The sequence below is a fragment of the Nerophis ophidion genome, linkage group LG17 (assembly GCF_033978795.1).
Source record: "Nerophis ophidion isolate RoL-2023_Sa linkage group LG17, RoL_Noph_v1.0, whole genome shotgun sequence".
In the NCBI taxonomy this organism is placed as follows: Eukaryota; Metazoa; Chordata; class Actinopteri; order Syngnathiformes; family Syngnathidae; genus Nerophis; species Nerophis ophidion.
In genome coordinates this window covers 47,955,816-48,099,994 of record NC_084627.1, presented here as the reverse complement: position 1 = coordinate 48,099,994, position 144,179 = coordinate 47,955,816, and the positions used below count along the sequence as shown (strand labels likewise).

Genomic DNA, 144,179 nt, shown 5'->3' with positions numbered 1-144,179 from the left:
CCTTTATATACATATATACATACATATATACCTATACTGGCTCACCTGCACTGGCTTCCTGTGCACTTAAGATGTGACTTTAAGGTTTTACTACTTACGTATAAAATACTACACGGTCTAGCTCCATCTTATCTTGCCGATTGTATTGTACCATATGTCCCGGCAAGAAATCTGCCTTCAAAAGACTCCGGCTTATTAGTGATTCCTAGAGCCCAAAAAAGGTCTGCGGGCTATAGAGCGTTTTCCGTTCGGGCTCCAGTACTCTGGAATGCCCTCCCGGTAACAGTTTGAGATGCTACCTCAGTAGAAGCATTTAAGTCTCACCTTAAAACTCATCTGTATACTCTAGCCTTTAAATAGACCTCCTTTTTAGACCAGTTGATCTGCCGCTTCTTTTCTTTTTTCTCCTATGACCCCCCCCCCTCCCTTGTGGAGGGGGGGACATAGGAGGGCGGTCCGGTCCGATGACCATGGATGAAGTACTGGCTGTCCAGAGTCGAGACCCTGGATGGATCGCTCGTCGGGACCCAAGATGGACCGCTCGACTGTGTATCGGTTGGGGACATCTCTACGCTGCTGATCCGCCTCCGCTTGAGATGGTTTCCTGTGGACGGGACTCTCGCTGCTGTCTTGGATCCGCTTTGAACTGAACTCTCGCGGCTGTGTTGGAGCCACTATGGATTGAACTTTCACAGTATCATGTTAGACCCGCTCGACATCCATTGCTTTCGGTCCCCTAGAGTGGGGGGGGGGTTGCCCACATCTGAGGTCCTCTCCAAGGTTTCTCATAGTCAGCATTGTCACTGGCGTCCCACTGGATGTGAATTCTCCCTGCCCACTGGGTGTGAGTTTTCCTTGCCCTTTTGTGGGTTCTTCCAAGGATGTTGTAGTCGTAATGATTTGTACAGTCAGACATTTGTGATTTGGGGCTATATAAATAAACATTGATTGATTGATTGATTGATTCTTCAGGACCACCCTTTCTAGATATATAAAGATTTGTATTTACAACATTAATACTGTAAAAATCAGGGGTGTCCAGCTCATTTTAGATGGGGGGCCACATGGAGAAAAATCTACTCCGAAGTGGGCCGGACTGGTAAAATCACGGCACGATAAATTAAAAACAAAGACAACTTCAGATTTCACAACAAAATTAGGCATAATAATGTGTGAATTCCACAACTGTATATATTGGTATCGCTTGATATCAGAATCGGTAATTAAGATTTGGACAATATCGTAATATTAGATGTCGCCAAAAAAGCCATTATCGGACATCCCTAGTCGTTATTTATACTTTCTGAATAAATGATGTGATTATGTTCATCAGTCCACTCATTAGTGTTTATTTTCAATCTATCAAGATAATAAAATCCAACATCAAATTACAGGATAATATTTATGTATTTTTGTTTTTTTTCCATATGTGTGAATGTGAGTGTGAATGCTGTCTGTCTATCTGTGTTGGCCCTGCGATGAGGTGGTGACTTGTCCAGGGTGTACCCCGCCTTCCGCCCGATTGTAGCTGAGATACGCGCAAGCGCCCCCCGCCACCCCAAAAGGGAATAAGCGGTAGAAAATGGATGGATGGATGTACCATCATCTACAACAAGAGTCGGCAACCTTTACCACTCAGAGTCATTTTGAGGTGGTCGTGGTTGGGGGGGCGGGGTGTATAATGTGGCCCAGAAGAGATGCATGGGATTCTGGGTATTTCTTCTGATGTGTTTATGTTGTGTGACAGTGCGGATGTTCTCCCGAAATGTGTTTGTCATTCTTGTTTGGTGTGGGTTCACAGTGTGGCGCATATTTGTAAGAGTGTTAAAGTTATTTATAACACAACCATCAGTGTAACCTGTATGGCTGTTGAAGAAGTATGCCTTGCAATTGTGACCGGCTGGTGCGACGAAATGTGTAAGAGAACGTTCCAAGCATTGTCACCACGACACGCCCTCAAAGTAGTTATGCGGGTGTAAACTGGTGAACGCTAGCACAGGGATGTTACTTAAAGTACTGAAATCCGGACAACCACTCGGAAAAATCTTGAGGGTCGGCAAGTATGCAGCTGAGCCACATCAAAGGGATCAAAGAGCCGCATGTGGCTCCTGAGCCGCGTTGCCGACGCCTGATCTACAAACATACACAGAATTGCTATTGTGACATCTAGTGGACACATTCAGAACAGCCATTTCTTTCATTCAAAAATTTCGGCTCATTTTTCTATTTAGCTAACTCATCCCGCGGGCCGGATAAAACCTGTTCTCGGGCCAGATCAGGCCCACGGGCTTTACGTTTGACACCCCTGGTATACATAATGCTAATAAAAAAAAGGGAAGGTTTCAGTTATTTAGTTATTTATTTTTGTTTGTTATTGGTTTTTAATATATTTATTTTTGCAGTAGAACAAGGATGGATGGATTATGGACTTCAAATTATTACAGTATGTCTCTACACTGAAGGAACTCTCCTGAAGGAATCAATAAAGTAGTACCTATCTATCTACATACATATTTATTTTATTGTTTTTATTAATTTTGGCCAAAGGGCATTCATTTCAATTTCTTACACGCACTTGTTTTCACATATGTTGACCAGAGGGGGAGCACTTCAAATTTATACACACACTTGTTATTTCATATGGTGACCAGAGGGGGAGCACTTTTAAAACCGACACACAAATCCCTCCTTATTGGGACCACTGTAATTTGGATGGATGTCACCACCAGGGGGTGAAAATGAGATATTCTCTATTAGATGCGATTCTTTTCAGTATTGGGACCACGATTTATGTCCTAACTTGTTCACTGGTCCTCATATGGACCGTACTTTTCCTTGTTGATGTCTCAAGAAGTGAAGAAATACAAGAACACACACACACACACGTTTACTTATTACCTTCATGAGACCTCTGAAAAATGCCTATCTCTTCAGTACCACCCTTTCTAGATATATAAATATTTGTATTTACACCATTTATAATATATATGTATATATATATACTATGCAAATATTAAAAAGTAAGCTTTTAGTTAATTATTTCTTCATTTGTTTGTAATTGGTTTTTAATATATCTATTATTGCGGTAGAAAAGGGATGGATGGCTTGTTTACTTCAAATTATTACAGTATGTCTCTACATACATATTTATCTTATTTTTTTATTCATTTTGGCCAAAGGGGGCGCATTTCAATTCCTTACACACACACACTTGTTTTTACATATGTTGGCCAGAGGGGGCGCACTTCAAATTTATACACACACTTGTTATTTCATATGGTGACCAGAGGGGGAGCACTTTTAAAACCGACACACAAATCCCTCCTTATTGGGACCACTGTAATTTGGATGGATGTCACCACCAGGGGGTGAAAATGAGATATTCTCTATTAGATGCGATCCTTTTCAGTATTGGGACCACGATTTATGTCCTAACTTGTTCACCGGTCCTCATATGGACCGTACTTTTCCTTGTTGATGTCTCAAGAAGTGAAGAAATACAAGAACACACACACACACACGTTTACTTATTACCTTCATGAGACCTCTGAAAAATGCCTAACTCTTCAGGACCACCCTTTCTAGATATATAAATATTTGTATTTACACCATTTATAATATATATGTATATATATATACTATGCAAATATTAAAAGGTAAGCTTTTAGTTAATTATTTATTCATTTGTTTGTAATTGGTTTTTAATATATCTATTATTGCGGTAGAAAAGGGATGGATGGCTTGTTTACTTCAAATTATTACAGTATGTCTCTACATACATATTTATCTTATTTTTTTATTCATTTTGGCCAAAGGGGGCGCATTTCAATTCCTTACACACACACACTTGTTTTTACATATGTTGGCCAGAGGGGGCGCACTTCAAATTTATACACACACATGTTATTTCATATGGTGACCATTGGGGGAGCACTTTTAAAACCGACACACAAATCCCTCCTTTTTGGGACCACTCTATTTTGAATAGACTTCACCACCAGGGGGTGCAAATGAAACATTCTCTATTAGATGCAACGGTTGTCCTTATGGGGACCATGATTTATGTCCTAACTTGTTCACCGGTCTTCATATGTAAGGTCCTTGTTGATGTCTCAAGAAAGGTAGAAATACAAGAATACAGACACACACACACACGCGCACACACACACACACTACCAGGCTCAGAACATAATACTACCACCACAATACTTGACGGTAGGTGTGGTGTTCCTGGGATTAAAGACCTCACCGTTTCTCCTAGAAACATATTGCTGGGTATTGTGGCCAAACAGCTCAATTTTTGTTTCATCTCACATCTCATGGACAAAGATAAGACCTTCTGGAGGAAAGTTCTGTGGTCAGATAAAACAAAAATGGAGCTGTTGTCAGGTTCAAACACTGAAATATCTTTTACACAAGACAACAAGCAGGAATCACGCAGACATAGTATCAATTTTGCTCATGAGGAGAAAGGTTTGGGGCTGCACACTCAGTTACAGTCTCCCACCACGCTCTAAGGTACAGCCCCACGCGCTCCTCTATTTATTCATCAGTTCCCGAGTAAACATCACTGAGGCTGCCTCTAAAGGGAGTGGTCACACATATCATGCAAAGCTGCTCCAGTATGCACAATACACGACAGAATGTGCTTTGTGATTGCCTTGGCTCTGCTTCGTCGGCATGCTCTCGTCTTATTTTCATTGAGGTACTTGAAGTCCTTGGCTGTCAGCGAGCTAAGACAAAGAAAACATCCGTCGCGAGGCCACCCCTCATATGCCGTGGGAGATAACAAGTTGTGTGCCCTTGCACGAAGCAGAAAAGAGCACAATAGATAACTATAGCATAAAATATATATATATATATATATATATATGCGACTGTATATATGTATTTAGTATGTGTAATTCTAATACAGTGCCAAAAAGTTGTGAGCGAAAACATCTGGCATGTGCAAAAATGTTTTGCTCGTGCGCAATCATCACAGGAACCTCCTGGGGGGGGGCCTCGTCTGAGCTGAGCCCCCGCCCTATTCTTCAAATCTAGTCACGCCCCTGCTGTGAGTACTTTCCGGGTGCATGATCAGTACGGCGATGTCAATGGCTCATAAAAAATGTGAGGAATTATTTTTCAAATGACAGCTTACTAACATATTCCTGTACATTTGTGGTGGGTTTATCAAAACAAGAGTCTAAAAGGTTTGAAAGTCCCAAAAATAGTTTTCAGAACCACGTAACATGAATGTAATTTTCTGTAGTTTAAGATTCACTAACTCACCTGCACATTTATTCATTTTCCCTTGGTGTCATTGTAATTTGGAAATGTGTGTTAAAAATAATGTATTATCATTAAAACATAGAAGAAAAAAATCAAACATGGTTTTGGAAGACAATGATCATCATCAGGTGTGCTGCAAGACATTATCTGATTTCCCTTGATTAGTGCAACAAATGATTATTTATCTACTACATAGCTTCACGGTGGCAGAGGGGTTAGTGCGTCTGCCTCACAATACAAAAGTCCTGCAGTCCTGGGTTCAAATCCAGGCTCGGGATCTTTCTGTGTGGAGTTTGCATGTTCTCCCCGTGAATGCGTGGGTTCCCTCCGGGTACTCCGGCTTCCTCCCACCTCCAAAGACATGCACCTGGGGATAGGTTGATTGGCAACACTAAATTGGCCCTAGTGTGTGAATGTGAGTGTGAATGTTGTCTGTCTATCTGTGTTGGCCCTGCGATGAGGTGGCGACTTGTCCAGGGTGTACCCTGCCTTCCGCCCGATTGTAGCTGAGATAGGCGTCAGCGCCCCCCGTGACCCCAAAAGGGAATAAGCGGTAGAAAATGGATGGATCTACTACATAAATGTACTTTCATGTATCTGTGCTTTGCCTGCAATGTATGCTGGCAGACAGAACAGTTACATGATCCTCCACTAGGGGGCAGCAAGTACATAGTCTATTTCTCCTGTTGCCATTCATACATTTTTGTTTTTAATGTTTGGGAAACATTATTTTGGGAAAATTCGACTTTGTTCAGCCACGAACAGGAGCACATTTAACCTTAAAGCAGAATATATATAAAAAAAAAAAAAAAAAAATTTTTTTTATCAACTTTTAAATTATATCTATTTTTTGAGGGGATCCGGTTTGGTGGCTGCAGGATTAGGTGTCTGCTTTTGTGTCAAAGATTTTGGAGAAATGTGTTCTGGCACAACTGCAGCCTTTTTTAGAGGAAAATAGCACTTTAGATCCATTTCAGTCTGGATACAAAGCTTTGCACAGTACTGAATCTGCACTTTTAAAGGTTTTTAATGACTTGCTTTTAATGTCTGATTCTGGCAGCTCTGCCATTTTAGTGCTTTTAGATCTTACAGCTGCCTTTGACACAGTCGACCACACAATTCTTTTAGACCGCCTGAGAGACTGTGTGGGTGTCAGGGGGACTGCGTTAGAGTGGTTCAGATCTTACCTGTCTGAGAGGTCCTTCTCTGTCAGGCTGGGGGACGCCACCTCCTCTTCTGCCCCGCTTTACTGTGGTGTCCCCCAGGGATCTATTTTAGGCCCCATCCTGTTCGCTCTTTATCTCTTCCCTCTTGGAGATATTTTTAAGAAACATGGAGTGTTTTATCACTTTTATGCAGATGACTGCCAAATTTATATGCCGATTTCAAAAAGCCACGGCCCCCTGACACCCCTTCTTAACTGTCTATGTGACGTCAAGGCTTGGTTACCCCAGAATGTTTTAATAATGAATGAGGGAAAAACGGAAATTTTAGTTTTTGGTCCGGCCCTCTCTGACTTGGGACCATTGCAAAATGATGTGCGTCCCAAAGTCACCAGCCTTGGCGTCACTATAGACAGCCATTTTAAACTAGACAAACAAGTCAATGGCGTTTTAAAATCGTGTTTTTATCACCTTCGTCTTTTAGTAAAGGTTAAACCGTTTTTATCTTTTAACCTTTTTGAAGAAGTGGTGCATGCTTTTATTTCAAGTGGCCTGGACTACTGCAATGCACTTTATGCTGGCATTAGCCAAAAAGCTCTCTCCCGGTTGCAGTTAGTCCAGAAGGCGGCAGCAGGACTTTTAACAGGGGCCAGGAAACGCCAGCATAGAACCCCAATTCTTCTGAGTTTGCACTGGCTCCCTGTTCATTTTAGAATTGATTTTAAAACATTGCTGTTTGTTTTTAAATCTTTACATGGACTGGCACCTCAATATATCTCGGACCTCATCCAAATTTACATTCCTGCGCGTGCTCTCTGAGGTCCGAGAGCCAGCTCCAGCTCGTGGTGCCCAAGACCAGACTTAAGACCAGGGGAGACAGGACCTTCTCTGTGGTCGGCCCTAAGGTCTGGAACACTCTGCCCCTCCATGTTCAAACTGCTTCCACAGTGGAGTCTTTTAAGTCTGGTCTTAAGACCCACTTTTATTCTTTGGCTTTTAACACTACGTGAGTTGTGTGGTCCTCTGTGTTTTTTATACACTTTGATTTCTATTTTACTGTTTTAATTGATTTTACCCTTTAAAATAGTTTTTAATCATATTTGTTTTTATATTGTTTTTATTGGTTTTATTTTTATTCATTTTTTGTTTTATTCAGTCATTGGTGGAGCATAATATTGTTTTTACCATGGCTGTGCAGCACTTTGGAAACGTTATTGTTGTTTAAATGTGCTATATAAATAAAGTGGATTGGATTGGATTGCTTTTTGCAGAGGATGTGGCTTCATCTGACCAGGATCAGACCATCTGCAATCTGCGGTCGCTGGGAAAAAGTGATTGTTTGACGCAGGGCAAAGTCAGGTTGGCTGGCTTGTGTCTGACTGAACATACTCACTAATGCTCGTGAATGGAAGTTAAAGAAGTTCAACAGCAGCCTGCAACAAGGCCGTCGGTCGTGAGAAAAAGAGACAAACAGTAAGGTATTGCAGCGTGGTGTTGGGTGATAACATAATAAATCTGCCATAAAAAGGCCCTGTGAAGGCTTTATTGTACTGTGCCTACAGGCCAGTGTGGTTTATGGTTAGTTTATGTGTTTGTTTGTTTGTTTGTTTGCAGGATTATGTAAAAAACACCAAAGCAATTTTCAAATGGAAGAGGACGGACCGTGCACATTTTGCTGCAGAGTCAGGATATGACTTTAAGGTTTTACTACTTACGTATAAAAAACGACACGGTCTAGCTCCATCCTATCTCGCGGATTGTATTGTACTATATGTCCCGGCAAGAAATCTGCGTTCAAAGAACTCTGTTATGATCCACTGCCCGGATCATATTATGTTTTGGTTTTGAGTCATTTTGTACTTTGTTCTGCTAATGTTTGCCTTATTTCCTGGTTGCACTTCCTTGTTTGATCTTGTTGATATAATCACGCGTTAGTTTCACCTGCCCCTTGCTTTTGAGGCGCCCCTGTATTCTGATTGCTGTCATTATTATTTAAGCCTGCCTTCTTTGTTCATTCGTTCTTGCTTCCTAGTTTGTGTTACACACAACAGTGACGACTCTGTTCCGATCCCGTATTCCAGTTCGCAACCAGCTAGCTTCCACGCTAAGTATTTTTTTTCTCTCTAGCGCCCACGCTAGCGCTTTTGTTTTGGTTTTTTTTAGCTCCCATGCTAGTTCTGTTTGTTTTGCCTTTTGTGCCTTGTGCAAGTTTTCGGTTTTAGTCTGATTTAATTTTAAATAAATCATCATTTCTTACCTTTATGCTGTGTCCGAGCCCGACTGCATCAAGAAAGAATGAACCCGCACCACAATGCCACCCAATCGTCACAAACTCTGGCATATTAGTGATTCCCAGAGCCCAAAAATAGTCTGCGGGCTATAGAGCGTTTTCTGTTGGGGCTCCAGTACTCTGGAATGCCCTCCCAGTAACAGTTAGAGATGCCGTAGAAGCACTTAAGTCCCATCTTAAAACTTATTTGTATACTCTAGCGTTTAAATAGACCCCCTTTTTACACCATTTGATCTGCCGTTTCCTTTCTAAGATATGTTTTAATTGCAGATGCGGGTTTATTAATTATTAAATGCGTGGTTGGGGGCGTGTTTAAGAGGGGAGGAGTATATTTACAGCTACAATTCACCAAGTCAAGAAATACTTGACTTTCAGGTGAGATATAGGTAAACAATGGTGAGATATAGGTAAACAATGGTGAGGTATAGGTAAACAATGGTGAGATATAGGTAAACAATGGTGAGATATAGGTAAACAATGGTGAGGTATAGGTAAACAATGGTGAGATATAGGTAAACAATGGTGAGATATAGGTAAACAATGGTGAGATATAGGTAAACAATGGTGAGATATAGGTAAACAATGGTGAGATATAGGTAAACAATGGTGAGATATAGGCAAACAATGGTGAGGTATAGGTAAACAATGGTGAGGTATAGGTAAACAATGGTGAGATATAGGTAAACAATGGTGAGATATAGGCAAACAATGGTGAGGTATAGGTAAACAATGGTGAGATATAGGTAAACAATGGTGAGATATAGGTAAACAATGGTGAGATATAGGTAAACAATGGTGAGATATAGGCAAACAATGGTGAGATATAGGCAAACAATGGTGAGATATAGGTAAACAATGGTGAGATATAGGCAAACAATGGTGAGATATAGGTAAACAATGGTGAGATATAGGTAAACAATGGTGAGATATAGGCAAACAATGGTGAGGTATAGGTAAACAATGGTGAGATATAGGCAAACAATGGTGAGATATAGGCAAACAATGGTGAGATATAGGTAAACAATGGTGAGATATAGGTAAACAATGGTGAGATATAGGTAAACAATGGTGAGATATAGGTAAACAATGGTGAGATATAGGTAAACAATGGTGAGATATAGGCAAACAATGGTGAGGTATAGGTAAACAATGGTGAGATATAGGTAAACAATGGTGAGATATAGGTAAACAATGGTGAGATATAGGCAAACAATGGTGAGATATAGGTAAACAATGGTGAGATATAGGTAAACAATGGTGAGATATAGGTAAACAATGGTGAGATATAGGTAAACAATGGTGAGATATAGGTAAACAATGGTTAGATATAGGTAAACAATGGTGAGATATAGGTAAACAATGGTGAGATATAGGTAAACAATGGTGAGATATAGGTAAACAATGGTTAGATATAGGCAAACAATGGTTAGATATAGGTAAACAATGGTGAGATATAGGTAAACAATGGTTAGATATACAGTAGGTAAACAATGGTGAGATATAGGTAAACAATGGTGAGATATAGGTAAACAACTCAGCAGTAGAATCACTTTATGAGCAGTTGTTGACATGAAATAATGCTGCAGTCCTGTGTGGGCCTGCAAGAGGGTGCAATTGCATCATGGAAAGCAAACTATTTCTGCTCTGTCCTCTTCAATGTCAACTAAAGGTCGGCACATGGGAGGAGCAACTTTATCTAAAAAATGTAAAAACTGTTGTCCAGAAATTGCTGTCCTAACAGTAGAATAGATTATGCTAATTTTAACGGGTAAGACGTCTTAATATGTTTGATTCTAACAATTATCGTTTTCAGTCATGTTTTTTTTTTTGACATCGCCTTGTTTAATTGATTGGTTGTCAAATGTTAGAGTTGTATTATTAAATAGAGGTCGGTGTCTAGCAGGACCGATAATCAGCATTTACGTTTTTTCGGCGTTGAGTTGCAAAAAGTTAGCGGACATCCATTGTTTAATTTCATGAAGACACGCCTCCAGCTGACTACTATCCGGCGTGTTGGTCAGCTTTAGGGGCATGTAGAGTTGGGTGTCATCAGCATGACAGTGAAAGCTAACACCGTATTTGCGTATGATGTCACCCTGAGGACGGTTCGTGTCATGTTTGTTCTCCTACAGAAAATATACTAAAACGAAAAATATATACTTTTTTCTTCATCTTTTTCCATTTTTACACATCTCCGAACGAGGTCCAGGAAGCCACTAGGGCGGCGCTATAGAGCAGAAAACCCCAGAGTTAAGAGAAGATACTGCAGATTCCGTCTATCGCCGATTGTAAAAAAAATGTTTCAATCTCATTTAAAGTTTTTGTTATATTTTTCCTTCCATCTGCTATTCATGCCCACACACAGTCTGGATAATAATGACAACAAACTATATTATTCCCAATCCGCTCACCAAACCTGCTTCCCCCGTCTATTGAACCCAATTGTTTGCGGCTTTTTCCCTTCCGACATGGTCCGTCGGTGCTCGGCCTCGTCGACCCCCCCTTTTCCTTTCGCACATAAACACCCTGCAAGATAACAAGAGGAAGAGAGAAAGTTGCTCTTGGAGAAAGAGATGAGTCGGAGACAGACGGTGTGATAAATAGGGGCCTCATTAATGTTGTATTTATTTATGTAAGAGGCAGAGGAAGGGTAAGCTGATAGGCAGCGGCTCGTCTGCCAGCTGAACAAAGAACAGACGGGGTTTTTTTTTTTTCGGAGACGCGCAACAGTTACATAAATTCCAGGCGCACGTGTGAAAAGCATCAGTTCACTTTTGGAAAACGTTCCAAATATTGCAATATGGTAATTTTTTTCACCCCCCGATTCCCAGCAAGGCCTATTTAACGACACTCTCGCAGTCTCTTGCACCCTTCACCCCAAATTTCTGCAACCTGGCTGCGAGTCTACGCCAGCACTCTTGCAACTGACAGCTTAATACGGCTGCAAAAATTGGTTCTGTGGGCCGGGGCAAAGTCGAGATGGAATTTTTAATTGCCCCCTTTTATAAAGGTCTCTGCTGCAAACTCCTGTCTATCGTCGTCCTCGTCCGTCATATCTACCACGGTGCAAAATATTTTTAAACAGCAGTCGTGGTGATGACAGGAATTCAATGTTGAGTATTTCCACTCTCTATTAATATAAATAATGATAATAATATGTAAAAAGCACTTTCCAAAGTGCTACAGCGTATTAAAAAAATAAAATAAAAGGATCATATAAATAAATAAAAATAAAAACTAGAATTAGCACGCATATATCTAAAACAAAGGCTTTTTTATTTAAAAAAAATACTTTTAAGCCTTTTTTAAAAAACATTTACAGTCTGCGGTCCCCTCAGGTGGTCAGGGAGAGCGCTCCACAGACTGGGAGCCCAGTCACCCATTGTCCGTAGCTTTGTCCTCGGTGTTTGTAGGATTTGGGGGTGAGCAGTTCTTTGAGGTAGAGGGTGGCATTTCCATAGAGGCACTTGTGGGTTGATTGGCAACACTAAATGGTCCCTAGTGTGTGAATGTGAGTGTGAATGTTGTCTGTCTATCTGTGTTGGCCCTGCGATGAGGTGGTGACTTGTCCAGGGTGTACCCTGCCTTCTGCCCGATTGTAGCTGAGATAGGCGCCAGCGCCCCCCGCGACCCCGAAAGGTAATAAGCGGTAGAAAATGGATGGAAGGGCACTTGTGGGTTAGTAGGGAGATTTCATATTCAATTCTGAGTGGAACAGGAAGCCAGTGAAGGGGATTTGAGAATAGACTAGAATATCCAGAGTATGATTGTAATAAGTTAAAGTTAAAGTACCAAGGGTTGTCACACGCACACTAAGTGTGGCAAAATTATCCTCTGCATTCGACCCATCAAATTTGATCACCCCCTGGGAGGTGAGGGGAGCAGTGTGCAGCATCGGTGGCCACGCCCGGGAATCAGTTCTGGGGTGTCACATTGAGTTGGTGACGAACCCCAAGATGCGGAGAAGGTGGCAGGCATTGAGTAAGAAAACATGATTTAATTAAACACTAAAGCAAGAAGGGTAGAAACAAAAGGCGTGCACAAGGCGGAAAACAAACTTGGCTGTAAACTGAAACACTTACTGTGACAGGAAGGAACTCTGGCATGAGCAGAGTGAACAGAAGTAGACACAGCTACGATGCAGGAAAACATGATTTAATTTAACACTAAAACAAGAACAAACAAAAGGGTACAAACAAAAGGCGCGCACAAGACGGAGAACAAACTTGGCTATAGACAGAAACACTTACTGTGACACGAAGGAACTATGGCATGAGCAGAGTGAACAGAAGTAGACACAGCTACAACGATAAGTAATAATGACATTGACAGGTAGTGGTGACAACGACACGACAATATTCCAACACTGACTGGAGGACAAAGCAGGTTTAAATAAGATTGGGCTGATTGGGATCAGGTGTGGTCAGGTGCCAATCAGCTGAGGGGGGACCAAAATAAAAGCGCTGACAGGAAACAAAGGGACAAGCCTGACATGGTGACTTAACCCCCAATTCCAACATTTGATGCTGAGTGCCAAGCAGGGAGGTAATGGGTCCCGTTTTTATAGTCTTTGGTATGACTCGGCCGGGGTTTGAACTCACAACCTACCGAGCAAAAGGCGGACACTCTAACCCAGGGGTCGGGAACCTTTTTGTCTGAGAGAGCCAAGAAGCCAAATATATTAAAATGTATTTCCCTAAGAGCCATATAATAGTTTTTTTTTAACACTGAACACAACTAAACGCGTGCATTTTTAAGTAAGACCAACATTTCCAGAGTATAATAGGTCTCTTATTCTTTGTAATGACTTTGTTATTCTGAAGTTAACTGTGGAGGGGGCGTGGCCAGGAATGTTGCCAGGACCGGCCTCGAAATCAGCGACAGGTGCGTAGAAGGCCCACCTGGGCCTTTTTATCTAATCACCTGTCGCTCTGTTATAAGCAGCAGCCAGGAGGAGAGACAGGGTTGGGGCCGGAGCCAGAGCGCGAGTGAGGACGAAAGAGAAAAAGACAATTGCTGGAAAGCAACTGAGAGACTAATTGAAAAAAACTAACTATATTTTAACCCTAAAACAGGCTCTCATGTCGGTGCTTGGTGGTCTGAAGAACCCCCAGGAGGGCAAACCCAAGACTAACCAATAATAAATAAACAACTTCTTACCATTAAGACAACTTCTTGAACATAAAAATGCATGAGAATGAATGTTATTTTTAACACTGTGATTACAAGTGGAATTATTCATGACTTATCCTGTTAAGCAATGTCAGCTCAGATTTATCCGAGAGCCAGATGCAGCCATCAAAAGAGCCACATCTGGCTCTAGAGCCATAGGTTCCCTACCCCTGCTCTAACCACTGAGTAGGTGATAACTAGGATAAACATTTTGCAGAAGGTCTTCCTAGAAGAATACGAGCCACAGTTCCACGTCATGTCCTGGTTTTAGTCCGTGGTCAGGTGTTTTTCTTTGCAGTGCAGGCATTTACCACACAAACCATATGACTGCCATCTCGTTGGATGCATGCGAGTGTGATATCTTGGCGAGAGTAGCACGTGTGAACGCTTGCCCTTCAACACTCTCACACTCCTCCATTGTGCGCCACTTGAGTCACGGAGCCTTTACGGAGCCAACAACACCCAACCCCCCCCCCCCCCCCCCCCCCCCCCCCCATTAGAGCCCGGGGCTACTTACAGTGGGAGCCTTTTAATTAAGGTATGACATCATGGATGAAGCATGAGTGTGCATTATTCATATTGGTTCAAACTGGTTGACGACCGGTTGTATTTTTAAAGGAAGGGGGAGGTTTGTAGGGGTGTGGCCTCAGTTTCACCAACATGTTGTTATGACATCGGTATATTGCAAGAGCCGTATTGGACCAACAATAAAAATCTGTCTGGAAAGCTTAATATACTGTATTTCCTTGAATTGCCGCCGGGTATATAGTATGCGCCTGCCTAGAATTTCCCCAGGGTCAAACTCGTCACGTCACGAGTGACACTTCACCTGTCATCATTTCGGAAATGGAATAAGGCTGATTTCAGTCATTTGAAATCGCATAAAGATAAGAAGATTAAGAGCTATTCAGTAGGATTTAAGGTCCAAGCCAGGGGTCGGGAACCTTTTTGGCTGAGCGAGCCAAAAAGACAAATATTTCAAAAAGTATTTCCTTAAGAGCCATATAATATTTTTCTTAACACTGAACACAACTAAACGTGTGCATTTGTAAGTAAGACCAACATTTCTAGCGTATTATTGTAGAGGTGTAGCCTCACTTTCACCAACAATAAAAATCTGTCTGGAAAGCTTAATATACCGTATTTCCTTGAATTGCCGCCGGGTTTATAGTATGCGCCAGCCTAGAATTTCCCCAGGGTCAAACTCGTCACGTCACGAGTGACACTTCACCTGTCATCATTTCCAAAATGGAGGAGGCTGATTTCAGTCATTTGAAATCGCATAAAGGGAAGAAGATTAAGAGCTATTCAGTAGGATTTAAGGTCCAAGCCAGGAGTCGGGAAGCTTTTTGGCTGAGAGAGCCAAAAAGACAAATATTTCCAAAAGTATTTCCTTAAGAGCCATATAATATTTTTCTTAACACTGAACACAACTAAACGTGTGCATTTTTAAGTAAGACCAACATTTGTAGCGTATTATTCTTTGTAATAACATTGGTTATTCTGAAGCTAGCTGTAGAGGGGGCGTGGCCTGCGGGACCTGCAGCGAACTGGAGTGTGCCAGGACAGGCCTCGAAATCAGCGACAGGTGCGTAGACGGTCCACCTGGGCCTTGATATCTAATCACCTGTCGCTCTGTTATAAGCAGGAGCCAGTAGGAGAGAAAGGGGTTGGGGCTGGAGCCAGAGCGCGAGCAAGAACGAAAGACAAAAATACAATTGCTGGACAGCAACTGAGAGATTTATTGAAAAATAAAACAATATTGTAACCCTGAAACAGGCTCTCATTTCGGTGCTTGTTGGTCTGAAGAACCCCTAGAGGGGCAAGCCCCACACTGACCAATAATAAATAAATAACTTCTTACCATTACGCAACTTCTTGAACAGGTGCAGTAGAAAATGGATGGATGGAATAAAAATGCATGAGAATGTTTTATATTTTGAAGGTTATTTTTTAACACTGTGATTACAAGTGGAATAATTCATTCCTTATCTTGTTAAGCAATGTCAGCTCAGATTTATATGAGAGCCAGGAGGAGCCACATAGGTTCCCTACCCCTGGTCTAAGCTATGAATCATGCTAAAAAGAACAGTAAGCAGCTATGTTTGAACGAGTGAAGCTCTACATAAAACAAGAAGCTTTCGAAGCTTCAACAATTAGTTTCCTCAGTTCCCAAACGTTTATTGAGTGTTGTTAAAAGAAAAGGTGATGTAACACAGTAGTGAACATGCCCTTTCCCAACTACTTTGGCATGTGTTGCAGCCATGAAATTCTAAGTGAATTATTATTTGCAGAAAATTCCACTTTCAAAGCTTCAACAATTAGTTTCCTCAGTTCCCAAACGTTTATTGAGTGTTGTTAAAAGAAAAGGTGATGTAACACAGTGGTGAACATGCCCTTTCCCAACTACTTTGGCATGTGTTGCGGACATAAAATTCTAAGTAATTATTATTATTTGCAAAATAAAATAAAGTTCATGCGTTTGAACATCAAATATGTTGTCTTTGTAGCATATTCAACTGAATATGGGTTGAAAAGGATTTGCAAATCATTGTATTCTGTTTCCCAACTCATGTCAACAGGGTTTGTAGCACAGCAACATAAACTGCCATCTTGCACTCCTTCACAATTTAGACGCATTCGGGTTGACGAAAGACACAAATGACTTCTCAAGTGAAGTCCGACAGCACCACAAATGAAGTAAATCTGGCTCCGACTCGATAAAAAGCCCAACTTTATAAATCTCACAGTGATCATTACTTGTTGGGCTGCTTTATTACGCTGCTTTAGTTTTGTCTACAGTTAAGATCTCCGCATGATGCTTTGAATGACTAATGCCCTCAGATGAATATCTTTATTTACATCAATGGTTACTTCCCCCCTCCCCTATCTTGCTAATACGATCAGTCATGCAGCAGAATTATGCAATACACCCTCCTGTCAATCTCATTTAAATCCCTTTTTTTCTAAAAAAAAAGACTCAAAAATAACATTCATATTGAAAAATGCGAAAACATTTACTAAAAGTAGTCTAAAACTGCACATATGTTGAACATCAAGACATTATTAGACCTATTAAGATATTTAGTGCACCTTGGTTATCGGATTTTCAATGTCCTAAACGGACCAATTCAAGAAAATTCAACCAATCCTCATGCAATATGTCCTGCTTTGCAACTTTGTCAAAGGCCCCTTTTGGCTAATCAGCATAATTTTTGGCAATTCAATTGTTTTCTTATGCTCAAACTCACACATCAACTCTCCAGTCAAAACTTGTTTCTTGTGTGGACGAAGCAGAAATGGCGTGTGACAATAAATCAATTATTTATTCCTCACACTATACAAGTATGTATATATATATATATATATATATATATATATATATATATATATATGTACATATATATATATATATATATATATATATATATATATATATATATATATATATATATATATACACACACACACACACATTTTTGTATATGTGTGTGTGTATATATATATACATATATGTATATATATATCTCCTCTCTGAGCTGCCACCTTATCGTGGTAGAGGAGTTTGCGTGTCCCAATGATCCTAGGAGCTATGTTGTCCGGGGGCATAAAGCCCCCTGGTAGGGTCTCCCAAGGCAAACAGGTTCTAGGTGAGGGATCAGACAAAGAGCAGCTCGAAGACCTTTATGAAGAAGAAAATGCATGGACCCAGATTTCCCTCGCCCGGACGCGGGTCACCGGGGCCCCCCTCTGGAGCCAGGCCCGGATGTGGGGCACGATGGCGAGCGCCTGGTGGCCGGGCCTGTTCCCATGGGGCCCGGCAACGTGGGTCACCCCTCCAATGGGCTCACCACCCATAGCAGGGGCCATAGAGGTCGGGTGCATTGTGAGCTGGGCGACAGCCGAAGGCAGGGCACTTGGCGGTCCGATCCTCGGCTACAGAAGCTAGCTCTTGGGACGTGGAACGTCACCTCACTGGGGGGGAAAGAGCCTGAGCTAGTGCGCGAAGTCGAGAAATTCCGGCTGGATATAGTCGGACTCACTTCGACGCACAGCAAGGGCTCTGGAACCACTTCTCTCGAGAGGGATTGGACCCTCTTCCACTCTGGCGTTGCCGGCAGTGAGAGGCGACGGGCTGGGGTGGCAATTCTTGTTTCCCCCCGGCTCAAAGCCTGTACGTTTGAGTTCAACCCGGTGGACGAAAGGGTAGCCTCCCTCCGCCTTCGGGTGGGGGGACGGGTCCTGACTGTTGTTTGTGCTTATGCACCAAACAGCAGTTCAGAGTACCCACCCTTTTTGGGAACACTCGAGGGAAAGTGCTCCCCCGGGTGATTCCCTTGTCCTACTGGGAGACTTCAACGCTCACGTTGGCAACGACAGTGAAACCTGGAGAGGCGTGATTGGGAAGAATGGCCGCCCGGATCTGAACCCGAGTGGTGTTTTGTTATTGGACTTTTGTGCTCGTCACAGTTTGTCCATAACGAACACCATGTTCAAACATAAGGGTGTCCATATGTGCACTTGGCACCAGGACACCCTAGGCCGCAGTTCCATGATCGACTTTGTAGTTGTGTCATCGGATTTGCGGCCTCATGTTATGGACACTCGGGTGAAGAGAGGGGCGGAGCTTTCTACCGATCACCGCCTGGTGGTGAGTTGGCTGCGATGGTGGGGGAGGATGCCGGACAGACCTGGGAGGCCCAAACGCATTGTGAGGGTCTGCTGGGAACGTCTGGCAGAGTCTCCTGTCAGACAAAGTTTCAATTCCCACCTCCGGAAGAACTTTGAACATGTCACGAGGGAGGTGCTGGACATTGAGTCCGAGTGGACCATGTTCCGCACCTCTATTGTCGAGGCGGCAGATTGGAGCTGTGGCCGCAAGGTAGTTGGTGCCTGTCGGGGCGGCAATCCTAAAACCCCTTGGTGGACACCAGCGGTGAGGGATGCCGTCAAGCTGAAGAAGGAGTCCTACCGGGTTCTTTTGGCTCATAGGACTCCGGAGGCAGTGGACAGGTACCGACGGGCCAAGCGGTGTGCAGCTTCAGCGGTCGCGGAGGCAAAAACTCGGACATGGGAGGAGTTCGGGGAAGCCATGGAAAACGACTTCCGGACGGCTTCGAAGCGATTCTGGACCACCGTCCGCCGCCTCAGGAGGGGGAAGCAGTGCACTACCAACACCGTGTATGGTGCGGATGGTGTTCTGCTGATCTCAACTGCGGATGTTGTGGATAGGTGGAAGGAATACTTCGAAGACCTCCTCAATCCCACCAACACGTCTTCCTATGAGGAAGAAGTGCCTGGGGAATCCGTGGTGGACTCTCCTATTTCTGGGGCTGAGGTCGCTGAGGTAGTTAAAAAGCTCCTTGGTGGCAAGGCCCCAGGGGTGGACGAGATCCGCCCGGAGTTCCTTAAGGCTCTGGATGCTGTGGGGCTGACTTGGTTGACAAGACTTTGCAGCATCGCGTGGACATCGGGGGGCAGTACCTCTGGATTGGCAGACCGGGGTGGTGGTTCCTCTCTTTAAGAAGGGGGACCGGAGGGTGTGTTCCAACTATCGTGGGATCACACTCCTCAGCCTTCCCGGTAAGGTTTATTCAGGTGTACTGGAGAGGAGGCTACGTCGGATAGTCGAACCTCGGATTGAGGAGGAACAGTGTGGTTTTCGTCCTGGTCGTGGAACTGTGGACCAGCTCTATACTCTCGGCAGGGTTCTTGAGGGTGCATGGGAGTTTGCCCAACCAGTCTACATGTGCTTTGTGGACTTGGAGAAGGCATTCGACCATGTCCCCCGGGAAGTCCTGTGGGGAGTGCTCAGAGAGTATGGGGTATCGGACTGTCTTATTGTGGCTGTCCGTTCCCTGTATGATCAGTGTCAGAGCTTGGTCCGCATTGCCGGCAGTAAGTCGAACACATTTCCAGTGAGGGTTGGACTTCGCCAAGGCTGTCCTTTGTCACCGATTCTGTTCATAACTTTTATGGACAGAATTTCTAGGCGCAGTCAAGGCGTTGAGGGGTTCCGGTTTGGTAGCCGCAGGATTAGGTCTCTGCTTTTTGCAGATGATGTAGTCCTGATGGCTTCATCTGACCGGGATCTTCAGCTCTCGCTGGATCGCTTCGCAGCCGAGTGTGAAGCGACCGGAATGAGAATCAGCACCTCCAAGTCCGAGTCCATAGTTCTCGCCCGGAAAAGGGTGGAGTGCCATCTCCGGGTTGGGGAGGAGACCCTGCCCCAAGTGGAGGAGTTCAAGTACCTAGGAGTCTTGTTCACGAGTGGGGGAAGAGTGGATCGTGAGATCGACAGGCGGATCGGTGCGGCGTCTTCAGTAATGCGGATGTTGTATCGATCCGTTGTGGTGAAGAAGGAGCTGAGCCGGAAGGCAAAGCTCTCAATTTACCGGTCGATCTACGTTCCCATCCTCACCTATGGTCATGAGCTTTGGGTCATGACCGAAAGGATAAGATCACGGGTACAAGCGGCCCAAATGTGTTTCCTCCGCAGTGTGGCGGGTCTCTCCCTTAGAGATAGGGTGAGAAGCTCTGCCATCCGGGAGGAACTCAAAGTAAAGCCGCTGCTCCTCCACATGGAGAGGAGCCAGATGAGGTGGTTCGGGCATCTGGTCAGGATGCCACCCGAACGCCTCCCTAGGGAGGTGTTTAGGGCACGTCCAATCGGTAGGAGGCCACGGGGAAGACCCAGGACACGTTGGGAAGACTATGTCTCCCGGCTGGCCTGGGAACGCCTCGGGATCCCCCGGGAAGAGCTAGACGAAGTGGCTAGGGAGAGGGAAGTCTGGGTTTCCCTGCTTAGGCTGTTGCCCCCGCGACCCGACCTTGGATAAGCGGCAGATGATGGATGGATGGATGGATGGTATATATATATATATATATGTGTGTGTGTGTGTGTGTATATATATATATATATATATACTTATATAAATATATATACAGTATATATATACATATATATATATATATATATATATATATATATATATATATATATATATATATATATATATGTGTGTGTATAAATGTGTTTGTAAGTATACAAATGTGTATATGTGTGTGTGTGTTTGTTTGTGTGAGAGCGAGACTCGGAGGAGCGAGCAGTGGTAGCGATGACGGCGAAAAGACACCTGCCTTTATTGAAAAACAAAAGAGTCAAACCTGCTCAAAAGCATGTCCTTCCTGGGTGGTCCACTGAACCTGAGCGACGACGGCAAGAGACTGTCACAGACCCAAATAACACAACACTGTCAAGCGCCATTCGTATTGTTGAATGTTGCATTATTGAGCCACGGATGAGGAGATGCTGCTTGGTTGGAGAGCCGGCAAGAGCGATCAAAGAGCAACAGAGAGCGAGCCATAGAAGAGGCCGACGACGGCGGCTGAAAGTGGGGACCGGAGAGCGAGACACGGAGGAGCGAGCAGTAGTAGCGATGACGGCGAAAAGACACCTGCCTTTATTGAAAAACAAAAGAGTCAAACCTGCTCAAAAGCATGTCCTTCCTGGGTGGTCCACTGAACCTGAGCGACGACGGCAAGAGACTGTCACAGACCCAAATAACACAACACTGTCAAGCGCCATTCATATTGTTGAATATTGCATTATTGAGCCAAGGATGAGAAGATGCCGCTTCGTTATTGATTAAAGTAAAGTCTGAATGTCATTAAACCATTTATGTCATTCATCGGCAGTGCACCTTTTAAAACGACGACGGCTGAAAGAGGAGACCGAAGAGCGAGACACAGAGGAGCGAGCAGTGGTAGCGATGACGGCGAAAAGACACCTGCCTTTATTGAAAAATAAAATAGTCAAACCTGCTCAAAAGCATGTCCTTCCTGGGTGGTCCACTGAACCTGAGCGACGACGGCAAAGACTGTCACAGACCCAAATAACACGCCTTTTAAAAAAATACGATTCTTTGTTTCTTTAATTCGATTGTACGCAAGCACAAATCTCCATGAATATTTCCGTGACATCCAGCAGCCTCTTTGCTCCCTGCAGTAGGTGGGAGATAAGGGCAGACTGTCAACGGGATCTGTAACCACGGTAACTGGATGTTGCTTCCATGGCACCAACATGAATCAGCAACACTTCTTTCTCCAAGCTGGCCTTACCAGCCCAATAATTATTTTTCACTTAGCACAAAGTGGCAGAACGCTCGCATGCTAATAAACTGAGGCTTCAAATACCACAGCAAGAAGAACCAGGAGGAAGCGTCGGGGGCTTATCTCAGCAGTCCACATCCGCAGACTCAGGCTTAGGGTCTTGCAGCTCTTGTGGCGAGCTGCAGGCCTGCCGGGTGAAGTCGGGTTCAAGTGTAGGCCTCCGTGACCCTACGATGATAAGGTGAGAGGGGTTACAGAAAGGCCAGGAAGCCATTGTTTTTATAATTCCGAATTATTTGGTTATTTAAGTCGGGCGAGAACCTCCCCTTCCCTTTCTGCGCTGAGAGGTCTGCACACCATCATCTCATTAACGTTGGGATGCAGGCCAGCACATGTGTTCACTGTGGGAGGAGGGTGGACGTGTACATGCAGAGTGCTCATAAAGCTACTTTCTAAAGCTCTCAGTTACAACATAGAACATGACTACAGTATAAATCTCTGTTTTTGCATCACTATCTACATCAGGGGGCTCAGACACGCGGCCCCCACCTTAATCTGAAAGTTTAATGTTGGCGCTTGACAGCGTTGTGTTATTTGTGTCTGTGACAGTCTCTTGCCGTCGCCGCTCGGGTTCAGTGGACCACCCAGGAAGGACATGCTTTTGAGTAGGTTTGACCTTTTTATTTTTCAATAAAGGCAGGTGTATTTTCGCCGTCGTCGCTCCCACTGCTCGCTCCTCCGTGTCTCGCTCTCCGGTTCCCTCTTTCAGCCGCCGTCGTCTTTGTCCTCTTCTATGGCTCGCTCTCTGTTGCTCTTTGATCGCTCTTGCCGGCTCTCCAACCAAGCAGCATCTTCTCATCCGTGGCTCAATAATGCAACATTCAACAATACGAATGGCGCTTGACAGTGTTGTGTTATTTGGGTCTGTGACAGTCTCTTGCCGTCGTCGCTCAGGTTCAGTGGACCACCCAGGAAGGACATGCTTTTAAGCAGGTTTGACTCTTTTATTTTTCAATAAAGGCAGATGTCTTTTTGCCATTGTCGCTCCCACTGCTCGCTCCTCCATGTCTCGCTCTCCGGTCCCCTCTTTCAGCCGCCGTCGTCTTCGTCCTCTTCTCTGGCTAGCTCTCTGTTGCTCTTTGATCGCTCTTGCCGGCTCTCCAACCAAGCAGCATCTTCTCATCCGTGGCTCAATAATGCAACATTCAACAATACGAATGGCGCTTGACAGTGTTGTGTTATTTGGGTCTGTGACAGTCTCTTGCTGTCGTCGCTTGGGTTCAGTGGACCACCCGGGAAGGACATGCTTTTAAGTATTTTGGACAATCCCATGCTCCCAATGTTGTGGGAACAGTTTGGAGCGGGCCCCTTCCTCTTCCTCTTCCTATGCAACAAAATCCAGTCGTGAAATTTTTGATGAACGAGTCTGGGTTTGGAGGTTGCCAGGAAAACATTTCAGAGTTGTGAAATTTGGCTGGAGGAGGAATTATGGTGATGGGTTGTTCAGTAAAAGGAACTTTGAATGCTCCAGGATACCAACAATTTTGGACAATTCCATGCTCACAACCTCGTGGGAACAGTTTGGAGCGGGCCCCTTCCTCTTCCAACATGACTGAAGCACCAGCGCATGAAGCAAGGTCCATAAAGACATGGATGACATACTCTGCTGTGGATAAACTTGACTGGCCTGCGCAGAGTCCTGACCAAATTATGGTGATGCCACCTGTGCAACAAAATCCAGTCGTGAAATTTTTGATGAACGAGTCTGGGTTTGGAATTTGCAAAAAAATAACATTTCAGAATTGTGAAATTTAGCCGGAGGAGGAATTATGGTGATGGGTTGTTCAGTAAAAGGAACTTTGAATGCTCCAGGATACAAAAACATTTTGGACAATTCCATGCTCCCAACCTCGTGGGAACATTTTGGAGCGGACCCCTTCCTCTTCCAACATGACTGAAGCACCAGTGCACGAAGCAAGGTCCATAAAGTTATGGATGCCATACTCTGCTGTGGATAAATTTGACTGGCCTGCACAGAGTCCTGACGAAATTATGGTGATGCCACCTGTGCAACAAAATCCAGTCGTGAAATTTTTGATGAACGAGTCTGGGTTTGGAATTTGCAAGGAAAACATTTCAGAATTGTGAAATTTAGCCGTAGGAGGAATTATGGTGATGGGTTGTTCAGTAAAAGGAACTTTGAATGCTCCAGGATACAAAAAAATGTTGGACAATTCCATGCTCCCAACCTCGTGGGAACAGTTTGGAGCGGGCCCCTTCCTCTTCCAACATGACTGAAGCACCAGCGCACGAAGCAAGGTCCATAAAGACATGGATGACATACTCTGCTGTGGATAAACTTGACTGGCCTGCACAGAGTCCTGACGAAATTATGGTGATTCCACCTGTGCAACAAAATCCAGTCATGAAATTTTTGATGAACGAGTCTGGGTTTGGAATTTGCAAGGAAAACATTTCAGAATTGTGAAATTTAGCCGGAGGAGGAATTATGGTGATGGGTTGTTCAGTAAAAGGAACTTTGAATGCTCCAGGATACAAAAACATTTTGGACAATTCCATGCTCCCAACCTCGTGGGAACATTTTGGAGCGGACCCCTTCCTCTTCCAACATGACTGAAGCACCAGTGCACGAAGCAAGGTCCATAAAGTTATGGATGCCATACTCTGCTGTGGATAAATTTGACTGGCCTGCACAGAGTCCTGACGAAATTATGGTGATGCCACCTGTGCAACAAAATCCAGTCGTGAAATGTTTGATGAACGAGTCTGGGTTTGGAATTTGCAAGGAAAACATTTCAGAATTGTGAAATTTAGCCGGAGGAGGAATTATGGTGATGGGTTGTTCAGTGAAAGGAACTTTGAATGCTCCAGGATACAAAAACATTTTGGACAATCCTATGCTCCCAACCTTGTGGGAACAGTTTGGAGCGGGCCCCTTCCTCTTCCAACATGACTGAAGCACCAGTGCACGAAGCAAGGTCCATAAAGACTTGGATGACAGACTCTGCTGTGGATAAACATGACTGGTTTGCACAGAGTCCTGACGAAATTATGGTGATGCCACCAGTGCAACAAAATCCAGTAGTGAAATTTTTGATGAACGAGTCTGGGTTTGGAATTTGCCAGGAAAACATTTCAGAATTGTGAAATTTGGCCGGAGGAGGAATTATGGTGATGGGTTGTTTAGTAAAAGGAACTTTGAATGCTCCAGGATACAAAAACATTTTGGACAATTCCATGCTCCCAACCTCGTGGGAACAGTTTGGAGTGGGCCCCTTCCTCTTCCAACATGACTGAAGCACCAGCGCACGAAGCAAGGTCCATAAAGACTTGGATGACAGACTCTGCTGTGGATAAACTTGACTGGCCTGCACAGAGTCCTGACGAAATTATGGTGATGCCCCCTGTGCAACAAAATCCAGTCGTGAAATTTTTGATGAACGAGTCTGGGTTTGGAATTTGCAAAGAAAACATTTCAGAATTGTGAAATTTAGCCGGAGGAGGAATTATGGTGATGGGTTGTTCAGTGAAAGGAACTTTGAATGCTCCAGGATACAAAATGTTTTGGGACAATTCCATGCTCACAGCCCTTCCTCTTCCAACATGACTGAAGCACCAGCGCATGAAGCAAGGTCCATAAAGACATGGATGACATACTCTGCTGTGGATAAACTTGACTGGCCTGCACAGAGTCCTGACGTGAACCCGATAGAACTCCTTTGGGATGAATTAGAACGGTGGCTTTCTCGACCAACATCAGTGTGATCCCACCAATGGGCTTTTGGAAGAACGGTGGTAAGTTCCTATTAACGCACTCCGCGACCTTGTGGACAGTGTTCCCAGAACAGTCGAAGCTGTAATAGCTGCAAAAGGTGGACCCACATCATATAGTGTATGACCTTGCCTTCTTACAGAACCCTTCTGTGAATCCAATATCGCGCCAAAGTAAGTGATTAAAGCCTTAGCCTGACTTTGTGCAGAAGAACTGGGCATGTAAACCCAAAACAAGTCTCTCTTCGGAACAGGGACGACCTAACTAAATTGAATTTGCGTGCAAATGCATCCATTTGACTTGTGTTTGACTTGAGTGACTCACATTCCGGCTCTTTATTATGTTTCTATAATTGGCCCCACGCTCGGCGAAGTTGCATTGTTTCATGTGCGGCAAAGCCGAAAATAGGGGGAGTACTCCGGCAGCGGCATGTACAATCAAAGAATGTCAGATGTGTGCATATGCGGCTAGGATGGCTCACACGATGTTTGTTTTCAAGGACTCATTAGCACCTGAAAGTGACAAATATCAAAAGAAAGCTGTGAAGCGAAAGAGAGGAAGGCAACACAAACTACTGTACTGTACAGTACGTGCGGAGATGATTGTGATGTGCATATACTTGATATCAAACAGTTATTGATCTACAAACATTGGTCTCTATCAAAACCACTGCCATTTATTCCCATGGGGTTTGGTTTAAGGTTTCGGTGGAAACAACAGCGACTCTTAGCCTGACTTCTTTGCCTCCCACCACACTTTAAAGCAGCGGTGATGTGAATTGAATTATATTTTTTGTGAAGTGAATTATATTTTATATAGCGCTTTTCTCTAGTGACTCAAAGCGCTTTACATAGTGAAACCCAATATTTAAGTTACATTTAAAGCAGTGTGGGTGGCACTGGGAGCAGGAGGGTAAAGTGTCTTGCATGTTCACCACTGTGTTACATCACCCTTTCTTTTGAAAACACTCAATAAACGTTTGGGAACTGAGGAAACTAATTGTTGAAGCTTTGAAAGTGGAATTTTCTGCAAATAATAATTCACTTAGAATTTCATGGCTGCAACACGTGCCAAAGTAGTTGGGAAAGGGCATGTTCACCACTGTTACATCACCTTTTCTTTTGAAAACACTCAATAAACGTTTGGGAACTGAGGAAACTAATTGTTGAAGCTTTGAAAGTGGAATATGATGACTGGTGGGCATTGTGCTGCCGGGTTTGATTCCCTCGAGGATGCGTTGACGTGAACACAACAAAAGGTAGGATTTTAAAATATTTATTTAACAAAAGGAGATTTCTGAACAGAAATACTGGAGCTAATAAAAAGGCGAACCAAAAACGCTGGTATGAAAACTAGGAAGTAAAAATAGTCAAACTAAAATAGCACGTTGGCACAAAAGAGAAAACAAATCATCAGTATGTAAACTGGACAAAACAAGTGGCTTAGCGTGAGAAGCTAGCGAGAATAGAAATACTTGCGTGAAAGCAAATGATCAAAATCCAGAGAACAGAGAAGACTGGCTTAAATAGGAGGGTGATAATTAGTGGCAGGTGTGCGGGGCGAGACCAGCAGCTGGACTGATGAGTGACCATGGTGACAAAGCAAACAGGAAATAAGGAGTCGGAGAAATATACAAAATGGAAAAAGAAATAGTGTAGATCCGAGCAGCAGATCGCAACATGGAATTTTTTCCCATTCTTGTTTTATGTAGAGCTTCAGTCGTTCAACAGTCCGGGGTCTCCGCTGTCGTATTTTACGCTTCATAATGCGCCACACATTTTCCATGGGAGACAGGTCTGGACTGCAGGCGGGCCAGGAAAGTACCCGCACTCTTTTACCACGAAACCACGCTGTTGTAACACGTGCTGAATGTAGCTTGGCATTGTCTTGCTGAAATAAGCAGGGGCGTCCATGATAACGTTGCTTGGGTGGCAACATATGTTGTTCCAAAACCTGTATATACCTTTCAGCATTAATGGTGCCTTCACAGATGTGTAAGTTACCCATGCCTTGGGCACTAATGCACCCCCATACCATCACAGATAATGGCTTTTGAACTTTGTGCCTTTTTTCCGGAGGACACCACGTCCACAGTTTCCAAAAACAACTTGAAATGTGGACTCGTCAGACCACAGAACACTTTTCCACTTTGCATCAATCCATCTTAGATGAGCTCGGGCCCAGCAAAGCCGGCGGGGTTTCTGGGTGTTGTTGATAAATGGCTTTCGCTTTGCATATAAGAGTTTTAACTTGCACTTACAGATGTAGCGACCAACTGTAGTTACTGACAGTTGTGTTCTGAAGTGTTCCTGAGCCCATGTGGTGATATCCTTTACACACTGATGTCTGTTTTTGATGCAGTACCGCCTGAGGGATCAACGGTCCGTATTATCATCGATTACGTGCAGTGATTTCTCCAGATTATCTGAACCTTTTGATGATTTTACAGACCATAGATGGTAAAATCCCTAAATTCCTTGCAATAGCTCGTTGAGAAATGTTGTTCTAAAACTGTTCGACAATTTGCTTACAAATTGGTGACCCTCGCCCCATCCTTGTTTGTGAATTACTTAGCATTTCATTGACGTTGCTTTTATACCCAATCATGGCACCCACCTGTTCCTAATTAGCCTGCACACCTGTGGGATGTTCCAAATAAGTGTTTGATGAGCATTCCTCAACTTTATCAGTATTTATTGCCACCTTTCCCAACTTCTTTGTCACATGTTGCTGGCATCAAATTCTAAAGTTAATGATTATTTGCTCCCAAAAAAATGTTTATCAGTTTGAACATCAAATATGTTGTCTTTGTAGCATATTCAACTGAATATGGCTTGAAAAGGATTTGCAAATCATTGTATTCTGTTTATATTTAACAACTACAAAACCCAAAACCAGTTACGTTGGCACTTTGAGTAAATGGTAAATAAAAACAGAATACATTGATTTGCTAATCATTGTATTACTCAGTGGCCTTGTGGTTAGAGTGTGGTTAGGTCGTAAGTTCAAACCCCGGCTGAGTCATACCAAAGACAATAAAAATGGAACCCATTACCTCCCTGCTTGACACTCCGCATCAAGGGTTGGAATTGGGGGTTAAATCACCAAAATGATTCCCGGGCGCGGAAATGCAAGGTAAACACAATGAGAACTTAGTTCCCGCGAGGATCCACGGGTCCAATAGTCCAATACCAGGTGTGCAGATTGACAATTTCCCACAACCTTGCAGGCATGTGGGCGTGACGCGGTTTGAGCCCGCGCCTTGACATCTGCAATCAAAAGAAGTCCAAGTCTAATCTCCATCACCTCCGTTGGAAGATGTTTTCTTTTTACATTTATTTACGAGTTAGAATGCATTAAAAAAAAAGATACATCAATTCTTTCATAATGACTGTGAACGAAAATTAAAAAAAAATTGCAGTTCCCCTTTAAAGGTTTTTGAGGTGAAACTACTGGAACACATATTTTTGCTGTTACTGTTAAGTTTTGGAAATGACAGAATAATATTTTACCTGGAAAAGACTTTAAACAGCCACAAGCCAAGCTCCGCTACTTTCAATGTCATTTCCATGAGGAAACATGCTTTTCCCCGCTTTTCATCCCTCACTCTCTGGACACACTGTTCCCGTTTATTCCATTTTCCCTCCCGCTGCCAATCCCGCAGAAAGCAGCTTCTTTCATTTGGATGCTTGAGGTGGATTCAAACCATAGCAGGGACACGACATGGCCAAAAGAGCCTTTGCAGAGAAACCCAACATTTGACACCAGAGGAAACTACACAAGTGCAACCTCAATATTGATGGATATCTTTTTTTATAACACACATTTCACTTCCATATTCCGCCATGTTACTCCTATTAGTTCTGCTCTTATTGTTTAATTCATCCACAAAGCCATCAATCACTCTTTAGAGGTGCTTTACTCTCCTTTTTCCTCCCATGCCAAGGTGATCCTGCTGCATTACTCATGTACACTCCTGTGAGAAATGGAAAAGTGACACGGCTTTGTGCCTCTTTTTTTCTTTCTTTTATTGAAATCAATACAGAAAGTGAGGGCATGGAAGAGAGGTTAAATTCTTCATCTAACCGACCCCTTTCCACATGACTCATAAATAGTCCCTTGCACCATTTAGATGAGTTCACGTAGCACCGTCCAATAAAACACCACCTTGACAACAAAAATGACGTGTTCCACAAAGGCATTTCCGGGATGTGAAAGCTTTTCGAAATACTTCAAGGGGAACTGTTTGGAATTTTGCCTGTCATTCAAAATCCTTTTGTAAGACAAGCACGCATACAGTCGTGGTCAAAAGTTTGGTTCTTTTATGAATTTATTAAGGCTCTACTGAAAATGTGACTGTGGAGGGGGGAGGTGTGGCCTGTGGGCCTGCTGCGGAACGGGGTGTGCCAGGACCGGCCTCAAAAACAGCAACAGGTTGAGTGGATGGCCCAGGTGGGCCTTGTACTCTAATCACCCGTCGCCTTTATTAGCAGCAGCTGGGATGAGACACGGCGGTTGGAGTTTTAGTGGGAGCCAGAGAGAGAGCGAGAGACATGACCAAAGAGAACAAGAAATTTTGCTGGAAAGCAAAAGGCTCTCACCATATATGCAAATAAAACAGTATTATACCATGAATTCCAGTCTCTCCTGGCAGTGTGTGGTGGTCCAAAGAAACCACTAGAGGGCAACCACTACAGTGACCAAAGAGAGGTAGAAATCTTCATCTGACCGACCCCTTTCCACATGACTCATAAATAGTCCCCTGCACCATTTAGATGAGTTTGCGTAGCACCGTCCAATAAAACACCACCTTGACAACAAAAATGACGTGTTCCACAAAGGCATTTCCGGGATGTGAAAGCTTTTCGAAATACTTCAAGTGGAACTGTTTTGGAATTTTGCCTGTCATTCAAAATCCTTTTGTAAGACAAGCACGCATACAGTCGTGGTCAAAAGTTTGGTGCTTTTACGGATTTATTATGGGTCTACTAAAAATGTGACTGTGGAGGGGGGGCGTGGCCTGCGGGCCTTCCGCGGAACAGGTTGTGCCAGGACCGGACTCAAAGACAGCAAAAGGTTGAGTGGATGGCCCAGGTGGGCCGGGTAATCTTATCGCCTGTCGCCTTTATTAGCAGCAGCTGGGATGAGACACGGCGGTTGGAATTGGAGTGGGAGCCAGAGAGCGAGAGACATGACCAAAAAGAACAAGAAATTTTGCTGGAAAGCAAAAGGCTCTCACCATATATGCAAATAAAACAGTATTATACCCTGAATTCCGGTCTCTCCTGGCAGTGTGTGGTGGTCCAAAGAAACCACTAGAGGGCAACCACTACAGTGACCAAAGAGAGGTAGAAATCTTCATCTGACCGACCCCTTTCCACATGACTCATAAATAGTCCCTTGCACCATTTAGATGAGTTCGCGTAGCACCGTCCAATAAAACACCACCTTGACAACAAAAATGACGTGTTCCACAAAGGCATTTCCGGGATGTGGAATCTTTTCGAAAAACTTCAAGGGGAACTGTTTGGGAATTGTGCCTGTCATTCAAAATCCTTTTGTAAGACAAGCACGCATACAGACGTGGTCAGAAGTTTGGTTCTTTTATGAATTTATTAAGGCTCTACTGAAAATGTGACTGTGGAGGAGGGGGCGTGGCCTGCGGGCCTTCCGCAGAACAGGTTGTGCCAGGACCGGCCTCAAAGCAGCAACAGGTTGAGTGGATGGCCCAGGTGGGCCTGGTAAACTAATCACCTGTCGCCTTTATTAGCAGCAGCCGGTATGAGATACGTCGGTTGGAGTTTTAGTAGAAGCAAGAGAGAGAGAGAGAGACACGATTTTGCTGGAAAGCAAAAGGCTCTCACAATGCAAATAAAACTGTTGTACCCTGAATTCTGGGCTCTACCGGCAGAGTGTGGTGGTCCGAAGAACCCACTAGAGGGCAACCACTACAGTAACCAAATCTGCTTGGTCAAAAGTATACATACAGCAATGTTAGTATTTGGTTTCATGGTTTCACTGCAATAAGGCGCTTTTGGTAGCCAACCACAAGCTTCTGGTTGAATTTTTGACAAAATTGGTACAGTTCAGCTAATTATTTTTTTTGACATGGACTTTTTTCTTCAGCATTGTCCACGCATTTCAGTCAGGACTTTGGGAAGGACATTTTAAAACTTTAATTCCAGTTGATTTAGCCATTCCTTTACCACATTTGACGTGTGTTTGGGGTCCTTGTCCTGTTGGAACACCCAACTGTGCCCAAGACCCCGACCTCCGGACTGATGATTTTAGGTCTACCTGAAAAATTTGAAGGTAATCCTTCGTTTTCCATTGTCCCATTTACTCTCTGTAAAGCACCAGTTCCATTGGCAGCAAAACAGGTCAATAGCATAATACTACCACCACCATGCTTGACACTAGGTGTGGTGTTCCTGGGATTAAATGCCTCACTCATATTGCTGGGTATTGTGCCCAGGATACATAAAAGGGGCCCCTGAGGCAACCCTTTTATGAACAGTGACAAATTCTAAATAAAGGCCCTCATATTTAATACATTGGGTCCTGTTTTGTAACTAATGGGGCGGTATAGCTCGGTTGGTAGAGTGGCCGTGCCAACAACTTAGGGGTTCCAGGTTCAATCCCCGCTTCCGCCTTCCGAGTCACTGCCGTTGTGTCCTTGGGCAAGACACTTCACCCACCTGCTCCCAGTACCACCCACATTAGTTTCAATGTAACTTAGATATCGGGTTTTCACTATGTAAAGTGCTTTGAGTCACTAGAGAAAAGCGCTATATAAATATAATTCTCTTCACTAGTGTGTGAATGTGAGTGTGAATGTTGTCTGTCTATCTGTGTTGGCCCTGCGATGAGGTGGCGACTTGTCCAGGGTGTACACCGCCTTCCGCCCGATTGTAGCTGAGATAGGCGCCAGCGCCGCCCGCGACCCCAAAAGGGAATAAGCGGTAGAAAATGGATGGATGGATGCAGTCTGCTGGAATGATGGAAAGCACCACTCCACATAGCAACTGACACCGAGGTCAAGGTTGGAATTTGTCACGCCTATGGATTATGTTTTGTTTTTGTCATGTTTGGTCATGTTATGTTTTGTTTTTTGGACACTCAGTTCAGTTTTTGCACTTCCTGGTTTGTTGTCGTCGCCATGCCAACTCATTGATTTTTCACCTTGCCCTCAAGTCCTCAGTTCTCACACCTGCTAATCATTATCACAGTCATTATTTAAGCCATTCTGTTTCTGTCTTCGTCCTGGCAACTTTACCTACTGATACCTTACCCACGTTTCCATGTACCTTTCTTCATGCCTTGCTGTTAGTTTTTGACCAAGTTTTGTATTTATGCCTCAGTACAAGTTTTTGGTTTGTCATTCATGCCACGGCGCAAGTGTTTTTGTTCCACGTTTTTAGTTTACAGCCTTTGTTCTATTCATTTGTTTATGTAGCCAAGTATTTGTTCTCCGCCATTGTGCGCGCCCTTTGTTTGCCTTTTTGTGTAGTTTTGTTAGAATATCAATAAATATGTACTCACGTTCAAGAGGAACAGTGTGGTTTTCGTCCTGGTCGTGGAACTGTGGACCAGCTCTATACTCTGGGCAGGGTTCTTGAGGGTGCATGGGAGTTTGCCCAACCAGTCTACATGTGCTTTGTGGACTTGGACCCTGGGAAGTCCTGTGGGGAGTGCTCAGAGAGTATGGGGTATCGGACTGTCTGATTGTAGCGGTCCACTCCCTGTATGATCAGTGTCAGACCTTGGTCCGCATTGCCGACAGTAAGTCGGACTGATTTCCAGTGAGGGTTGGACTCTGCCAAGGCTGTCCTTTGTCACCCATTCTGTTCATAACTTTTATGGACAGAATTTCTAGGCGCAGTCAAGGAGTTCCGGTTTGGTGACCGCAGGATTAGGTCTCTGCTTTTTGCAGATGATGTGGTCCTGATGGCTTCATCTGGCCGGGATCTTCAGCTCTCACTGGATCGGTTCGCAGCCGAGTGTGAAGCGACCGGAATGAGAATCTGCACCTCCAAGTCCGAGTCCATGGTTCTCGCCCGGAAAAGGGTGGAGTGCCATCTCCGGGTTGGGGAGGAGACCCTGCCCCAAGTGGAGGAGTTCAAGTACCTAGGAGTCTTGTTCACGAGTGGGGGAAGAGTGGATCGTGAGATCGACAGGCGGATCGGTGCGGCGTCTTCAGTAATGCGGACGTTGTACCGATCCGTTGTGGTGAAGAAGGAGCTGAGCCGGAAGGCAAAGCTCTCAATTTACCGGTCGATCTACGTTCCCATCCTCACCTATGGTCATGAGCTTTGGGTCATGACCGAAAGGATAAGATCACGGGTACAAGCGGCCCAAATGAGTTTGGGTCTCTCCCTTAGAGATAGGGTGAGAAGCTCTGCCATCCGGGAGGAACTCAAAGTAAAACCGCTGCTCCTCCACATCGAGAGGAGCCAGATGAGTGGTTCGGGCATCTGGTCAGGATGCCACCCGAACGCCTCCCTAGGGAGGTGTTTAGGACACGTCCAACCGGTAGGAGGCCACGGGGAAGACCCAGGACACGTTGGGAAGACTATGTCTCCCGGCTGGCCTGGGAACGCCTCGGATCCCCCGGGAAGAGCTAGACGAAGTGGCTGGGGAGAGGGAAGTCTGGGGTTTCCCTGCTTAGGCTGTTGCCCCCGCGACCCGACCTCGGATAAGCAGGAGAAGATGGATGGATGGATGGATGTACTCCACGTTCACGCCTGGCTCGTCCTAAATATCCTCCGTATGGAAGAAACAACCCAAGTCCAAGTCCATGTGTGACAAAATTGCCAGAAAACAAATTTGAAGGAATTCAACATTTTAGATACCATCCATCCATCCATCCATCTTCTTCCGCTTATCCGAGGGTCGGGTCGCGGGGGCAACAGCCTAAGCAGAAAAGCCCAGACTTCCCTCTCCCCAGCCACTTTGTCTAGCTCTTCCCAGGGGATCCCGAGGCGTTCCCAGGCCAGCCGGGAGACATAGTCTTCCCAACGTGTCCTGGGTCTGCCCCGTGGCCTCCTACCGGTTGGACGTGCCCTAAACACCTCCCTAGGGAGGCGTTCGGTGGCATCCTGACCAGATGCCCGAACCACCTCATCTGGCTCCTCTCGATGTGGAGGAGCAGCGGCTTTACTTTGAGTTCCTCCCGGATGGCAGAGCTTCTCACCCTATCTCTAAGAGAGAGACCCACCACCCGGCGGAGGAAACTCATTTGGGCCGCTTGTACCCGTGATCTTATCCTTTCGGTCATGACCCAAAGCTCATTACCATAGGTGAGGATGGGAAATTGAGAGCTTTGCCTTCCGGCTCAGCTCCTTCTTCACCACAACGGATCGGTACAGCGTCCGCATTACTGAAGACGCCGCACCGATCCGCCTGTCGATCTCACTATCCACTCTTCCCCACTCGTGAACAAGACTCCTAGGTACTTGAACTCCTCCACTTGGGGCAGGGTCTCCTCCCCAACCCGGAGATGGCATTCCACCCTTTTCCGGGCGAGAACCATGGACTCGGACTTGGAGGTGCTGATTTCTCATTCCGGTCGCTTCACACTCGGCTGCGAACCGATCCAGTGAGAGCTGAAGATCCCGTCAGATGAAGCCATCAGAACCACATCATCTGCAAAAAGCAGAGACCTAATCCTGCGGTCACCAAACCGGAACTCCTTGACTGCGCCTAGGAATTCTGTCCATAAAAGTTATGAACAGAATGGGTGACAAAGGACAGCCTTGGCGGAGTCCAACCCTCACTGGAAATGTGTCCGACTTACTGCCGGCAATGCGGACCAAGGTTTGGCACTGATCATACAGGGAGTGGACCGCCACAATCAGACAGTCCGATACCCCATACTCTCTGAGCACAACGGATCGGTACAACGTCCGCATTACTGAAGACGCCGCACCGATCCGCCTGTCGATCTCACCATCCACTCTTCCCCCACTCGTGAACAAGACTCCTAGGTACTTGAACTCCTCCACTTGGGGCAGTGTCTCCTCCCCAACCCGGAGATGGCATTCCACCCACCCCCCCAAATTCATCACGTTTCATGTGTCAGGTAAATCGAGACGAATGGGGCCATATGAGTCCCCTGCTGTGTCTGTTTGTTTGAATCTTGTGTATTGAGATCATCTGTCCTTGTTTTGTTCAGTATTTAAATGAGACTTCATGACAGTCCACCCCCCACGGCCCCCGCCCCCCCCCCCCCCACCCCACCTACACCAGCGTTATGAGACGCTCCGTCCCAGACCGTCTTAGCATTCCCGCGCATGCTAATTATCGCGCTCCTCCTCCAGCGGCGTAGTGGGAAGCCAGTTTTGAATACGCACAACCCCCCTCGAGGCGCACGTCTCAATAATAACCCCTCCATCGCGTTCACTTCCTGTCGCTGCAGTCGGCGACGAGGGGTGGGTTGCTATGTTGGATTTCCCATCACCCTTTGCAAAACAACAACAAACATTTGCAACGGGCCAAGGAGCCGTTTGGGTTTCTCCAGAGAAAAAAACTGCCTTCACAAAAGAATAATAATGCTCATTTTTGATTGGCACTTTCTAGTATGCTGTGGTTTGCGGCGGTAAGGTCGGGGCCGCGTTATTCTGAGTGGGGGAGGGGGGGCTTTCTAGGCGGGCATCTATGAGGGGGCAGTCAGACAGGTAAAGGGGGCATCATGTGTACATCATCCAGCACTTTTTTCCATGCCAATACAGTAGAAACATTGACTTCTTTATCTTTTTTCTTTTTTTTTTCAACCAAAAATGTTTTGCTCTTATTAGGGGGTACTTGAATTTAAAAAAAAAATTCACAGGGGGTGCATCACTGAAAAAAGGTTGAGAACCACTGCTTTAGACAATTATTTTCCGGACAGCAGAATATCAATCAATCAATCAATCAATCAATGTTTATTTATATAGCCCCAAATCACAAATGTCTCAAAGGACTGCACAAATCATTACGACTACAACATCCTCGGAAGAACCCACAAAAGGGCAAGGAAAACTCACACCCAGTGGGCAGGGAGAATTCACATCCAGTGGGACGCCAGTGACAATGCTGACTATGAGAAACCTTGGAGAGGACCTCAGATGTGGGCAACCCCCCCTCTCTAGGGGACCGATAAATATATTTACTTCAATTTTTGCTGGGAAATTGACAGTGTGACGTGCAGTTCAATGACTTTGCCAACAGCTTTGTGCAGACAAGGAACATATTTGCATTTTTTCTAATTCGCTTCCGGAGAACCAAAATAAGACAAACAAAAAAAAATACATAAATTGCAAAGCCAGGAGGACACGCTTTGAACAGATGCAGATTTTGGAAAAAGCAAAAGGGTTGCTGATGACTCAGTGATTTTCTTTCTTTTTATAAACAATTAATAACTGCAGGGAACTTCTTTTTATGGAGATTACATTTCAAATCTCTTAATCCATCAGCGTTATATCTTCCCTAAACACCCCGAGAGTCATGTGTGCATGCAAGACATCACCATTTTCACTGGTTTCTCGAGGCAAAGGAAAACCTTTATCCGTGTATTTCTACTGAATTAATGCTTTTTTGTGTGTTTGTGAGCAGCTTATTAGTTTCTCCTGCAGCTTGAATTTAGAACAAAGGATCTCTGCCAGCATGTCATAAAGAAGGTGAGAAACACCATTCAAAAAACATCGCATAGCCAAGTATGAAATTGGTGTCCACTTGACTCTAAACTCCCTTTCTCTCCTTCTTCTCCATTGCAAACTATAATTTTCAATAAAGATACAAATGCACCTCCAAGAGCGCCACTCCGGCTGCAGCAAGCGGCTTCATGCAATCACCAATCAGCAATCTGCATGCCTGCTGCTGATGAGCTCTCCTGCCTTCTTAAGCCAGAGTAACCATGAATTGATTAACGTGGACCCCGACTTAAACAAGTTGAAAAACGTGTTCGGGTGTTACCATTTAGTGGTACGGAATATGTACTGAACTGTGCAATCTACTAATAAAAGTATCGATCAATCAATCAATGCTGCCCTGTGCCAGAACGTAGCGACCTGTCCTGTCCTGTCCTGTACAGTAAGCTGAACCTATTAAGCTCTATGCCAGGGGTCGGGAACCTTTTTGGCTGAGAGAGCCAAAAAGCCAAATATTTTAAAATATATTTCCCTAAGAGCCGTAAAATATTTTTTTAACCCTGAACACAACTAAATGCGTGCATTTTCAAGTAAGACTAACCTTTCTAGAGTATAATAGGTCTCTTATTCTTTGTAATAACATTGTTATTCTGAAGCTAACTGTGGAGGGGGCGTGGCCTGCGGGCCTGCAGCGAAGCGGGGTGTTGCCAGGACCGGCCTCTAAATCAGCGACAGGTGCGTAGATGGCCCACCTGGGCCTTGTTACCTAATCACCTGTCGCTATGTTATAAGCAGCAGCCAGGAGGAGAAACGGGGTTGGTGCTGGAGCCAGAGCGCGAGCGAAAACGAAAGAGAAAAAGACAATTGCTGGAAAGCAACTGAGAGACTTATTGAACAATGAAACAATACTGTAACCCTGAAACAGGGTCTCGTATTGGTTCTTGGTGGTCTGAAGAACCCCCAGGAGGGCAAGCCCCACACTAACCAATAATAAATAAATAACTTCTTACCATCAACGCAACTTCTTGAAGAGGAGCGGTAGAAAACGGATGGATGGATTCAAAATGCACGAGGATGTTTTATATTTTGAACATCATTTTTAACACTGATTACAAGTGGAATTATTCATTATTCATCGTGTTGAGCAGAGTCAGCTCAAATTTACCTGAGAGCCAGATGCAGTCATCAAAAGAGCCACATCTGGCTCCCGAGCCATAGGTTCCCTACCCCTGCTCTATGCCCTCTTTCTCTCTCTGTATTTCTCCCCCTCCGTGTTCATTCGTCTCGTGTTCCTTCCTTGTCGCCTTCCAGCAGCCTACATTCGTTCCCACGTCACAAGCTGTGTGTCTCCTCTCCCCGTGTTCCCTCTGATTCCTTGGCTGCATTTTGGATCTCAAACTCCCGCCTGGACACAGACTTTGATGCCTCGCTATTGCCCCCAACTTCCTGCCCGTCTCACGGACCTCCGAGCTCGTCTGAGGGGTGGCGTCAGCCGCAGATGTTATTGTTGTTTTAGCCCACTAACAGCTGAGGACTTCAAGGACCTCAACGCAGATAAGACGACAGCATGCAGACCAAGCAGAGACAAGGCGAAATCACAAGGCCCCAGCTCATTCCGTCACGTATTGTGCGTCCTGGACCTGCTTTGCATAATATAAGTGACCACTCCTTTTAGAGGTGGCCTCAGTGATGTTGACAGTGGAACTCCTAAATACATAAAGGGGAGCGGTAGCTGAAACTTAGAGTATAGGGCGAGACTGTGACTAAGTGCGCAGCGCCATTCGTTCTCCTCATGAGCTAAATTGAACCTTGTCTCTGCATGGTTCCTTGCTTCTTGTCCGTTTAATAGATGTCATCAGTGTTTCAACCTGGCAGTTAGGCTAGTTTTACCCTTGAGAACCTTATAGTAAACAGGGCCTTAGATGACCATAGTAACTAATTAGATTACCATAGTAACTAGTTGTGACAGTTGCTTGCTGTCGCCGTGCGGATTCCATGGACCACTCAGGAAGGACGTGATCGTCGACTCTTTATTTTTCAATACGTTTTTCTGCATCTTGTATCACTCTTTCAGCTCCTCTCTGCTGCTCGCTCCTCGGTCGCTCTTTCAGCCGGCCGCGTCGTCTCTTTCGTGTGCACTGCTGCATCTGCTGTGGACACTCCGCCTCCTTCCCTCATCTTTCCTCCTTCTCCCTTTTGTATTTCTTCTGTTAGGAAATACGTAGATTGTGAGCCGGTGTGTGAGCCACGCACCTGATTTGGATTGCAGCGGCGTTGCTCGCCGTTCCGCCACATTTTCCGCCTCCTTGCCGCCATCTTGAGCAGGGCTACAGCGTGCCCTGCCCTGCCGTCAACCCGTCAGCTCCTCCTCTCTCCACACTAGTATACAATGCAAAAGCCCAGATTCCAAACATTGACTTACGGTCATTTGAAAACATCCATGCACATCATAATGGCAGCTACACTTTCGATCTTAAAAAACTAAAAAAATATTTATTTGAGAATGTCTGGTGGGCCGGATTGACAAGTTCAACGGGCCTTAATTTGCCCAGGTCTGTGTTGGATGATTTTTCAGTGTCTATGGGCATTTTTGTCAAGAAGCATATGTGCTAACAATATATTTTGGTGGTTCATTTCTTCCAGTGTGGTACAATGTTAAGGTCAGCATGTCTTTATGAACTTTCCTAACAGTTCGCATAGTTCAAATTAAGATTCCTGAATCAAGAACTTTGATAATTAATCAAGCGACTGTTTGATTCATGATTATATTGACAAACTGGTGTGCCTCAGAGTGTTTCCTCCAGTATTAAATCTTGTCCATAAACAGAAACAAAACTCCGCTATTTTTCATTAACTTTGCATCGCCCCTCATGTCAGTCAAGGACCCGCAGACGGGGGAGTGCCCTGTCTCAAAGTCCGGATGAGGACCATTACACAGCTGTCCTTGGGTTGCTGACATTCATCACCTGGAAGAGGTGCGACATGACCGAGTGAAGGTGACGATGTTACGAACGAGGCCGGCTGGCAACGCGAGGTAAAGGCGGCCACTCTGTCACTCCGGGTCTGTCCACCCAGAAGACGACCAGCCTTGGGAATCCAGCCCAAGCCCTTGGGAATACGGGCAAGGTGAGCCTGAGTGATAGTCGGATCTGATAGAAAAAAAATGTCCCGAGTAAGTAACCGTGTGTCAGTCTGTGATGACGCATGTTGAGTTCTAAGTCCTCGCTTGTCGAACATTTCATACCCTGACTTTAAATTAGAGCGGATAATTGCGGAGGAGACAACACGAAGGAAGACATCCATCAAGAGACGAAAATGTTTTGATGCCCGATTTTAGCGACTTGGAGGTGGTAGTGTATATTTACGTTATTGCTTCCGCCGCCACATGAGCTAAATTCGTGATGCGGCGGCAACTTTCCTGTCCTAAAGATAGCTGCTCAGACATGGCGGCCATCTGGACCGAAACTGGGATCATCATTTCACCAGACGGTTTGGACCGAAAACGTACAGTCGTGGTCAAAAGTTGACATACGCTTGTGAAGAACGTAATGTCATGGTTGTCTTGAGTTGTGGGATTGAACTTTCTCACCTTAAAACTCATCTGTATACTCTGGCCTTTAAGTAGACCTCCTTTTTAGACCAGTTGATCTGCCGCTTATTTTCTTTTTTCTCCTATGTCCCCCCCTCCCTTGTGGAAGGGGTTCAGTCCGATGACCATGGATGAAGTACTGGCTGTCCAGAGTCGACTCTTATTTTCTTGTGATAGAGTGATTGGGGATTTTTTTCTTTTATGAATTTATTATGGGTCTACTGAAAAAGTGACCAAATCTGTTGGGTCAAAATTATACAAACAGCAAGTTTCACTGCAATAAAGCGCTTTTGGTAGCCATCCACAGGCTTCTGGTTCAATTTTTGACCACTCCTCTTCAGAGGTGGGTACATTGCAAAAAGTCAGTGTTCAAAAACAAGAAAAAAAATACAAAAATGAGGGGTATTTTACTCGAACTAAGCAAAATTATCTGCCAATAGAACAAGAAAATTTGGCTTGTCAAAACTTTCCAAAACAAGTAAAAATTAGCTAGCATTTAAGTCTCACCTTAAAACTCATCTGTATACTCTAGCCTTTAAATAGCCCCCCTTTTTAGACCAGTTGATCTGCCGCTTCTTTTCTTTTTTCTCCTATGTCCCCCCCCTCCCTTGTGGAGGGGGTCCGGTCCGATGACCATGGATGAAGTACTGGCTGTCCAGAGTCGAGACCCAGGATGGACCGCTCGCCTGTGTATCGGTTGGGGACATCTCTACGCTGCTGATCCGCCTCCGCTTGGGATGGTTTCCTGTGGATGGGACTCTCGCTGCTGTCTTGGATCCGCTTTGAACTGAACTCTCGCGGCTGTGTTGGAGCCACTATGGATTGAACTTTCACAGTATCATGTTAGACCCGCTCGACATCCATTGCTTTCGGTCCCCTAGAGGGGGGGGGGGGTTGCCCACATCTGAGGTCCTCTCCAAGGTTTCTCATAGTCAGCATTGTCACTGGCGTCCCACTGGATGTGAATTCTCCCTGCCCACTGGGTGTGAGTTTTCCTTGCCCTTTTGTGGGTTCTTCCGAGGATGTTGTAGTCGTAATGATTTGTGCAGTCCTTTGAGACATTTGTGATTTGGGGCTATATAAATAAACATTGATTGATTGATTGATTGAAGAAATGATTGGAAACTTAACTACATTATGTTCTTTACAAGTGTATGTAAACTTTTGACCACGTCTGCATATCTAAGTCACATGATAGGGGAAAGATGTCCGACCTGTCAAATGTTTACAAAGCATCCTATTCCTTCCTTTCCCTTTTCATCACTTGTCGTCTGTGTGGGCGTGCAAAGCAGCTGATTGGCCGCCAGGTGCTAAGGTGAGTTGGATGGCATTGCCCCTCGTTTCTCTGTCAGGGAGCCCGTGGCGGATGTGTCGGAAGCAGGCGAGGTGAGGACGGGATGATCGGGACGATCTCTCCCGGCTGCCGGGCAGAAGCTGTCGAGCAGCCGGCCTTTTTAGTGGAACATCCAGCTGCTTGGAGACTTCATCAAGCTGCTTTGAATTATTCAACTTGCAGAGGGCTGGCCTCAAATAATTTAAAGAACGGTCAACTTGGTTGTGTTTCCCATAAGGAGTCATTTTAAAGGGGTCAAATTATGCAATAACACACTTTTTCTGGCCCACTTTCCGAAAAAGTCCCAAATTCCAAGCTGCTGTTGGGAATAAGCGGTAGAAAATGGATGGATGGATGGATGTTTTGAGGCATGTTAAAAACAAATCATGCACTTTGTAACTTTTTTCCCCATAACTTGAGTTGATTTATTTTGGAAAACCTTGTTACATTGTTTAATGCATCCAACAAAATTAGGTATAAAGATGTGTTTATTCAACCACTGTATATTTCGGTATCGGTAATTATGAGTTCGACAATATCGGGATATCAGCAAAAAAGTATCGTATGCATGTTCCAAATAAACTGAAACTGAATTTGATCAATTGATAATATATTTCAACAAACACATATTTATGTCAGGCTTGCCACTAACAGTTTGTGTTTTAGTTTTTCCTCTGTGTGTTTAGTATTTCCTGTTTTTAGTTCCTGTCAGCGTTCTTATTTGGTCTGTTTCCTGTTTTTTTCCCTGTGCACTGCGGCTGATTGGCACCTGGCCACACCTGGTGTCAATCAGCCCGCGCCTATTTGAACCTGTTTTGTCCTCCAGTCGATGGCTGGATTATTGTCTTGTCGATGTCGCTCTTGCTGCTCCTGTGGTGTCGTGCCGTGTCTTGTATTTGCAGCGTAGCGGTAAGCTACATCCGTTAGATGTTTGTAGCTTACTGTTTTTTGTTCCCTGCTTCCAGTTTGTTTTGTACTACACGTTACGACTTCTGTTTTCCTGCTCGCTACCCGCTAGCTTCCACGCTAGACCCTTTTTGTTTTTGCTAACTTCCATGTTAAGCTCCTTTTATTTTCTAGCTCCCATGCTAGCTCCCTTAGTTTGTTATCCGCGCTTTTTGTTTGTACCCTTTATTTGGTTTTGTTCTAGTATTTTAAATTACAACTGTCCTTCCTTATTCAATGCCTGCCTCCTTCTCTGCATCTTGGGGTTCTTCACCAACTAACTGTGACAATTTATGTATTTATTTCCAACTATAAATAATTAATGACACTTTTAAGTAATCATTAAAGCTGTATTAATCCATGTCATTTTGTCTTATTTTAACTTCCATACAAACAAGACTCTGGTGTCTCACACACCTTGGAAGACGTAAAAAAAACACACAATTTAAATGGTTTACTTTGCATTTTCTCACATTTAAAAGGAGGAGGACGTGAATGCAGGCGACTGTTTTTCTTTCCGAAAAGGGAACTCGGGCACAGAGCAAAAAACTCCAGCCAGAAAAACATAAACACCAAAAACTCTTGACAAGATTGAACAAAGAAAAACGGAGGGAGCTAAAAACACTCCCACAAGTCCCATGTGGGGGTAAACAGAAAGCGAGGAGGGGAAATGCCGGGCAGACAAAAGGGTAAAGGGCGGGAAATGAGAAGGACAGAAAAACAGGTGGAATAAAACAAAAATATTGAATATGTACAAACCCCTTTCCATATGAGTTGGGAAATTGTGTTTGATGTAAATATAAAATGAATACAATGATTTGCAAATCCTTTTCAACCCATGCTGGCTTTTGAACTTTGCGTCGATAACAGTCTGGATGGTTCTCTTCCCCATGTCGAATATTTAAATCAATCAATCAATCAATCAATGTTTACTTATATAGCCCTAAATCAGAGATGTCCCAAGCCGATACACAGGCAAGCGGTCCATCCTGGGTCCCGAATTTCCAAAAACAATTTGAAATGTGGACTCGTCAGATCACAGAACACTGTTCCACTTTGCATCAGTCCATCTTAGAGGATCTCGGGCCCAGAGAAGCCGGCGGCGTTTCTGGGTGTTGTTGATAAATGGCTTTCGCTTTGCATAGCAGAGCTTTAACTTGCACTTACAGATGTAGGGACAAACTGCATTTAGTGACAGTGGTTTTCTGAAGTGCTCCTGAGCCCATGTGGTGATATCCTTTATAGATTGATGTTGGTTTTTGGTACAGTGCCGTCCGAGGGATTGAAGGTCACGGTCATTCAATGTTGGTTTCCGGCCATGCCGCTTACGTGGAGTGATTTCTCCAGATTCTCTGAAACTTTTGATGATATTATGGACCGTACATTTTGAAATACCTAAATTTCTTGCAATTGCACTTTGAGAAACGTTGTTTTTAAACCGTTTGACTATTTGCTCACGCAGTTGTGGACAAAGGGGTGTACCTCGCCCCATCCTTTCTTGTGAAAGACTGAGCATTTTTGGGGAAGCTGTTTTTATACCCAATCATGGCACCCACCTGTTCCCAATTAGCCTGCACACCTGTGGGATGTTTCAAATAAGTGTTTGATGAGCATTCCTCAACTTTATCACTATTTATTTTCACCTTTCCCAACTTCTTTGTCACGTGTTGCTGGCATCAAATTCTAAACTTAATGATTATTTGCACACAAAAAAATTGTTTATCAGTTTGAATATCAAATATGTTGTCTTTGTAGCATATTCAACCGAATATGGGTTGAAAATGATTTGCAAATAATTGTATTCTGTGTATATTTACAAACGGGGTTTGTAACAAAATATGAAAGACAAGAATCAATAGACGTGTGGAATTCTGTTACTCATTCAAGGTTCATTTTGTTCCTCGTTGGGCTTCCTGGCCGGGATGACTGATTGGAATTCCACGTTTGTGTACATCACACTCCATCCCCGTCCACTCAGCAAAGACGGAATAAATCACTCCGTCTGGGTCCGTCCCTCAGCAGGCCCCAAAAAGCCTTTAATAACAGGCCCGAGCTGCCTGCAGTGCCGGCCCTTGATTGTTTTGAGTGAAAACAGATGTGGGCGCTCAAGTTGCACATTGATGGCGTTTCTGAACCGACCGCAGCCACAAGGCCCTGGCGGCCATGTTGTCTGATACTAAAACATCCGGCACCGACAAATCCCCCTCTTTGCTCCCAACTCTCTTTTGTTCCGCCACCTCTCAATTCGTGCATTGCTAAGACAAAAAGACGGAACAAAAAAATCAAACAAGGTGGTAACAGTCGTCTCTCTCCAGCCTCATAAAGGCTGCTCGAGAGACGGCGAACGCATTCAAGCCCCCGAGGCCCCGCTGAAATAAAACACTATACCCTTGATGTGAGCGCGAAACACCGGCCGCGTTTATTACATCTGACCATCTGCGTTTTACACGTGCATGACGGCTGGACGCAGCCGAGCACTCACGCAGGGTCGGAGGTCCACAGCTTATTAGCTGCAAGAACTGACTGTAAATGGAGACGGCACAATACTGCCATTCATAACTTAATTGGTTCTTGAACTGGGTGTGTAAGCACAAAACCCAAAACCAGTGAAGTTGGCACGTTGTGTGAATGGTAAATAAATACCTGGAAACCTAGAATAGTCTGCAAAGACAAGATATTTAACGTTCTAACTGAGAAACTGTGTTTACTTTTTGCAAATATTAGCTAATTTGCAAAAAAAATTGAAAAAAGAGGAATGCTCATCAGACACTTATTTGGAACATCCCGCAGGTGTGCAGGCTAATTGGGAACAGGTGGGTGCCGTGATTGGGTATAAAAGAAAATTCCATGAAATGCTCAGTCATTCACAAACAAGGATGGAGCGAGGGTCACCACTTTATGGTTTGCAGAGGGAGATGACGGCAACAGACACCAGGGAGATTTTAAAAAACCCTGTTTCCATATGAGTTGGGAAATTGTGTTTGATGTAAATATAAACGGAATACAATGATTTGCAAATCATTTTCAGCCCATATTCAGTTGAATGTGCTACCAAGACAACATATTTGGCATAGCTCGGTTGGTAGAGTGGCCGTGCCAGCAACTTGAGGGTCGCAGGTTCTATTCCCGCTTGTGCCATCCTAGTTACTGCCGTTGTGTCCTCGGGCAAGACACTTTACCCACCTGCTCCCAGTGCCACCCACACTGGTTTAAATGTAACTTAGATATTGGGTTTCACTATGTAAAGCGCTTTGAGTCACTTGAGAAAAGCGCTATATAAATATAATTCACTTAACTATTTGATGTTCAAACTCATAAACTTTATTTTTTTCTGCAAATAATAATTAACTTAGAATTTCATGGCTGCAACACGTGCCAAAGTAGTTGGGAAAGGGCATGTTCACCACTGTGTTACATCACCTTTTCTTTTAACAACACTCAATAAACGTTTGGGAACTGAGGAAACTAATTGTTGAAGCTTTGAAAGTGGAATTCTTTCCCATTCTTGTTTTATGTAGAGCTTCAGTCCTTCAACAGTCCGGGGTCTCCGCTGTCGTATTTTACGCTTCATAATGCACCACACATTTTCCATGGGAGACAGGTCTGGACTGCAGGCGGGCCAGGAAAGTACCCACACTCTTTTTTAGCAAAGCCACGCTGTTGTAACACGTAGCTTGGCATTGTTTTGCTGAAATAAGCAGGGGCGTCCATGATAACATTGCTTGGATGGCAGCATATGTTGTTCCAAAACCTGTATGTACCTTTCAGCATTAATGGTGCCTTCACAGATGTGTAAGTTACCCATGCTTTGGGCACTAATGCACCCCCATACCATCACAATAACAATCCAGATGGTTATTTTTCTCTTTGTTCCGGGGGACACCACGTCCAGAGTTTCCAAATATGTTTGGAAATGTGGACTTGTCAGTCCACAGAAGACTTTTCCACTTTGCATCAGTCCATCTTAGATGAGCTCGGGCCCAGCGAAGCCGGCGGCGTTTCTGAGTGTTGTTGATAAATGGCTTTCGCTTTGCATAGTAGAGTTTTAACTTGCACTTACAGATGTAGCGACTAACTGTAGTTACTGACAGTGGTTTTATGAAGTAGTCCTGAGCCCATCTGGTGATATCCTTTACACACTGATGTCTGTTTTTGATACAGTGCCACCTGAGGGATCAAAAGTCTGTAATATCATCGCTTACGTGCAGTGATTTCTCCAGATTCTCTGAACCTTTTGAGGATTTTACGGACCGTAGATGCTAAAATCCCCAAATTCCTTGCAATAGCTCGTTAAGAAATGTTGTTCTAAAACTGTTCGACAATTTGCTTACAAATTGGTGACCCTCGCCCCATCCTTGTTTGTGAATGACTTAGCATTTCACGGAAGCTGTTTTTATACCCAATCATGGCACCCACCTGTTCCCAATTAGCAACATATGTTGCTCCAAAACCTGTATGTACCTTTCAGCATTAATTGTGCCTTCACAGATGTGTAAGTTACCCATACCTTGGGCACTAATGCACCCCCATACCATCACACATGCTGGCCTTTCCACTTTGCGCCTATAACAATCCGGATGGTTCTTTTCCTCTTTCTTCCGGAGGTCCACAGTTTCCAAATATGTTTGGAAATGTGGACTCGTCAGACCACAGAACACTTTTCCACTTTGCATCAGTCCATCTTAGATGAGCTCGGGCCCAGCGAAGCCGGCGGCGTTTCTGGGTGTTGTTGATAAATGGCTTTCGCTTTGCGTAGCAGAGTTTTAACTTGCACTTACAGATGTAGCGACCAACTGTAGTTACTGACAGTGGTTTTATGAAGGGTTCCTGAGCCCATGTGGAGATATCCTTTACACACTGATGTCTGTTTTTGATGCAGTACCGCCTGAGGGATCAAAAGTCCGTAATATCATCTCTTACGTGCAGTGATTTCTCCAGATTCTCTGAACCTTTTGATGATTTTACGGCCCGTAGATGGTAAAATCCCCAAATTCCTCGCAATAGCTCGTTAAGAAACGTTGTTCTAAAACTGTTCGACAATATGCTGACAAATTGGTGACCCTTGCCCCATCTTTGTTTGGGAATTACTTAGCATTTCATGGAAGGATTACCTGTTCCCAATTAGCCTGCACACCTGTGGGATGTTCCAAATAAAGGTTTGATGAGCATTCCTCAACTTTATCAGTGTTTTTTGCCACCTTTCCCAACTTCTTTGTCACGTCTTGCTGGCATCAAATTCTAAAGTTAATGATTATTTGCACAAAAAACAAAAAGTTTATCAGTTTGAACATCAAATATGTTGTCTTTGTAGCATATTCAACTGAATATGGGTTGAAAAGGATTTGCAAATCATTGTATTCTGTTTATATTTACATCTAACCCAATTTCCCAACTCATATGGAAACGGGGTTTGTATGTATATTCATCCATCCATCCGTTTTCTACTGCTTGACTTAGACTCGACTGTGTTCAACCTGAGAGGTTTTTTACTCTATGTTTATCGTCATAAAAAGCACTTTCCCCTATTTAGAAGTGTCTCCCTTGATTCCTGCAAGTGAGACAAATGCCTCAGAGAAGGCAGCATCACCCGGTGAGTGTTACAAATCTGCTGATTTGTTGAAACAGTCTCAAATGTCCGACCCCCCCCCCCCCCCCCCCCCCCCTCGTTTACTGCCACTCTCCGACGGTCGCACATGTGTTGTGTGTCTCACCGCAGCCCCGAGCTGTGATGGAGTCCACCTTCGGGCCTGAAGTTTTAATTAAAGCAGGATGGACCCACAGCCTGAATCCTTCCTTTTCAAGATGATGGACATGTCGAACCCTGGCTTGTCCGCCCCCCTCCCCCTCTTCCACCCTCCGCCGCTCACAATAAACCCACCGGCTAGTTTGCCTTCCCTTTTTTTTTTTTTGAAGTCTCCCTTTTGTCTAGTTTGTCTCCCACGCCGTGTCTGTCCTTCTGAATTCCGCTGAAATCCATAACCAGGCCCGTCCCGCCCGGCTGCAGCTTTCTGTTGAGTCAGAAAGGAAATATTTGCCTTTCTTTGACCTTCCCAGGCAAGGACGTGAGGATACTTGCACACCGGCCGTTTATGAGACTGCACGAGGCCGATTTGTCCGTGAAAATGTGTTGCTGAATAACCTGAAAGGACCGTGGATTAAAATGAGTTATTTCACTCCAGCGGCCGATTGAAAAGGCTCATTTACCGGGCAATAATACGACTTGCAGAGGGATTCAGACGATTGCTTATGGAAAATATTGATTCAGGAATGAATACTGGCTGCATGTGGAGGGAGATGTGGCCAGCGCTGCCTGCGGGAGCAAAGGTCACCGCCTCGGTCCATGGTGTTAGAGCACCATCAGACGGGGGCGTGGCACTGCTGACGGCGAGACACAGCCGGCAGCTGATTAGATTTCACAGGTGGCACGTGGTAATCTAATCATCTGTTGTATTTAACAGTAAGCGGCCGGGAGCAGGAGGAGAGAGAGGATACGGACGTGACTGAAAGGTCACGTTCTACTGGAGAGAAAACTTGCGTTGAAACATTGTCATTAAAACCTTGTTAAAAACCTGCACCTTTGGCTCCTGCGCCTTTTCTGACACTTCCACAATGGCGGCTGGGATAGACTCCAGCCCTTCTGGGATAGACTCCAGCCTGTCGGTGAAGGATAAACAATAATTCAAAAGAATGGGACGGTTTGGCTCTCAGGTCCAAAGCCTTGACAAAATAAAATTTATTAGTAATAAACAATAACAATATGTCTTCTTGGCCCTGCGATGAGGTGGCGACTTGTCCAGGGTGTACCCCGCCTTCCGCCCGATTGTAGCTGATATAGGCGTCAGCGCCCCCCGCGACCCCCAAAAAAAAAAAGGGATTAAGCAGTAGAAAATGGATGGATGGAATATGTCTTCTTGAGGAGCCAAAACAATAATTAATGTTTCTTCCGTCTGTTAAAAATCTAAATGATATCGGTACTGGTGTAGTATCGCCGTACTAACGTATCAAAAACGGTACTATTCTCTGTTTGAAAAGTACCGTTTTTTGTCGTATTTATTTGTTTTTAACAGGCATGGCATGACATTTCTGCTTTTACGAGCAGAGGAGCATGGTCGGCAGCGCACGGTCACAAAGTACTTACAAGTGTGTAGACAGAAAAAGGAGATCGGATGCATTTTGGCTTAAAAATTAAAGATAAAGGTGAAGCTATAACACTGAAACCCCCTCAGGAAAAGGTGCTTTAAGACTTGGCTATCGCTAATCCTCGTCTCCATGGCAACAAATGAAGTGAGTTTCTTCCAAGTATAATCCCTGCAGGACGGGGAATACGGTAATCATTTTAGATACAATTTTCGTGTCGTTTATGTTGTCGATTATAACAGAGTGGACTTACTTGGATCAACACACCTGACCCTGATAACTGATTAGGAAGGTTTATTTGCTTTATTGCTTTTCTTGCATTACTTTGGTTTGCTACTTTGCTACAATTTTCCAAATATTGGCATCTGTTTTGTTTCGCTCTATTCACCTGTGGTCCCCTACCTTGACCATGCTGAGGCTTCCACAATTTTACCTAATAAAAAGACTGTATACCTGCACGTTGCCTGCCTTCTCTGCATCTTGGAGTCACACCAACAGTCGATAAAATGTCCAAGCAACATTGTGCCTTTTCCTATCTCTTCCCTTCCCTTGTCCCTTTCATGTCATTTTAACTAGAACATTGATTCTCAAACTAATTAAGTGATATTTAATCACTTGATAAAAGTACAGTGTTTTATTTTTCTACAGTCAAACACAGTGTTACTGTTCGAACTGTGTGTATCGTTACGGTGGTCAAACATATACATGTTAAAAAATATATTTATGTTTTTAATGAATATGTAGGTCTACTACGCTACTGTATTTCAATGTTTGTCACTTAGCCAAGATTTTTCTGTTTAAAAACCACAAAATTTGAGCACAGAAGTAAAAAAAAAAAAAAGATTCAAGGCCTGTATTAGCAGAGAAGTTGAAGTTGAAGTGAAATAAAGCACCGCCTCATCATCATTGCAGCTCACGTTTTGTAGCCGGAGAGAATTCTGCCCTGAATGTGAACTTGCAGGTGTGACGATGTGACATTTTTGGTCCAGGCTGGGAAATTACATTCACCGACTGTTATTTAGAAGAAAGAAAATATTTCAAATATTTTTTGAATTACATTTTTTCTCCTCAGACATGGCGTGTATTGAAAAACACTTTTAAGTTGTGGTCCACAAACGATATTTTTATATCTCAAAATAAGGTTTTGCTTTTGAAAAGATAACTGAACTTTTTCACACGTTTTTACTAACTCAAAATCTTATTATTATTTTTTTGTTTTGTTTACCTCAAACTCAAACTGCACTCTAATGTATTTTCATGACATTTGAACTGGGTTCAAATAAATGTCAAAGCGCTTTGAGGACCTTAAAGGTAGAAAAGCGCTATACAAATATACAGTATGTACAGTATATATGTGTATGTATGTATGTGTGTGTAATGTATATACATATATATATATGCATATATATATATATATATATATATATATATATATATATATTTATATATATATATATATAGTATATGTATGTATGCATGTGTATATACAGTATATATGTATATATACATATATATGTATGTATGTATGTATATATGTATGTATGTATGTATGTATATATATACAGTATTTTGGCGTATGTACTATATGTATGTGTATATAATGTGTATATATATGTACATATATATATATATATATATATGTGTATATATATATATATATATATATATATATATATACATATATATATGCATGTATATATATGTATATATATGTACATATATACAGTATATGTATTATGTATATGTATATATATATGTATGTATGTATGTGTATATAATGTATATATATGAATGTATATATATATATATATATATAGTATATGTATTTATGTATGTGTGTATATATATATATATATATGTACGTATGTGTATATACAGTATATATAAGTACATATACATACATATATACAGTATATATATTTATGTATGTATGTATGTCCATATACGTATGTATACAGTGTTAATATATATGCATATATACAGTATATATATGTCTGTTTGTATAAATGAAGTATGTATATATATATACGTATATGTTTGCATGTATATATAAATATATATATAAATAAGTATATATATATATAAATAAATATTATATGTATATATGTATGCATGTATGTGTATATACAGTATATATATGTATGTATGTACATATACGTATGTATACAGTGTTTATATATATATATATATATACATATATGTTTGCATGTATATATATATAAATAAATATATATATATATATATGTTTGTTTGTGTGTGTGTGTCAAAGAACCATCCAAATGATGAATTATTAGATTTTTCCTTAAAAACCTATTATTTGAGGGTAATTATACTTAATGAAAATTATAGGTTTTTTCAACATGAAATTGCCCGGGCAGTGAGCGAGCCAATGTTCAGTTCGAAAGCAGCAGGCTGTTTGTGCAATCATACGGTCAAGTCCATTAAAAATAATTGGTCGCCGCATAATTGCCATCACTAAAAGTTTAGCTTGTCCGAGCTTTTTTTTTTTTCTTCTTTTTACAAATGAAGTTACGCAACACAACACCCCATTTAATACAGCAAATAACTTGTGGAAATGAACCACGCAACAATGAGTGTGAGCGCCAAAAGAACATCATGAAGTCGCTGAATTGGCCCATTACAGTTCAGGGACTGAAGTGCCATCCCTGAGATGTCCAAATATCAAATTGGTTCATACATATGTCCATGGCCTCCTGTCACAGCACATGTGATGGAGTGATGTTAGGCATCTCTTCTCGTTGCCAGATAGCTCTGACAAATGAGTTGCCCATGAGGCATCAGACTGTGGGCTGAGAACTGCTTTGACATCTACTCTGCAACACACATCTGTAAATAACTTCAAGTCAGGACTCTCTTGGTAGCATTTTAATTTTACAATGCAATTTTATCAGATAACTAACATACCGTATTTCCTTAAATTGCCGCCGGGGCGCTAATTAATTTAAAACCTCTTACCAAAGGCATGTGGTAAATTTAGGCCTGCGCTTAGTGTGATGTAAGGATACCATCATGAAAAGCACATTTCATTAAAAAAAAACGTTATTATGGTCTTACCTTTACTTATAAATGAAATCCATGTGCAGCTCCTTCTGATCAAAAGCATCGATAACTTGTTTATAGAAGTCTTCCTTATCTTTCTTCAGTTTTAAAAGTCTCTCTGTCTTGATAGAGATCTTCCTTTATTACTTCCTGCTTCGATTGAAAGTCCAGTTTAGACAACGGTGGTTGTAATTTATATAATATGGAAATACACTGCCTGGCTAAAAGGTTTACATGTTATAATGTCATTTATTGGTTCACCTTTAGTTTTGATTAAGTCATTTTCACAACAAACGTTTTTACTAAATAATAGCAAACACAATCAATATAAAGTTGTCCGGAATGTGGAGTTAAATTAATCAATAACCTGCCATTATTTGCTTAAAGGGGAACTGCGCTTTTTCTTAAATTTTGCCTCTCGTTCACAATCATTATAAGAGACAAGATGATGGAGGTCATTATTTTTTTATGCATTCTAAATATTGAATACATGCAATCAAAACAAAGATAAATTCTGCCTATAAAACCCTTGAAAAAACATCCAAACACCTCCATTAAGATTTTATATACATGATGTAAGTATAAGTAATTAATTTAAAACCTCTTCTCACTTCGGCGCTTACCAAAGGCATGTGGTAAATTTAGGCCTGCGCTTATAAATTTGAGTGCAATGTAAGGATACCATCATGAAGAGCACATTTAATTGAAAAAACTTTATTATGGTCTTATATTTACTTATAAATGAAGTCCATGCGCCGCTCCTTCTGGTCAAAAGCATCGGTAACTTGTTTATAGAAGTCTTCCTTATCTTTCTTCAGTTTTAAAAGTCTCTCTGTCTCGATGGAGATCTTCCTTTATTACCTCCTGCTTCGATTGAAAGTCCAGTTTCGAAAACTGTTTTATTTTAGATATGTGATCCTCCATGTTAAAAGTGCAAGCGAGAGGAAAAAAATAAACACACGCTGCTTGTTGTCACTTCTTCCGCAGCCGAGTAGTCGCAAGAAGGATCATTAGCGCCCTCTACCACCAGGAGGCGGGAGTCATTTAATGCCGGTGTGGTTCTTCCAAGAATGCGTCGAAGCAGAACACAGCAAAGGTAAGATATAAGGCATTTATTTAATAACAAAAGGCTAGGAACAAAAACACTGGTGTAAAGAGAAAAGGTAAACAAAAGACGCTAGCGTGAAAGCTAGGATAAAACACAAGGAAAACTAAAACTTGGTACGAGGACACAAAAGAGCAAACAAAAACATTCGGCATGAAAGCTGGAATATAAAGTGGCTTAGCGTAAGAGCTAGCGAGAAAATACATACGCGTGGGCAAATTAGGATCCGAGAATGAGTGAACAGAAAAGGCGAGTTTAAATAGGAGGGTGAACATTAGTAGCAGGTGTGCGGGGCGAGACTAGCAGGTGGACTGATGCGTGATCATGGTGACAAAGCAAAGAGGAAATAAGGAGTCGGAGAAATATACAAAATAGAAAAATAAATAGTGTAGATCTGAGCAGCAGATCGCAACAAAATGACTCATATTTGACACACGCAGCTACGGTATATTAATAAAACATAGCTGCTTACTGTTCTTTTTAGCATATTCAATAGCTTGGACCTTAAATCCTACTGAATAGCTCTTAATCTTCGTTCCTTTATGCGATTTCAAATAATTGAAATCAGCCTCCTCCATTTTGAAAATGATGACGGGTGAAGTGTCACTCGTGACGTGACGAGTTTGACCCGGTGGAAATTCTAGGCATATGCTAATTATTTTGCAAAACGAGTTTAAACATGCACTAATAAAAATAATATTTTGCGAAATGAGTTTGACCCGGCGTTAATCCTGAGCCGGCGGTAATGCTAAGCATGCGCTAATTATTTAGCGAAACGAGTTCAAACCGGCAGTAATTCTAGACAGGCGCATACTTAATACCCGGCGGCAATTCAAGGAAATACGGTATGTCCTTAACATTTTGAAATTATGTCCATTATGTAAACTTACCAATAAATATACTGTAGTAAAAATATAGTCAAAGATATACAGTAGCTTATACTGTAAAAGTTCCTTTCATTTACACAAATAGATATCCTTCAAACCGATTAATACAAATACAAAGTTGGCAAGTTGTGTTTGAACATTAAAATATCTCGTCTTTGCAGTTTATTCAATTGAATATAAGTTGAAAAGGATTTGCAAATCATTGTATTCTGTTTTTAAAAGGGAATAAGCGGCAAGAAATCTGCGTTCAAAGGATTCCGGCTTGTTAGTGATTCCCAAAGCCCAAAAAAAGTCTGCGGGCTATAGAGCGTTTTCCGTTCGGGCTCCAGTACTCTGGAATGCCCTCCCGGTAACAGTTCGAGATGCCACCTCAGTAGAAGCATTTAAGTCTCACCTTAAAACTCATTTGTATACTGTATCCTTTAAATAGACTCCCTTTTTAGACCAGTTGATCTGCTGTTTCTTTTCTTTTTCTTCTATGTCCCACTCTCCCCTGTGGAGGGGGTCCGGTCCGATCCGGTGGCCATGTACTGCTTGCCTGTGTATCGGCTGGGGACATCTCTGCGCTGCTGATCCGCCTCGACATCTCTGCGCTGCTGATCCGCCTCCGCTTGGGATGGTTTCCTGCTGGCTCCGCTGTGAACGGGACTCTCGCTGCTGAGTTGGAACCGCTTTGGACTGGACTCTCGCGACTGTGTTGGATCCATTGTGGATTGAACTTTCACAGTATCATGTTAGACCCGCTCGACATCCATTGCTTTCCTCCTCTCTAAGGTTCTCATAATCATTATTGTCACAGACGTCCCACTGGATCATTATTGTCACCGATGTCCCACTGGGTGTGAGTTTTCCTTGCCCTTATGTGGGCCTACCGAGGATGTCGTGGTGGTTTGTGCAGCCCTTTGAGACACTAGTGATTTTGGGCTATATAAGTAAACATTGATTGATTGATTGATAGAAAAATGGATGGATGGATGGGTTGTGTACATTCATCATAAAGGATTAAAGATAATGAGTTGATATCCATGATCTAATAATAGATTTGTCGATATTCTTCTGGTGGCCTGGAGGTGTGAAATGAACTCAGCCCTCACGGTGGAGCTGAAAGAGCTAGCCAGGGACTGAAAGATGTCTGCACGCCTCCTTAGACTCTTGACCCTGCACCCCAGACCTGGGTGAGAATGCGTCCTCGCCGACGTTACCCACAATGCCAAGTCCTGCTGATAATATTCATGTGAGATCCTGTTCTGGCATTGATACCCATCACACACACCAATAGCAAACAAAAGTGGTGTTGAAAAGCCAGTTCAAGCAGAAGTCAGATTGTGCGGACGGACAGAGGCCAGATCCATGAGAAAGTCTCGTTCCGTTCAACTGCACATTGCAGACTTTGGATTTTACTGCTGTCCCACTAAATAAAGCCAGGATTTCCTAATGTAGTAGAATAGAAGGTTCTTAACAGATTGATATGCAACAGGGGGATTGTCCATTCTTTAGGAAGGAGCTGGACTGTGGAGTGGAGACTTTTTCTTAATCTCAAGAGTCGGTTGCAGTAGACAAATAAAACTGAAATGAAGCGATCAAGACTATTAAAGCCTTTCTTTTTGGATGCGTTAGTAGTGTAATTAGGGACCGAATGTCCCTTTGGGACGGAGCTAAATATGTTTGAATGTTGTGAATATGTTGGGGTCGGATTTTGCAAAAGGTCAAGAAATGTTTACATAGTAAAGTTTTTAATGGAAAAATGGTATTACAAAATTCCTGGGATTTCGAGAAAACCGGAAATTTTACCAGTTGAAAAAAAACTTAGTTTTTTGAACTGATTAGTTAATTTTTCCTGGAATCTTTTTGATGTCCAGGATAAGTGGAATGTGTTGAAGGTGGAATGGTTTGAATCGGATGAAAAAGTTGGAGGTTGTGGAACTTTGAAACATTTCCCATTCTTTTTAATGAGAGTTTCATAGAAATTTGGGGATTTCAGGGGAAAGTGGGAATTTTTTGGAAAATGCGAAATATTTTGAATGTTGTGAATAGTTGGTGTTGGAATTTTTCAAATCAGTCAATAAATGTTGAATTCATATTTTTAATTGAGAAATGGTATTATGGGATTCCTGGAATTTTACTGATAAACGGTATTTTTTTGAAAATGCTAAATACTTTGAATGTTGTGAATATGTTGGTGTCGGATTTTTCAAAAGGTCAAGAAATGTTTACATATTAACATTTTTAAGTGAAAAATGGTATTACAGAATTCCTGGGATTTCGGGAAAACGCGGAAATTTGGCCAGTTCAAAAAAAAACTTTGTTTTTTGAACTGCTTAGTTATTCCTGGAATCTTTTTGATGTCCAGGATCAGTGGAATTTGTTGAAGGTGGAATGGTTTGAATCGGATGAAAAATGTGGAGGTTGTGGAACTTTGAAAAATGTCTCATTCTATTCAAAGGGAGTTTCCTAGAAATTTGGGAATTTCGGGGGAAAGCGGGAATTTTTTGGAAAATGCTAACTATTTTGAATGTTGTGAATGAGTTGGTGTTGGATTTTTTCCAATTGGATAATAAATGTTGAAGTAGTAACATTTTTAATTGAGAAATAGTATTACGGAATTCCTGGAATTTCGGAAAACCGGGATTTTTTTCCAGTTCAAAAAACTATTTTTTTTTTTTTCCTAATTAAGAGGAATGATTTGAGAGTGGAACGGTTGAAGTGGGTTGAAAAAAGGGGAAGGAGTAGTCAACAGAAAAAAGGATGAAAAATTAGGGAATTTTGGGAATACCTGGAATTTTTTTGATGTCCAGGATAAGTGGAATGTGTTGAAGGTGGAATGGTTTGAATCGGATGAAAAATGTGGGGGTTGTGGAACTTTGAAAAATGTCCCATTGTTTTCAATGGGAGTTTCATAGAAATTTGGGAATTTCGGTAAAAATGGGAATTTTTTTTAAAATGCTAAATATTTTAAATGATGTGAATAGTTGGTGTTGGAATTTTTCAAATCAGTCAATAAATGTTGAATTCACATTTTTAATTGAGAAATGGTATTATTGGATTCCTGGAATTTTGCTGATAAACGGTAAATTTTTTGAAAATGCTAAATACTTTGAATGTTGTGAATATGTTGGTGTCGGATTTTTCAAAAGGTCAAGAAATGTTTACATAGTAACATTTTTGATTGAAAAATGGTATTACAGAATTCCTGGGATTTCGGGAAAACGCGGAAATTTGGCCAGTTAAAAAAAAAACTTAGTTTTTTGAACTGATTAGTTAATTATTCCTGGAATCTTTTTGATGTATAGTGAAATTTGTTGAAGGTGGAATGGTTTGAATCGAATGAAAAATGTGGAGGTTGTGGAACTTTGAAATATTTCCCATTCTTTTCAATGGGAGTTTCATAAAAATTTGTGAATTTCGGGGGAAAGCGGGAATTTTTTTGGAAAATGCTAAATATTTTGAATGTTGTGAATGAGTAGGTGTTGTAATTTTTCCAATTGGATAATAAATGTTGAAGTAGTAACATTTTTAATTGAGAAATAGTATTACAGAATTCCTGGAATTTTGGAAAACCAGGATTTTTTTCCAGTTCAAAAAACAATTTTGTTTTTTTTCCTAATTAAGAGGAATGATTTGAAGGTGGAATGGTTTGAATCGGATGAAAAATGTGGAGGTTGTGGAACTTTGAAACATTTCCCATTCTTTTTAATGAGAGTTTCATAGAAATTTGGGGATTTCAGGGGAAAGTGGGAATTTTTTGGAAAATGCGAAATATTTTGAATGTTGTGAATAGTTGGTGTTGGAATTTTTCAAATCAGTCAATAAATGTTGAATTCATATTTTTAATTGAGAAATGGTATTATGGGATTCCTGGAATTTTACTGATAAACGGTATTTTTTTGAAAATGCTAAATACTTTGAATGTTGTGAATATGTTGGTGTCGGATTTTTCAAAAGGTCAAGAAATGTTTACATATTAACATTTTTAAGTGAAAAATGGTATTACAGAATTCCTGGGATTTCGGGAAAACGCGGAAATTTGGCCAGTTCAAAAAACAAATTTGTTTTTTGAACTGCTTGGTTATTCCTGGAATCTTTTTGATGTCCAGGATCAGTGGAATTTGTTGAAGGTGGAATGGTTTGAATCGGATGAAAAATGTGGAGGTTGTGGAACTTTGAAAAATGTCTCATTCTATTCAAAGGGAGTTTCCTAGAAATTTGGGAATTTCGGGGGAAAGCGGGAATTTTTTGGAAAATGCTAACTATTTTGAATGTTGTGAATGAGTTGGTGTTGGATTTTTTCCAATTGGATAATAAATGTTGAAGTAGTAACATTTTTAATTGAGAAATAGTATTACGGAATTCCTGGAATTTCGGAAAACCGGGATTTTTTTCCAGTTCAAAAAACTATTTTTTTTTTTTTCCTAATTAAGAGGAATGATTTGAGAGTGGAACGGTTGAAGTGGGTTGAAAAAAGGGGAAGGAGTAGTCAACAGAAAAAAGGATGAAAAATTAGGGAATTTTGGGAATACCTGGAATTTTTTTGATGTCCAGGATAAGTGGAATGTGTTGAAGGTGGAATGGTTTGAATCGGATGAAAAATGTGGGGGTTGTGGAACTTTGAAAAATGTCCCATTGTTTTCAATGGGAGTTTCATAGAAATTTGGGAATTTCGGTAAAAATGGGAATTTTTTTTAAAATGCTAAATATTTTAAATGATGTGAATAGTTGGTGTTGGAATTTTTCAAATCAGTCAATAAATGTTGAATTCACATTTTTAATTGAGAAATGGTATTATTGGATTCCTGGAATTTTGCTGATAAACGGTAAATTTTTTGAAAATGCTAAATACTTTGAATGTTGTGAATATGTTGGTGTCGGATTTTTCAAAAGGTCAAGAAATGTTTACATAGTAACATTTTTGATTGAAAAATGGTATTACAGAATTCCTGGGATTTCGGGAAAACGCGGAAATTTGGCCAGTTAAAAAAAAAACTTAGTTTTTTGAACTGATTAGTTAATTATTCCTGGAATCTTTTTGATGTATAGTGAAATTTGTTGAAGGTGGAATGGTTTGAATCGAATGAAAAATGTGGAGGTTGTGGAACTTTGAAATATTTCCCATTCTTTTCAATGGGAGTTTCATAAAAATTTGTGAATTTCGGGGGAAAGCGGGAATTTTTTTGGAAAATGCTAAATATTTTGAATGTTGTGAATGAGTAGGTGTTGTAATTTTTCCAATTGGATAATAAATGTTGAAGTAGTAACATTTTTAATTGAGAAATAGTATTACAGAATTCCTGGAATTTTGGAAAACCAGGATTTTTTTCCAGTTCAAAAAACAATTTTGTTTTTTTTCCTAATTAAGAGGAATGATTTGAAGGTGGAATGGTTTGAATCGGATGAAAAATGTGGAGGTTGTGGAACTTTGAAAAATGTCCCATTTTTTCAATGGGAGTTTCATGGAAATGTGGGAATTTCGGTAAAAGTGGGAATTTTTGGGAAAATGCTAAATATTTTTAATAAGCTGTTGGTGTTGGAATTTTTCAAATCAGTCAATAAATGTTGAATTCACATTATTAATTGAGAAATGGTATTATTGGATTCCTGGAATTTCGCTGATAAACGGTAATTTTTTGGAAAATGCTAAATACTTTGAATGTTGTGAATATGTTGGTGTCGGATTTTTCAAAAGGTCAAGAAATGTTTACATAGTAAAGTTTTTAATTGAAAAATAGTATTACAGAATTCCTGGGATTTCGAGAAAACCGGAAATTTTACCAGTTCAAAAAACAACTTTGTTTTTTGAACTGATTAATTATTCCTGGAATCTTTGTGATGTATAGTGAAATGTGTTGAAGGTGGAATGGTTTGAATCGAATTAAAAATGTGGAGGTTTCAAATCAGTCAATAAATGTTGAATTCACATTTTTAATTGAGAAATGGTATTATGGGATTCCTGGAACGGTAAATTTATTGAAAATGCTAAATACTTTGAATGTTGTGAATGGTTGGTGTCGGATTTTTCAAAAGGCCAAGAAATGTTTACATAGTAACATTTTTAATTGAAAAATGGTATTACAGAATTCCTGGCATTTCGGGAAATCGGAAATTTTGATAATTTTACCATGCCTTCCGCCCGATTGTAGCTGAGATAAGCGCCAGCGCCCCCCGCGACCCCGAAAGGGAATAAGCGGTAGAAAATGGATGGATGGGATGGATGGTAACATTTTTAATTGAAAAATGGTATTACAGAATTCTTGGGATTTCGGGAAAACCGGAAATTTTGCCAGTTCAAAAAACAAATTTGTTTTTTGAACTGATTAATTAATTATTCCTGGAATCTTTTTGATGTCCAGGATAAGTGGAATGTGTTGAAGGTGGAATAGTTTGAATCGAATGAAAAATGTGGAGGTTGTGGAACTTTGAAACATTTCCCATTGTTTTCAACGGGAGTTTCATAAAAATTTGTGAATTTCGGCGGGAAGCGGGAATTTTTTTGGAAAATGCTAAATATTTTGAATGTTGTGAATGAGTTGGTGTTGGATTTTTTCCAATTGGATAATAAATGTTGAAGTAGTAACATTTTTAATTGAGAAATGGTATTGCGAAATTCCTGGAATTTCGAAAAATCGGGATTTTTTTCCTGTTCAAAAAACAATTTAGTTTTTTTTCCTAATTAAGAGGAATGTTTTGACAGTGGAAATTTTGAAGTGGGTTGAAAAAAGGGGAAGGAGTAGTCGACAGAAAAAAGGATTAAAAAGTAGTTTGCAAAATAGGGAATTTTGGGAATACCTGGAATTTTTCTGATGTCCAAGATAAGTGGAATGTGTTGAAGGTGGAATGGTTTGAATCGGATGAAAAATGTGGAGGTTGTGGAACTTTGAAAAATGTCCCATTGTTTTCAATGGGAGTTTCATGGAAATGTGGGAATTTCGGTAAAAGTGGGAATTTTTTGGAAAATGCTAAATATTTTTAATGTTGTGAGCAGTTGGTGTTGGAATTTTTCAAATCAGTCAATAAATGTTGAATTCACATTTTTAATTGAGAAATGGTATTATTGGATTCCTGGAATTTCGCTGATAAACGGTAATTTTTTGGAAAATGCTAAATACTTTGAATGTTGTGAATATGTTGGTGTCGGATTTTTCAAAAGGTCACGAAATGTTTACATAGTAAAGTTTTTAATTGAAAAATGGTATTACAGAATTCCTGGGATTTCGAGAAAACCGGAAATTTTACCAGTTCAAAAAACAACTTTGTTTTTTGAACTGATTAATTATTCCTGGAATCTTTGTGATGTATAGTGAAATTTGTTGAAGGTGGAATGGTTTGAATCGAATGAAAAATGTGGAGGTTTCAAATCAGTCAATAAATGTTGAATTCACATTTTTAATTGAGAAATGGTATTATGGGATTCCTGGAATTTCGCTGATAAACGGTAAATTTTTTGAAAATGCTAAATACTTTGAATGTTGTGAATGGTTGGTGTCGGATTTTTCAAAAGGCCAAGAAATGTTTACATAGTAACATTTTTAATTGAAAAATGGTATTACAGAATTCCTGGCATTTCGGGAAATCGGAAATTTTGATCATTTTACCATGCCTTCCGCCCGATTGTAGCTGAGATAAGCGCCAGCGCCCCCCGCGACCCCGAAAGGGAATAAGCGGTAGAAAATGGATGGATGGGATGGATGGTAACATTTTTAATTGAAAAATGGTATTACAGAATTCTTGGGATTTCGGGAAAACCGGAAATTTTGCCAGTTCAAAAAACAAATTTGTTTTTTGAACTGATTGATTAATTATTCCTGGAATCTTTTTGATGTCCAGGATAAGTGGAATGTGTTGAAGGTGGAATAGTTTGAATCGAATGAAAAATGTGGAGGTTGTGGAACTTTGAAACATTTCCCATTCTTTTCAACGGGAGTTTCATAAAAATTTGTGAATTTCGGCGGAAAGCGGGAATTTTTTGGGAAAATGCTAAATATTTTGAATGTTGTGAATGAGTTGGTGTTGGATTTTTTCCAATTGGATAATAAATGTTGAAGTAGTAACATTTTTAATTGAGAAATGGTATTGCGAAATTCCTGGAATTTCGAAAAATCGGGATTTTTTTCCAGTTCAAAAAACAATTTAGTTTTTTTTCCTAATTAAGAGGAATGTTTTGACAGTGGAAATTTTGAAGTGGGTTGAAAAAAGGGGAAGGAGTAGTCGACAGAAAAAAGGATTAAAAAGTAGTTTGCAAAATAGGGAATTTTGGGAATACCTGGAATTTTTCTGATGTCCAAGATAAGTGGAATGTGTTGAAGGTGGAATGGTTTGAATCGAATGAAAAATGTGGAGGTTGTGGAACTTTGAAACATTTCCCATTCTTTTCAATGGGAGTTTCATGGAAATTTGGGAATTTCGGGGGAAAGCGGGAATTTTTGGGAAAATGCTAAATATTTAGAATGATGTGAATAGTTGGTGTTGGAATTTTTCAAATCAGTCAATAAATGTTGAATTCACATTTTTAATTGAGAAATGGTATTATTGGATTCCTGGAATTTTGCTGATGAACGGTAATTTTTTTGAAAATGCTAAATACTTTGAATGTTGTGAATATGTTGGTGTCGGATTTTTCAAAAGGTCAAGATATTTTTACATATTAACATTTTTAAGTGAAAAATGGTATTACAGAATTCCTGGGATTTCGGGAAAACCGGAAATTTGGCCAGTTAAAAAAAAAAAAACTTTGTTTTTTGAACTGATTAATTAATTATTTCTGGAATCTTTTTGATGTATAGGATGAGTGGAATTTGTTGAAGGTGGAATGGTTTGAATCCAATGAAAAATGTGGAGGTTGTGGAACTTTGAAACATTTCCCATTGTTTTCAACGGGAGTTTCATAGAAATATGGGAATTTCTGGGGAAAGCGGGAATTTTTTGGAAAATGCTTAATATGTTGAATGTTGTGAATGAGTTGGTGTTGGATTTTTTCCAATTGGATAATAAATGTTGAAGTAGTAACATTTTTAATTGAGAAATAGTATTACGGAATTCCTGGAATTTCAGAAAACCGGGATTTTTTTCCAGTTCAAAAAACTATTTTTTTTTTTTTCCTAATTAAGAGGAATGATTTGAGAGTGGAACGGTTGAAGTGGGTTGAAAAAAGGGGAAGGAGTAGTCGACAGAAAAAAAGGATGAAAAGTAGTTTGAAAAATAGGGAATTTTGGGAATACCTGGAATTTTTTTGATGTCCAGGATAAGTGGAATGTGTTGAAGGTGGAATGGTTTGAATCGGATGAAAAATGTGGAGGTTGTGGAACTTTGAAAAATGTCCCATTGTTTTCAATGGGAGTTTCATAGAAATTTTTGGAATTTCGGTAAAAATGGGAATTTTTTTTAAAATGCTAAATATTTTAAATGATGTGAATAGTTGGTGTTGGAATTTTTCAAATCAGTCAATAAATGTTGAATTCACATTTTTAATTGAGAAATGGTATTATTGGATTCCTGGAATTTTGCTGATAAACGGTAAATTTTTTGAAAATGCTAAATACTTTGAATGTTGTGAATATGTTGGTGTCGGATTTTTCAAAAGGTCAAGAAATGTTTACATAGTAACATTTTTAATTGAAAAATGGTATTACAGAATTCCTGGGATTTCGGGAAAACGCGGAAATTTGGCCAGTTCAAAAAAAAACTTAGTTTTTTTAACTGATTAGTTAATTATTCCTGGAATCTTTTTGATGTATAGTGGAATGTGTTGAAGGTGGAATGGTTTGAATCGAATGAAAATTGTGGAGGTTGTGGAACTTTGAAACATTTCCCATTCTTTTCAACGGGAGTTTCATAAAAATTTGTGAATTTCGGGGGAAAGCGGGAATTTTTTTGGAAAATGCTAAATATTTTGAATGTTGTGAATGAGTAGGTGTTGGAATTTTTCCAATTGGATAATAAGTGTTGAAGTAGTAACATTTTTAATTGAGAAATAGTATTACAGAATTCCTGGAATTTTGGAAAACCAGGATTTTTTTCCAGTTCAAAAAACAATTTTGTTTTTTTTCCTAATTAAGAGGAATGATTTGAAGGTGGAATGGTTTGAATCGGATGAAAAATGTGGAGGTTGTGGAACTTTGAAAAATGTCCCATTGTTTTCAATGGGAGTTTCATGGAAATGTGGGAATTTCGGTAAAAGTGGGAATTTTTTGGAAAATGCTAAATATTTTTAATGTTGTGAGCAGTTGGTGTAGGAATTTTTCAAATCAGTCAATAAATGTTGAATTCACATTTTTAATTGAGAAATGGTATTATTGGATTCCTGGAATTTTGCTGATAAACGGTAAATTTTTTGAAAATGCTAAATACTTTGAATGTTGTGAATATGTTGGTGTCGGATTTTTCAAAAGGTCAAGAAATGTTTACATAGTAAAGTTTTTAATGGAAAAATGGTATTACAGAATTCCTGGGATTTCGAGAAAACCGAAAATTTTGCCAGTTGAAAAAACAACTTTGTTTTTTGAACTGATTAATTATTCCTGGAATCTTTTTGATGTATAGTGAAATTTGTTGAAGGTGGAATGGTTTGAATCGGTTGAAAAATGTGGAGGTTGTGGAACTTTGAAAAATGTCCCATTGTTTTCAATGAGAGTTTCATAAAAATTTGGGAATTTCGGGGGAAAGCGGGAATTTTTTGGAAAATGCTAAATATTTTGAATGACGCGAATAGTCGGTGTTGGAATTTTTCAAATCAGTCAATAAATGTTGAATTCACATTTTTAATTGAGAAATGGTTTTATTGGATTCCTGGAATTTTGCTGATAAATGGTAATTTTTTGGAAAATGCTAAATACTTTGAATGTTGTGAATATGTTGGTGTCGGATTTTTCAAAAGGTCAAGACATTTTTACATATTAACATTTTTAAGTGAAAAATGGTATTACATAATTCCTGGGATTTCGGGAAAACCGGAAATTTGGCCAGTTAAAAAAAAAAAAACGTTGTTTTTTGAACTGATTAATTAATTATTTCTGGAATCTTTTTGATGTATAGGATAAGTGGAATGTGTTGAAGGTGGAATGGTTTGAATCCAATGAAAAATGTGGAGGTTGTGGAACTTTGAAACATTTCCCATTGTTTTCAACGGGAGTTTCATAGAAATATGGGAATTTCTGGGGAAAGCGGGAATTTTTTGGAAAATGCTTAATATGTTGAATGTTGTGAATGAGTTGGTGTTGGATTTTTTCCAATTGGATAATAAATGTTGAAGTAGTAACATTTTTAATTGAGAAATGGTATTGCGAAATTCCTGGAATTTCGAAAAAACTGGATTTTTTTCCAGTTCAAAAAACAATTTTGTTTTTTTTCCTAATTAAGAGGAATGTTTTGACAGTGGAAATTTTGAAGTGGGTTGAAAAAAGGGGAAGGAGTAGTCGACAGAAAAAAGGATTAAAAAGTAGTTTGCAAAATAGGGAATTTTGGGAATACCTGGAATTTTTCTGATGTCCAAGATAAGTGGAATGTGTTGAAGGTGGAATGGTTTGAATCGGATGAAAAATGTGGAGGTTGTGGAACTTTGAAACATTTCCCATTGTTTTCAATGGGAGTTTCATGGAAATTTGGGAATTTCGGGGGAAAGCGGGAATTTTTGGGAAAATGCTAAATATTTAGAATGTTGTGAATAGTTGGTGTTGGAATTTTTCAAATCAGTCAATCAATGTTGAATTCACATTTTTAATTGAGAAATGGTATTATGGGATTCCTGGAATTTTGCTGATAAACGGTAATTTTTTGGAAAATGCTAAATACTTTGAATGTTGTGAATATGTTGGTGTCGGATTTTTCAAAAGGTCAACAAATGTTTACATAGTAAAGTTTTTAATTGAAAAATGGTATTACAGAATTCCTGGGATTTCGAGAAAACCGGAAATTTTACCAGTTGAAAAAACAACTTTGTTTTTAAAACTGATTAATTATTCCTGGAATCTTTTTGATGTATAGTGAAATGTGTTGAAGGTGGAATGGTTTGAATCGAATGAAAAATGTGGAGGTTTCAAATCAGTCAATAAATGTTGAATTCACATTTTTAATTGAGAAATGGTATTATGGGATTCCTGGAATTTCGCTGATAAACGGTAAATTTATTGAAAATGCTAAATACTTTGAATGTTGTGAATGGTTGGTGTCGGATTTTTCAAAAGGCCAAGAAATGTTTACATAGTAACATTTTTAATTGAAAAATGGTATTACAGAATTCCTGGCATTTCGGGAAATCGGAAATTTTGATAATTTTACCATGCCTTCCGCCCGATTGTAGCTGAGATAAGCGCCAGCGCCACCCGCGACCACGAAAGGGAATAAGCGGTAGAAAATGGATGGATGGGATGGATGGTAACATTTTTAATTGAAAAATGGTATTACAGAATTCTTGGGATTTCGGGAAAACCGGAAATTTTGCCAGTTCAAAAAACTAATTTGTTTTTTGAACTGATTAATTAATTATTCCTGGAATCTTTTTGATGTCCAGGATAAGTGGAATGTGTTGAAGGTGGAATAGTTTGAATCGAATGAAAAATGTGGAGGTTGTGGAACTTTGAAAATGTCCCATTCTTTTCAATGAGAGTTTCCTAGAAATTTGGGGATTTCGGGGGAAAGCGGGAATTTTTTGGGAAAATGCTAAATATTTTGATTGTTGTGAATGAGTTGGTGTTGGATTTTTTCCAATTGGATAATAAATGTTAAAGTAGTAACATTTTTAATTGAGAAATAGTATTACGGAATTCCTGGAATTTTGGAAAACCAGGATTTTTTTCCAGTTCAAAAAACATTTTTTTTTTTTTTCCTAATTAAGTGGAATGTGTTGCAAGTGGAATGGTTTGAATCGGATGAAAAATGTGGGGGTTGTGGAACTTTGAAAAATGTCTCATTGTTTTCAATGGGAGTTTCATGGAAATGTGGGAATTTCGGTAAAAGTGGGAATATTTTGGAAAATGCTAAATATTTTTAATGTTGTGAATGGTTGGTGTAGGAATTTTTCAAATCAGTCAATAAATGTTGAATTCACATTTTTAATTGAGAAATGGTATTATGGGATTCCTGGAATTTTGCTGATAAACGGCAATTTTTTTGAAAATGCTAAATACTTTGAATGTTGTGAATATGTTGGTGTCGGATTTTTTACAATTGGTTGCTAAATGTTGAAGTAGTAACATTTTTTAATTGAAAAATAATATTACGGAATTCCGGGAATTTCGGGAAAACTGTGAATTTTGCCGGTTCGAAAAACAACTTTTTGTCCTTATTAAGAGGAATGATTTGACGCTAGGACGGTTGAAAAATGTGGTTGAAGTAGTCGACAGAATAAAGAGTGAAAAAAAAGGGTTTGAAAAAGGGGAATTCTGTGAATTCCTGGAATTTTGTTGAACTTGAACATGATGTTTTTTTCACTGTTTGTTACATTTTGGTTGATTGTAAAATATGTAGTTAATATTCAGTGTTTTATCATTCATAGTTAACATTGCAAATCCCACATTCTTTATTTTCGTGTACTTTCTAGGTGTCTCATTCAGTTAAAAAAAAAACAAATTCCATTCGGTTTTTTAAGGCGATCTCTCAAAACGTGTTTAGCTTTCAATCATGATTGTGAGGTTTTGTATAAGGAGTTCCTAAAAAATAGATCTACTGGCCCCAAGACACACTTTTTTTGCATGTAAAATAATTGGTGTAATGTAAGAAACTTTATTTCACTCAAAAACCTATAAGGCTTTATAAATGAAGTGTCAAAAAAAACAAAACCCACTCGGTGCACTTTGTTTCCCCTCGCTGGCATCTCAGTGGATGTCACTGTTAGAGCGGAGAGTGCTGAACTAACACAGTCTGTCAGGAGGCTGTGTGCTATTGATTTCAAGAGTGTGTGACATTGATGGACTTTGACAGCTCACTACGTGGACCACAGGCGGGTCGGACGCCAGCCTGCTTCCAACTTCAGCCTGCCAGGGTTCCGGGGTCATGTCGGCCAAGTCAAACGTGTCCCGCCCTGTGCATGAGTGCCCTTGGACTTGAGCAGTGAGGCTGCAAGGGGACCAGATGATTAGACACCCGCCTGTCTTTAAAATTAAGATTGGATGTTAAATTATGGACTGGACTCTCACTATTATGTTAGATCCACTATGGACTGGACTCTCACTATTATGTTAGATCCACTGTGGACTGGACTCTCACTATTATGTTAGATCCACTATGGACTGGACTCTCACAATATTATGTTAGATCCACTATGGACTGGACTCTCACTATTATGTTAGATCCACTATGGACTGGACTCTCACTATTATGTTCGATCTACTATGGACTGGACTCTCACACTATTATGTTAGATCCATTATGGACTGGACTCTCACTATTATGTTGGATCCACTATGGACTGGACTCTCACAATATTATGTTAGATCCACTATGGACTGGACTCTCACTATTATGTTAGATCCACTATGGACTGGACTCTTACTATTATGTTAGATCTACTATGGACTGGACTCTCACTATTATGTTAGATCCACTATGGACTGGACTCTCACAATATTATGTTAGATCCACTATGGACTGGACTCTCACACTATTATGTTAGATCCACTATGGACTGGACTCTCACACTATTATGTTAGATCCACTATGGACTGGACTCTCACACTATTATGTTAGATCCACTATGGACTGGACTCTCACTATTATGTCAAATCCACTATGGACTGGACTCTCACACTATTATGTTAGATCCACTATGGACTGGACTCTCACTATTATGTTGGATCCACTATGGACTGGACTCTCACTATTATGTTAGATCCACTATGGACTGGACTCTCACTATTATGTTAGATCCACTATGGACTGGACTCTCACTACTATGTTAGATCCACTATGGACTGGACTCTCACTATTATGTTAGATCCACTATGGACTGGCCACTCATTATTATGTTAGATCCACTATGGACTGGACTCTCACTATTATGTTAGATCCACTATGGACTGGACTCTCACTATTATGTTAGATCCACTATGGACTGGACTCTCACTATTATGTTAGATCCACTATGGACTGGACTCTCACTATTATGTTAGATCCACTATGGACTGGACTCTCACTATTATGTTAGATCCATGGATACATGGATGATACAGCAGAGGATTGGGAGAATGTCATGTGGTCAGATGAAACCAAAATAGAACTGTTTGGTATAAACTCAACTCGTCGTGTTTGGAGGAAGAAGAATACTGAGTTGCATCCCAAGAACACCATAACTACTGTGAAGCATGGGGGTGGAAACATCATGCTTTGGGGCTGTTTTTTTGCTAAAGGGAGAGGACAATTGATCCGTGTTAAGGAAAGAATGAATGGGGCCATGTATCGTGAGATTTTGAGCCAAAACTTCCTTCCATCAGTGAGAGCTTTGAATGGTTGACCAAATTCTTATTTTCCACCATAATTTACAAATACATTCTTCAAAATTCCTACAATGTGAATTCCTGGATTTTTTTTCCACATTCTGTCTCTCACAGTTGAAGTGTACTTATGATGAAAATGACAGACCTCTGTCATCATTTTAAGTGGGAGAACTTGCACAATCGCTGGCTGACTAAATACTTTTTTGCCCCACTGTCTGCATTGGCCAAAACTGAAGGTGTGCAAAGTTGTGAGCGGTGAGTGAAATCCGAGGAGATGGTGTCTATTTTGGAGCAAATTGGTGTTTAAATGTAAATAAACCGAAACAAAAAAATATCCCTCTGGTTTTTTTTTAGTGATGTGATCATGTTGCAGGGTGACCCTCTCCTCACCAGCAGTGCGCGGTCCCTCGAGAGCCACAGCTGTGGCGGACCTCTGTGTGAACTCACAGCAGGAGTTAAACACCACCTCCTGGCCCCGAAGCTGCCCCCTTCTTCTCCACCATGGCGTCAACTTCCCAGTCCTGTAACCATAGCCCAGGTCTTTTTTTTTTTTTAAAGGGGGCCAAAACCTTCCATAGCAGCTGCTGGCCCTGGTAAGCAGATCCACATAGCGGATCACCTGAGAGCACCAGGGGGTAGTTTTCTGCTTAGCTGCTCATGTGACTGCTTTGTTTGCAGACAGCCGCCGAAGAAAAGACGACCAGGACCCATGGAACTGGGCGCAAAAGAGAAAATGTCGTTACATAACAATAAAGCAATGTTTGATTTACAAACCCCATTTCCATATGAGTTGGGAAATTGTGTTAGATGTAAATATAAACAGAATACAATGATTTGCAAATCATTTTCAACCCATATTCAGTTGAATATGCTACAAAGACAACATATTTGATGTTCAAACTCATAAACTTTATTTTTTTTTTGCAAATAATAATTAACTTAGTATTTCATGGCTGCAACACGTGCCAAAGTAGTTGGGAAAGGGCATGTTCACCACTGTGTTACATCACCTTTTCTTTTATCAACACTCAATAAACGTTTGGGAACTGAGGAAACTAATTGTTGAAGCTTCTACTTCTAGAAATAGAAGCATTTAAGTCTCACCTTAAAACTCATCTGTATACTCTGGCCTTTAAATAGACCTCCTTTTTAGACCAGTTGATCTGCCGCTTCTTTTCTTTCTCTTATGTCCCCCCCTACCTTGTGGAGGGGGTCCGGTCCGATGACCATGGATGAAGTACTGGCTGTCCAGAGTCGACTCTTATTTTCTTGTGATAGAGTGATTGGGGATTTGGTTCTTTTATGAATTTATTATGGGTCTACTGAAAAAGTTAAGATGTGACTTTAAGGTTTTACTACTTACGTATAAAATACTACACGGTCTAGCTCCATCCTATCTTGCCGGTTGTATTGTACCATATGTCCCAGCAAGAAATCTGCCTTCAAAAGACTCCGGCTTATTAGTGATTCCTAGAGCCCCAAAAAAGTCTGCGGACTATAGAGCGTTTTCCGTTCGGGCTCCAGTACTCTGGAATGCCCTCCCGGTAACAGTTCGAGATGCTACCTCAGTAGAAGCATTTAAGTCTCATCTTAAAACTCATCTGTATACTCTGGCCTTTAAATAGACCTCCTTTTTAGACCAGTTGATCTGCCGCTTCTTTTCTTTCTCTTATGTCCTCCCCTCCCTTGTGGAGGGGGTCCGGTCCGATGACCATGGATGAAGTACTGGCTGTCCAGAGTCGAGACCCAGGATGGACCGCTCGTCGGGACCCAGGATGGACCGCTCGCCTGTGTATCGGTTGGGGACATCTCTACGCTGCTCATCCGCCTCCGCTTGGGATGGTTTCCTGTGGACGGGACTCTCGCTGCTGTCATGGATCCGCTTGAACTGAACTCTCGCGGCTGTGTTGGAGCCACTATGGATTGAACTTTCACAGTATCATGTTAGACCCGCTCGACATCCATTGCTTTCGGTCCCCTAGAGGGGGTGGGGGGGAGGGATTGCCCACATCTGAGGTCCTCTCCAAGGTTTCTCATAGTCAGCATTGTCACTGGCGTCCCACTGGATATGAATTCTCCCTGCCCACTGGGTGTGAGTTTTCCTTGCCCTTTTGTGGGTTCTTCCGAGGATGTTGTAGTCGTAATGATTTGTGCAGTCCTTTGAGACATTTGTGATTTGGGGCTATATAAATAAACATTGATTGATTGATTGATTGAAGCTTTGAAAGCGGAATTCTTTCCCATTCTTGTTTTATGTAGAGCTTCAGTCCTTCAACAGTCCGGGGTCTCCGCTGTCCTATTTTACGCTTCATAATGTGCCACATATTTTCCATGGGAGACAGGTCCGGACTGCAGGCGGGCCAGGAAAGTACCCGCACTCTTTTTTTATGAAGCCATGCTGTTGTAACACGTGCTGTATGTGGCCTGGCATTGTCTTGCTGAAATAAGCAGGGGCGTCCATGAAAAAGACGGCGCTTAGATGGCAGCATATGTTGTTCCAAAACCTGTATGTACCTTTCAGCATTAATGGTGCCTTCACAGATGTGTAAGTTACCCATGCCTTGGACACTAATGCACCCCCATACCATCACAGATGCTGGCTTTTCAACTTTGCGTCGATAACAGTCTGGATGGTTCGCTTCCCCTTTGGTCCCGATGACACGATGTTGAATATTTTCAAAAACAATTTGAAATGTGGACTCATCAGACAACAGAACATTTTTTCCACTTTGCATCAGTCCATCTTAGATGATCTCGGGCCCAAAGAAGCTGGCGGCGTTTCTGGATGTTGTTGATAAATGGCTTTCGCTTTGCATAGTAGAGCTTTAACTTGCACTTACAGATGTAGCGACCAACTGTATTTAGTGACAGTGGTTTTCTGAAGTGTTCCTGAGCCCATGTGGTGATATCCTTTAGAGATTGATGTTGGTTTTTGATACAGTGCCGTCTGAGGGATCGAAGGTCACGGTCATTCAGTGTTGGTTTCCGACCATGCCGCTTACGTGGAGTGATTTCTCCAGATTCTCTGAACCTTTTGATGATATTATGGAGCGTAGATGTTGAAATCCCTAAATTTCTTGCAATTGCACTTTGAGAAAGGTTGTTCTTAAACTGTTTGACTATTTGCTCACGCAGTTGTGGACAAAGGGGTGTACCTCGCCCCATCCTTTCTTGGGAAAGACTGAGCTTTTTTCGGGAAGCTGTTTTTATACCCAATCATGGCACCCACCTGTTCCCAATTAGCCTGCACACCTGTGGGATGTTCCACATAAGTGTTTGATGAGCATTCCTCAACTTTATCAGTATTTATTGCCACCCTTCCCAACTTTTTTGTCACGTGTTGCTGGCATCAAATTCCAAAGTTAATGATTATTAGTAAAAAAAAAAAAAGTATCAGTTTGAACATCAAATATGTTGTCTTTGTAGCATATTCAACTGAATATGGGTTGGAAATGATTTGCAAATCATTGTATTCTGTTTATATTTACATCTAACACAATTTCCCAACTCATATGGAAACAGGGTTTGTACATGTGCTCCACATTGGTCATTATTAAGTCATCAAACTCATGCAAACTTTCCAGTTTAGAGTCTGTTTTGTGGCAGCATCGAACCAAACTACAACACGGGGCTGATTAATCTAGAACAGAGATGTGACATTCTTGAACGAGTCGAATCGAGTAAACAGCTCTTCGTATGAGAGGCGTTTGTAAGCCACACTGAGGAGTGGCAGGCTGGCGTTTCCCGCCTAGGCCTTCAATGATGTCCGGCTTTATTAAATACCGCTCAAAATACCATCGTTTATAGTCCCTACATGACCATTCCTGGAAAAATACCATACAGGAAAGACATTATTGGGCATTGAAACACATCTCTCGCTCAGTCTTTTAGGCATGTGCCTTTTCCTCCCACTCCAACCATTTGTGTCGTACCGGCTGCTGCTACTAAGGACCACAGGTGATTAGATAACTGTCCTAGCTAGGTGATTAGATAACAGTCCCAGCTGGGCCATCTATTCACCTGCTGCTGTTTTCGAGGCCGGTCCTTACACACCCTGCTCCGCGGCAGGCTTGCAGACCACGCCCCCCCTCCACAGAATACTTTTAGATAATTAGGGAAAGTAAATTAAAAACTACTTTTATCTTTAATCATGATCATGATTCCTACAGCCTGAATGCAGCTGAGGTAGGCTCCAGTGATCCCCCTGCGACCCCGAAGGGATAAACGGTAGAAAATGGATGGATTTCTGGTTAATTTAGGCCTGCAGGCCCTGACGATACACCACTGACACTGAGCCATAGTCAACGGAAACATAGCAGCATTCAAGATGCAATTGTCTGGTTCATTGTTTTGTCGTGGATTTGTTAAGTAGCTTAGTTTAAAACCGGAACAACAACGTGAAATGGGATCTTTATGAACTCAAAGACCAAACGGAATTGCGACGAGAGGTGAACATCCTCCGAGAGGAAAACATTTGCTGTCAAACAAAGTAACATAGTTCTGAAAAACATCATAGATCCAAAAAAAATCAGGATAGAAAATAAAAATAATGATATCATTGTGCTTGGGCACTGAATTTGTTCAATTCTATTTATAAACAACTTTTGCAAGGTAATAAAGGACATAAAGTGAGAATCAGTTGCAGACGACCCAGGTGTGTTTTCTCCAGGAGAGAATACATAAAGGTTAATACAAACAATAACAGAATAAATGAATAAATTAAAGAGATGACAAAAGGTTTGACAAAAACAAACTATCTTTGAATCTCAAAATAACCAAAATAATGCAGAAGAAGAGACAAACACAAGTAAATTTAAAGCTGCGAGCAGAGTTGAATGGGCCCTCGACTCACGGGGGGGTCATGCGAGTCGGCTCGGTCGGCCTTACATTTGCGGTCACATCCTTCCCGGGTTCCTGCCCCACCACCAAAAATTTCAGGAAGATCGAAGCATGCGGAAGGAAATTATGACTGTTATATTCTTCCACCACAAGGGGGCAATATTGGCGCAATTGCAGCAGTGCAGTTGCATCGCACCCAATACCTGAACCCACCATCAAACATTTCAGGAACACCAGAAGATGTGTAAATAAGTTATGAATGTGAATGTTTTTTCACCACAAGGAGGCGATAAAGTTGCCACAGAAGTCACGCAGTTGCGTCCCACCCAACAACCCGACCCGCCGTCAAAAATTTCAGGAATATTGGTGCATGTGGAAGGAAGTTATGACAGGTTTAATTTTTAACCACCAGGGGGCGATATTGGTGGCACAGTAGTCATGCAGTTGCATCCCACACAGCACCCCATTCCAACATCCAAAAATATAGGACAATCGGTGCATGTGTAAGGATATCATTTTCCACCACAAGAGGGCGATAATGGCGCCACAGATGCAGTTATATCCCACTCAATACTCCGACGCACCACAAAAAATTTCAGGAAGATCAGAGGACGTGTAATGAAGTTATGACCGTCCTAGTTTTCCACCACAAGGGGGTGACAATGTTACCTCAGTATTTAAATAGTTGCGTCTCATCCAACATACTCGAAAAGTTCAGCAAAATAGGAACGTGTAGAAGGAAGTTATGATTGTGCCAATTTTCCACCACAAGGGGGCGATAATTTCGCCACTGCAGCTCACCCAATACGCCAAACCACCATCGAAAATTTCAGGACGATCGGAGCATGTGTAAGGAAGTTATTACTTACATAATAGTGAGAGTACAGCCCATAGTGGATCTAACATAATAATAAGAGTCCAGTCCATAGTGGATCTAACATAATAGTGTGAGAGTCCAGTCCATAGTGGATCTAACATAATAATGAGAGTCCAGTCCATAGTGGATCTAACATAATAGTGTGAGAATCCAGTCCATAGTGGATCTAACATAATAATGAGAGTCCAGTCCATAGTGGATCTAACATAATAGTGAGAGTCCAGTCCATAGTGGATCTAAAATAATAGTGTGAGAGTCCAGTCCATAGTGGATCTAACATAATAATGAGAGTCCAGTCCATAGTGGATCTAACATAATAGTGTGAGAGTCCAGTCCATAGTGGATCTAACATAATAGTGAGAGTACAGCCCATAGTGGATCTAACATAATAATGAGAGTCCAGTCCATAGTGGATCTAACATAATAGTGTGAGAGTCCAGTCCATAGTGGATCTAACATAATAGTGTGATAGTCCAGTCCATAGTGGATCTAACATAATAGTGTGAGAGTCCAGTCCATAGTGGATCTAACATAATAGTGAGAGTCCAGTCCATAGTGGATCTAACATAATAGTGTGAGAGTCCAGTCCATAGTGGATCTAACATAATAGTGTGAGAGTCCAGTCCATAGTGGATCTAACATAATAGTGTGAGAGTCCAGTCCATAGTGGATCTAACATAATAATGTGAGAGTCCAGTCCATAGTGAATCTAACATAATAGTGTGAGAGTCCAGTCCATAGTGGATCTAACATAATAGTGTGAGAGTCCAGTCCATAGTGGATCTAACATAATAGTGTGAGAGTCCAGTCCATAGTGGATCTAACATAATAGTGTGAGAGTCCAGTCCATAGTGGATCTAACATAATAGTGTGAGAGTCCAGTCCATAGTGGATTTAACATAATAGTGAGAGAGTCCAGTCCATAGTGGATCTAACATAATAGTGAGAGTCCAGTCCATAGTGGATCTAACATAATAGTGTGAGAGTCCAGTCCATAGTGGATCTAACATAATAGTGTGAGAGTCCAGTCCATAGTGGATCTAACATAATAGTGTGAGAGTCCAGTCCATAGTGGATCTAACATAATAGTGTGAGAGTCCAGTCCATAGTGGATCTAACATAATAATGTGAGAGTCCAGTCCATAGTGGATCTAACATAATAGTGTGAGAGTCCAGTCCATATTGGGGCCAGCAGGAGATCATCTTGAGTGGAGACGTCCCCAACTGCTGCACAGATCAACTGGACTTAAAGGGTGGTCTATTTAAAGGCTAGAAGTTCCTCAAGGTCACATGATTGCCATCCAACTATACAACCAGTTCAAATAAAAACATTCTTCAAGTCACACTTATTTTATAACAACATTCTTCTTGAGTTTGTCTTCATTTGTGTGCAGCAGGATTCCACATCTTTTGAAAGCAACAATGGCGATGTTTGCCCCCCTGTTGTTTAATATTGTACAGATGGATGCCAGCTGCAATTGGTAATTAAACCCCGTATTTTAAAACATTCCCCTCCCGCACACTCTTGTTGACGCTCACAGCTTCAGGTGGACATGTGCACTATTTAATTCGGCCTCATCTACACAACAATTCTCAATGACTCCTCTCTTTGACTCCAACAAAGTCCTGCCCTAACAGAACCTTGACCTCTGCAACCGATCCAAATCTCTTTTTACCACTATCCTTGGTTACTACAACAAGCCGGGTCGGGAACTAGAATGGTCGTAGGCCCATTTGGTAAAGTTCCGACATCACATTGCGGTATTTTGGGCGTTGTTCAGGTTCGTAGTCCTCGAAGATGGCGACGGGGTACCCTCGGTATTGTAGCTCGCCTCTCCCAGCCCTGACCTCGCTGATATCTCTCTCCTTCACCTGGTACTTGTGTAGCCGTATCAGAACGGGCCTCGGTCTCTGGTCTGGCTTCGGCTTGCTCGCGAGTGTCCTAAGGGCCCGGTCGTACTCCGGCTGCGATTCGAAGAAATCCTCGTCAAATATCTCCTTCAGTAGCTCCGCAAAAAACGTAGTTGGACGTGGCCCCTCCACGGACTCTGGTATGCCGACCACTCGAATGTTATTTCACCGGCTCCGGGATTTGAGGTCGCGAAATTTAGCCCGTAGCTTAGCTTCGATATCCATTAGCTTAGCACTATGGACTGGACTCTCACACTATTATGTTAGATCCACTATGGACTGGACTCTCACACTATTATGTTAGATCCACTATGGACTGGACTCTCACACTATTATGTTAGATCCACTATGGACTGGACTCTCACACTATTATATTAGATCCACTATGGACTGGACTCTCACTATTATGTTAGATCCATTATGGACTGGACTCTCACACTATTATGTTAGATCCACTATGGACTGGACTCACAGTATTATGTTAGATCCACTATGGACTGGACTCACAGTATTATGTTAGATCCACTATGGACTGGACTCTCACTATTATGTTAGATCCGCTATGGACTGGACTCTCACACTATTATGTTAGATCCACTATGGACTGGACTCTCACACTATTATGTTAGATCCACTATGGACTGGACTCTCACTATTATGTTAGATCCACTATGGACTGGACTCACAGTATTATGTTAGATCCACTATGGACTGGACTCTCACTATTATGTTAGATCCGCTATGGACTGGACTCTCACACTATTATGTTAGATCCACTATGGACTGGACTCTTACTATTATGTTAGATCCACTATGGACTGGACTCTCACAATACTATGTTAGATCCACTATGGACTGGACTCTATGTAGTCGCAAATTATAATAGTCCATAGTGGATCTAACATAATAGTGAGAGTCCAGTCCATAGTGGATCTAACATAATAGTGAGAGTCCAGTCCATAGTGGATCTAACATAATAGTGAGAGTCCAGTCCATAATGGGGCCGGGAGACCATCCCGAGCGGGGACAGGTCAGCAGTGCAAAGACGTCCCCAACCGATGCACAGATGAGTGGTCCACCCCGGGTCCCGACTTTGGACAGCTAGCACGTCATCAGTGGTCACCGAATCTGTGCCCCAGGGGGCAGAGCAGAAAAGTAACGGCAGATCAACTGGTCTAAAAAAAGGGGGTCTACTTAAAGGCTCAAGTATACTAATGAGTTTTAAGATGGGACTTAAATGCTTCTCCAGAGGTAGCATCTCTAACAATCAGACTCCTCGCACGCTGAGACGTGTGCTTTCATTTCATGTTCAACAACTTGTTGCTACACATCTAACAATACAAAAAAAAAATCTTTGCAGTGCAGTGAATAACCTTCATCTCCAAATTTGGTGCTCGGATTAAGTGTTCCCTCGGCGGAGAAAATCCCTTTACTTCACGTCTTGATGCTAAACCAGCTAAAAACCACTGGATTATCTGAAAGACATTGCCACAAAGCTGAAAAGGCCTTTTTTTTCTTCCTCGATAATGGACGTTTCTTCCTCTCCTTTTGAACCTCATACCGTGAAGCTGTAATCTTTACAATCAACTTTGTAAATGTCCTGATATCACGGGGCTTAGTAGATTCTAAAATGAAGTAATTCAATTGTTATTTATTGAATCCGTCACCGATGCGATTTTGTAAACAAAAGTTTTTATGTTTTTCCAGTGACTTGGGGTGAGATTCATGGCTGGTGAGGCACTGACTTCATCACAGTCAGATTTACAAACATATGAAGCCTAAAGAGTATCTTATTCACCATGTGTTATGTTTAAAAGCTCATACCAGCATTCTTTACACAAACAAACTGTAGCACACAAAAAAGCACATTTAATAAAAAATAAAACGTTATTATGGTCTTACTTTTACTTATAAATGAAGTCCATGCGCCGCTCCTTCTGATCAAAAGCATCGATAACTTGTTTATAGAAGTCTTCCTTATCTTTCTTCAGTTTTAAAAGTCTTGACGGAGATCACCCTATGAAGCAAACCTTTTAACTCCAGCGTTGGTCTTCTTTTAATCATTACCTCTTGCTTCGATTGAAAGTCCAGTTTAGAAAACTGTTTTATGTTAGATACCGGTATGTAATCCTCCATGTTAAAAAACCAGGGAGATGGATGTTTGTTTATTCACTACTAACATAAAAGTTGTCGAGTAAGATCACTATTATATTTAAAGGGGAACATTATCACAATTTCAAAAGGGTTAAAAACAATAAAAATCAGTTCCCAGTGGCGTGTTGTATTTTTTGAAGTTTTTTTTCAAAATTTTACCGGTCTACGAATATCCCTAAAAAAACTTTAAAGTGCTTGATTTTCGCTATTTGCGATGCTACTATCCATTTCCCTGTGACGTCACACAGTGCTGCCAATGTAAACAAACAATGGCGAATAGCACAGCAAGATATAGCGACATTAGCTCGGATTCAGACTCGGATTTCAGCGACTTAAGCGATTCAACAGATTACGCATGTATTTAAACAGATGGTTGGAGTATAAAAGTATTGAAGAAGAAACTCAAGCTATTGACGTTATTCATAGCCATCGCATGGCCGAATAGCTGCGTTAGCATCGCCGGTAAAATGTGCGGACCAAACGATCAGGACTTTCGCATCTTGTGACACTGGAGCAACTTAAATCCGTCGATTGGTAAGTGTTTGTTTCGCATTAAATGTGGGTGGAAGGAAACATAATATAGTTGCAAATGCATCTACAGGTTATCCATACATCTCTGTGCCATGTCTGCTTTAGCACCGCCGGTAAATAGCATGTTAGCATCGATTAGCGTAGCATGTTAGCATCGATTAGCTAGCAGTCAACATCAACAAAACTCACCTTTGTGATTTCTGTGACTTTATCGTTGCAAATGCATCTGCAGGTTATCCATACATCTCTGTGCCATGTCTGCCTTAGCACCGCCGGTAAATAGCATGTTAGCGTCGATTAGCGTAGTATTTAGCATCGATTAACTGGCAGTCACGCCGCGACCAAATATGTCTGATTAGCAAATAAGTCAACATCAACAAAACTCACCTTTGCCATATCGTCGAATTTATGGTTGCAAATGCATCTGCAGGTTATCCATACATCTCTGTGCCATGTCTGCCTTAGCATCGCCGGTCAAATGTGGAGACACTCCGGCAAAATCAATGGGGGTCTGGCGGCAGACACTTTCACATCTTCGGGCCAGTGGTGCAACTTGAATCCCTCCCTGTTAGTGTTGTTACACCCTCCGACAACACACCGACGAGGCATGATGTCTCCAAGGTTCCAAAAAATAGTCAAAAAAACGGAAAATAACAGAGCTGAGACCCAATGTTTGTAATGTGTTGAAAATGAAAATGGTGGGTGTGTTACCTCGGTGACGTCACATTCTGACGTCATCGCCTCCAGAGCGATAAACAGAAAGGCGTTTAATTCGCCAAAATTCACCCATTTAGAGTTCGGAAATCGGTTAAAAAAATACATGGTCTTTTTTCTGCACCATCAAGGAATATATTGACGCTTACATAGGTCTGCTGATAATGTTCCCCTTTAAGACTTGCAATAAGGAACATATGTTTAATGTACCGTAAGGTTTTTTGTTGAAATAAAGCCAATAATGACATTTTTTGTGGTTCCCTTTATGTAGAAAAATACCAAAAAACATTTTGGTACCAAAACATTGGTATTAGGACAACACAAGTAACTTGTGCAGTGGTTCTCAACCTTTTTTCAGTGATGTACCCCCTGTGAACATTTTTTTAATTCAAGTACCCCCTAATCAGAGTAAAACATTTTTGGTTGAAAAAAAGAGATAAAGAAGTAAAATACAGCACTATGTCATCAGTTTCTTAAGTTATTAAATTGTATAACAGTGCAAATTATTGCTCATTTGTAGTGGTCTTTCTTGAACTATTTGGAAAAAAAGATATAAAAATAAATAAAAACGTGTTGAGAAATAAACAAGTGATTCAATCATAAATAAAGATTTGTACACATAGAAGTAATCATCAACTTAAAGTGCCCTCTTTGGGGATTGTAATAAAGATCCTGTCAGAGTTAGTTGTTGACGAAACCCAAGATGCAGATATGGAGGCAGGCATGGAGTGAGAAAACATGATTTAATTTAAAACACTAGGACAAAAACAAATAAAGGGTACAAACAAAAAGCGCGCACCTGGGCGGATAACAAACAAAAAGGCAGAGCGTGGAAACTAGCAGGTATCTAGCAGGAATACAAAAGTCGTACTTGTAATAAGAAAACAAACTGGAAGCAGGGAACAAAAGACAGTAAGGTAAAAAACGCTATCAAACACAGCTTACCGCAACGTTGCATTGACACGACAAGATACGACACGACAGGTAGCAATGACAAGCAGCAACGACATCGACATCGACATGACAGGAGCAATAATAAGGAAGACATCGACAAGACAGTAATCCATACAACTAATCAGGCGGGCTGATTGACACCAGGTGTGGCCAGATGCCAATCGGCCACAGCTGAGGGAAAACAGCGCACAGGGAAAGAAACAGGAAACAGACAAAATAAGAGTGCTGACAGGAACTAAGGACAGGAAATACTAAACACACAGAGGCAAGCCTGACAGATCCATCTGGATTCAGGAACTTAATTCACAAAAAATAAATCTTAAAAATCAATATTTATGGAAAAATATCCACAACAAATCTAGCTGTCGACACTGAATATTGCATTGTTGCATTTCTTTTCACAGTTTATGAACTTACATTCATATTTTGTCGAAGTATTATTCAATAAATATATTTATAAATTATTATAAAATATTTTTGAATTGTGAGAATCAGCACCTCCAAGTCCGAGTCCATGGTTCTCGCCCGGAAAAGGGTGGAGTGCCATCTCCGGGTTGGGGAGGAGACCCTGCCCCAAGTGGAGGAGTTCAAGTACCTAGGAGTCTTGTTCACCAGTGAGGGAAGAGTGGATCGTGAGATCGACAGGCGGATCGGTGCAGCGTCTTCAGTAATGCGGACGTTGTATCGATCCGTTGTGGTGAAGAAGGAGCTGAGCCGGAAGGCAAAGCCCTCAATTTATCGGTCGATCTACGTTCCCATCCTCACTTATGGTCATGAGCTTTGGGTCATGACTGAAAGGATAAGATCACGGGTACAAGCGGCCGAAATGAGTTTGGGTCTCTCCCTTAGACATAGGGTGAGAAGCTCTGCCATCCGGGAGGAACTCAAAGTAAAACCGCTGCTCCTCCACATGGAGAGGAGCCAGATGAGGTGGTTCGGGCATCTGGTCAGGATGCCACCCGAACGCCTCCCTAGGGAGGTGTTTAGGGCACGTCCAACCGGTAGGAGGCCACGGGGAAGACCCAGGACACGTTGGGAAGACTATGTCTCCCGGCTTGCCTGGGAACGCCTCGGGATCCCCCGGGAAGAGCTAGACGAAGTGGCTGGGGAGAGGGAAGTCTGGGTTTCCCTGCTTAGGCTGCTGCCCCCGCGACCCGACCTCGGATAAGCGGAAGAAGATGGATGGATTTTTGAATTGTTGCTATTTTCAGGATATTTTTTTTTAAATCTCACATACCTCTTGGCATACCTTCAAGTACCCCCCTTTGAGAACCACTGAACTAGTATATCATGCAAAAGTGCATATTCCAGCCATTTAAATACTTTGTACAGTTTGAGACTTACGGTCATTAGAAAACATGACACTTTACACCTTAAAGATCTAAAAAAATATATTTGGGGGGGTCCGGCGGGCCAGATTGAAAAGTTTAACGGGCCGCATGTGGCCCCCAGGCCTTAATTGACCCAGGTCTAGTCTACGCTAATTACTTTTTATATTCCTGAGCTGCTAGGAAGGGTGGGGTTCAGTGTGGGGGTAGGTGGGGGGAGGTGTTATGTCAAGTCTGCAGGTCAGCAATCACCCAAAACACATTTGGAGATCATTACGGAGTCAGTCATGCTGGCGGACTCCAAGCGGCCGCAACACTGACTACAGTGTTTCAAGTGGATTGGATGAAAGCTCTCATTCAGCACAGCTCATTAGTTGGAGCCTCGGATAGCACATGTCCAAAGATTACTCACTGAGGGCCTTGCACTAAGCCGGGAGGTTTTTCTTCTCATTTATTTATATGACATCAACTACTCTGTAAAAAACACATAATAAGAAATGTTGGGGAGGTATCCTGCGAAAACATTTTTTTAATTGTGTTATTGAATCAGCATGGATGCCTGTTTTTTTAAGCAGTGTTTGTTTCAATTACATTTGATGGCTGCCTGGCGTAGTGTTGCTCTATTGTTTGTTGTCAACTGGACCAATTGTGTAGGAAGAAGCCGTTGTACAAAACCCCCAAACCAGTGAAGTTGGCACGTTGTGTAAATGGTAAATAAAGACAGAACACAATGATTGGCAAATTATTTTCAACTTATATTCAATTGAATAGACTGCAAAACCCAGATACTTAACGTTCAAACTGGTGAACGTTGTTGTTTTTTTGCAAATATTAAATAATTTGGAATTTGAAGCCTGCAAAATATTTTTTAAAAAAGCTGGCACAAGTGAAGTGAATCATATTTATATAGCGCTTTTCTCTAGTGACTCAAAGGGCTTTACCCAATATTTAAGTTACATTTAAACCAGTGTGGGTGGCACTGGGAGCAGGTGGGTAAAGTGTCTTGCCCAAGGACACAAAGGCAGTGACTAGAATGGCGGAAGCGGGAATCGAACCTGCAACCCTCAAGTTGCCGGCACGGCCACTCTACCGACCGAGCTATGGCAAAAAAGACAGAGGAAGTTGAGGATTGCTCATCAAACGCTTATTTGGAACATCCCTTAGGTGAACGGGCTGATTGGGAACAGGTAGGTGCCAAGATTGGGAATAAAAGAAGCTTCCATGAAATGGTCAGTCGTTCACAAACAAGGACGGGGTGAAGGTCACCACTTTGTGAACAAATGCGTGCGCAAATTTAAAACAAATTCTCGACCAGTTATTTCAAGGAATTTAGGGGTTCACCATCTACGGTCCGTAATATCATCAAAAGTTTCAGAGAATCTGGAGAAATCGCCCAAAACCACCATCGAATGCCCGTGACCTTCGATCCCTCAGGCGCATCAAAAACCGAAATCAGCGTGTAAATGATATCACCACATGGGCTCAGGAACACTTCAGAAAACCCCTGTCAGTCACTACATACAGTTGGTCGCTACATCTGTAAGTGCAAGTTAAAACTCTACTATGCAAAGCCAAAGCCATTTATCAACAACACCCAGAAAGGCCGCCGGCTTCGTCAGCCCGAGCTCATCTAAGATGGACCGATGCAAAGTGGAAAAGTGTTATGTGGTCTAACGAGTCCACATTTCAAATAGTTTTTGCAAACAGAGGATGTGTTGTCCTCCGGAACAAAGAGGAAAAGAACCATCCGGATTGGTTTAGGCGCAAAGTCCAAAAGCCAGCATCTGTGATGGTATGGGGGTGTATTAGTGCCCAAGGCATGGGTAACTTACACATCTGTGAAGGCACCATTAATGCTGAAATGTACATACAGGCTTTGGAGCAACACGTGTTGTCATCCAAGCAACGTTATCATGGACGCCCCTGCTTATTTCAGCAAGACAATGCCAAGCCACGTGTTATAACAATGTGGCTTCATATTAAAAGAGTGTGGGTACTAGACTGGCTTGCCTGTAGTCCAGACCTGTCTCCCAATGAAAATGTGTGGCGCAATATGAAGCCTAAAATACCACAGGTATGAAGGACTGAAGCTCTACATAAAACAAGAATGGGAAATAATTCCAATTTCAAAGCTTCCACAATTAGTTTCCTCAGTTCCCAAACATTTATTGAGTGTTGTTAAAAGAAAAGGTGATGTAACACAGTGGTGAACATGCCCTTTCCCAACTACTTTGGCATGTGTTGCAGCCATGAAATTCCAAGTTAATTATATTTTGCAAAAAGAAAATAACGTTTATGAGTTTGAAAATCAAATATGTTGTCTTTTTAGTGCATTCAATTGAATATGGGTTGAAAAGGATTTGCAAATCATTGTATTCTGTTTATATTTACATCTAACACAACTCATGTGGAAACAGGGTTTGTACGAATTACACAACGTGCCAACTTCCCTGGTTTTGGGTTTTGTATTATTTGCCAGGGTTTGATGAGTTTGTGTACATCAGCCTTAGGTAAGATTAATAAGAAGATTGACTTTTAGTTCGACAGCAATTTTCTTTTTTCCTATTATAGCGCAATGACCACAATAACCTTGAAGTCAAAAGCACTCTACTGGAGTCAAAAGCAATTCATGTCCGTGCAGCTCCATGTTGGTCATCATTTCCAGTCATTTGAAAACTCACCCATTTTTTTCTGAACCCATTAAAACTGTTTGTAGAGTCTTGCTTTTAGACCAGGGGTTGTTACATCAGCTAAAGAGGTCATGTTTGTACGTGTTTGTGGTCCTACAATATATTCACTTCTCTCTTTAGGACAGGGATGTCCAACAAGGGCCACTGAGGGCCACATTGCAGTTATTGCTGCCCTAAGAGGGCCGTTTGTGTGTATATAATTCATGAATATAAATATGTGAAAGTTCTCCTGGCCGACAGATCTTCGGTAGACCGGTAGATCGTTTGAATCAAGTCTATATATCAAACATATGCTTTTTTCTTCTCAGTCTCGCGTCTCTCGCCCTCGCTCCAACTCCAACTCCCCTGTCTCGTTCCGGCTGCTGCTAATAAAGGCAACAGGTGAGTAGATTACCAGGCCCACCTGGGCCATCAACTCAACCTGTCGCTGTCTTCAAAGCCGGTTCTTGCACACCCCGTTCTGCGGCAGGCTCGCAAAATCGCTACATCTGTAAGTGCAAGTTAAAACTCTACTATGCAAAGCCAAAGCCATTTATCAACAACACCCAGAAAGGCCGCGGGTTTCGTCAGCCCAAGCTCATCTAAGATGGACCGATGCAAAGTGCAAAAGTGTTATGTCACATCCAAAACCCAAATTTGTATCCAGGACACACTCCATAGTATATTTCTGTAATTGTGTGCCTAAATTGTTATGGTAAAACGACAGATTACGTTTTCCCTTTCCGGACTGAAAAAAACATCCCTTTCTATTTTATGCTAAATACGCTGCTTAAATCTTTTTTGGATGAGCTGGGAAAAATGCTTTGACACAATGAGGAATACACGCTGTGACGCATTGCTGTAAATTTGAACAACCCATCAGCATATAATGTGCTTAAAATGCACTTTTGCAGCAGTGCAATGCAACAAATGCACTAATGCACTGCTATCAATCACCCAAAACTTTGTGTGCATTTAGTCATCGTGGTATTTTTGTGACACACTCCAAGCATCGAGCTGCCACGGCCCTACTTCCGTCTCCCTGTATTGACGACGCGAGAGCTTCGTTGACTTCAATCAATCAATCAATGTTTATTTATATAGCCCCAAATCACAAATGTCTCAAAGGACTGCACAAATCATTACGACTACAACATCCTCGGAAGAACCCACAAAAGTGCAAGGAAAACTCACACCCAGTGGGCAGGGAGAATTCACATCCAGTGGGACGCCAGTGACAATGCTGACTATGAGAAACCTTGGAGAGGACCTCAGATGTGGGCAACCCCCCCCCCCCTCTAGGGGACCGAAAGCAATGGATGTCGAGCGGGTCTAACATGATACTGTGAAAGTTCAATCCATAGTGGCTCCAACACAGCCGCGAGAGTTCAGTTCAAAGCGGATCCAAGACAGCAGCGAGAGTCCCGTCCACAGGAAACCATCTCAAGCGGAGGCGGATCAGCAGCGTAGAGATGTCCCCAACCGATACACAGGCGAGCGGTCCATCCTGGGTCTCAACTCTGGACAGCCAGTACTTCATCCATGGTCATCGGACCGGACCCCCTCCACAAGGGAGGGGGGGACATAGGAGAAAGAAAAGAAGCGGCAGATCGACTGGTCTAAAAAGGAGGTCTATTTAAAGGCTAGAGTATACAGATGAGTTTTAAGGTGCTTCTACTGAGGTAGCATCTCGAACTGTTACCGGGAGGACATTCCAGAGTACTGGAGCCTGAACGGAAAACGCTCTATAGCCCGCAGACTTTTTTTGGGCTCTAGGAATCACTAATAAGCCGGAGTCTTTTGAACGCAGATTTCTTGCCGGGACATATGGTACAATACAATCGGCAAGATAGGCTGGAGCTAGACCGTGTAGTATTTTATACGTAAGTAGTAAAACCTTAAAGTCACATCTTAAGTGCACAGGAAGCCAGTGCAGGTGAGCCAGTATAGGTATATATGTATGTATATATGTATATAAAGGTATATACAGTATAGGTATATATGTATGTATATATGTATATAAAGGTATATACAGTATAGGTATATATGTATGTATATATGTATATAAAGGTATATACAGTATAGGTATATATGTATGTATATATGTATATAAAGGTATATACAGTATAGGTATATATGTATGTATATATGTATATAAAGGTATATACAGTATAGGTATATATGTATATAAAGGTATATACAGTATAGGTATATATGTATGTATATATGTATATAAAGGTATATACAGTATAGGTATATATGTATGTACATATGTATATAAAGGTATATACAGTATAGGTATATATGTATGTATATATGTATATAAAGGTATATACAGTATAGGTATATATGTATGTATATATGTATATAAAGGTATATACAGTACAGGCGTAATGTGATCAAACTTTCTTGTTCTTGTCAAAAGTCTAGCAGCCACATTTTGTACCAACTGTAATCTTTTAATGCTAGACATGGGGAGACCCGAAAATAATACGTTACAGTAATCGAGACGAGACGTAACAAACGCATGGATAATGATCTCGGCGTCTTTAGTGGACAAAATGGAGCGAATTTAAGATTACGGTAAGCGCACCCAAGTTCTGCAAATCTCTATACACAGACTTGGGACACCGTATTACTGCATTTCCCATTTTATTTAATTGGATTTGTCGCAACTAAAGTCTGCAGTTGAGACTTTGTTTCGTCCGCTTTTCTTCTGCTTGGCGTCACTGGCAGCTCGGCTTGTTTTTCGCCCAAAAAACGCCAAGCAGATTCCCGTCTCCATTCCGCAGTGTGTTTCACTACAGTGTTGTAAAACTGTTGTCGGTATTAGGGACTGCCAATTATCTGACAAAGAGCGGCTTAAAACCTTTTTTTTTTTTTTTTCAGAGGTAATCTGGAAAAGACTGTATTCTCCCAACAATGAAATAGACTCATTCTTACAGAGAAAGTGGTGTCTTTCAATGGCGGACTTGTCAAAAGGATGTGCATTGCAAGCTATAACCTTCACCACACATATATATATATATATATATATATATATATATATATATATATATATATATATATATATATATATATATATACTTGTGTGTGTATTTGATTGTCAACAATCGCAACCTTCGATCCAATCCAATCCACTTTATTTATATAGCACATTTAAACAACAATAACGTTTCCAAAGTGCTGCACAGCCATGTTAAAAACAATTTTGAAAAAAATTATAATAAAATAAAATAAAATAAAAATATATATGGATATATATATATATACAAACAAAAAGCGCGCATGTGGGCGGATAACAAACAAAAAGGCCTAGCGTGGAAGCTAGCAGGTATCTAGCAGGAAAACAAAAGTCGTACTTGTAATAGGAAAACAAACTGGAAGCAGGAAACAAAAGACAGTAAGCTAAAAATCGCTATCAAACATAGCTCACCGCAACGCTGCATTGACACGACAAAATACGACACGACAGGTAGCAATGACAAGCAGCAACGACATCGACATGACAGGAGCAACAATACGGAAGTCATCGACAAGACAATAATCCAGCAACTGACTGGAAGACAAAAACAGACTCAAATGGAAATCGGGCTGATTGACACCAGGTGTAGCCAGGTGCCAATCAGCCGCAGCTGAGCGAAAACAGCGCACAGGGAAAGAAACAGGAAACAGACAAAATAAGAGTGCTGACAGGAACTAAGGACAGGAAATAGTAAACACACAGAGGCAAGCCTGACGGATCCATCTGGATTCAGGAACTTAATTCACAAAAAATAAATCTTAAAAATCAATATTTATGGAAAAATGTCCACAACAAATCTAGCTGTCGACACTGAATATTGCATTGTTGCATTTCTTTTCACACTTTATGAACTTACATTCATATTTTGTCGAAGTATTATTCAATAAATATATTTATAAATTATTATTGCATTGTTGCAATATTATATATATACATATATGTCCCCCCCTCCCTTGAGGAGGGGGTCCGGTCTGATGACCATGGATGAAGTACTGGCTGTCCAGAGTCGAGACCCAGGATGGACCGCTCGTCGGGACCCAGGATGGACCGCTCGCCTGTATCGGTTGGGGACATCTCTACGCTGCTGATCCGCCTCCGCTTGGGATGGTTTCCTGTGGACGGGACTCTCGCTGCTGTCTTGGATCCGCTTTGAACTGAACTCTCGCGGCTGTGTTGGAGCCACTATGGATTGAACTTTCACAGTATCATGTTAGACCCGCTCGACATCCATTGTTTTCGGTTCCCTAGAGGGGGGGGGGTTGCCCACATCTGAGGTCCTCTCCAAGGTTTCTCATAGTCAGCATTGTCACTGGCGTCCCACTGGATGTGATTTTTCCTTGCCCTTTTGTGGGTTCTTCCGAGGATGTTGTAGTCGTAATGATTTGTGCAGTCCTTTGAGACATTTGTGATTTGGGGCTATATAAATAAACATTGATTGATTGATTGAAATTATGCTCCACTGAATAAAAACAAAAAATAAATAAACATAAAACCAATAAAAACAATATAAAAACAAATATGATTAAAAACTATTTTAAAGGGTAAAATCAATTAAAACAGTAAAATAGAAATCAAAGTGTATAAAAAACACAGAGGACCACACAACTCACGTAGTGTTAAAAGCCAAAGTGGGTCTTTAGACCAGACTTAAAAGAGTCCACTGTGGAAGCAGTTTGAACATGGAGGGGCAGAGTGTTCCAGACCACAGAGAAGACCCTGTCTCCCCTGGTCTTAAGTCTGGTCTTGGGCACCACGAGCTGGAACTGGCTCTCGGACCTCAGAGCGCACACAGGAATGTAAATTTGGATGAGGTCCGAGATATATTGAGGTGCCAGTCCATGTAAAGATTTAAAAACAAACAGCAATGTTTTCAAATCAATTCTAAAATGAACAGGGAGCCAGTGCAAACTCTGAAGAATTGGGGTTCTATGCTGGCGTTTCCTGGCCCCTGTTAAAAGTCCTGCTGCCGCGTTCTGGACTAACTGCAACCGGGAGAGAGCTTTTTGGCTAATGCCAGCATAAAGTACATTGCAGTAGTCCAGGCCACTTGAAATAAAAGCATGCACCACTTGTTCAAAAAGGTTAAAAGATAAAAACGGTTTAACCTTTACTAAAAGACGAAGGTGATAAAAACGCGATTTTAAAACGCCATTGACTTGTTTGTCTAGTTTAAAATGGCTGTCTATAGAACCTGAACACACTTTGGCAACACTGAAAAGAAGATTCTGAGATAAACCAGAGTAGACAACCAAATAATAAGTAGTCTCGCCCCCCTGGACTCAATAATCGGCATAGAGCTGTGTCTAATACTCTTTTCAAACCAAAGTCCAGCATGGGTTTTAACTGCATTGATTTGGGGTTGAAAGGGGTCAGCCTTCATTGTCCTACTCGGGTTCACAGCCCAACTCGTGAAGTGCCGCAGACACGGGTCAGACAAGGGTCACCTTCAATGTGGATTGCACCACCCAGGATGCTCAAAATACTCCTTGGCTGCCAATGGTGATCAACCATAGACAAGAGGCCAGAATTGGGTACAGTACACAAAATTTGCACTCATGTAAGAGTGCCGTTACTTTAGAACAGGGGTCACCAACGCGGGCACCAGGTAAGGACCATTGAGTCGCCCGCTGGCCTGTTCTAAAAATAGCTCAAATAGCAGCACTTACCAGTGAACTGCCTCTATTTTTTTAATTTTATATATTTACACGTTGGGAAGACTACGTCTCCCGGCTGGCCTGGGAACGCCTCGGGATCCCCCGGGAAGAGCTAGACGAAGTGGCTGGGGAGAGGGAAGTCTGGGCTTCCCTGCTTAGGCTGCTGCCCCCGCGACCCGACCTCGGATAAGCGGAAGAAGATGGATGGATGGATTTATTTACTAGCAAGCTGGTCTGGCTTTGCTCGACATTTTTAATTCTAAGAGAGACAAAACTCAAATAGAATTTGAAAATCCAAGAAAATATTTTAAAGACTTGGTCTTCACTTGTTTAAACAAATTCATTTTTTTTTTTTTTTTACTTTGCTTCTTATAACTTTCAGAAAGACAATTTTAGAGCAAAAATACAAAATTAAAAATGATTTTAGGATTTTTAAACACCTTTTTACCTTTTAAATTGTTTCCTGACAATTTAAATCAATGTTCAAGTATTTTTTTTTAATGTAAATAATAATAAATACATTTTAATTTAATACTTAATTTTAGCTTCGGTTTTTTTCGACAAAGAACATTTGTGAAATATTTCTTTGAACTTATTATGATTAAAATTCCAGAAAATATTCTGGCAAATCTAGAAAATCTGTTGAATCAAATTTAAATCTTATTTCAAAGTCTTTTGAATTTCTTTTAACATTTTTGTTCTGGAAAATCTAGAAGAAATAATGATTTGTCTTTTACTTTGCTTCGTATAACTTTCAGAAAGACAATTTTAGAGAAAAATACAACCTTAAAAATGATTTCAGGATTTTTAAACACCTTTTTACCTTTTAAATTCCTTCCTCTTCTTTCCTGACGATTTAAATCAATGTTCAAGTAAATTTCTTTTTTTTTTATTGTAAAGAATAATAAATATATTTTAATTTATTTCTTCATTTTAGCTTCTGTTTTGTGAAATATTTCTTCAAACTTATTATGATTAAAATTCCCAAAAATTATTCTTGCAAATCTAAAAAAAATCTGTAGAATCAAATTTAAATCTTATTTCAAAGTCTTTTGAATTTCTTTTAAAATTTTTGTTCTGGAAAATCGATAATAAATAATTATTTGTCTTTGTTAGAAATACAGCTTGGTCCAATTTGTTATATATTCTAACAAAATGCAGATTGGATTTTAACCTATTTAAAACATGTCATCCAAATTCTAAAAATAATCTTAATCAGGAAAAATTACTAATGATGTTCCATGATTTTAGGATTTTTAAACACCTTTTTACCTTTTAAATTCCTTCCTCTTCTTTCCTGACGAATAAAATCAATGTTCTAGTAAATTTCTTTTTTTTTTATTGTAAAGAATAATAAATACATTTTAATTACATTTTTCATTTTAGCTTAGGTATTTTCGACAAAGAACATTTGTGAAATATTTCTTCAAACTTGTTATGATTAAAATTCCCAAAAATTATTCTGGCAAATCTAAAAAATCTGTAAAATCTAATTTAAATCTTATTTCAAAGTCTTCTGAATTTCTTTTAGAGTTTTTGTTCTGGAAAATCTAGAAGAAATAATGATTTGTCTTTGTTAGAAATATAGCTTGGTCCAATTTGTTATATATTCTAACAAAATGCAGATTGGATTTTAACCTATTTAAAACATGTCATCCAAATTCGAAAAATAATCTTAATCAGGAAAAATTACTAATGATGTTCCATGATTTTAGGATTTTTAAACACCTTTTTACCTTTTAAATTCCTTCCTCTTCTTTCCTGACGAATAAAATCAATGTTCAAGTAAATTTCTTTTTTTTTATTGTAAAGAATAATAAATACATTTTAATTAAATTTTTCATTTTAGCTTAGGTTTTTTCGACAAAGAGCATTTGTGAAATATTTCTTCAAACTTATTATGATTAAAATTCCCCAAAAATTACTCTGGCAAATCTAGAAAATCTGTAAAATCTAATTTAAATCTTATTTCAAAGTCTTCTGAATTTCTTTTAGAGTTTTTGTTCTGGAAAATCTTGAAGAAATAGTGATTTGTCTTTGTTAGAAATATAGCTTGGTCCAATTTGTTATATATTCTAACAAAGTGCAGATTAAATTTTAACCTATTTAAAACATGTCATCAAAATTCTAAAAATAATCTTAATCAGGAAAAATTACTAATGATGCCGCCCCAATTTGGGAAATGACTGCCAAATTCATGGTCTTGTTGGTGTTTGGGTGTTTTAATCACTTTGTTACGTCTTACTTTGTTACTCCGATTGACTTATTTGTCCAGAAATGTACATTTTCTCATACAAAAGTATTTTGTAATAGCAAATTACTATGTTTTATTAATATACCGTAGCTGCGTGTGTCAAATATGAGTCATTAAATGACTCTTGGTTCCTGGTGGTAGAGGGCGCTAGTGATCCTTCTTGCGACTACTCGGCTGCAGAAGAAGTGACAACAAGCAGCAAGAGTGAGCAGCGATCGTTTATTTTTCATCTTTTAACATGGAGGATTACATAGCTAAAATAAAACAGTTTTCTAAACTGGACTTTCAATCAAAGCAGGAGGTAATAAAGGAAGATCTCCATCGAGACAGAAAGACTTTTAAAACTGAAGAAATATAAGGAAGACTTCTATAAACAAGTTATCCATGCTTTTGATCAGGAGGAGCTGCACATGGACTTCATTTATAAGTAAAGGTAAGACCATAATAACGTTTTTTTTAATTAAATGTGCTTTTCATGATGGTATCCTTACATCACACTCAAATTTATAAGCACAGGCCTAAATTTACCGCATGACTTTGGTAAGCGCCGGAGGGAGAAGAGGTTTTAAAATAATTAGCGCCCTAGCGGCAATTCAAGGAAATACGGTAGCCCTAAATCACAAGTGTCTCAAAGGGTTGCACAAGCCACAACGACATCCGCGGTACAGAGCCCACATAAGGGCAAGGAAAAACTCCCCCCAGTGGGACGTCGGTGACAATGACTATGAAAAACCTTGTGGAGGATCGCATATGTGGGCAATCCTTTCCCTCTTGGGGAGACCGAAAGTAATGAGTGTCGAGCGGGTCTAACATGATATTGTGAAAGTCCAGTCCATAGTGGATCCAACATAACAGTGAGAGTCCAGTCCATAGTGGATCTAACATAAAAGTGAGAGTCCAGTCCATAGTGGATCCAACATAACAGTGAGAGTCTAGTCCATAGTGGATCTAACAGAATAGTGAGAGTCCAGTCCATAGTGGATCTAACATAACAGTGAGAGTCCAGTCCATAGTGGATCTAACAGAATAGTGAGAGTCCAGTCCATAGTGGATCTAACATAACAGTGAGAGTCCAGTCCATAGTGGATCTAACATAATAGTGAGAGTCCAGTCCATAGTGGATCTAACATAATAGTGAGAGTCCAGTCCATAGTGGATCTAACATAATAGTGAAAGTCCAGTCCATAGTGGATCTAACATAATAGTGAGAGTCCAGTCCATAGTGGATCCAACATAACAGTGAGAGTCCAGGCCATAGTGGATCCAACATAACAGTGAGAGTCCCGTCCATAGTGGATCCAACATAATAGTGAGAGTCCAGTCCATAGTGGATCCAACATAACAGTGAGAGTCCCGTCCATAGTGGATCTAACATAATAGTGAGAGTCCAGGCCATAGTGGATCCAACATAACAGTGAGAGTCCAGTCCATAGTGGATCTAACAGAATAGTGAGAGTCCAGTCCATAGTGGATCCAACATAATAGTGAGAGTCCAGTCCATAGTGGATCTAACATAATAGTGAGAGTCCAGTCCATAGTGGATTTAACATAATAGTAAGGGTCCAGTCCATAGTGGATCTAACATAATAGTGAAAGTCCAGTCCATAGTGGATCTAACATAATAGTGAGAGTCCAGTCCATAGTGGATCTAACATAACAGTGAGAGTCCAGGCCATAGTGGATCCAACATAACAGTGAGAGTCCCGTCCATAGTGGATCTAACATAATAGTGAGAGTCCAGTCCATAGTGGATCCAACATAACAGTGAGAGTCCCGTCCATAGTGGATCCAACATAATAGTGAGAGTCCAGGCCATAGTGGATCCAACATAACAGTGAGAGTCCCTTCCATAGTGGAGCCAGCAGGAGACTATCCCGAGTGGAGACGGGTCAGCAGCGCAGAGATGTCTTAAAACCGTTCTTTGTAGCATATTCAATAGCTTAGACCTTAAATCCTACTGAATAGCTCTTAATCTTCTTCCCTTTATGCGATTTCAAATTAATGAAATCAGCCTCCTCCATTTTGAAAATGATGACAGGTGAAGTGTCACTCGTGACGTGACGAGTTTGACCCGGTGGAAATTCAAGGCATATGCTAATTATTTGGCGAAACGAGTTTGACTCGGCGTTAATCCTGAGCCGGCGGTAATGCGAAGCACATGCTAATTATTTTGCGAAAGGTGTTTGACCCGGCAGTAATTCTAGTCAGGCGCATACTATATACCCGGCGGCAATTCAAGGAAATACGGTATAAATAAACATTGATTGATTGATTGATTTAATAGTTTCATGTAAAAAACTCCAATCAGAGAGTTAGCCTTCACACATGTGGTGTGTTATCCTCCACATTCAGGTACATGACACTTTTCTTTCACCTTGAAAATCCAATAAAAGAACGCCCTAATGGCGTTCCGCATCAAACCTCTCATAACAGTCCAAAACTAACACTTAAAAGCCCATCAAGCGTCCATTACTGTGTTTCCTGAGCTTTGTTCCAAGAATGATCCAACCCCAGATCCTCAGATAAAGCAGAACTGTTGAACATGTGTATCTAACTTTTCAATCACCTTGTCTATTCTTGTCCCCACCGGCTAGAATGTTCCAGTAACATGATACTGTATAAATATTTGTCCGACATAGCTGCAAGGCCCGTTCGGCTGATCCTGTGGCTACAATAGCCCCTTATCCCGGGCAAGTAACCCAATACTCCCCTGGCTGGTCATTACGGATGGCCGGGTAAGTCTTACTGTTACAAACCAATTACTCGGCCATTAATGTTGGATGAGCCGCTCCGCAAGTACACCTTGATGCTTATCCACCCACCCCCGCTTGTGTTACTTCTTCCTGTGCACACCTTCATCCACTTTCTGCAATAAGTAAGAGGTGAGAGTGACAGCTGACCGTCTGAGCTTATCTCATTTCAAGAGGTAAAGGAGAGGTGACTGACAAGTCCCCCTCGGTAACATCAGCTCATCTCAGGGAAGAAACTGGCAGTAAGATACAAAACGTGTGTCTACAAGTCCATAAAAGAACATTCTAGTGCAGTAATTCTAAAACTGTGGTACGTCTTCATCATCGGCGGTCACTAGAACGAGTATAACAGTCGTCCTGGTAGGGGTGTATCCCTTTAAGGAGGATAACTGTGCGTGGCTTTGTTTGACATTGGGAGACTGGTACACAGTCACGATCATTGACAGAATCGGGTCAGGGTCCAGTGGCATGGAGTCCAAGACGACTGGGGACCCTTTTCTGCGGCAGCTTTCCCCCGCCTTTGGAGTCGTTGTAGTAGTTCTTAAAAATACCGTCTTCCGCCTGCTCCGCTGTTGAGGTATTCACCGTATCCTTGGCGAGGGGGCAGTCAGGTACTCGGCCTTTGCCAAGGACCACCTGGGGTAACAGTAGTAAAGGGGTTAACCTCCTAGTGCCCCAAGACCCCCATAGAGAAATCTGCGTTCTAAAGACTCCGGTTTATTAGTGATTCCTAGAGCCCAAAAAAAGTCTGCGGGCTATAGAGCGTTTTCCGTTCGGGCTCCAGTACTCTGGAATGCCCTCCCGGTAACAGTTCGAGATGCTACCTCAGTAGAAGCATTTAAGTCTCACCTTAAAACTCATCTGTATACTCTAGCCTTTAAATAGACCTCCTTTTTAGACCAGTTGATCTGCCGCTTCTTTTCTTTCTCCTATGTCCCCCCCTCCCTAGTGGAGGGGGTCCGGTCCGATGACCATGGATGAAGTACTGGCTGTCCAGAGTCGAGACCCAAGATGGACCGCTCGTCGGGACCCAGGATGGACCGCTCGCCTGTGTATCGGTTGGGGACATCTCTACGCTGCTGATTTGCCTCCGCTTGGGATGGTTTCCTGTGGACGGGACTCTCGCTTCTGTCTTGGATCCGCTTGAACTGAACTCTCGCGGCTGTGTTGGAGCCACTATGGATTGAACTTTCACAGTATCATGTTAGACCCGCTCGACATCCATTGCTTTCGGTCCCCTAGAGGGGGGGGGGGTGCCCACATCTGAGGCCCTCTCCAAGGTTTCTCATAGTCAATATTGTCACTGGCGTCCCACTGGATGTGAATTCTCCCTGCCCACTGGGTGTGAGTTTTCCTTGCCCTTTTGTGGGTTCTTCCGAGGATGTCGTAGTCGTAATGATTTGTGCAGTCCTTTGAGACATTTGTGATTTGGGGCTATATAAATAAACATTGAGGTAGACCGGCTAGCTAGCATGGGAATACTTTGCCGGCTACATCCAGCGGCCTGTGAAGCAGCGGAGTATATGTGTTGTCTGTCTATTTATGAATAATGCAGACCAGGAGTGTTGGCTGACTTCTTAACGTTTGCTTTCAGAGCGTGCATATCACAACATACAAGATGCCGGCATGCTCCTCACTCCTGTTGCATGCTGGGTAGGGTAGTTCTTTTTTTCCCTGGCTCATAACATCACAATATAGTACCATGTATATGATGCGTTCAGTTTATCAAAGCACCAAGCAAACAATCGGAAAATTCCCATCATATCAATTCCTAGATATGGTCATAATTATTTTAAGTGCACTACGCAGAATAAACACAACATTATTAATATTGCTACTACGGATAATTTGATCAAAAATTCCCTAAAACAGCCCACCACCTATAATATAGGTTTTTTAAACATAAGATCCCTGATAAAAAAAAAATGTTTCTGCTGTTACCTCAGAAATTGCCTGTTCAGATGTTATGATTGTGGCTCAGAGATTTGTATGTAGATTATATTTATTTTCCATAACAAACAGGATAACTTAAATACCCTGGCAGTGGCAATAAGCTTAAATGTTTGTATTTACATTTTTGGAGTTGATTTTCATCAAATATGCTATTTAACTGCTACTGTTTAACAAGGACTGATTTAAATTGTGTTTGCACAACAAATGTTTTGGCGCTTTTGTTCATGTGGGAGAATATTCCAATAAAGGTGCACTACACACTACTTTTGAATTCATTATTGGGCTTTGCGTATACAATGCAGTTAATCGTGATTAATCGGAGAAATACTGCAATTAACTTCGATTAAAATTTTTAATCGTTGCCCAGCCCTAATATATATCAATCAATCAATCAATGTTTACTTATATAGCCCTAAATCACTAGTGTCTCAAAGGGCTGCACAAACCACTACGACATCCTCGGTAGGCCCACATAAGGGCAAGGAAAAACTCACACCCAGTGTGACAATGATGACTATGAGAACCTTGGAGAGGAGGAAAGCAATGGATGTCGAGCGGGTCTAACATGATACTGTGAAAGTTCAATCCACAATGGATCCAACACAGTCGCGAGAGTCCAGTCCAAAGCGGATCCAACACAGCAGCGAGAGTCCCGTTCACAGCGGAGCCAGCAGGAAACCATCCCAAGCGGAGGCGGATCAGCAGCGCAGAAATGTCCCCAGCCGATACACAGGCAAGCAGTACATGGCCACCGGATCGGACCGGACCCCCTCCACAAGGGAGAGTGGGACATAGAAGAAAAAGAAAAGAAACGGCAGATCAACTGGTCTAAAAAGGGAGTCTATTTAAAGGCTAGAGTATACAAATGAGTTTTAAGGTGAGACTTAAATGCTTCTACTACATATATATAGTTTTTTGTTGTTTTTGTTTTTGCCTTCACGCGGTGATCCTAAAGGCAGACGTCAGCAGCTTTGCGGAGGCGCTTGTCCTTAAGAATATGATAAAAGGGAAGCAGGCCTTTCCTCCTCAAGAAGGATGTTTTCCGCTGCACATCCTGTCTGATTAGTGAGACGAGTGCCTCTTTCCTCTCAACAACACCGCACGGCCATCCTTAACAACGCGTTTGCAGAAAGAAAACAAAAAGAAAAAAGAAAATGAGCATGCAGTTGAAAAGCCCTCAGTTGCACCCGAAGGGTTTCTCTAATGCATATAACTCTTCTAAAACAAGGTTTTGCCAATTTGTATTGTGTTGATTTATCAGGCACTCACTCTCGTGGTTGGCAGGTGTTACATATTCAAAAAGGACTTAAGGAAGGTTACACAATGGAATTGGGTAAAACTGTTACACAATGAATCAGGGCTTTGACTACAGAGGAACTTTGAAAGGGCTCTAAGCTGTCGGATCCTCCTTTTCTCTTCTGAAATCCTTCTGGTGGCAGTTAAGGAGGAGATGCATTATCTGAGTGTCCAGCGAAAGTTGGGGGGGGGACTCGCCGGCTGAAGTTTATGGAGATTTATGGCTCCTTCCCCCCCCCCAGGTCCTTAATTGCCTCCTCCTCTGTGGGCAGTCCTGGGAGGCCCGTGGTGAGCCTGAACCAGCACCAGGGCTCCTGCAGGTGGGCTCACCAAATGTCTGTTTACTCAGACTTCTTATGGAGACAAATGGACAACTGGACTTGTTATGGAGGGCCGCAAAACCGCAGGACAGGCACAGACCAGGAAGAGCCAGGACAGAGAGACATCTGGTCCCTGAAAGGATCCAGGACTTCAACTTGGCCTTTAGGGGCAACAACAGAAAAAAAGCGTTATGGGAACTATCACTGGTTCCAATTGATATGTAGCATTTCTGAATGACTGTGGTAAAATAATGACGGAAAGGAACGTTATTATATGGTTTTATACACCAGAATTTGTCTATTTATTTTTAAGAAGAAGAAGAAGAAGAAAAAACATATGTCTGAATGCTTTGAAGCATTCAGACATATGGTTTTTCTTCTACAGATTTTGGCGCGCTCTACTTTCCACATGTTTCACCCGATTCAAACCGTTCCAACTTCAAAGTGTTCAGCCTATTCAGAAATCACTGGCTTTTCCTTGACAAATTCAAAAAATTCCCCAGATTTTCCCAGAATTCCAGGTTTTCCGGGATATTTTTCCCATTCAAAATGAATTAGCCATTTTTCATACTTCCAACATTTTCACATTTTTCAAACTATCTAAACTATTCTACCTTCAACATCATTCTGGAAATGTAAACTTCCCTTTTTTCCCAGTTAAAAAAAATTCCAGGATTTTCCAGAATTCCTGCTTTTCCAAAGCCCTATTTCCACCCTTTTTTCTGGCGAGTACACCTTCCACATTTTTCAACGTATTTCAACTGTTCTACCGTCGAAACATTCCTCTAAATCAGGACCAAAAAAAAAAGTTTTTTTTTTTTTCTTTTTTTTTTTAACTGGAAAAATTCCCGTTTTCCCGAATTTCAAGGAATTCCGTAATACAATTTCTCAATTCAACATGTTTCTACTTCAACATTTCTCGACTGATTTGGAAAATTTCAACACCGACCATTTCAACTCATTCAGACCATTCGAGTTTTTTACCATTTTTAGCAAAATTCCCATGTTCCCTTAAATTTTTGGGAAATTACCATTGAAATAAATTGGCCATTCATCAAAGTTCCAAAATTCCCACATTCTTCAAACCATTCCACCTTTAACAAATTCCACCATTCTGGAAATTCAAACTACCATTTTTCCCAAGTTTAAAAACAATTCCAGATTTTCCCGAAATTCCCTAATACCATTTACTACTTCAACATTTCTTGCCCGATTTAAACAATTCTAACACGAACCAATTCAGCTCATTCAGGACACTCATGCTTTTAATCATTTTCAAAAAGTCCCGCTTTTTCCGAGAATTCCAAAATTTCCAGGAAGTTCCCGATGATTTTGGCGTGTTTTACCTTCCACATTTTTCACCCGTTTCAAACTGTTCCAACTTCAAACTGTTCAGTCTATTCAGAAATCATTGGCTTTTCCTTGACAAATTCCAAAAATTGCCCAGATTTTCCCAGAATTCCAGGTTTTCTGGGATATTTTTCCCATTCAAAATGAATTAGCCATTTTTCAAACTTCCAACATTTTCACATTTTTCAAACTATCTAAACTATTATACCTTCAACATCATTCTGGAAATGTAAACTTCCCTTTTTCTAAGTTAAAAAAATTCCAGGATTTTCCAGAATTCCTGCTTTTCCAAAGCCCTATTCCCACCCTTTTTTCTGGTGAGTACTCTTTCCACATTTTTCAACGCATTTCAACTGTTCTACCGTCAAAACATTCCTCTAAATTAAAATAAAAAAAAAACATTTTTCCTGAATGTCAAGGAATTCCATAATACAATTTCTCAATTCAACATGTTTCTACTTCAACATTTCTCGACCGATTTGGAAATTTTCAACACCGACCATTTGAACTCATTCAAACCATTCAATTTTTTTACCATTTTTCCTTAAATTTTTGGGAAATTGCCATTGAAATGAATTGGCCATTCATCAAAGTTCCAAAATTCCCACATTCTTCAAACCATTCCACCTTTAACAAATTCCACCATTCTGGAAATTCAAACTACCATTTTTCCAAGTTTAAAAACAATTCCAGATTTTCTAATACCATTTACTACTTCAACATTTCTTGCCCGATTTAAACAATTCTAACATGAATCAATTCAGCTCATTCAGGACATTCATGCTCCTAATCATTTTCAAAAAGTCCCGCTTTTTCCGAAAATTCCAAAATTTCCAGGAAGTTCCCGATGATTTTGGCGTGTTCTACCTTCCACATTTTTCACCCGATTCAAACCGTTCCAACTTCAAAGTGTTCAGCCTATTTAGAAATTGCGGACTTTCCCTTGACACATTCCAAAAATTCCCCAGATTTCCCAGAATTCCAGGTTTTCCGGGATATTTTTCCCATTCAAAATGAATTGGCCATTTTTCAAACTTCCACCATTTCCACATTTTTCAAACTATTCAAACCATTGCAATTTTCAACATATTTCATCATTCTGGAAATTTAAAATCCCGCTTTTCTAAGTAAAAAAAAATTACAGGATTTTCCAGAATTCCTGCTTTTCCAAAGCCCTATTTCCACCTTTTTTTCTGGCGAGTACGCTTTCCACATTTTTCAACGCAGTTCAACCGTTTGATCGTCAAAACATTCCTCTTAATCAGCAAAAAAAAAAAAAAAGTAGTTTTTTGAACTGTTAAAATTCCAGGATTTCTCAAAATTCCAGGAATTCAATTTTTAACTTCAACATGTTACAACGTCAACATTTCTCGACCGATTTGGAAAGTTTCAACACCAACCATTTCAACTCATTCAGACCATTCAGGGTTTTTTACCATATTCAAAAAAATTCAAAATTTTCCCGAAATTCAAATATTTTTGGGAAATTACCATTGAAATTAATTGGCCATTCTTCAAAGTTCCACAATTCCCACATTTTTCAATCTATTTAAACCATTCCACTTTCAACATCATTCTGGAAATTTAAACTTCCCTTTTTCTAAGTTAAGAAAAATTCCAGGATTTTCCAGAATTCCTGCTTTTCCAAAGCCCTATTTCCACCTTTTTTTCTGGCGAGTACTCCTTCCACATTTTTCAACGCATTTCAACCGTTCTACCGTCAAAACATTCCTCTAAATCAGGACCAAAAAAAAACATTTTTTTGTTTTGTTTTTGTTAACTGGAAAAATTCCTGTTTTTCCTGAATTTCAAGGAATTCCGTAATACAATTTCTCAATTCAACATGTTTCTACTTCAACATTTCTCGACTGATTTGGAAAATTTCAACACCAACCATTTCAACTCATTCAAACCATTCGAGTTTTTTACCATTTTTAACAAAATTCCCATTTTCCCTTAAAGTTTTGGGAAATTACCATTGAAATGAATTGGCCATTCATCAAAGTTCCAAAATTTAAACAATTCTAACACAAACTAATTCAGCTAATTCAGGACACTCATGCTTTTAATCATTTTCAAAAAGTCCCGCTTTTTCCGAAAATTCCAAAATTTCCAAGAAGTTCCCGTTGATTTTGGCGTGTTCTACCTTCCACATTTTTCACCCGATTCAAACCGTTCCAACTTCAAAGTGTTCAGCCTATTCAGAAATCACGGACTTTCCCTTGACACATTCCAAAAATTCCCCCGATTTCCCAGAATTCCAGGTTTTCCGGGACATTTTTCCCATTCAAAATAAATTAGCCATTTTTCAAACTTCCACCATTTCCACATTTTTCAAACTATTCAAACCATTCCACCTTCAACATATTTCACCATTCTGGAAATTCAAACTTCCACTTTTCCAAGTTCCAAAAAATGCCAGAATTTTCCAGAATTCCTGCTTTTCCAAAGCCGCTTTTCCACCCTTTGTTCTGGCGACTACTCCTTCCGCATTTTTCAACGCATTTCAACGGTTTAACCGTCAAAACATTTAACTTAATCGGGACAAAAAAAGGTTGTTTTTTGAACTGGAAAAATTTCTGGTTTTCCCGAAATTCCAGGAATTTTTTAATGCCATTACTACTTCAACATTTTTCAACCAATTCGAAAAATTCCAACACCAACCATTTCAACTAATTCCGACCATTCAAGTTTTTTTTAACTGTTTACAAAAAAATTCCAGTTTTTCCCGAAATTCCCAATTTTTGGGGAAACACTCATTGAAATCAATGGGACATTCTTCAAAGTTCCCACAACGCCCACATTTTTTCATCTGATTCAAACGGTTCCTTTGACGATCCGTCTCTTCATTTCTGTTGGTTTTCCTTGTTTTTGTATTTACTTCCCGTCAGTGCTCTTATTTTGTTCAATTTCCTGTTTGTTCCTCGGAGCACTGTTTTCTCCTCACTTGCCGTTGATTGGCAGCCGGGCCACACCTGCTGCCAATCAACATTTGTCTATTTTAGTTTTCACTCGAGCACTCCTTAGTGCTCGAAGATAATTCTATGTTTGGAACTTCTGTTTGCAAGACTGCTCCGTGTTTTTCTTGTGATGATAATTAAAGTCACCTTACCTGCTCTCAGCTCTCCTGGTTCTTGCATCTTGGGGAAACAAAACGGCAGTCATGCGTTTTCAAGACAGGTTCCAATTTCAAAATATTCAGCCTGTTTGGGAATTGTGAGCTCTGCTTCAACAATTCGAAAAAAAAATCCAGGATTTCAGTTCAACATCAGCATTGAAGCATTCACACACAATTCCTCCAGGAATTGCGTCATCTAGTTACCAAGTGTTATATCTCATGTGGATTAAGAAGGTCATTGACACGTTTTGTTATCAGATTTGGTAAGTAGACTTATCATTACAACAATAAAGCACATACAACTAATAAGAGATTACAAGATAAATATTTAAACCACAAATATTTGACATCGAGTTCAGCTTCCCCTGAAATAAGTTGAATAGCTCTGAGCATTGATCTAATCAGGAATACTTTTCATATTTGGCTACAACGGGACAAAAGTTCACAAAGACGAGGAGCTGTTTTTCTTGAAGGCAGGGAGACGGATCGTTTTTCTGAAGATTAAGGTTGTCGCTCGATTGATTTTTCAAGCCATCTTCACTTGGCTTGTTTATTGGCATTCTGACTTTAATGGCTTGAATCAATAAGAATGTTCCACATCAATAATTTTCTTCAGACAGCAACATACTGCTGTGGTTAGGTTGTTTGTATTTGTTGGGCTTATTATCTTTGATAAAACCAACTATAATACAAACCTAAAACTAGTGAAGTTGACACGTTGTGTAAATGGTAAATAAAAACAGAGTACAATAATTTGCAAATCCTTTTCAAAGACAAGATATTTAACGTTCAAACTGGAAAACTTTGTTATTTTTTGCAAATATTAGCTCATTTGAACTGGATGTCTGCAGCAAGTTTCGAAAAAGCTGGCACAAGTGGCTGAAAAAGACTGATAAAGTTGAGGAATGCTCATCAAACACTTATTTGGAACATCCATATAAGCAGCTTCCATGAAATGCTCAGTCATTCACAAACAAGGATGGGGCCGAGGGTCTCCACTTTGTGAACAAATGCCCGAGCAAATTGTTTAAGAACAACATTTCTCAACTAGCTATAGCAAAGAATTTAGGGATTTCACCAACTACGTCCGTAATATGATCAAAAGATTCAGAGAATCTGGAGAAATCACCCAAAACCATCAATGAATGCCCGTGACCTTGGATCCCCCATGCGCATCAAAAACCAAAATCAGTGTGTAGAGGATATCACCACATGGGCTCACGACCATTTCAGAAAACCACTGTCAGTAACAACAGTTGGTCGCTACATCTGTAAGTGCAAGTTAATATTCTACTATGCTAAGCGAAAGTCTTTTATCAACAACACCCAGAAATGCTGCCGGCTTCGTCTGCCCAAGCTCATCTAAGATGGACTGATGCAAAGTGGAAAAGTGTTCTGTGGTCTGACGAGTCCACATTTCAAACTGTTTTTGAACAAATGCCTGAGCAAACAGTTTGAGAACAACATTTCTCAACGAGCTATTACAAGGAATTTAGGTTTTTACCATCTATGGTCCGTAAAATCATCAAAACGTTCACAGAATCTGGAAAAATCACTGCACTTAAGCCGCAGGACCAAAAACCATCAATTAATGCCTGTGACCATCGATAACTCAGGCGGTACTGCATAAAAATAAAAAAACAACATCAGTGTGTAAAGGATATCACCACATGGGCTGAGGAACACTTCAGAAAACCACTGCCGGTAACTACAGTTGGTCGCTACATCTGTAAGTGCAAGTCAAAATTATACTATGCTAAGCGAAAGCCATTTATCAACAACACCCAGAAAGGCCGCCGGCTTCGTCTGCCCGTGCTCATCGAAGATGGACGGATGGAAAGTGTAAAACTGTTCTGTGGTCTGACGAGTCCACATTTCAAACTGTTTTTGGAAACTGTGGATGTGCTGTACTTTTGTGAACAAATGCCTGAGCAAACAGTTTGAGAACAACATTTCTCAACGAGCTATTGCAAGGAATTTAGGGATTTCACCATCTAAGGTCTGTAATATCATCAAAACATTCACAGAATCTGGATAAATCACTGCACTTAAGCTGCAGGACCAAAACCATCAACTATTGCCTGCGACCTTCGATAACTCAGGCGTTACTGCATCAAAAAAAAAAAAACACGACATCAGTGTGTAAAGGATATCACCACATGGGCTCAGGAACTCTTCAGAAAACCACTGTCGGTAACTACAGTTAGTCGCTACATCTGTAAGCGCAAGTTAAAATTCTACTACGCCAAACGAAAGCCGTTTATCAACAACACCCAGAAAGGCCGCTGGCTTCGCTGGGACCGAGCTACAAATTACATGTGCTGTTCTTTTGTCAACAAATGCCTGAGCAAACAGTTTGAGAACAACATTTGTCAACGAGCTATTGCAAGGAATTTAGGGATTTCACAATCCACGGTCCGTAATATAATCAAAACATTCACAGAATCTGGATAAATCACTGCACTTAAGCTGCAGGACCAAAACCATCAATTAATGCCTGCGACCTTCGATAACTCAGGCGGTACTGCATTAAAAAAAAAAAACACATCAGTGTGTAAAGGATATCACCACACGGGCTCAGGAACACTTCAGAAAACCACTGTCAGTATCTACAGTTGGTCGCTACATCTGTAAGTGCAAGTTAAAACTCTACTATGCAAAGCCAAAGCCATTTATCAACAACACCCATAAAGGCCGCCGGCTTCGTCTGCCCGACCTCATCTAAGATGGACAGATGCAAAGTGTAAAACTGTTCTGTGGTCTGACGAGTCCACATTTCAAACTGTTTTGGAAACTGTGGATGTGTTGTACTTTTGTGAACAAATGCCAGAGCAAACAGTTTAAAAACAACATTTCTCAACGAGCTATTGCAAGGAATTTAGGGATTTCACCATCTATGGTCCGTAATATCATCAAAACGTTCACAGAATCTGGATAAATCACTGCACTTAAGCGGCAGGACCAAAAACCATCAATTAATGCCTGCGACTTTTGATAACTCAGGCGGTACTGCATTAAAAAAAAACAACACACATCAGTGTGTAAAGGATATCACCACACAGGCTCAGGAACACTTCAGAAAACCACTGTCGGTAACTACTGTTGGTCGCTACATCTGTAAGTGCAAGTTGAAACTCTACTATGCAAGCCAAAGCCATTTATCAACAACACCCATAAAGGCCGCCGGCTTCGCTGGGACCGAGTTACAATTCACATGTGCTGTTCTTTTGTGAACAAATGCTATGGCAAACAGTTTAAGAACAACATTTCTCAACGAGCTATTGCAAGGAATTTAGGGATATCACCATCTACGGTCCGTAATATCATCAAAACATTCACAGAATCTGGGACGGCATGGCGCAGTGGAAGAGTGGCCGTGCGCAACCCGAGCGTCCCTGGTTCAATTCCCACCTAGTACCAACCTCGTCACGTCCGTTGTGTCCTGAGCAAGACACTTCACCCTTGCTCCTGATGTGTGCTGGTTGGCGCCTTGCAGGGCAGCTCCCTCCATCAGTGTGTGAATGGGTAAATGTGGAAGTAGTGTCAAAGCGCTTTGAGTACCTTGAAGGTAGAAAAGCGCTATACAAGTACAACCCATTTATCATTTATTTATTTAAATCACTGCACTTAAGCGGCAGGACAAAAACCGTCAATTAATGCCTGCGACCTTCGATAACTCAGGCATTAAAAAACAAAAACGACACCAGTGTGTAAAGGATATCACCACATGGGCTCAGGAACACTTCAGAAAACCACTGTCGGTAACTACAGTTGGTCGCTACATCTGTAAGTGCAAGTTAAAACTCTACTATGCTAAGCGAAAGGCATTTATCAACAACACCCAGAAATTCCGCCGGCTTCGCTGGGACCGAGCTACATTTTACTGGTTAAAATGTAGCTTCACATGTGACCCAGAATGCACTAATTGAATTTTTAAATCATTTCATTGGGGAAAATCGGCTTGAGATAAAACAGCAGAGGTACCAAGATATTATAGTAAATAATAATAATAATGACAGTGCTCAAACAAATGATTTCCTAACTATGCAGACACAGCTTTGAGTAACATTCCTAACAACCGTACTACCAGTGCAAAATACGTTTTCCACAGTATCCAATCAAAGCTTTGGCACAGCAAACACGAGCTATTTGGCCCCTGCAGAGCGGCCATTAGAAGATTAGCCTCCGCCATGTTATTATCTTGCGGAAAACACGGCAACATGCCGCCATGAATAAATGAAATATGTTACGTGAGCCATCTGGATGCTTTTTTTTAATTTATTTTTTCCGAACTCTTCTAATAGGAACGGCTAGTTGGGTAATCATTGGATGTCACATATCATTTGTTGAGTGACTCACCAGCAGCATTATTCATGCAGAGGAACATGGAGGACATACAGATCAGGAAATAGCATTTGAGTTTCCAGTAAAACATCACCGTTACATCCGGAGTTAATGTTACTCTGTTACAGGGGTTTCAAACTCAAATACAGAGTGGGCCAACATTTTAAACGGAACAAAACCGCAGGCCAAGATTGAACAAATTAACCTTTTAATAGGGACCCAAACAAGTTTTGCATTAAATATTGAACAAGCAAGGCTTAAATAACTTTAGTGACATGCAAAATCCAGTTTCAAATAATAATAATAATAATAATTAAAAGAATATCAATGGCATATCAAATAGGCAGGTGTGAACCGCTGCCAATCAACGGAAAGAGAAAAACAACAGTGCTCCGTGAATAAAACAGGAAATACAACAAAATAAGAGCACTGAACAGGAAATAAATACAAAAACACGAAAAACTAACAGAAATGAAGTGACAGATTGTCACATGTATAAAAATAATAGATGCAACTCCCTTTGCAAGTCATCATTCTACACATGCTGGGTTTTTAAAGGATTTTTAAGCCTTTTTTTAAAAGCATCCACAGTCTGTGGTGCCCTCAGGTGGTCAGGGAGCGCGTTCCACAGACCGGGAGCATAGATGGTAACTTCTTCCCTTGGAGGTTGGAGGAGGTTAGCCTGTTTGGAGCGTGTGAAAGTTTCACCGCCGGCATTGTGCCAAAATGTGATTGCCTACCAAAAATGTAATTTCTAACGCGGGGGCGAGCACCGTATGACAAACGCTAGCTGAATTCTGATTGGATATTAACTCTAACCTAAAAACAACAGCACTGGAAGGAGCATAATATGACATGAAGAGAATAGAAATACATGTATATATTTGTGAATGTTATCTGTCTATCTGTGTTGGCCCTGCGATGAGGTGGCGACTTGTCCAGGGTGTTCCCTGCCTTCCGCCTGATTGTAGCTGAGATAGGCGCCAGCGCCCCCTGCAACCCCGAAAGGGAATAAGCGGTAGAGAATGGATGGATGGATGGATGGAAATTAAAAATGACTGCGCCCCCCGCGACCCCGAAAGGGAATAAGCGGTAGAAAATGGATGGATGCCTTGCTGTCAATCATCCATCCATCCATTTTCTACCGCTTATTCCCGTTCAATAACTGTATTTCCCATTATAGGGCAATTAATGTATTAAAAATGTACTTGTCTCCTTACAATTGTACGTGCAGAAATAGGAATTAAAGCATGCTGTGATCCACCCCCTCCATTAAAGGGAAGCAGATGTTATGACCTCAAAATAACACCGATGTGACCTCATCGAGACCCTATTGTACTCCACACTGATCACACTAAACAAGACTCTCTGGTTTCACATTGCAACACTGAATAAGACTTCAAAGCCTCAAGCTTCATTTATGTTCCGATTAAATATCCATATCCATGTTATCTTGTCACAATTTCGCACGATCGCGGTACTTGTGACCCCAAAATGCAGCTAAAATTAAGTTGAGTAACGTATTTCCTTGAATTTCCACCGGGTAAAACTCGTCACGTCACGAGTGACACTTCACCTGTGATCATTTTCAAAATGGAGGAGGCTGATTTCAATCATTTGAAATCGCATAAAGGGAAGAAGATTGAGAGCTATTCAGTAGGATTTAAGGTCCAAGCTATTGAATATGCTAAAAAGAACAGTAAGCAGCTATGTTTTATTGATATACCGTAGCTGCGTGTGTCAAATATGAGTCATTAAATGACTCCCGCCTCCTGGTGGTAGAGGGCGCTAGTGATCCTTCTTGCGACTACTCGGCTGCAGAAGAAGTGACAACAAGCAGCAAGAGTGAGCAGCGATCGTTTGCACTTTTAACATGGAGGATTACATATCTAAAATAAAACAGTTTTCTAAACTGGACTTTCAATCGAAGCAGGAGGTAATAAAGGAAGATCTCCATGGAGACAGAGAGACTTTTAAAACTGAAGAAAGATAAGGAAGACTTTTATAAACAAGTCGTCAATCAGAAGGGGCTGCGCATGGACTTCATTTATAAGTAAAGGTAAGACCATAATAACGTTTTTTTATTATTAAATGTGCTTTTCATGATGGTATCCTTACATCAAACACAAATTTATAAGCGCAGGCCCAAATGTACCGCATGCCTTTGGTAAGCGCCGAGGTGAGAAGAGGTTTTAAAATAATTAGCGCATGCTTGCCTTTACCGCATGCCTTTGGTAAACACCGGAGTGAGAAGAAATTTCCAATTAATTATCAAGGAAATACGGTACTCTCAAAGCAAATATTTGTGCAGCAAGGAAGTGCACAGGAAGCCTAAACAAACATACAACAAACAAGCAGTTACAAATACAAAGAATAACAAATGCAACGACTAAGGCTGGCTTAAAAAAAATAAACGACATGTACTATATTGCCAAAAGTATTCGGCCACCCATCCAAATGATCAGAATCAGGTGTGCTAATCACTTAGCCCAACCACAGGTGTATAAAATCAAGCACTTTGGCATGGAGACTGTTTCTACAAACATTTGTGAAAGAATGGGCCACTCTCAGTGATTTCCAGCGTGGAACTGTCATAGGATGCCACCTGCGCAACAAACCTTTATTATAAGAAAATGGAAGAGTTAGGGAACAACAGCAACTCAGCCACCAGGCGTTAGGCCACATAAACTGACAGAGAGGGGTCAGAGGGTGCTGAAGCGCAGAGAGCAAAGAGGTCGCCGACTTTCTGCACAGTCAGTTGCTACAGAGCTCCAAATTTCATGTGACCTTCCAATTAGCCCACCTACAGTACGCAGAGAGCTTCGGGGAATGGTTTTCCATGGCCGGGCTGCTGAATCTAAGCCATAAATCACCACGTTCAATGCAAAGTGTCGGATGCAGTGGTGTAAAGCACGTCACCACTGGACTCTAGAGAATTGGAGACGTGTTCTCTGGAGTGATGAATCAGGCTTTTCCATGTGGCAATCTGATCGACCAGTCTGGGTTTGGCGGTTGCCAGGAGAACGGTGCATATCGGACTACATTCTGCCGGGTGTGAACATTTGGTGGTGGAGGAATTATGATGTGGGGTTGTTTTTCAGAAATTTTGGACTTGGCCCCCTTAGTTCCAGTGAAAGGAGCTTTAAATGCTCCAGGATACCAAAAAATGTTGGACTAATGTCATGCTCCCGACCTTGTGGGAACAGTTTGGCGCGGCCCCCTTCCTCTTCCAACATGACTGTGCACCAGTATACAAAGCAAGTTCCATAAAAACATGGATGACAGAGTCTGGTGTTGATGAAACTTGACTGGGCTGCACAGAGTCCTGACCTGAATCCGATAGAATAGCTTTGGGATGAATGAATAGCTACGAATTCTGGGAGACCGGGCTTTCTGCTCCGCCGTTCTCAGTCTGTGGAATGTTCTCCCTGACCACCTGAGGGCACCACAGACTGTGGATGCTTTTTAAAAAAAAGCTTAAAAACCTTTCTTTTTCCTTTTTTTTTTAACTTTTTTAAGGTATATGCCTAATATTATTATCTATTAGGCTGTTGTAGTTTTTATTTTTATTTATTTTTATTATAATTTTTTTTTTTTATTATTATTATTATTTTATTTTATTTTTTTTAATTTTTAATACACTGTAGCACTTTGAGGATTATTTGCTCAATGTAAAGTGCCACTTCACTGAAATGTGCTACGTTCAAAGACCCCCCAACTCTAGCCAGGGCGTCCTATCTTTGTCTATGACAGGCCGTGGTTGCCAACGTTGAAGAGTCAGCTTCTCTGCGGCTCCTCTCAGCCTGACCCAGTTGCCTGACAGGAACCGGAGATGCAAGTGTTGCTTTTCCCAGGCTGAGAAACCCCCCTGAAACCCCCCCATTCCTCCACCTAATGAAGACCAGAGGAGAGGATATCAGGCCCACGGTCTACTCCTCATATGTTGCGAGCGGTCTGCGCTCGTGCGCTGAAGCCGAGGGGATCGTGCCACTCCATTCCAGAACAGGAGGTAGTCAACAAAAGCACATGGCCTGTGGCGGACTGGAGTCCCACACGGGCAACACCTCCTTGTTTGACCACGTGCTCGTCTGGGAAGAAGGATTGTTTGCCAGATTTAATCTGGCCGCTCTAATTTGTCAAGCGGCCTACTGACATTGACTTGGCCTCGGTGGGTTTGAATCAGGAGTTGAGGCTTTTTGTTTGTACTATTTTTTAATAAAAGCATTTGGCTTGGTTTTGTAATACTTTCAGTATCATTTCCACTGAAAAATACCATAGGGCTAAATGTTTTGTACAAACCCCAAAACCTGTGAAGTGGGCACATTGTTCAAATGGTAAATAAAAACAGAATACAATGAATTGCAAACACTTTTCAACTTATATTCATTTATGCAAAGACCGGATACTTAATGTTCGAATTGAGAAGGTAATTTTTTTGGGGCAAATAATCATCAACTTACAATTTATTGGCAGCAATACATTGCAAAAAAGTTGGCACGGGGTAATTTTTACCAATGTGTCACATGGCCTTTCCTTTTAACAACACTTGGTAAAGTTTTAGGAACTGAGGAAACCAAATTTTGAAGTTTTTCTGGTGGAATTCTTTCCCATTTGCCACGATCGGGTCGCATGATGATGCTCCCAACGACAACGTAAAGGTAAGATGGTTTAATAACTAAGACACAGTACTAAACGGACAGAAATAAACAAAAGAACGGCGTGCCGAATGCACGGGAAGCTAAGGCTAACACTTAGCACACGGGGTAGGTTTATATACACCCTTTCGGCTCAATCGTTGCTCAAATGAGTGTTTTTTTTTCTTTTTTTTTTGTTGTTGTTCTTTGTTTTATGTGAAGATTGCCGAAATAAATATGGAAATTAAAAAAAAACTTGAAATTGTGATGTATCTTGTTGTATGCTTGCATGTTCGAAATAATGTCAAACTCAAACTCAAGAAGGCGTGTCCAAACTTGTGGCCCTATTTTGAATACTGATGCATTTTTCAATAATAAAATATAATAGAATAGAATAGAAAGTACATTATTAATCCCTGGGGGAAATTCAGCACCACAGTTCGCTCACAATAGACAATAATAAAAATAAATAATATAATATATATCATTTATTATATATATAATATATGAATAATATAAATATATATTTACCATCAAAAATTGATTTTTCATCTTCGAGGTTTTTATTTTCTCAAGTACACTTTTGGCCCTATCCTAGCGCCGTACAAACCAGTCTGTTCCATCAGGCCTGACAAGAAAAACAAGCCCTAGCTTATAAGAAATTAAAACTTTTTTTTTTTTTTTTGCCAGCATACTTTTATGTCTCCTGCGCCGCATTCTGAACATATTTCTGCTCGTCCGTATGACTGTAAATCAACTATTTTGCTTCAGGGACTGCAGGTTGAGTACACCAGGCAACACTCTGGACTTGTTTTGAAAACCAGTAGATGCAAATCATTCATGGATTAAAAAGGTACTAAATATATTTCAGGGTTTTTGTTGTTTTTCCAACACGCGTGTGCATATTTGTGATGTGTAAGTACTTTTTATTACTTTTTTGCACTGCATGGAAGTGGAACTAGGTAACAACATTGTGCCGTCAGATGTTTATATAAAACAGACCTGGGGCAACATTCAGCCCATTAAGATTTTCAATCCAGCCCACCGGACGTTCTACATAATTTTTTTTAGACCATTAACATCAAAAGTGTTGCCTCCATTATGAAGTGCGGTGCTGTTTTTAAATGACCGAAAGCTTTGAACTATAGAATGTATTCCAATGATTGAAATCTACACTTTTTTATAGACTGACCATACGTCCTCTTTTCCCCGGACATGTCCTCTTTTGCAGGACTGTCCGGGCTGTCCGGGCGGGGTTTCTTAAATGCATCAACTGTCCGGCGTTTTGAGTCAGGGTTGCGTGTATTTGCAACGTAAGTAAAGGGTTAAGAAGGGGTTGAAGAAAACAAAAAAATTTTTGAATGTGTGCGCATGTAGCACAATTAGTGAGGGAGGGGCAGAGAGAGTGAGATAGTGGATTGGTTGTTAATCAAGGCATACTTAGTCAACAGCCATAAAGGTCACACTAAGTGTAACCTGTATGGCTGTATGAACCTTAACATTGTTACAAATATGCGCCACACTGTGAACCCACACCAAAAAAGAATGACAAACACATTTTGGGAGAACATCCGCACCGTAACACAACATAAACATACCCAGAATCCTTTTCAGCACTAACTATTCAAGGACCCTGCTATCCCCTACCCCCCACCTCAACCCCGATTATGTCACATCAAATATTCCACTTTGAAAGATAATTTTGGTGGAAGATTTTATTAATATATTATATATTATATATTATATTATATGAGCCTGTCATGAGCTCATGGGAACGTAGATCGACCGGTAAATTCAGAGCTTTGCCTTCCGGCTCAGCTCCTTCTTCACCATAACGGATCGATACAGCATCTGCATTTTTGAAGACGCCGCACCGATCCAATCACGATCCAATCTTCCCTTACTCGTGAACAAGACTCCGAGGTACTTGAACTCCTCCACTAGGGGCAATATCTCCTCCCGAACTTGAAGAAGGTGAAGATGGGAACGTAGATCGACCGGTAAATTGATAGCTTTGCCCACCGGCTCGGCTCCGTCTTCACTACATAGGATCGATACAGCGTCTGCATTACTGAAGACGCCGCACCGATCCGCCTGTCGACCTCTCGATCTACACTTCCCTCACTTGTGAACAAGACTCCGAGGTACTTGAACTCCTCCACTAGGGGCAAGATCTCCTCCCCAACTTGAAGAAGTTGAGGATGGGAACGTAGATCGACCGGTAAATAGAAAGCTTTGCCTTCCGGCTCAGCTCCTTCTTCACCACAACGGATCGATACAGCGTCCGCATTACTGAAAACGCCGCACCGATCCGCCTGTTGATCTCACAATCCACTCTTTCCACACTCGTGAACAAGACTCATAGGTACTTGAACTCCTCCACTTGGGGCAAGATCTCTTCCCCAAGTTGAAGAAGGTGAGGATGGGAACGTAGATCGACCGGTAAATTGAGAGCTTTGCCTTCCGGCTCAGCTCCTTCTTCACCTCAACGGATCGATACAGCGTCCGCATTACTGAAGACGCCGCACCAATCCGCCTGTCGATCTCACGATCCACTCTTCCCTCACTCGTGAACAAGACTCCTAGGTACTTGAACTCCTCCACTTGGGGAAAGATCTCCTCCCCAACTTGGAGAAGGTGAGAATGGGAACGTAGATCAACTGGTAAATTGAGAGCTTTGCCTTCCGGCTCAGCTCCTTCTTCACCTCAACGGATCGATACAGCGTCCGCATTACTGAAGACACCGCACCGATCCGCCTGTCGATCTCACGATCCACTCTTTCCTCACTTGTGAACAAGACTCTAGGTACTTGAACTCCTCCACTTGGGGAAAGATCTCCTCCCCAACTTGGAGAAGGTGAGGATGGGAATGTAGATCGACTGGTAAATTGAGAGCTTCGCCTTCCGGCTTGGCTCCGTCTTCACCACATAGGATCGATACAGCGTCTGCATTACTGAAAACGCCGCACGGATCCGTCTGTTGATCTCACGATTCACTCTTTCCTCACTCGTGAACAAGACTCCTAGGTACTTGAACTCCTCCACTAGGGGAAAGATCTCCTCCCCAACTTGAAGAAGGTGAGGATGGGAACGTAGATCGACCGGTAAATTCAGAACTTCGCCTTCCGGCTCAGCTCCTTCTTCACCACAACGGATCAATACAGCGTCCGCATTACTGAAGAGGATGCACCAATCCGCCTGTCAATCTCACCATCAACTCTTCACAAGACTCCGAGGTACTTGAACTCACTTGGGACAGGGTCTCCTCCCCAACCCGGGCAAGAACCATAGACTCGGACTTGGAGGTGCTGATTCTCATCACACTATTTTTTACCTGCATTCTGCCTGCCATCTCTGCATCTCGGGGTGGCGCCGCAAGCAACTCAGTCAGTTGGTATATAATGATATGCTTTGTTTAGTCAGGGCGCATGTGAGAAAACATTGTCTCTCTCGAACTTTAGCCCATAAAGCCCAAATTAATGTTGTGAAAAGTGTGACTTCTTCCCCAGGAATGCTCAGAGGGGAGTAAAAATAGGGACAATTAGAAAGCTGCCAACAAATCAAACGACTTGATGCTTCCTTCTTTACGACACACGGTGGTATCATCGGTTCCGCAGACCACGCTCGACACTCCCCCGAAAGTGTGGACGGAGATTGGCAAGCGGAGAAGTGAAGTGAAACCACGGTCTCCTGCACTCTGCATGACTGCTCGCTGTTGTGCAAAAGTTTTTTCTCGTCCCGCCTTTGCCAGCTTGTTGTTTTTGACTTTCAACATCCTACACACGGTCGGCCACGAGGGTCTGACGCTGCTGTTTAACCACGGACTCACTTACACCGCACACTGACATAAAAAGGGAGGATCGAGGAAGTAAAACATGCTTTATAATCAGTTGTATCAGAGGTATCTTCTCTTGATGGGCTCTGAGATGTGAAGAGCAGGGTCTATAGACGCTATGCAGTAGTCCTGGGCTTGACGTTAAAGGGGAACATTATCAGCAGACCTATGTAAGCCTCAATATATACCTTGATGGTGCGGAAAAAAAAACAAATCTATTTTTTAACCGATTTCCGAACTCTAAATGGGTGAATTTGGGCCGAGGTAACACACCCACCATTTTCATTTTCAACACATTACAAACACCGGGTCTCAGCTCTGTTATTTTCCGTTTTTTTGACTATTTTTTGGAACCTTGGAGACATCATGCCTCATCGGTGTGTTGTCGGAGGGTGTAACAACACTAACAGGGAGGGATTCAAGTTGCACCACTGGCAAGAAATCTTCCGCCAGACCCCATTGAATGTTCCGCCAGAGTGTCTCCACATTTGACCGGCGATGCTAAGACAGACATGGCACAGAGATGTATGGATAACCTGCAGATGCATTTGCAACGATAGTCAACGAAATCACAAAGGTGAGTTTTGTTGATGTTGACTGCCGGCTAATCGATGCTAACATGCTATGCTAATCGATGCTAACATGCTATTTACCGGCGGTGCTAAAGCAGACATGGCACAGAGATGTATGGATAACCTGCAGATGCATTTGCAACGATAGTCAACGAAATCACAAAGGTGAGTTTTGTTGATGTTGACTGCCAGCTAATCGATGCTAAAATGCTATTTACCGGCGGTGCTAAAGCAGACATGGCACAGAGATGTATGGATAACCTGCAGATGCATTTGCAACGATAGTCAACGAAATCACAAAGGTGAGTTTTGTTAATGTTGACTGCCGGCTAATCGATGCTAACATGCTATGCTAATCGATGCTAACATGCTATTTACCGGCGGTGCTAAAGCAGACATGGCACAGAGATGTATGGATAACCTGCAGATGCATTTGCAACGATAGTCAACGAAATCACAAAGGTGAGTTTTGTTGATGTTGACTGCCAGCTAATCGATGCTAAAATGCTATTTACCGGCGGTGCTAAAGCAGACATGGCACAGAGATGTATGGATAACCTGCAGATGCATTTGCAACGATAGTCAACGAAATCCCAAAGGTGAGTTTTGTTGATGTTGACTGCCGGCTAATCGATGCTAAAATGCTACGCTAATTGATGCTAACATGCTATTTACCGGCGGTGCTAAAGCAGACATGGCACAGAGATGTATGGATAACCTGCAGATGCATTTGCAACGATAGTCAACGAAATCACAAAGGTGAGTTTTGTTGATGTTGACTGCCAGCTAATCGATGCAAACATGCTATGCTAATCGATGCTAACATGCTATTTACCGGCGGTGCTAAAGCAGACATGGCACAGAGATGTATGGATAACCTGCAGATGCATTTGCAACGATAGTCAACGAAATCACAAAGGTGAGTTTTGTTGATGTTGACTGCCGGCTAATCGATGCTAACATGCTACGCTAATCAATGCTAACATGCTATTTACCGGCGGTGCTAAAGCAGACATGGCACAGAGATGTATGGATAACCTGCAGATGCATTTGCAACGATAGTCAACGAAATCACAAAGGTGAGTTTTGTTGATGTTGACTGCCAGCTAATCAATGCTAAAATGTTACGCTAATCGATGCTAATACCAGCGGTGTTAAAGCAGACATGGTACAGAGATGTATGGATAACCTGCAGATGCATTTGCAACTATATTACGTTTCCTTCCACCCACATTTAATGCGAAACAAACACTTACCAATCGACGGATTTAAGTTGCTCCCGTGTCAAAAGATGCTCAAGTCCTGATCGTTTGGTCCGCACATTTTACCGGCGATACTCACGCAGCTATTCGGCTTTGCTATGGCTATGAATAGCGTCAATAGCTTCAGTTTCTTCTTCAATATTTTCATACTCCAACCATCTGTTTCAATACATGCGTAATCTGTTGAATCGCTTAAGTCCTGAAATCCGAGTTTGAATCCGAGCTAATGTCGCTATATCTTGCTGTGGTATTCCCATTGTTTGTTTACATTGGCAGCACTGTGTGACGTCACAGGGAAATGGCCAGTGTCTTCGCAGAGAGCGAAAATAAGGCACTTTAAAGCTTTATTTAGGGATATTCCGAGACCGGTAAAATTTTGAAAAAAACTTCAAAAAATACAACAAGCCACTGGGAACTGATTTTTATTGTTTTTAACCCTTTTGAAATCGTGATAATGTTCCCCTTTAAAGTGCATCCGGCACTGGAGGCTCCTGTATGGGGTCTTGGAGCTCTAGGAGGTCGACAACATGACATCATCGTGCCAAGTGTGTGCTCTTTCAGTCAATTAGTGCACATATATACAACCCAGAACCCTGGCCAAAATGTTTTTAATTGTAATTTTTAAGAATTTATCTGAATGTGCATGAACAAATTCTGTTCAAAATTGTTAGAAATGTCAAATGTTTAAATGTTAACTGTCCGTTTACCATACCTTGCCAACTGTACTACTACAAGAGTACCTATTTAGGGTAAGTTTTATTATTTCTTTCTTTCTTCCGCACCTATGCGCTGTAATTTGACCCCCTTAACATGCTTCAAAACTCACCAAATTTGACACATAGTCGGTCTGGCATCCCTTCCCAACATATTAGGCAGCGAAACCAGAAAAATCAACATTGCGCGCTAGCGCCCCCTAGGAAGGAAAGAAAAACAGACTGCTTGTAACTTCCGTTAAGAATGTCGTAGAGACATGAAACAACAACCTTCATGTAGGACTGACTTAGACCTAGATTCCCCATTAGAAACTTCTTTACCTAAAATCAACAGGAAGTTGGCAAAAACCCCTCCAAAGCAAAATGTTCGCAAAAAATGCATTTTTTGCCTCTTTGAGCTGTAATTTGACCCCCTTAAAATGCTTCAAAACTCACCAAACTTGGCACACACATCAGGATTGGCAAAAATTGCAATCTCATGAAAAAAAAAAAAAAAATCAAAAATGCGCTCTAGCGCAATTTTTGAATAAAACACAGAAAAAAACTGCTCCTAGGAAGAAAACACAAACAAAATTGCTTGTAACTTCCAGTAGGAATGCCGGAAAGATATGAAACAAAACCTTCTATGTAGGTCTCACTTAGACCTACATTTAGATAATTGACATCCTTTGGCAAAAATCAACAGGAAGTTAAAAATTACCCCTTCAAAATAAAAGTTTTGTAAAAACCCGTCACTTTTTTCAAACGTAAACTCCTCCCAGTGCATTTGTCGTTTCGGCTTCAAACTCGCACAGGAGAGAGACTGAACCCTTCTGATTAAAAGTATTGAACAAAGTTTTGATTACTGCTCCGGTTTGGATTTTACGCGCCTTCAAAAAACCCCTGCGCAAAGTTTCCTAAAAAATGTAATTTTTGCGTCTTTAAACTGTAATTTGACCCCCTTAAAATGCTTCAAAATGCAAGTTAAAGCTCTACTATGCAAAGCAAAAGCCATTTATCAACAACATCCAAAAACGCCGATCTGTAATTTGACCCCTTTAACATGCTTCAAAACTCACCAAATTTTACACACACATCAGGACTGGCGAAAATTGCCATCTAATAAAAAACCAAACCCCAAAAGTCAAAATTGCGCTCCAGCGCCCCCTAGGAAAAAACCCAGACAAAACTGCTTGTAACTTCTGTTAGGAATGTCGTAGAGACATGAAACAAAGACCTCTATGTAGGTCTGACTTAGACCAGGGCTTGACAGCGGCCAAAGGCGGAACTGACCAATGCTGCTTGCAGCATTAATTTCTATTGTTTCATTGAAAATAAACCAGCAAAGTCCACTTGGCTGTCATCTGTTTTGATTATGAGACACAATTGTGTCAAAGTCAGGATTTTTTTGTTCATGCTTGAAGTCAGAAATGATTACTTTTAAAAAGTAGTTTTGTACTTGTGAGTGTTGATGACCCAGCTTTGCAACACTTGATGTTCTAGTTTCAAAGATCTTTTTACTCAATATAGGTCATCAAATCTCAGCAACAAGCTGTAATACCTTACTGAGATCATTTAGGACCGAAACCCTTAAAAAAAGTTGTGGAGAGGCGCAGCCGACGGGCCGACGGCGGAGCAGTGCTCGCTGCAGCCCTGCCCAAGATGGCGGCAAGGAGGCGGAGAATGCAGCGGAGCGGAGAGGCGGGGCGTGCCGGGAGCGACGCCGCCGCGATCGAATTCTGGTGCGTGGCTCACACACCGGTAAAGGATTTACATTTCAACTGACACTATATAAAAGGGGAGAAGGAGGAGAGATCGAGGAGAGAGGAGGAGAGTCCGCAGCGCATGAGAAGCGAGAGCAACACAGAGCGCAAGACGAGAACGACGACGACGGCGGCTGAAAAGCAGACCTGGAACGAGCAGTGGAGGAAGGAGCTGAAAAGCGATCCAAGCTTTGTTGAAAAATAAAGAAGTCAAACCTGCTCAAATTATGTCCTTCCTGGGTGGTCCATTGAACCCGAGCGACGACACAAGTAAAACACTCTAACATAAAATCTGCCCGGTGAGAAAAATTATCTTATCAGACAGAAAATAAGCAAATATCACGCTTATATGAGATATTTCATCTTACTTAGATTTCAGTTTTTGCAGTGTGGCGTTGATATTGTTACGTAGCAACCGGAGTTTGGGGTTCCCCCTCTGCCCGGTTCTACGTGCCAGTTTGCCTATAAAAACGGGTTTTGGTGAGCAGGAGTCATCAATCGAATTAGGATCCCAAGCCTAAAGTTGGCTTAGTACTTGGCGAAGAAACCCTTGTTGAGAATCACAGAGGTGAGGTGTTTCCTGCATTGTACACATCTCAAGAGGGGTTTTGGTCGGAGAAACGAAAAGCGGAACATTTCCATATCAACGTTGACAATTTGGAAAGGTTTGTTGGGGTTATAGTCAGCAATTGTCTGACCTTGAGTGAACTTGGTGCCAAAGAGCTACATTTTGGTCCCCCAGAGTGGGTGACTGCAACGTTCCAGGGTGAGCCTTGGGTTGACCTTGGAATAACCTTGATCATACTAAACATTTGTCAAGTATTCCACTAACTGCTGGAGAGAGCACTTTAAGCAGTGGAAAGGTCGAGAGAGAGAGGTCACGGACCCAAGTAAACAAGTGTCTGTGAACCATAAACAAATCATTGTATCTCACAGATAGTCCCTCAGGTGACACAACACTTTAGACTCTTTGGAGTCCGTTTACACTTCCTAAAACCTGCAAAGCATCTAATAATCTAATATTTTGTTAAAATTCGCTAACTGATTCATCATAATTTATTATTAACGCCAATACATCACTAAACCTAAAACCAGTGAATGGTAAATACGAAAAGAATAAAATGATTTGCAAATCCTTTTCAACCTCTAATTAATACTTAATGTTCAAACTGGAAAACTGTTGTTATTTTTTGCAAATGTTAACTCATTTGGAATTTGATGCCTGCAACATGTTTCAAAAAAGCTGGCACAAGTGGCAAAAAAAGACTGAGAAAGTTGAAGAATGCTCATCAAACGCTTATTTGGAACATCCCACAGGTGAACGGGCTAATTGGGAACAAGTGGGTGCCATGATTGGGTATAAAAGCAGCTTCCATGAAAGGCTCAGTCCTTCACAAACAAGGACGGGGCGAGGGTCACCATTTTGTGAACAAATGCGTGTCCAGCAGTTTAAGAACATTTCTCAACGAGCGTTTTAGGGGATTTCTCCATCTACGGTCTGTAATATCATCAAAAGGTTCAGAAAATCTGGAGAAATCACAGCCCGTCAGCGATGATATTACGGACTTTCGATCTCTCAGGCGGTACTGCACCAAAACACGACATCAGTGTGTAAAAGATATCACCGTATGGGCTCAGGAACACTTCAGAAAATCACTGTCAGTAACTACAGTTTGTCGCGACATCTGTAAGTGCAAGTTAAAACTCTAATATGCAAAGCCCAAGCCATTTATCAACAACACCCAGAAACGCTGCCAACTTCTCTGGGCTCAAGATCGTCTAAGATGGACTGATGCAAAGTGGGAAAAAGTTTTGTGGTCTGAAGAGTCCACATTTCAAATAGTTTTTGGAAATATTCGACATTATGTGTCATCCGGACCAAAGGGGAAGCGAACCATCCAGACTGTTTTCGACGCAAAGTTCAAAAGCCAGCATCTGTGATGGTATGGGGGTGCATTAGTGCCCAAGGCATGGGTAACTTACACATCTGTGAAGGCACCATTAATGCTGAAAGGTACATACAGGTTTTGAAACAACATATGCTGCAATCTAAGCGCCATCTTTTTCATGGTCGCCCCTGCTTATTTCAGCAAGACACATTTAGCATGTGTTACAACAGCGTGGCTTAGTAGTAAAAGAGTGTGGGTACTTTCCTGGCCCGCCTGCAGTCCAGAACTGTCTCCCATCAAAAATGTGGCGCATTATGAAGCGTAAAATAGGACAGCGGAGACCCCGGACTGTTGAACGACTGAAGCTCTGCATAAAACAAGAATGGGAAGGAATTCCACTTTCAAAGCTTCAACAAGTACTTTAATCAGTTCCCAAACGTTTATTGAGTGTTGTTAAAAGAAAAGGTGACTAAATACAGAGTCTTGGAAAACTGGCGTGCACAAGCGATCCCTCAGAAAGCTGGCGTGCACATCACTTGTGCACGCCAGCTTTCCGAAACTCTTATTTTGTCAGCGCAGGCAGCATGAAGCAGGGCTTTTATTGTGAAGATAGGAAATGTGCAGTCGGCCTTTAGAGTTTTGACGGAAGGGACGGCGCGAAAGTCTGTTGAAATAAAAAGTGTTTCTCGCCTTCCTCCCTGTCATTTTTTCATAATAATGAACTGGCAGCAGCCAGCGTCATCTCACAAGACCCTCGGGTGCCGTGAATGTCAATCAAGCAAGCTACGGAATTTGCCGCCAATGTTTTTCTTGTAAAGTGTATGGAAGCTGGATGAATTAGATGCCAAAAACCAAGCACTTTCATGTGGTATTGTACAGAAAGGACAACTTTTTTTCTCCTCCATTTGAAAATGTGGGCGTTATCATCATTACTGTCTGATTCCAATCAATGCAAGTCATCAGAATCAGGTAATACACCAACTTATAATCTTGTCTTCGTGAAAGAAAGACATCTATATGTGTTACACATGCTTGTATTATCATTAAACACATTTAACTTGTTTACAAAAATGTCTCTTTCATAAATAAATAAATATAAATGATATATATAAATGAGGTAGATCCCCTCGAGTTGGTCAATTGAAAAGTAGCTCGCCTGCAGAAAAAGTGTGGGCACCCCTGCTTTAAATGCTCCACTTTTGCTTCAACAATACAGGCTGTAAGTTATGTTGCTGCTTCTGGATATGATTGCCTAGCACTGACATCCATATTTACCATCTTTACATAAAGCGTGTTTGCATGGCCTCTTTGTCTGGCTGCGAGACGACATGTCGGACAACGTAAACACGAGCGTTCCTGGAGGAATGCGTTCCTTTTTATGAAAGCGTGTTGTCTGGCCCCCATGACCTTGACGCACTTAACCCATTATTGTGACCTCCTGAGAAAGGAACACAAACACTGTAAATGCTTCCTGTGTCACATGAAGAATAGTCAAGGACTCGAATTGCAGATTTTCACTCGTCGCCAGATCAGTGCCAGAGCTTGGTCCGCATTGCCGGCAGTAAGTCGGACACATTTCCAGTGGGGGTTGGACTCCGCCAAGGCTGTCCTTTGTCACCGATTCTGTTCATAACTTTTATGGACAGAATTTCTAGGCGCAGTCAAGGCGTTGAGGGGTTCCGGTTTGGTGACCGCAGGATTAGGTCTCTGCTTTTTGCAGATGATGTGGTCCTGATGGCTTCATCTGACCGGGATCTTCAGCTCTCACTGGATCGGTTCGCAGCCGAGTGTGAAGCGACCGGAATGAGAATCAGCACCTCCAAGTCCGAGTCCATGGTTCTCACCCGGAAAAGGGTGGAGTGCCATCTCCGGGTTGGGGAGGAGACCCTGCCTCAAGTGGAGGAGTTCAAGTACCTAGGAGTCTTGTTCACGAGTGGGGGAAGAGTGGATTGTGAGATCGACAGGCGGATCGGTGCGGCGTCTTCAGTAATGCGGACGTTGTATCGATCCGTTGTGGGGAAGAAGGAGTTGAGCCGGAAGGCAAAGCTCTCAATTTACCGGTCGATCTACGTTCCCATCCTCACCTATGGTCATGAGCTTTGGGTCATGACCGAAAGGACAAGATCACGGGTACAAGCGGCCCAAATGAGTTTCCCCTCTCCCTTAGAGATAGGGTGAGAAGCTCTGCCATCCGGGAGGAACTCAAAGTAAAGCCGCTGCTCCTTCACATGGAGAGGAGCCAGATGAGGTGGTTCGGGCATCTGGTCAGGATGCCACCCGAACGCCTCCCGAGGGAGGTGTTTAGGGCACGTCCAACCGGTAGGAGGCCACGGGGAAGACCCAGGACACGTTGGGAAGACTATGTCTCCCGGCTGGCCTGGGAACGCCTCGGGATCCCCCGGGAAGAGCTAGACGAAGTGGCTGGGGAGAGGGAAGTCTGGGCTTCCCTGCTTAGGCTGTTGCCCCCGCGACCCGACCTCGGATAAGCGGAAGAAGATGGATGGATGGATGGCACTCGTCGCCAACCACTGGAAAGCGTCCATCGGCAGCTTATTTTAAATTCTCTTTGGACTTTTGGAAAGTAAACACGATGGTGACACCTACCCGCAGGAATATGTTTGTTCGGATCGCGTTTGTTTTTACGAGGGGGTTCTCCGCCTCCAGCCCCCACCGTGTTTTCCCTTTTATTTGGCGTGATCATGTAATATTTATATTCGATAAACAAAAACAAAATAAAGCATATTCTAAGTCCCCGACGCACGCAGTAAATGAAAATGCAATTACCGTGCTTCACACTTTGTTTCAGGCTAAGCCCGCCTTGGCCCCGCTCCTGCAGCGTCAGATGGAATGACACGAGTCCTCATGTGACTGCGCCGCAGGTTTTTACAATCATGCAACCTCGTAAATCAAGCACCGAGAACACTGAGGACTCTTGTCGACAAAACCCCACTCAACGCTGGCTTATGTCTCTTATGTCTGGGGGAAAACAACGAGAAAAAAAAACGGGTGTTCTGGGAAAAGTTCTCTCCAAGCGATTGTTGAGTTACACCAGGGGTTCTCAACCTTTTTTTTTGTCATCCCCCACTTTGGACAGGGGGGAGTTTTCAAGCCCCAGCTGCCCCCATCCTCCCAACAGAACGCTTCAATAATTAATCAAATAACTTGCATCAAGTTCAATAATTAATCAAATAACTTGCATTAAGTTCAATAATTAATCAAATAACTTGCATCAAGTTCAATAATAAATCAAATAACTTGTATCAAGTTCAATAATTAATCAAATAACTTGCATCAAGATCAAAAATCAATCAAATAACTTGCATCAAGTTCAATAATTAATCAAATAACTTGCATCAAGTTCAATAATTAATCAAATAACTTGCATCAAGTTCAATAATTAATCAAATAACCTTCATCAAGTTCAATAATTAATCAAATAACTTGCATCAAATTCAATAATTAAACAAATAACTTGCATCAAGTTCAATAATAAATCAAATAACTTGCATCAAGTTCAATAATAAATCAAATAACTTGCATCAAGTTCAATAATTAATCAAATAACTTGCATCAAGTTCAACAATAAATCAAAAAACTTGCATCAAGTTCAATAATAAATCAAATAACTTGCATCAAGTTCAATAATTAATCAAATAACTTGCATCAAGTTCAACAATAAATCAAAAAACTTGCATCAAGTTCAATAATAAATCAAATAACTTGCATCAAGTTCAATAGTAAATCAAATAACTTGCATCAAGTTCAATAATTAATCAAATAACTTGCATCAAGTTCAATAATAAATAAAACCAAAGTGTTATAACTTGCATCAAGTTCAATAATAAATAAAACCAAAGTGTTATAACTTGCATCAAGTTCAATAATAAATCAAAACAATGTGTTATAACTTGCATCAAGTTCAATAGTAAATCAAATAACTTGCATCAAGTTCAATAGTAAATCAAATAACTTGCATCAAGTTCAATAATTAATCAAATAACTTGCATCAAGTTCAATAATAAATAAAACCAAAGTGTTATAACTTGCATCAAGTTCAATAATAAATCAAAACAATGTATTATAACTTGCATCGAGTTCAATAATAAATCAAATAACTTGCATCAAGTTCAATAATTAATCAAATAACTTGCATCAAGTTCAATAATAAATCAAATAACTTGCATCAAGTTCAATAATAAATCAAATAACTTGCATCAAGTTCAATAATAAATCAAATAACTTGCATCAAGTTCAATAATTAATCAAATAACTTGCATCAAGTTCAACAATAAATCAAAAAACTTGCATCAAGTTCAATACTAAATCAAATAACTTGCATCAAGTTCAATAATAAATAAAATAACTTGCATCAAGTTCAATAATAAATCAAAAAACTTGCATCAAGTTCAATACTAAATCAAATAACTTGCATCAAGTTCAATAATAACTCAAATAACTTGAATCAAGTTCAATAATAAATCAAATAACTTGCATCAAGTTCAACAATAAATCAAAAAACTTGCATCAAGTTCAATACTAAATCAAATAACTTGCATCAAGTTCAATAATAACTCAAATAACTTGAATCAAGTTCAATAATAAATCAAATAAATTGCATCAAGTTCAATAATTAATCAAATAACTTGCATCAAGTTCAATAATAAATCAAATAACTTGCATCAAGTTCAATAATAAATCAAATAACTTGCATCAAGTTCAATACTAAATCAAATAACTTGCATCAAGTTCAACAATAAATCAAAAAACTTGCATCAAGTTCAATACTAAATCAAATAACTTGCATCAAGTTCAATAGTAAATCAAATAACTTGCATCAAGTTCAATAATAAATAAAACCAAAGTGTTATAACTTGCATCAAGTTCAATAATAAATAAAACCAAAGTGTTATAACTTGCATCAAGTTCAATAATAAATCAAAACAATGTATTATAACTTGCATCAAGTTCAATACTAAATCAAATAACTTGCATCAAGTTCAATAGTAAATCAAATAACTTGGATCAAGTTCAATAATTAATCAAATAACTTGCATCAAGTTCAATAATAAATAAAACCAAAGTGTTATAACTTGCATCAAGTTCAATAATAAATAAAACCAAAGTGTTATAACTTGCATCAAGTTCAATAATAAATCAAAACAATGTATTATAACTTGCATCGAGTTCAATAATAAATCAAATAACTTGCATCAAGTTCAATAATTAATCAAATAACTTGCATCAAGTTCAATAATAAATCAAATAACTTGCATCAAGTTCAATAATAAATCAAATAACTTGCATCAAGTTCAATAATAAATCAAATAACTTGCATCAAGTTCAATAATTAATCAAATAACTTGCATCAAGTTCAACAATAAATCAAAAAACTTGCATCAAGTTCAATACTAAATCAAATAACTTGCATCAAGTTCAATAGTAAATCAAATAACTTGCATCAAGTTCAATAATTAATCAAATAACTTGCATCAAGTTCAATAATAAATAAAACCAAAGTGTTATAACTTGCATCACGTTCAATAATAAATAAAACCAAAGTGTTATAACTTGCATCAAGTTCAATAATAAATCAAAACAATGTATTATAACTTGCATCAAGTTCAATAATAAATCAAATAACTTGCATCAAGTTCAATAGTAAATCAAATAACTTGCATCAAGTTCAATAATTAATCAAATAACTTGCATCAAGTTCAATAATAAATAAAACCAAAGTGTTATAACTTGAATCAAGTTCAATAATAAATAAAACCAAAGTGTTATAACTTGCATCAAGTTCAATAATAAATCAAAACAATGTATTATAACTTGCATCGAGTTCAATAATAAATCAAATAACTTGCATCAAGTTCAATAATTAATCAAATAACTTGCATCAAGTTCAATAATAAATCAAATAACTTGCATCAAGTTCAATAATAAATCAAATAACTTGCATCAAGTTCAATAATAAATCAAATAACTTGCATCAAGTTCAATAATTAATCAAATAACTTGCATCAAGTTCAACAATAAATCAAAAAACTTGCATCAAGTTCAATAATTAATCAAATAACTTGCATCAAGTTCAACAATAAATCAAAAAACTTGCATCAAGTTCAATACTAAATCAAATAACTTGCATCAAGTTCAATAGTAAATCAAATAACTTGCATCAAGTTCAATAATTAATCAAATAACTTGCATCAAGTTCAATAATAAATAAAACCAATGTGTTATAACTTGCATCACGTTCAATAATAAATAAAACCAAAGTGTTATAACTTGCATCAAGTTCAATAATAAATCAAAACAATGTATTATAACTTGCATCAAGTTCAATAATAAATCAAATAACTTGCATCAAGTTCAATAGTAAATCAAATAACTTGCATCAAGTTCAATAATTAATCAAATAACTTGCATCAAGTTCAATAATAAATAAAACCAAAGTGTTATAACTTGCATCAAGTTCAATAATAAATAAAACCAAAGTGTTATAACTTGCATCAAGTTCAATAATAAATCAAAACAATGTATTATAACTTGCATCGAGTTCAATAATAAATCAAATAACTTGCATCAAGTTCAATAATTAATCAAATAACTTGCATCAAGTTCAATAATAAATCAAATAACTTGCATCAAGTTCAATAATAAATCAAATAACTTGCATCAAGTTCAATAATATATCAAATAACTTGCATCAAGTTCAATAATTAATCAAATAACCTGCATCAAGTTCAATAATAAATAAAACCAAAGTGTTATAACTTGCATCAAGTTCAATAATAAATAAAACCAAAGTGTTATAACTTGCATCAAGTTCAATAATAAATCAAAACAATGTATTATAACTTGCATCGAGTTCAATAATAAATCAAATAACTTGCATCAAGTTCAATAATAAATCTCTTTTTTATGTATTCGCAAAACAGCAAATCCTCGCACAGTGACTCGCCATTCACAAAGCGGACGTATGCGATGAACAGGCAGTCTTTATTGCTGTCGGTAGCTTCGTCCACTTGTAAAGCAAAACGACTTTCTTTTAATTTGTCTACAAGTTGTTCCTCAAGATCACTTGCAATGTCGCATGTACGTCTCGCAACTGTCGTTTGTGGGTGGGACAGCTTTTAACTTTGCTGTGCTTGTCTCCTCAAGCATGACTGACACCATGTCTATTGCAGCGGGGAGAATGGGCTGCTCAGCCATTGTGTGTGGTTTTTTACATTCAGCAATTCTGCATGCAACTCTATATGAATCCAATTTATCCATTTTGTGTAATTGTGGTCCACACATTAGCCTGCTACCCATCCACGCGGACGTTTGTTCAGCTTAGCCCCGCCCCACATGTTGCGCCTGTCAAACTTTCGCTCCTACCTACAAATTTAAAGCCTACAGGAAAAATAATTGACATTAATTTATGTAGCGGATTTCACAGACAGAATCACACAGTGATTTACAGTTTGTATAGAAAATGGGGTTGTAAAAAAAAAAAATCCAAGAACATAATAAATAAATAAAAAAATGTCCTCCTGTTCCTCACGCCCCACCTGTCATGTCTCTATTCCCCCCCAGTGGGGGGCGCCCCACACTTTGAGAAACGCTGAGTTACACAGACGGATTGACTCATTGGAATCTTGGAAGTCCATTAAACTTAGGCTTGGATAAACTTTATTGAAACTTTAATGGGGAAATTGTTCCTATTAGAAAAGTCATACAATTAGAATAAGGCTTTAAGTCTCAGAAATAAAGAACTAGGGTTGTTTTCATACCTCTCAGGCTTGCCCATGAAAGTTTGTTTGTTTTAGTTTTTCCTCTGTGTGTGTTTAGTATTCACTGTCTTTAGTTCCTGTCAGCGCTCTTATTTTGTCTGTTTCCTGTTCCCCTTAGCTGCGGCTGATTGGCACCGGGCCACACCTGGTGTCAATCAGCCCACTCCTATTTCTACCTGTTTTGTCTTCCAGTCAGGGCTGGATTACTGTCACTCTTGTCGTTGCTACCTGCCGTGTCGTGTCATTTCATATCGTGCCAATGCAGCGTAGCGGTAAGCTATATTTGATAGTGGTTTGTAGCTTCTTGTCTTTTGTTCCCTGCTTCCAAGTTTGTTTTCATATTATAAGTACAACTTCTGTTTCTTGCTCGATACCTGCTAACTTCCTCGCTAGGCCTTCTTGTTTGTTATCCGCCCACGTGCAAAAAAATACAACAATTCACCATTTACCTGGGAAGTCTTAGCTGGGGATGACGTCACCACTTTACACAGGTGAATGTGTATAACGAGTGCAACATACATTTGAAATTTCCTAAAAGTCATTTTGAGTTGAGCGTCTAGTAAGTTGTTTATTGCTAAAGGATATATAAAGGAGAAAAATGCAAGCAAAAACATTTTTGCTGTGGAAAAAAAAGAAAGTCCACCACGCAAAAAGCACAGGCAAATGGGATCGGACTGAACACACTCGGAGGCTGCAGCTAAAACCTCGGTACACAGAGTTTAAGATAAGTCGCATTTACGTAACCCGAGTATGGACTGCAAATCTGCTTAAATAGTCCTGCGTACGAATAGATGTTTTCACAGCAAGGGGATCCAATCTGGGCGCAGTAAGCCTCACATTAGGATTATAATTGGGGTTTCCCTTTTTTAAATCCACTTTATGGCCGCCTGAGTCAATGACAACCTGATAGGGTTAAATAAACACCAGGACTCAATCCCCTTTGATGTACGGCGCTCTTACAATCCACAAATATTACACATCCAGTATGTGTGATCACTAATCTATAATAATAATAATAATAGATTTTATTTGTAAAAAGCACTTTACGTTGAGCAAACAACCTCAAAGTGCCACAGTGTAAAAAATAGTAATAATAAAAATAAATAAAATATAAAACTAGAAACAGCCCAAAGGCTACAACCAGCATAGAAAGGCTTTTTTTTTTTTTTAATTGGGTTTTTAAGCCTTTTTTAAAATCATCCACAGTGTGAGGTGCCCTCAGGTGGTCAGGGAGAGCGTTCCACAGATCAGACGTTTTCTATCAACACAGCGCTGATAGCATCACTGAAAATATCCACACAGAGATTAATTTATTCAATGATTAATACAAATATTTTTCGGACTATGAGTTGCATTTTTTTTTCCCATTGCTTTGAACTCTGCGGCTTGATAAACTGTGTGGTTGATTTATGGATTGTTCTTTGCTTACAACATGGGTGTCCAAACTTTTTCCACTGAGGGCCGCACACTGAAAAATCAAAGCATTTTAAAAACCGATACAATTTATGTTTTAAAATATACATTTAGGCTTCCACTCACGGTTTTGGTCAAAAAAAAAATATTAAAAATGTGTCATTATTCAGTATTATTATTATTATAGGCTTAAATCTCTAGATCAACATTAGGTCTATCCGTCAATATAACATTTAAAAAAAAATTAAGTTGTATCTGTTTTTGTCAAAGAAAACTATTTTTTTAAATAGAAAAAACACAAAATATGTAATATTTTCACCGAATAACATTTTTAAGTGGAATATTTTGGATTATATAATAAGTGTAGCTTTAAAAAGGTCAATATTTTAATTTTCCTGAAGGAATCAATAAAGTACTATCTATCTATCTATCTAAGTCATAACAACATTGATTTTAATTCATTAATATTTTTTGAGCAATGACACTTAAAAAAAAAAAATCACACTAAAATTATTGGGTATCCAAAAGGGTCCTACTCATTAAAGTGTTAAAAAATCAATTATAATTATTTTGTTTACTTTTAACACAATAATCTCAAAATCAACTTCCAATCTCTCTGTCAATTATAAGTTTTATTGTTGTTTATGTTTTTTGTTTGTTCATTTTACAACAAAAACGTGAGGCAAACACTAAAAATGCAACATTTTACCCAAAATATATCTCAAAGTGGAATATTTAATTACTGCTTTGAATAGGTCAATAATTCATAAAGTCATTGATTTTGATTCATTATTTTTTTTTAAAGAAAAAAACAGCATGCATGGCAACTTTGTGTTATTAGAGTCAACATTGCAACATTTTCTATTTAGATTTCACCTCTTTGCTGTTTTATACCACTTTTTATGTTTTGTATTTTTTTTAATCGACTTTTTAGAATGTGCCGTGAGGCCGTTAAAAAATTCCCTGCGGGACGCAAATGGCCCCCGGGCCACACTTTGGACAACCTTGGCTTACAACAATAATAGTTTGCATTCAACACTTAGTTTTCAACACCAAAAGAGACACTGAAATGGTGTGTTATAGTTTCTGCTATTGTATATATATATATATTTATTTTTTTTCTCATTCCCCCTACTTGTTTACCTCACATTTTTTGTAATGGGCGATCCTGTTCTGTCTCCCTGTAATGTTTGTCTAATCTTCAATGGGATTGTGCTGAAGATTTCAATTTCCCCTTGGGGATAAATAAAGTATGTCTGATTCTGATTGAATGAGTTCGCTCCCTGCAGGTGCTGCGGGTTGAAAATGTACTTCTTCACAAGTATGGGAAAGAATTCCACTTTCAAAGCTTCAACAATTAGTTTCCTCAGTTCCCAAACGTTTATTGAGTGTTGTTAAAAGAAAAGGTGATGTAACACAGTGGCGAACATGCCCTTTCCCAACTACTTTGGCACGTGTTGCAGCCATGAAATTCTAAGTGAATTATTATTTGCAGAAAATTCCACTTTCAAAGCTTCAACAATTAGTTTCCTCAGTTCCCAAACGTTTATTGAGTGTTGTTAAAAGAAAAGGTGATGTAACACAGTGGTGAACATGCCCTTTCCCAACTACTTTGGCACGTGTTGCAGCCATGAAATTCTAAGTGAATTATTATTTGCAGAAAATTCCACTTTCAAACCTTCAACTATTAGTTTCCTCAGTTCCCAAACATTTATTGAGTGTTGTTAAAAGAAAAGGTGATGTAACACAGTGGTGAACATGCCCTTTCCCAACTACTTTGGCACGTGTTGCAGCCATGAAATTCTAAGTGAATTATTATTTGCAGAAAATTCCACTTTCAAAGCTTCAACAATTAGTTTCCTCAGTTCCCAAACGTTTATTGAGTGTTGTTAAAAGAAAAGGTGATGTAAGACAGTGGTGAACATGCCCTTTCCCAACTACTTTGGCACGTGTTGCAGCCATGAAATTCTAAGTGAATTATTATTTGCAGAAAATTACACTTTCAAAGCTTCAACAATTAGTTTCCTCAGTTCCCAAACGTTTATTGAGTGTTGTTAAAAGAAAAGGTGATGTAACACAGTGGCGAACATGCCCTTTCCCAACTACTTTGGCACGTGTTGCAGCCATGAAATACTAAGTGAATTATTATTTGCAGAAAATTCCACTTTCAAAGCTTCAACTATTAGTTTCCTCAGTTCCCAAACGTGTATTGAGTGTTGTTAAAAAAAAAGGTGATGTAACACAGTGGTGAACATGCCCTTTCCCAACTACTTTGGCACGTGTTGCAGCCATGAAATTCAAAGTGAATTATTATTTGCAGAAAATTCCACTTTCAAAGCTTCAACAATTAGTGTCCTCAGTTCCCAAACGTTTATTGAGTGTTGTTAAAAGAAAAAGTGATGTAACACAGTGGTGAACATGCCCTTTCCCAACTACTTTGGCACGTGTTGCAGCCATGAAATTCTAAGTGAATTATTATTTGCAAAAAAACTAAAGTTTATGAGTTTCAACATCAAAAATTTTGTCTTTGTAGCATTTTCAACTGAATATGGGTTGAAAATTATTAGCAATTCATTGTATTCTGTTTATATTTACATCTAACACAAGTTCTCAACTCATATGGAAACGGGGTTTGTAGAGAAAAAAAAAGCTTTTTCTTTTATTCAAGAGCAGTATTTTATTTTTAGACTGAATTATTGCGAGAACTTCCTGTGTGCAGTCATTTAGCGCGAGCTATCATTTACTCAACGTAGTCACGCTTCAGCGGGGGACAATCCTAAATTTGTGGTTCCGGCTTGGTGACCGTCAGCCGGTCTCGTGTTTTTCTCTTGGCACCGACTCCATGTGTAATCTTTCAAAACCGTTTCATGCTCAACGCGTTTCTGCTCTACTCGCCTGGCATGAAGGACTGGTTTGATATGGAAAGTCCATTCGGGACGGTAGGCCTGAGCCCTCTCTGGACACCCCCCCCCACACACACACACTTTTACCTTTTCATCAACTTATCACACCTTGTTCGGATCAGCTTATTTGAAAGAGAACGTCGGAAGGACGGAGGGAGGAGGGGAACGAATGCGTAGGGGAGGATGGGCAGAGGAATCCTCTCAGTGCCTGAAGCTGTGACTGCCAGGAAAAAAAAAAAAAAAAACTGTTACGCTACCTTCGCAGAACCCCCAAGACTGAGGAAGGGATTTTTATCTCTTAGTCCCCTGGGACTTGAGAATGCAATGGAAGGTTATTTCCTGAGAGCTAAAGAAGGGGGCAGGGGGGGTGAAGAAAGGAAAAAATAGACAGGCGAGATCTTGTGTTTGTGCATCCAGGATGGGAAACGAGCTGGGGTAGGCAGAGAGTGACCCAAAAGCAACAACAAAGCGTAGACCGTAGTCCATTGTTTTATCTCCGGGTCCCAAGTACTCACATTTCCACAACAAAAACAAATCCGCGTGTGCATCTCCAGTGCTGCTGGGTCACAGTCGCGAGACATAAAACATCTCCAAACTTTAATGTTGTTCAAACACAGCCTGCTGCTTTAAAAGACCACCGGGTATCAAAGAAGAGTTGCTAGGCAAAGGTGCAGAAATGAAAGACAGACGGGTTCAAAGATTGGCCGAGACCATGCTCTCGAGAGTTTTCACAATATAATCTCTTTGACTGGTTGATTGAGACTTTTATTAGTACAAACCCCGTTTCCATATGAGTTGGGAATTTGCGTTCGATGTAAATATAAACGGAATACAATGATTTGCAAATCCTTTTCAACCCATATTCAATTGAAAGCACCACAAAGACAACATATTTGATGTTCAAACTCATAACCTTTCTTTTCTTTTTTGCAAATAATAATTAACTCATGGCTGCAACACATTCCCAAGTAGTTGGGAAAGGGCATGTTCACCACTGTGTTACATCACCTTTTCTTTTAACAACACTCAATAAACGTTTGGGAACTGAGGAAACTAATTGTTGTGAAGCTTTGAAAGTGGAATTTTCTGCAAATAATAATTCACTTAGAATTTCATGGCTGCAACACGTGCCAAAGTAGTTGGGAAAGGGCATGTTCACCACTGTGTTACATCATCTTTTCTTTTAACAACAATCAATAAATGTTTGGGAACTGAGGAAACTAATTGTTGAAGCTTTGAAAGTGGAATTTTCTGCAAATAATAATGAACTTAGAATTTCATGGCTGCAACACGTGCCAAAGTAGTTGGGAAAGGGCATGTTCACCACGGTGTTACATCACCTTTTCTTTTAACAACACTCAATAAACGTTTGTGAACTGAGGAAACTAATTGTTGAAGCTTTGAAAGTGGAATTTTCTGCAAATAATAATGAACTTAGAATTTCATGGCTGCAACACGTGCCAAAGTAGTTGGGAAAGGGCATGTTCACCACTGTGTTACATCACCTTTTCTTTACAACACTCAATAAACGTTTGGGAACTGAGGAAACTAATTGTTGAAGCTTTGAAAGTGGAATTATTTCCCATTCTTGTTTTATGTAGAGCTTCAGTCCTTCAACAGTCCGGGGTCTCCGCTGTCCTATTTGACGCTTCATAATGCGCCACACATTTTCCATGGGAGACAGGTCTGGACCGCAGGCGGGCCAGGAAAGTACCCACACTCTTTTTTTTACGAAGCCACGCTGTTGTAACACTTGGCATTGTCTTGCTGAAATAAGCAGGGGCGTCCATGAAAAAGATGACAGCATATGTTGTTCCAAAACCTGTATGTACCTTTCAGCATTAATGGTGCTGTCACGCCAAATTTCTTCCCCGCTACAAAAACCTCCCCCCGCCCACCATTTACTTCCGGGGTCATGATTAATACAGACGTTTTGCTAACGCTATATTATAAAAATAAAACGCTATATTATAAAAATACAGACGTTTTGTTAACGCTATATTATAAAAAAAAAAATTAAAAAACAATTTACAAACACAAGCTATCCGTGGGTTCCCTAAGAGTACTCCGGCTTCCTCCCACTTCCAAAGACATGCACCTGGGGATAGGCCCCTCCCACTTCCAAAGACATGCACCTGGGGATAGGTTGATTGGCAACACTAAATGGTCCCTAGTGTGTGAATGTTGTCTGTCTATCTGTGTTGGCCCTGCGATGAGGTGGCGAATTGTCCAGGGTGTACCCCGCCTTCCGCCCGATTGTAGCTGAGATAGGCGCCGGCGCCCCCCGCGACCCCAAAAGGGAATAAGCGGTAGAAAATGGATGAGTGGAAGCTATGGGATGACGCATTTACTTCCGGGGTCACATTTCCTCTTATGTCATCCCATAGCTTGTGTTTGTAAATTGTTTTTTAATTGTTTTTTATAATATAGCGTTGACAAAACGTCTGTATTTTTATAATATAGCGCAGGGGTCGGGAACCTTTTTTGCTGAGAGAGCCAAAAAGCCAAATATTTTAAACAGTATTTCCGTAAGAGCCATATTATATTTTCTTTAACACTGAACACAACTAAACACATGCATTTTTAAGTAAGACCGACATTTCTAGAGAATAATAGGTCTCTTATTCTTTGTAATAACATTGTTATTATGAAAATAACTGTGGAGGGGGACGTGGCCTGCAGGCCTGCAGCGAAATAGGGTGTGGCAGGACTGGCCTCGAATTCAGCGACAAGTGTGTAGAAGGCCCACCTGGGCCTTTGTTATCTAATCACCTGTCGCTCTGTTATAAGCAGCAGCCAGGAGGAGGGACGGGGTTGGGGCTGGAGCCAGAGCGCGAGCGAGAACGAAAGAGAAAAATTAAACAATATTGTAACCCTGAAACAGGCTCTCATGTCGGTGCTTGGTGGTCTGAAGAACCCCCAGGAGGGCAAGCCAATAATAAATAAATAAATAACTTCTTACCAGTTACGCAACTTCTTGAACAGGTGCGGTGGAAAAACGGATGGATGGATTAAAAATGCATGAGAATGTTTTATATTTTGAACATTATTTTTAACACTGTGATTACAGGTGGAATTATTCATTACTTATCCTGTTAAGCAATGTCAGCTCAGATTTATCCGAGAGCCAGATAGAGTCATCAAAAGAGCCACATCTGGCTCCCGAGCCATAGGTTCCCTACCCCTGATATAGTGTTTTATTTTTATAATATAGCGTTAACAAAACGTCTGTATTAATCATGACCCCGGAAGTAAATGAGGGGGTGAAGGTTTTTGTAGGGGAGAAGAAATTTGGCGTGTAAGTGACCCATGTGTAACGCAGGCGTCAAATACATTTGCGGAGACTATTAGCCTCTTGCCTTTCTATTTACTCTTTGTTCACTTCCTAGTCACGTGACCGCCACAGTCCAATCAGCTGTAGGTATATACCGGTAGCCGAAAGTGACTGGTATGCTCTTGCTCGAGTTTATCTTTGGCAACTCTGCGCACCCCTCCCTTGTCACGTGACCGCCGCGGTCCAATTAGTGGCGCTTGCAAGCCGATAGCAGGAAGTAGCCAGGAGACAGGACTTGAGAGATCGATTACATTTCTGCTCGAGGTAGCTTTTAAACCTTGTTTTCACCTGAAATATTGTGCTGACTTTTTTTTTTTAAACTTCATGCCTATTTTGTAACTTTATAGAGCCGACTTCCAGGGCCGGGTTCTTTGTCATGAAGCTGTGTTTGACTGTAGAAGCTGAGTTGGTGAGTCCATATTTATGACAATAGCATTTTAAGTCAGGGGTCGGGAACCTTTTTGGCTGAGAGAGCCCATCCATCCATCCATTTTCTACCGCTTATTCCCTTTTGGAATAATCGGGCGGAAGGCGGTGTACACCCTGGACAGCCATGAATTGATTGATTGATACTTTTATTAGTAGATTGCACAGTTCAGTACATATTCCGTACAATTGACCACTAAATGGTAACACCCCAATAAGTTTTTCAACTTGTTTAAGTCGGGGTCCACGTTAATCAATTCATGGTACAAATATATACTATCAACATAATACAGTCATCACACAAGTTAATCATCATAGTATGTACATTGAATTATTTACATTATTTACAATCCGGGGGGTGGGATGAGGAGCTTTGGTTGATATCAGAACTTCAGTCATCAACAATTGCATCAACAGAGAAATGTGGACATTGAAACAGTGTAGGTCTTATTTAGTAGGATATGTACAGCCAGCAGAGAACATAGTGAGTTCACATAGCATAAGAACAAGTATATACATTAGAAGTACATTTGAGTTGTTTATAATCCGGGGAGATGGGATGTGAATGGAGGAGGGTATTAGTAAAGTGTTGAAGTTGCCTGGAGGTGTTGTTTTAGAGCAGCATTGAAGGAATATAGAGATGCACTTACTTTTATACCTGTTGGGAGTGCATTCCACATTGATGTGGCATAGAAAGAGAATGAGTTAAGACCTTTGTTAGATCGAAATCTGGGTTTAACGTGGTTTGTGGAGCTCCCCCTGGTGTTGTGGTTATGGCGGTCATTTACGTTAAGGAAGTAGTTTGACATGTACTTCGGTATCAGGGAGGTGTAGCGGATTTTATAGACCAGGCTCAGTGCAAGTTGTTTTACTCTGTCCTCCACCCTGAGCCAGCCCACTTTGGAGAAGTGGGTTGGATTGAGGTGTGATCTGGGGTGGAGGTCTAAAAGTAACCGGATTAGCTTATTCTGGGATGTTTGGAGTCTAGATTTGAGGGTTTTGGAGGTGCTGGGGTACCAGGAGGTGCAAGCGTAATCAAAGAAGGGTTGAATGAGAGTTCCCGCTAGAATCCTCAAGGTGCTTTTGTTTACCAGAGAGGAGATTCTGTAGAGGAATCTCGTTCTTTGCACTAAGCCAAATATTTCACAATGTATTTCCGTAAGAGCCATATAGCATTTTTCAACACTGAAGACAACTAAATTTGTGCATTTTTAAGTATGACCAACATTTGTAGAGTATAATAAGTCTTTTATTCTTTTTAACAACACTGTTATTATAAAAGTTAACCAATAATACTTCTTACCTTTAATGCAAGATCTTGAACAGGTGCGGTAGAAAACGGATGGTTGGATTAAATTGCATGAGAATGTTTTAAAATTTGAACGTTATTTTTGAAACTGTGATTATTCATTACTTATCGTGTTAAGCAATGTCAGCTAGGATTTATCTGAGAGTAGAGCAGGGGTCGGAAACCTTTTTGGCTGAGAAAGCCAAAAAGCCAAATATTTTAAACAGTATTTCCGTAAGAGCCATATAATATTTTTCTTTAACACTGAACACAACTAAACACATGCATTTTTAAGTAAGACCAACATTTCTAGAGTATAATAGGTCTCGTATTCTTTGTAATAACATTGTTATATCCTGAAGCTAACTATGGAGGGGGCGTGGCCCGCCGGCCTGCAGCGAACTGGGGTGTGCCAGGAACGGCCTCGAAATCAGCGAGAGCTGCGTAGATGGCCCACCTGAAACTTGTTATCTAATCATCTGTCGCTCTGTTATTAGCAGCAGCCAGGAGGAGAGACGGGGTTGGGGCTGGAGCCAGAGCGCGAGCGAGAATGAAAGGGAAAAATACAATTGCTGGAAAGCAACTGAGAGACTTATTGAAAAAGAAAACAATATTGTAACCCTATATTGTAAATGGGCTCTTATGTCGGTGCTCAGTGGTCTAAAGAACCCCCAGGAGGACAAGCCCCACACTAACCAATAATAAATAAATAACTTCTTAACGCAACTTCTTGAACAGGTGCGGTAGTAAACGGATGGATGGACTAAAAATGCATGAGAACGTTTTATGTTTTGAACATTATTTTTAACACTTATTATAAGTAGAATTATTTATTACTTATCGTTTTAAGCAATGTCAGCTCAGGTTTATCCGAGAGCCAGATGCAGTCATCAAAAGAGCCACATACATTTAGCACTTTTCTACCTTTAAGGAACTCAAAGCGCTTTGACACTATTGCTATATTCACCTATTCACAGACCGATGGGGGGGGAGCTCCCATGCAAGACCTTAACGACAAACCATCAGGATCAAGGGTGAAGGTCTTGCTCAAAGACACAATACACATGACGATGTTGGTAGAAGGATTGAACCAGGAACCCTCAGGTTGCTGGCACGGCCACACTCCCAACCACGCTACGCCATCCCCTAAAGTGCAATATTCTATATTTTCAATGGAACATGCAAAATATTGGTGTTGTTTACTTGAGTCATATTGCAGTCTACACATATTTATTATCCTTGACTGCCATCATATTGCAGTCTACACGTATCTTTTGTGCGGTACTGCCATTATATTGCAGTCTGGTATCTCTTTTGTTTGACTGCCATCTACTGGTCACACTTATCATTACACAATGTACTAAATAAAATAGCTTCGAGGTCAGTAAGCAAAACCAGAATTATTCCGTACATTAGTCGTGTTTTGAGGGGGAAAAAAAGGATTTTAGGTGCGCCTCGTATGAATATTTTTGGCCACTGTACATTACATACAGTTAGAACAGTAACACTATGTGAATAAAGGAAAACAAAACACTGTACTTTAATTTAATCAAGGGATTCTGTGTCGTACCACAGTTTAACAACCGCTGGCATAGAGCATGGAAACTCCGACTTCACATACAGGTGTGAAAGTAGAAGAAACCAAATGATTTGAGAAGTCAGACATCAGTGTGTAAAGGATATCACCCCATGGGCTCAGGAACAGGTCAGAAAACCATTGTCAGTAACTATAGTTGGTTGCTACATCTGTAAGTGCAAGTTAAAACTCTACTATGTAAAGCCAAAGCCATTTATCAACAACACCCAGAACCGCTGCCGGCTTTGTTGGACCCGAGTTCATCTAAGATGGACTAATGCAATGTGGAAAAGTGTTCCCTGGTCTGACGAGTTCACATTTCAAATTGTTTTTGCAAACTGTGGATCTACAAAACCCAAAACCAATTAAGTTTGCACTTTGTGTAAATCATAAATAAAAACATAATACATTGATTTACAAATTATTTTCAACTTTTATTCAATTAAATAGACTGCAGAGACAAGACAATTTAATGTTCAAATCGGAAAACGTTATTTTTTGCAAATTATGCTTATTTTTAAATTGATGCCTGCAACATGCTTCAAAAAAGCTGGCAGAAGTGGCAAAAAAGACTGAGAAAGTTAAGAAATGCTCACCAAACACTTATTTGTAACTTTACACACAGTTAGAACAATAACACTGTGTGAATACAGTGTTACTTTTTCCCATCGACTTTTCCCCATTAAAACTCTACTATGCAAAGCCAAAGCCATTTATCAACAACACCCAGAACCGCCGCTGGCTTTGTTGGGCCCGAGTTCATCTAAGGTGGACTAATGCAATGTGGAAAAGTGTTCCCTGGTCTGACGAGTCAACATTTCACATTGTTTTTGCAAACTGTGGACCTACGGAATCCAAAACCAATTAAGTTTG

The 144,179-nt window shown here is 40.8% G+C and overlaps 1 long non-coding RNA gene across 1 annotated transcript in view; it reads left to right on the top strand.

Annotated features, from left to right (window-relative positions):
• Positions 1-140,179: 140,179 nt before the first annotated feature.
• Positions 140,180-144,179, top strand: part of LOC133536504 (uncharacterized) — a 24,313-nt gene continuing 20,313 nt past the window's right edge. Inside the window, exons 1-2 of the long non-coding RNA XR_009802475.1 lie at positions 140,180-140,280; positions 140,364-140,425. This is a non-coding gene — a long non-coding RNA (uncharacterized LOC133536504). The remainder of the gene's footprint in view (positions 140,281-140,363; positions 140,426-144,179) is intronic.